This window comes from Carcharodon carcharias, chromosome 14 (assembly GCF_017639515.1).
Source record: "Carcharodon carcharias isolate sCarCar2 chromosome 14, sCarCar2.pri, whole genome shotgun sequence".
Lineage (NCBI taxonomy): Eukaryota > Metazoa > Chordata > Chondrichthyes > Lamniformes > Lamnidae > Carcharodon > Carcharodon carcharias.
In genome coordinates, this window is record NC_054480.1 from 95,819,558 (window position 1) to 95,963,736 (window position 144,179).

The window sequence follows — 144,179 nt, forward strand, 5'->3', positions numbered from 1 at the left end:
AAACCTCCTCTGCATCCTTTCCAATGTCTCTATATCCTTCTGGTAATGTGGTGACCAGAATTGCATGCAATATTCCAAATGTGGCCTAACCAAGGTTCTATACAGCTGCAGCATGACTTCCCAGCTTTTATACCCAATACCCCTGCCGATGAAGGCAAGCATGCCATATGTTGACCAGAATGATATTGGAGTTAAAAGAGTTAATAATGGAAGCTGGTTGCATTGTCTAGGCTTGTACTTCCCAAAATATAGACATACAGAAAGGTGATCATGTAGAGGTGTTTAAACATTCCCCTTGGAACTCTGAGAACAACAGCCTCAATCTTGCAAAATTCAGTCATATAGTCCTTGGGCCCCACCTAAATAGATTGGCCAGGTTTCTGGTCTATCAGTATGCAGCTTGTATCTGATCATCCCCATCAGACTTGAAAATGACTGTCAAATGTCCAGGATGCTGTCATTTCAAGACTGTCCCAGTGTGTGTGTGCAGAACACAAGGTAGTCAAAGACTAGTTCCTGGGAGAATCAAAGCTCATGGACCCCTGCATGAAATTACAGTATCTTTGGGGGAACACCAATACAAAGAGGCCCAGGTATCTACTCAGTCAGCCATTGAGAATACAATTATCATCCACAAGCAGGGGATCTGAAGTATCCTGGGTGCGGCAATGTTATGCAATTATCACCAGAACGACCTATATTATTCACAATATGATTCTATCTCTGGTACATGATGCTGGAAATGAGCTTGCCCTCAATGTCCTGGTACATAAACATTCAGAAGGAAAAAAACAGCTCAGACCAGTTGAAGCCTGAACTGGTAGCAATTGACACTCAACGGGATTTTAATGGAAGTGACTAATGAAGTGGCAATTCTACTGGACTCTGGAAATCCAGTGGGGGCTTCCAGTTTTTGAGTGGTGACCAGTATAGGCACTAGTATAGGCATCAGTACGCTTCAGCCATCTTAAGCTGGTATTGCACCCGTTGTCGATTTTACTAATGTATGCCTTTCCCTCATCCCTCTTTATCCTCCCTTCTATCCCATCTCCCACAACCCCTCCACCCCCAACCCTCCACCCCCCTCAACTTGCCCACCCCCTACTTCCCACCCCAACCCCCAATCCCCCACACCCCTTGCACCCCCTATTACTCCCCCCAAACCCCCAAGTACACCCCTCACCCCCACTCCCCCTACCCCCACATCCTCTACGCCCACCCACTATTCCCCCATCCCCTCTACCCCCACCCCCTATCCCCCATCCCTCTAAACCCCATCCCCTCTAAACCCCCATCGCCTCTACACTCACCCCCAATTCCCCATCCCCTCTAACCCCCCACCCAACCCCCCAAGCCCCTACCATTACCCCCATTCCCTCTAATCCCCCAGCCCAACTACCCCCATACTCCCCCATCCCTCTATTCCCTCCTCCCCCTCCCCTTCACTCCCCACTCCCCTTCCATTCCCCCAGTCCCCTCCCTACTCCCCCCACACACCCCCTCCACTCTCCTTACTACCCCCCTACTCCCGCCATTCCCCACCCCCCTCCCCCAAACCGGAGATCGTTGCTAAGGACTGGCTGGAAGCTGGAAGTGACATTTCTGGCCAGCCAGCCCAGCTACAGATATGAAATGCACACGGGGACAGTGAGGACTGTTGGAGCGAGGTGAGTACTGGGTAGAATCACTGTGGGGGGAGAGAGTTTAGCAGCGGCATAGCCGACCGTTGGCAGTGGGGAGGCGGGGGTGGGTCCAGGCGAGCGTCGGCAGCTCGGTTAACTACCTTTAGAAGGCACAGCTCCTTGAGTATAGAGGTAAATTTCAATGGAAAAGCTGAAACTTTGTGCACATGAATTAAGTGTATCTTTGAGAATGTTGATGTTTTCTTTCTTCATCTGCAGAGCCCTGAAAATGTCTCAAGGAGCAGAAGGAATCAACACGCATGCAAATCCTAAAGGTTTGGGACATTACTGTCGAGAGTGATACCAGTGCCGATGATGTACCCCTCACAACCCTTCAAGCGAAGAGGGCATTGGAAGATGTTACTGCGACCAGGGTACATGAACAATGAGTAGGGAGCTGCACGTCATCTTTGCTAATGTTGTATTCTCACAGACCTGCATGAACAATTATTTGCCTAAAAGCAAATAGTGCACGGAACGTTGGAAGCCTTCTCACGTCAAAAATGTCAACAACCTTGTTCATATTTGATTCCTTTTTCCCGAAATAAGGATAAGATTGCCTGCCAGCCAATGCAAGAAGCTGAGATGCTTAGTGTCCCAATATCTAGCAACCAAGACTAATAAAGCTAGTACTTCCAGGGCAGCAATGCAGTTGGAGGATTGCACAGAACCCACCCAGAAGCAGAAAAAGCTACTGACCATTCAGGCGTACATTGACTTTCATTCACTACTGCCCGGACAAGACCAGCCAGGCAGAGCGAGGCTGGGTCCCCCCCCGCATCCAGGGTGCAATCGACTGCACACATGTGGCCATTGAGGCGCCAGTGGGTGAGCCAAGTGCCTTCATCAACAGGAAGGGATTTCACTCCATGAACGTGCAGATAGTGTGTGATCACAGGATGCTGATTCTACATGTCTGTGCAAGGTGCCCAGGCAGCTCCCATCTCACTTATATCCTGAGACACTCCCAGTTGCCGAGGCTCTTTAGTGCTCCAGCCCGGCTGGATGGATGGCTGCTGAGCGACAAGGGCTATCCCCTCAAAAGGTGGGTCATAACACCTCTCCGCCATCCAAGAACAGAGGTCGAGCGAGCTGTAGTACAATAGGAGCCATGCCTCCACAAGGGCTGTGGTAGAGAGAACCATCGGTCTTCTCAAGATGCACTTCCCATGCCTGGATTGTTCAGGGGGCGCACTGCAATACCCCCCAGATCGTGTGTCACTGATAGTGGTTGCATGCTGTGCTCTCCACAATCTGGCACTGGAAAGGGGGGACGCATTGGAGGAAGAAGATGTTGACGCAGCTGCTCTGGCAGCAGACGATGAGCCCAGTAGTGAGTCCGAGGACAAGCACACACAAGAGAATGCTGAGGGGATAGGCACTGACCCGGGCAACCTCCAGGGAGGCAGGTACACCCGGGAGGCTTTGACCCAATGCTCCTTCAACCAGCCTACCAAAGATGAACCACCACCACATGCCAGGACTGCAGGCTCCATACTCGGTACCTGAGAGCAACATTTGCTTGGTAAACAAAATGCACTATGTGCCATTTCAATAAAGCTCAATGACAAACAAGTTACTCATAACATCATAGGTTACCCTGCACCTGCAGAACTAATGAAGCACCCAGAGGCTTGGTGAACAGAAACACATTTAATGGTGTGGTGCCTAGCATACATAAAACAAATTAAATGAAAAGGTGTTCAACATCACACTTACTTAAAAAGAACTTAAAAGGGGGGCAAAAAAAAAACACCAGTGATAAGCCCATGTTGTGGCTAAGGTGATTTATGTTTGCATTTGCAGATGCTACGTCTAGGTGCTCCCCCCTCACTGGCACCAGCATTGAAGACAGCCTGCTCGCTCTGCTGTCCTGTTGGCCTTGACAACCTTGATGGGTGACCTCTGGCCTGTGGAGCCTGTGGCCAGCGGCACGGCTGGCATCTCCCCAATTGCTGCAGCCTCATCGGATGCCACGGTCACTGGCAGAGAGGCAGAGGAGCTGCTGCCCTCATCCGGAGTGCCCTAAGAGGAGCCTGCGGAGATGACAGGCAGCTCATGCGCCAACGTCAGGTCACTTTGGACCTCCCTGCTCACCATTGATGGATGAGCACCTGGCTGGGACACTGGGTGCCCAATGCATCACCCACATTGACACTGACCACTTGAGGTCATTGCCAATGTGATGGCTTGCAAGTCCAAGCGCATCCCCAGGTTTTGATTCAGCTCCTGGAGCAGCCTCTCCATGAGAGTTGCCACTCTCTCCATGCAGGAGGCAGTGCACTCTGCCATGAGGGTCATTGCATTGCTCGTACTCCGCAGGGACTCCACCACAATGGAGCCCATGGCATGCATTCCCTCATGTATCTCCGCCAGATCCTCCCGCATACCCTGCCGGACTTCCAACATCTGCTGCCTCAGTGATCACTCCAGATGCACATCATCAGCCACCGACTGAGCATGTTTCTGATCCACAGCAGTTCTCCGACTGCCAGTGTCCTGGGCACTATCTGCCTCTATCTGCACCTCAGACAAGTGTAAAGTGGCCTCACCGCTATGCATCGAGATACCAGCCGACAATCTTATTCCCACCAAGGTGCTGGTATCTGTGCTGGTGCCTGCCTGGCTGAAAGGGCGTGATTCAGGTGTATTTCCATGGCTGCTGTCCCCTGGGGTCAGCAGTGGACATTCAGGTCCTCAACCCAATGGGAGATCCTGAAAGGAAGGACAAGGACATGTCATTAGTTGAAGTCATTACACTGTCACTGTGCATGCCCAGTACCCGGATCAGGGTACCCTTGTCTTCCCATTATCAATGGGGATTCCATGTTCGAGGCTCACATCAATATACAGACAACAGTGGAATGGCTGCAATTCCATACATTCTGACTTCAGTGTACTGCACTCATGCCTCCTTGTGGCACCCCAACCTCACCATGGCCGGTTGATCTAGGGGCAAGGCACCTCTCCAGCTCCAGTGCCTCCCGTTCGTATCTGGTTAAGATAAGAAAGTGGGCCGGCCCTCTACCAGTCCGCAGCCACTCTGCATTATTGTGGGCCGTCTTCTCCTAAAAGGAGAAAGGAGCATTGATTAGTCCACCCTGTACCTGCATTGCCATAGCAGCCTGGCCAACCCCAACTGAGGAACACCTCGCAGGGCTCAGCCGATTCATGACCCTGAAGCCGCAAGGCACTCAGTCCAAGCTGCCAGGGCTCACGCCCTCGCCCAGGTGCTGCCTCATTGACATTTGCTACTCACACTCTGAGACCTCTGAGATCCAGGGTGGTGAGGAGGGGGGCAGCTCCTGACTGCTGTGCTAAGTGACCCAATCCAACACGGTATTCACCCTTCCCGATCGCAGGAGATCATTGAAGTGCTTGTGGCACTGCACCCATGTGTGCCTTACCACATCATGGGAGCTGACCTATGATGCCACTTCCTCCCAGGCATTTTTGGTGAGGTGGGGGGGGCCTCCTCCCATCTCAGGGGACAAGGATCTCTCTGCATGCTGCCGCCTCCTCCAGGAGGACAGCGAGACACTCGTCAGAAAACCGCCGTCCCACCTGCCCTCCTACCCTGTTCTACAATGACGTTCTGCATCCGTACAGCTCTGCAAAGTCAATGGCAGCCTGAGCAGGGCTGCCTGTGCCTGTTTTGATTAGGCCGCCGGGTGGCCATTGGACCCGACAGCCATTGAGCTCCTGCCCCTTCTCGCTCCTGCCGAGCCCACCCGACGTGGGAAAAATTCAGGCCTCAGAGACGCGCCAGCGGGCCTTAATTGGCCCACGTAAAATGGCGGTGCGCATCTAATCGCGAGTGGCAGTCATGGGAAAAATTCAGGCCATGTATATCATCTTCATTCGTGCAGTCTGTATATGCACTGGAGTTTAGTCTGTATTACAGATCTTGCATGCAGAACATTAATATGTTACTTTTCTTCCCCCACAGGTTCAATTGCAGGGAGGTCTGGAGCTCAGGGAGAGGCAGTTATTTTTCCATTTGTTTTTTTTTGTTTAATTGTTTTTTGTTATTTGTTTAACATTAACGGTTTCAGTGAATCAATGCTTATGTTTTCCCACTTCCTTCTCATTTGCAGCATGTCTCACATCATTTGACGAGGAAGGGGTTGAGTGAGGGTGAGGTCTCAAAGGAGCAAAGCAAGCTGGTCAGTTATATAACAGAGAAAAGAATGGATCTGAACCATGAGCAAGTTTGGCCTGAAATCAATCAGCATTTTGATACTGTGCATGAGTTATTTGTGATTTCTCACTTCTTTTCCAGGAACAAAGTTGTTGCCGAAACCTTCATTCTGAGTTTTTTTTTGCCTGTGATCAATGAGGAATTTTAATTTTGCATGCTTGACATTTTTCACAATAAAATTTGCACAGTTTTTATGCATACTTTCTTTATTCTGAGTGTTTTATCTGATCTGCAAATCTGCAGAATCCCATTTATTAATCTTGAGCATTTCCATCCAAAAAAAACACACTTTGGAAGGGGGAGTTAATGACGTCAGTTGATGCTCACCGGCAGTAAATGTGATAAATAAAACATAGAACAATAATAAGTTTAATAAAATGCACAGCCGATAAACTGGAACGGTAACCAGTTTGGACCAGTTGTAGCTATGTCACCAGTATTACTAGCACCACCCTCTGGCTTACTGGTACCACTACCAGTATTAACTGGCAATTTCTACTGGAGCACCAGTTCTGAACAATTCTTATTTCCCCAATCAGAACTGGTTCCAGCTGGAACTTCCTTCTGGGCAGCAAATGCACCCCTACAGGCTGTGAACTCTCTGCTGGCCTGGCCAAGGCTCCTGACTCTCGGTTGGTTGTGGGGAGTAGCGTGAAAATGTTACTGCCCTGAAGGTTTCTGCCTCGTCCGCTTCTGTCTGGACTTCTCTTGCAACTTCCATGTCACTGTGCCCTCCAAAGGAGTCAATGATGCTCCTCTAGTGAGTGAGTGTACTGAAGGGATATCTCAGTAATGCCTGACTCTAAGACCCTCCAACCTCCCGTCTTCATCCTCTTCCTCTTTTGAACATCAATGGGACTCCTATTGAGGAATCCGTGTCTAGAGTGAAAAACAAAACTGAGCTCAGCTGAGTAAGAATAGTAACAAAAGTCCAGACTCAATCCTAGAAATATTAAAAAGAACCAAATGTACACAAGCCTTCAGTGGTGGTGTGTTATAGGTCACACAGGGAGTCTGAGATGCTGTGGCAATGTGCACTTTTCCATGTGTGTTGTAGTCTGGAGCTATGGATAGTGATGGTAGAGGTTCCAATTTCTTCCTATCACATGGCTGACCAGGAATCTCTCCCACTCTTACTGCCAGTCATTGGTGTGCGTTGGAAGGATTTGCAAGTTGATAATCTTCTGGGTTGACCACATTATGAATGTACCTTTCTTGCTTCCTTCCTGGGGTGAGAAACCCAGAATTTCTGGCTCAGAGGCCGAGATGCTACCCACTGCAACACAAGACCTCTAGCTTTCAGTAGCAGCACACAAAATGGCCTCATCAGTGTAGCATCCACCTCAGATATTTTACCACATCTCCAATCCCCACTGATACACATCGCTAATTGATAGACCTTGATGTATGCCTTCAGCTTGAAAAATGAGAAAAAAGTTTTAAAAATGTATTGACATAGCACTTTTCATGACCACTGCACATCACAAAGTGCTTTACAGCCAATGCAGTACATACTGAAGTAATGTAAATAGGCAGCCAATTTGGGCACCTTAATCCCCACAAACAGTAATATGATAATGACTAGGTTTATTTTTTGTGTTGTTGATCAAGGGATAAGTATTGGCCAGGTTACCAGGAATAATTCCACTGCTCTTCTTCAAAATTGTGCCATGGGATCTTTTACATCCACTCTGAGGAGGCAGATAGGTCCTCAGTTTAACATCTCATCTGAAGTGTCATTTGAATCTGGAACATTGTGACTCAAAGGTAAGAGTGCTACCCACTGAATCACAGCTGACACTTAGAAAATCCAGAAAATAATGAACACTTTTTTAATGATTTCACAGAATAATGGAGAAAGTTGATGAATTTAATCTCCAAAACACCAGTTTGTGTTTCTCTCACCCTGCCTCCTCAAAGTGGGATTTTGCCTTGCGGGCTGTGCGTCTGTGGCCCTGATATTAACTAGTAGCTGGGTGAACAGGGAGTCCTCCAACATCAGCCGATCAACAAGCATTAAATCGGAAGTGTATCTGAATCAGAGATTGAGAAAGGCATGGGGTAGTGATTAGGTGGAGGGTGATGGAAAGGGAGGGTAAAGGGAAACTTGCTTGCCCTGAGCAGATACCCCTATCCCTCGCACCAGGCAGGAAACACATCCATCTGGACTCTCGCTCTTTGCTACAAAGAAACAGTGTCAATCCCCCTCATTATACTGTCCCCTACTACACTACATTCCTTTTTGCTCTCTCCACTTGGATGGCTTCCTGTACCACAGTGTCATAGTCAGTTAGCTCATTTACCCTGCAGCCCCCATCCAAACAATCTGAGAGATCCTCAAACTTATCAGTCAATTGCACAGACTCACAGTCCTGCTCTCTGGGTCCCCTTACCTGCCTCACTCAGTCATATCTTCCTGTCCCTGGCCACTCAGCAAATCAGAAGACCCTATTCTAAGTGGAGTGACTGCCTTCTGATATAAAGCATCCAGATAACTTTTCCCTTCCCTGATGTATCGCAGAGTCTGCAGCTCAGCCTCTAGTTCAATGAATCTGAGCCAATGTTCCTCAAGCTACACTTACTGCAGACGTGTTTTCCCTGGATCACAAAGTTATCCAGGAACTCCTACATACTGCAGCCTTGAAACATCACATGTCCTGCCATCCTTAATGTGTTTCAAAATAATTACTTAATTATATCAATCACTTATTTATGTTGTTTTCTTAGATATTTTATTAACTTTGCCACCAATTTGCGTATTATTTCAAACCTTAGGGATAGAATAGAACTTACCCATTTACCAGATACTCACCAAACAGCCAGCTCTTGTCACTGTAGTAGAGCAAGAACTAATTCCTACGGGGTGAGAAAGTTAGGAAAAGGAAACAAACACCTCCTGCCCCTTTCACCAAACTCCAAATCTTCACTCAGTTAGTTGACTGCACTCCACTTGCCAAGGCTGCACTAAAAAGCCCTGAATTTATAGTAAACTGAACTGAGACTACAGTAGCCAGATTTAACCAGTTAGCTAATTAACTAGTCAGATCCTACAGCTGAGAGTGAGTTTACCCTGTCCAAACTGCAAGAAAGAAAGAGCTTAGCCTGCTCACACAGTACTTTCCAGTTACTGCTATTTACAGACCAGGTTAGATTTTAAGAGCAAAATTTAAGAACAAAAATGAACACTTAAAATTGCCCTTCTCACCAAATTCCAAGTCTTCACTCAATTGGCTCAGCTGCACTCCATTTGCCATTAGGCAACTGGCCCAGTCCCCAGGGATTCAGGGACCTGGAGGCTGATTGGAAAACTCAAGTTGGCCTCTGACATTAGGTCCTTAAAGAATCTTAATTTGCTACCCACCTCTTGTGGGTGAATAGTCCTGCTGCAGGGATTACACAAACTAACCATGATGTTGAGGAATACGTTGGGGATATGGAATTGAGATACAACTCAGCCATGGTCTCCAAAAATGGCAAAACAAGCTTGAGGGGCTGAATGGCCTGCCCCAGTTTCTATGCTTTGAGCATGGAAAGGCAACAGGCAATGGACAACTGGGCATTTGGCTGGGGTCAGGGGAGGGTTGCAGGGAGAGCAAGAGATAGAGAACTGCAAACTGCAGAGCAAATAGAGAGAGCAGAAATCTGGAGAAGGGTGAGAGAAACACACACTCAAAATAGGGGAGAAAGGAAGCGAGAGGCAGACAGAAACTGGAGAACAAGAGAGATTGAAGCACAAATTGTGGCGAGAGCTCCCAATGGCCTTGGGATAGAAGGCAGAGCAGGAGCTAATTTACCCAGAATAACCTGTTACCATTCACTGTTTAATCTCCCATATGAAGAAGGACTCTTGGGCAAGGAACAACATGCCACCTGATGTCCTGGAACTTAGGAGAGAAGTCCAGGTACTGATGGTTCCATACCTACCAACATGGAAGGGAACTGTGATGATCATGCCAAAAAAGATAATTGGGCTGTGGACTGTGTATTTTTTTAAAACTATAGCAACATGTAATAACAGGCACTGTACACTCTCAAAATTAGTTTCTAGAAAGTCAGGCAACATCTGTCTGTGGTTTCTGGGCAGACAGAGACAAAAGCCAGAACTTTATGCTCCCTCCGGCAGGTTCTGAAGTGGGAGGCAGTGGGGGGGTTGGTGTGGTGGTGGTGGGCAGCGTGAAATTGCATGGAGAGGATTCCCTCTGGGATCCTGCCTGACCCCTGTCCAGTCTGTCGTGCGAGCACAGCCAAGTCTGGAATTTTGGAAGTAGATACAGAGCAGAGTCATGAATATACAGCCCCTCTCCCTTCCTCGCTGTTTAATCACCACACCAGCCCCCTCCCTCCCCAACCCTGGCAAAGTCTGACACAGAAATACAGCTGACCCTGTACTTGAGCTGTGATTCCTCCACACACACTAACACAGCATTCACCTTGCTCAACATCCCCACAGTTGGTTAACAGGTAACTCACCGCTCTTCACCAGAAGAGAAAGGAACCAAATTAGTGCCCTCCAGTTCCTAGGAGTATCTTGAGCTGCAGACAGGGATGGCAGCTGGACCCAGCCTGGCACAAAGCTAAGTGATAGCTTCCCTGGGCCTGATCTGGCTTTGTTACTGACTGAAACACCCTCCTCTTTTTTCATTTTCTGCTTCTTCTCGGTGTCATGGAGGATGCCAAACGATTGGTGACAGTGACCATGCCGCTGAAGGTTTCCTTCATGGCGGCTGGAGAACTGGCCAGAATAACTACTCCAGCTTCTCCAATCACAGATTCTGTCTCTGGAGGAGCGGCGAGAGCGGGAGGGAGGGATCCTGTGATTGGAGGAGCTGGAGAAGTGAGCGTGGGAGAGACAGAATCTATGATTGGAGGGTCAGCTCTGTGTTTGCTGAGCTTGCTGATCCTCCAATCACAACCCTGCAGTCAGTCCCCACGCTCACTGACAACGGGGTTGCGATTTTTTTTAACCCTGTACCAGTCCTGGAGGTCGGAACGTATATTTAAAATTGCAGATTTCCAAGATGCCAAAGTCAGAATTCCAAAAGTAGAAATGTCTCCTCCCTGTATTTAGGATTAAGAATAATGTTACGGACAGGAGAGAGAGAAATGGAACTTCTTTATCCTCTCCCCATTTGTCCGTAAGCAGAGCTGTTTTTTAAATCATTTTTAAAGTAGGCTGTGGCATGTATCTCCAAATCAGTTTGTGTGATCCAATTTAAACATAACTCACAGCAAACTCACATTATAATTAACTTAGAAGGTTAGTTTACTCACATTCAAACTCTAGGGTCGGGTGGGGGAGGGGCAGAGGGAAGTATTCGCAACCTCAGACACACACCTACACATAAAGACAGCAAGGGGGACAGAAAAGAGGAAGATTTACAACTATGGGCAACAATATTAAAAGAACCACAGAAATTAATATTAGTTCACATGATTTCCAAAGCCTCAGAAGTCAAAGTCCAGAGGGCATTTCGTCCGTGGCAGAGTTTGGTCCAGATGAATTTCTGGTTGGAGGCAGCGACACAAAAATTCTTGAAATGAATGATGTTGCAGCACAGTGGGGTTTCTGTGCTTAGGCCACTTGGCAGCTGATGATCAGAGACTTTTAAAATCAAATAGGCTTCGAGGGGTTGAGAGATGGTGGCCACGCTTGGTTAGCCAGGGACTGCAGGGTTCTTTCCAGTTGTTGTTATAACAGCAGACTGAGCTGCGAGACTAGAAATGTCACATTAAATCGATCCAAAAGGCTTGAAGCATAGGGTTATATAATGTGGTCTATTAATGAGTTAATTAATCACAAGCAGTTTCCATGCTTCTGGCCAACATCCATTGTTTCCCTTAGGAGTGAAATGGTGGCTGCTAACACTTCTTCAGGTATAATGAGTTTCAATGTCTCTGTCTTTATTATCATCTCAGCTAGGGAGTCAGTTTATTTGTTGATTGTCTAGTTTTGTGATTGTACTGTGGCCTTACAATAGGGTGTGAGGTTCCACAGGGTAAGAGTGGAACTCTTTTCTTCTTGTAATCTTGGTTGGAAGCTTCCAGGACAGATGGACAATCTTGTGAGTAATGTGGCCTGAAGCAGCCATCTTGTGCTCAGCAGAAGTCCGTTTTAAAATAGCAAAGCCTGTCCACCAGCTACAAAGCACAAGTCGGGAGTGTGATGGAATACTCCCCACTTGCCTGAATGAGTGCAGCTCCCATAACATTCAAGAGACTTGACACTGTCCAGGACAAAGTAGCCCACTTGATTGGCACCACATCCACAAACCCTCCATGACACTCACTCCACCACCAATGCACAGTAGCAGCACTGTGTACCATCTACAAGATGCACTGCAGAAACTCACCAAGGCTCCTTTGACAGCACTTTCCAAACCCATGACCACTACCATCTAGAAGAACAAGGGCAGCAGATAGATGGTAACACCACTACCTGGGAGTTCCCCTCTGAGCCAATCACCATCTTCACTTGGAAATATATCGCCATTCCTTCACTGTCGATGGGTCAAAATCCTGGATCTCTCTCCCTAACAGCACTGTGGGTGTACCTACTCCACATGGACTGCAGCGGTTCAAGAAGGCAGCTCACCACCACCTTCTCAAGGGCAACTAGGGATGGGCAATAAATGCTGGCCCAGCCAGCGAAGCCCACATCCTGTGAATGAATAAAAAATAAATAAAATTTTGATACAGAAGTTTTGATTTCTTTTCATGTCTTATTGACATAAAACTAATAAAGACAAGAAAGAAACGGAAAGAAAGAAAGGAGGAGAGGTAGCAGTACTAAGGGGAACATTACAGTGCTGCAGAGAGAGGATGTCATAGAGGGGTAAAAAACAGAATCCATTTGTTTAGAGCTAAAAAGCCATAGAGATACCATTACACTACTGGGTATATGCTCTAGGCCACCAAGCTAGTTTTAAAAACAAAGAACAAATTTGTAGTTAACTTGGAATTCCAAAAGGCATCAAGAAGGTGCCTTACAAGGTAAATACGACAACTTAATTTTAACAGAAATGCACAAGAGGATTAGTTAATGGAAGGTAAGCCAAGGTTAAGGGATAGACATAGGGATGTTCAAGTTAGCAGGCTGTGACTTGTGGAGTGCCACACGGATTAGTGCTGGGGCCTCAGCTATTTACAATCTATAATAGTGATTCAGGCAAAGAGACAGAGAGTAATGTATCTATCTTTGCTGATGATACAAAGCTAGGTGGGAATGCAAGCTATAAGGAGGACAGAGAGAGGGTGCAAAGAAATATAGCCAGGTTAAGTGAGTGACCAACCAGGTGGCAGAGTCTAATGTAGGAAAGTGTGAAGTTACTCACTTTGGCAGCAAGAACCAAAAACAGAATAATTTTCAAAAGGCGTAAAACTTCAATATGTTAATGTTCACAGGGACTTGAGTATACTTTTACAAGGAACACAAAGTTTGTATGCAGGTACGCCAAGTAATTAGGGAGGCAAATGACATGTTGGCCTTTGTTGCAAGGAGACAGGGTACAAAAATAAGGAAGTGCTGGAATAAGGGTGTCTTGCTGCAATGGACAGCGCTTTGGTGGGACCACACCTGGAGTTGTGTGTGCAGTTTTGGTCCCTATATTTAAGGAAGGATCTATTTGCATTGGAGGTGGTACAGTGAAGGTTCATTAGATTGGTTCCTGGTATAAGACAGTTGTCCTATGATGAGAGGCTGAGTAAACTGGATCTATATGACCCACATCTCGCTGAAACATACAACATTCTGAAGGGGATTGAAAGGGTACGGACTGAGAGGTTGTTTCCCCCTCTCAGGATAAAGGGTCAATCATTTAGGTCTGAGATGAGGAGAAACCTCTTATTCAGAGGGTTGTGGATGCTCCATTGTTGAATATATTTAAGGCTGGGATAGGCAGATTTTTGATAAAAAACAAAAAACTGCGGATGCTGGAAATCCAAAACAAAAACAGAATTACCTGGAAAAACTCAGCAGGTCTGGCAGCATCGGCGGAGAAGAAAAGAGTTGACGTTTCGAGTCCTCATGACCCTTCCACAGAACTGAGTGAATATAAGGAGAGGGGTGAAAAAAAGGCAGATTTTTGGTTCCTCAGGGAATCAAGGGATACGGCGAGGGGACAGGAGACTGGAGTTGAGGCAATAGAATATTGAATGATGTAGCAGGCTCAAGGGAGCCATGTGGTCTATTCCTACTCCTGTTTCTTATATTCTTATGACAAATAAAATCCTTTCCCATTAGTTGATAGTACAAAGACTAGGAAAACAGATTTAAAGTTTTGAGCAAGATATCCAGGATGAACAGGCAGAAGAACTTTTTAAAAAATGCAACGAGTGGTGATGACCTGGAATTTGCTGCCTACGAGGGTAGAGGAAGAGACAATAATTTCAAAAGGACATTGGATAGGCACTTGAGGGAAATAAAGTTGCAGGGCTACAGGGTTAGAGTGGGAGAAATGGAACTGACTGGAATCCTCTACAGAGAGCTGGCATGGACTAATGGGCTGTCCTTCTGTGCCGTTTATGACTCTATGGCAAAGACTCCCTCAACACTAACCCACTGACAGGGCAACATTCCTTCACTACTAATCCTCCGACAGTGCAGCGCTCCCTCAGTACTGACCCTTTGACAATGCAGCATTCCCTCAATCATCATTGCCGGTCAATCCTTTGGCGTCGCCAGGTTTCATGATTTGTGTGTCTTCAGGTGACTCAGCAGGCCAATCCTGAAGCCACAGATCTTTGGGCAAAGAGGACAAAAGTCACCTTGAAGAAGGTAAGTTCTCTACCCAGGATTCTGCTCTCTCTCTCCTTCAGCTTTTGTCACTTCTCCACAGCGGAATTTATGCCATCAGTTTCCAACTGTGTTTTTTAATATTCTTTCATGGGATGTGGGCATTGTTGGCTAGGCCAGCATTTATCGCAGACACCTAATTGTCCTGGAGAAGGTGGTGAGTTGCCTTCTTGAACCGCTGTAGTCCATGTGATGTGGGTACACCCACAATGCAGTTAGGGAGTTCCAGGATTTTAACCCAGCAACAGTGAAGGAACAGCGATATATTTCCAAGTCAGGATGGTGAGTGACTTGGAGGGGAACCTGCAGCTGGTGGTGTTCCCATGCATCTGCTACACTTGTCCTTTTAGGTGGAAGAGGCCATGGGTTCGGAAGGTGCTTCTGGAGGAGCCTTGCTGAATTGCTGCAGTGCATCTTGTAGATAGTATACACTGCTGCCACTGTGCATCAGTAGTGTTAGGAGTGAATGTTTAAAGTGTTGGAGGGGATCCCAACCAAATGGGCTGCTTTGTCCAGGATGGTGTCGAGTTTCTTGAGTGTTGTTGGAGCTGTACTCATCCAGGCAAGTAGAGAGTATACCATCACACTCCTGATTTGTGCCTTATAGATGGTGGACAGGCTTTGGGGAGTCAGGAGGTGAGTTACTCGCTGCAAAGTTCCCAGCCTCTGACCTGCTCTTGTAGCCTGTTATGACCCAGCAGTTGGTAAAGCAGAGTTATTTAAAAATCCCAGAAGGAAAGTTTAAACAACTGTCATAAACTATATTTACAAGTGGTATGTTTGAGATGTAGTTCTAAATTCAGGAACCAAACCAGCAGTTCTTGAGAGATTTTATATTAAACTAAATGAAATATTTTATTAGGTTACAACACATTAAACACATGGCTACAAATTATTACTATCATAACTTTTAACAAATTCCCAGACTAATCTCCACTAAGGCAACAGCAAACCATAGACTTTAAGCAGACCCCAGGCAAAGCATTTTCACCTTACAAATTCAAAATGAGGTTCCTTTCAATTTAGTTCCTTTGCAGACACAGTGGTCTGCTTACAGGCTTTGATGTTGCATTGCCTTTGCCCTGCACACACAAAACTGCTGTCTGTTATCCCAGCACACCTCATTGAATGTAAATTCTCATTGTATCACCAGCCCCTTTGAACTCTACCTCTTCTAACAGTAAAACCGCTTTCATAGTACCATTTTTATTTGTAATATAAACATAGCTTGGTCTCTGCTAGCTAGGTGCTGGAATTCACTCTCTTTCTTGAATACACTGTTCAACAAAATGCAAATGCACTCTACGTCTCTTACATCTCCAAACTAGAACACATCAAAGCACCCAGACTAGTTGGCTTTAATCCAATTAAGACACACCCACAGACTAGCCCGCCATTTAAAAAAAACATTAACATTATACACATTAATAGCTTCATGGTATAGCCACAATATTTATATGGCTGGTCCAATTCTGTTTCTGGTCAATGGTAACCCCCCAGATGTTGATTCAGCAATGGTAGTGCCATTGAATGTCGAAGGGAGATGATCAGGTTTTCTCTTGTTGGAGATGGTCATTGCCTGGCACTTGTGTGGTGTGAATGTTACTTGCCACTTATCAGCTCAAGCCTGGAGGTCATTCAGGTATGGACACAGAATGCTTCAGTATCTGAGGAGTTGCAAATGATGCTGAACATTGTGTAATCATCAGTAGACATCCCCACTTTTGATCTTATGATGGAGGGAAGGTCATTGATGAAGCAGCTGAAGATAGTTGGGCCAAGGACACTACCCTGAGGGACTCCTGCAGCAATGTACTGCGACTGAGATGACTAACCTCCAACAACCACAACGATCATCCTTTGTGCCAGTGGAGTGTTTTCCACCTGATTCCCATTGACTCCAGTTTTGCTAGGGCTCCTTGATGCCACACTCGGTCACAAGCTGCCCTGATATCAAGGCAGTCACTCTCACCTTACCTCTGAAGCTCAGCTCTTTTGTCCATGTTTGAACAAAGGCTCTGCAGGGTCAGGAATTAAGTGGCCCTGGTGGAACCCAAACTGAGTGTCAGTGAGCAGGTTATTGCTGGGTTGCAGCTTGTTGGATGAGGCTGCACCACATGGTACCATTTGCAGCAAGTTCCTCCCACACACCAATGTCAGCTTGTCGTCTTTTCAATGAGGACTTCAGGGTGTCCTTAAAATATTTTCTCTGTCCTCCTTCACATTGAGTGCCATCCTTAAGTTCTGGAACTGCTTCAGAAGCCGATTATTTGGCATGCAGGTGCAGTGACCAGATCATCAGAGCTGATTTCACATGATCATGGTTGTGATGCTGGAGGAATTGGCTTCAGTGAGAATATTGGAGTTTATTCGCCTGTCTTCCCACTTGACTTTGAGAATCCTGCAGATATATCACCGCTGGAAATTCTCCAGCACACACAGGTGCTTTTGGTAGATGACCCAAGTCTCACTGCTACATAGAAGGGTGGTGACAACAACAGTGTTGTAGACTGAAGCCTTTGTCCTCTTATGGAGATCTCTGTTGTCAAAGGCACGGTTGTATAAGTTTTGGAAGGCTACGCTGCCACAACTGATTCTGTGCTGGATCTTCTCTTCGATGATGACTTTTTGAGAAAGATAGCTGCCGACTTCTAAAGTCTCTCCATCAGTAACAATATCTGGAGATGTGGGTGCTTATTTGGGAGAGGGCTGGTGGAGGATTTTTGATCTTGCTGACGTTGAGTGAGAGACTAAGTATGTGGAATTGAAGAGCGTGAGCATGGTCTGAATGTCACTTGCATTGTGGGCCACAACTACACAGTCATCAGCCTATTGTAAGTCGCGGATATGCTGGATGTTCAATTCAGCTGAGGTTGAAAAACTTCCCGTTGAGTAGAAACCCAATTATGACACCTTGTGGAAGTTGGTCACGAATTAGTTCCATGACCAGGCTGAGGAAGATAGTGAAAAGAGTTGGCAGAATCACACAGCCTTGCTTGATGCTCATCCAATACGAAAGGACTTGGTCTCCATTGCTGTCATACTGTCATGCAAGAGTCGCAGGATTGTAAAAACCTTGCTAAACATCCAAGTCTCTGGAGTACTTTCCAAAGGGCTTCGCAGTTGATGGGGTCAAAGGCCTTTGATAGATCGATGAAGGCCACGCAAAGCTCTTTGTGTTGTCAAGAGACAAAGATCATATCTGTGGTTCCCCTGGATGGCCGGAAGGGTCTCTGGAAGGATGTCTTTGCTGATGGGTAGGAGACTATTCAGGAGGATTTGTGTGAGAATCTTCTCCACAGTGGACAGAATGGAAATACCTCTATAGTTTCACAATTGATTTATCACCCTTCTTAAAAAGTGGATCAATGATGGCATTGCGGATGTTGGGAGGTAGTACCTGTTCTTCCCAGCTTTTCATAAAAAGGTCTGAGAGTTTGAGTGAGAGTCCATGACCAGCTTTGTAGATCTCTGCAGGAATGTTGTCCAGACCACATGCTTTGTTGTTCTTCATCTGTTGGATAGTCTTATGTATCTCAGCAGAGCTGGCAGCATACACAAATTTGATCTTTCAAGCTGTTGAACGATTGTTTGGATGGTTTTGTCCAATACTGTTGACTCCCTATTGAGAAGATTCTGCTGGTGCTCCTTCCAACGATTTCAGATAGCTGCATTGACATTAAGAAGAGTATTGCCACTTTTAGCGACAGATGGTCTTGGTGGCCTGGGAGAAGCGGGACATATCGTGCAGGTCTGCATAATGTTGGTTTTCATTGGCCTTCTCTACTCACCATGTATTCTTGATGACATGCACTGTTCTCGTAGCTTTAGGTTTGAGTCGTAAAGTATTCATCTAATTTCTGCGATGATGTTGGGTGATTTTGACAATTTTGACGCATAATGAAAGTTTGGTGTTTCTGATTGAGAAGTTTGCATATTTCTTTATCATTCTCATCTACCTGAATGATCTGGGTGCATGTCTCATAAATCGAAAATTGGATTAGTACTGACCCTCCGACAGTGCAATGCTTCCTCGGTCCTGAATTTCTGGATTCTCCACCAAGATTTATTCTCCAGTCTCAATGGGATTTTAATCCATGACCTGGTCCCTCAGAGACAGTTCACTACCCACAGCTGACCAATTTTCCAAGCAGTAGCTCCAATGGACATTGTGTGCGGGTGAGGAGGGAACAAGGGGAGGGGTGAGAAGGGGGTAAGAGGTGATGGGGATGGGTGAGGAGATGAGTGAAGGGGTGAGAGGGAATGGGGGAATAGTGAAAGGGAAGGGTGGAGGGGATTGAAGCAGGAGAAAGGGAGGCAAGGGATGAGGTAGAGGGTAGGGGTGAAGGGATGAGTGAAAGGGCTGAGGAATGGGGTAGGCGTGAGGTGTTGGGGTAAGGGAGAGAGGTGAGGGGGAGATGGGGTGAAGGAGTGGAGTGTTGAAGGTTTGGGGGAAAGGGAGAGGGTGTGGGGGTGAGGAAGGAGTAGCGGCAGGAATGAGGGGAGGTGAAAGGAATGGGGGATGGAGGAAGGGGGTGTGAGGGGCTTTGAGGGGAGGGGTTGGGGGATTATGTGGGGGAATGAGGGGGCAAGGGAGAGGGGTTTTTTCATTCATTCATGGGATGCGGGATTCGCTGGCTAGTCCAGCATTTATTGCATTGGGGGTGGGAGTGTGGGGGAAGGGATGTGGGGAAGAGGGTGGGGATGGGGGTGTGGGTGTGGGGGAGAGGGTGGGGATGGGAGGGTGGGGATGGGGGTGTGAGGATGGGGTGTGGGGGAAGGGGTGGGGATGGGAGGGTGGGGATGGGGGTGTGAGGATGGGGTGTGGGGGAAGGGGGGGGATGGGAGTGTGGGGGAGAGGGTGTGGGGAAGGGGGTGGGAGTTTGGGGAAGGTGGTGGGGATGGGGCTGTGGGAAAGGGGGTGTCGGGCAGGGGGTATGGGAAAGGGGGTGTGGGGGAGTGGGTGGGGATGGGTGTGGGGGAGGGGGTGTTTGGAAGGGGTCGGGAATGGGGGTGTGGGAGAGAGGGCGGGGATGGGAGTGTGGGGGAGGGGGTGGGGATGGGAGGGTGGCGATGGGTTGTGCGGGAGGGGATGGGGATGGGTGTGGGGATGGGTGTGGGGGAGACGGTGGGGATGGGGTTGTGGGGGAGGGGGTGGGAGTGTGGGGGAGGGGGTGGGGATGGGATGTGGGGGAGGAGGTGGGGATGGGAGGGTGGCAATGGGGTGTTTGGGAGGGGTTGGGAATGGGGGTGTGGGGATCGGGTTGTGGGGGAGGGGGTGTGGGGGAGGGGGTGGGGATGAGGGTGTGGGGGTGGGGATGGGAGTGTGGGGGACGGGGTGGGCATGGGAGTGTGGGGGAGGGGGTGGGGATGGGAGGGTGGCGATGGGGTGTTCGGGAGGGATTGGGAATGGGGGTGTGGGGGAGAGAGTGGGGATGGGAGGGTGTGAGGATGGGGTGTGGGGGAAGGGGTGGGGATGGGGTTGTGGGGGAGAGGTGGGGATTGGAGGGTAGGGAGGAGAAAAGGGGCAGGATGAGTGGGGGAGGGGGTGGGGATGGGGGAGAAGTTGGGGATAGGGGTGTGGGGTTGGGTGTGTGGAGGAGAGGGTGGGGATGGGGTTGTGGGGGTGGGGTTGTGGGGAAGGGTGTGGGGATGGGGGTGTGGGGGAAAGGATGTGGGGAAGGGGGTGGGAGATTGGGGAAGGCGGTGGGGATGGGGCTGTGGGAAAGGGGGTGTGGGGGAGGAGGTCGGGATGGGGGTGTGGGGGAGGGGATGGGCATGGGGGTGTGGGGTGGGAGTATGGGGAAGAGGATGGGGATGGGGGTGTGGGTGTGGGGGAGAGGGTGGGGATGTGAGGGTGGGGATGGAGGTATGAGGATGGGGTGTGGGCGAAGGGGTGGGGATGGGGTTGTGGGGGAGAGGGTGGGGATTGGAGGGTGGGGAGGATAAAAGGGGCAGGATGAGTGGGGGAAGGGGTGGGGATGGGGGTGTGGGGGAGAGGGTGGGGACAGGGGTGTGGGGTTGGGTGTGTGGGGGAGAGGGTGGGGTGGGGATGGGAGTGAGGGGGTGGGGATGGGAGGGTGGGGGAGAGGCTGGGGATGGGAGTGTAGGGGAGGGGGTAGGGATGGGAGTGTAGGGGAGTAGGTGGGGATGGGACGGTGGCGATGGGGTGTTTGGGAGGGGTTAGGAATGGGGGTATGGGGGAGAGGGTGGGGATGGGAGTGTGGGGAAGGCGGCGGGGATGGGAGGGTGGGGATGGGAGTGTAGGGGAGGGGGTGGAGTGGGAGGGTGGCGATGGGGTGTTCAGAAGTGTTTGGGAATGGGGGTGTGGGGGAGAGAGTGGGAATGGGAGTGTGGGGGAAGGGGTGGGGATGGGGGTGTGGGGGAAGGGGTGGCGATTGGAGGGTGGGTAGGAGAAAAGGGGCAGGATGAGTGGGGGAGGGGGTGGGGATGGGGGTGTGGGGGAGAGGGGTGTGGGGTTGGGTGTGTGGGGGAGAGGGTGGGGATGGGGTTGTGGGGGTGGGGAAGGGGGTGGGGACGGAGGTGTGGGGGAGAGGGTGTGGAAGGGGTTGTGGGGGAGGGGTTGTGGGGAAGGGGGTGGGGATGGGGGTGTGGGGGAGAGGGTGTGAGGAAGGGTGTGGGAGTTTGGGGAAGGCGGTGGGGATGGGGCTGTGGGAAAGGGGGTGTGGGGGAGGGGGTGGGGATGGGGGTGTGGGGGAAGGGGTGTGGATAGGGTGTGGGGGAGGGGGTGGGGATGGGGGTATGGGGAGGGAGTGTGGGGAAGGGGATGGGGATGGGGGTGTGGGTGTGGGGGAGAGGGTGAGGATGGGAGGGTGGGGATGGGGGTGTGAGGATGGGGTGTGGGGGAAGGGGTGGGGATGGGGTGTGGGGGAAGGGGTGGGGATGGGGTGTGGGGGAAGGGGTGGGGATTGGAGGGTGGGGAGGACAAAAGGGGCAGGATGAGTGGGGGAGGGGGTGGGGGTGTGGGGGAGAGGGTGGGGATAGGGGTGTGGGGTTGGGTGTGTGGGGGAGAGGGTGGGGATGGGGTTGTGGGGGTGGGGTTGTGGGGAAGGGGGTGGGGATGGGGGTGTGGGGGAGAGGGTGTGGGGAAGGGGGTGGGAGTTTGGGGAAGGCGGTGGGGATGGGGCTCTGGGAAAGGGGGTGTGGGGCAGGTGTTATGGGAAAGGGGGTGTGGGGGAAGGGGTCGGGATGGGGGTGTGGGGGAGGGGGTGGGCATGGGGAGTGTGGGGAAGAGGATGGGGATGGGGGTGTAGGTGTGGGGGAGAGGGTGGGGATGGGAGGGTGGGGATGGGGGTGTGAGGATGGGGGTGTGGGGGAAAGGGTGGGGATGGGGTTGTGGGGGAGAGGTGGGGATTGGATGGTGGGGAGGAGAAAAGGGGCGGGATGAGTGGGGAGGGGATGGGGGTGTGGGGGAGAAGGTGGGGATAGGGGTGTGGGGTTGGGTGAGTGGGGGAGAGGGTGGGGATGGGAGTGTGGGGGTGGGGATGGGAGGGTGGGGATGGGTGGGTAGGGGAGGGTGTGGGGATGGGAGGGTGGCAATGGGGTGTTTGGGAGGGGTTAGGAATGGGGGTGTGGGGGAGAGGGTGGGGATGGGAGTGTTGGGTAGAGGGTGGGGATGGGGGTGTGGGGGAGCTGGTGGGGATGGGAGTGTAGGGGAGGGGGTGGGGATGAGGGTGTGGGGGATTGGATGGGGATGGGAATATAGGGGAGAGGGTGGGGATGGGGGTGTGGGGGAGAGGGTGGGGATGGGAGTGTAGGGGAGGGGGTGGGGATGGGGGTGTGGGGATGGGGTTGTTGGGGTGGAGATGGGGGTGTGGGGAGAGGGTGGGGATGCGAGTGTAGGGGAGGAGGTGGGGATGGGAGGGAGGCGATGGGGTGTTTGGGAGGGGTTGGGAATGTGGGTTTGGGGATGGGGTTGTGGGGGAGGGGGTGGGGATGAGGGTGTGGGTGTGGGCATGGGAGTGTGGGGGAGGGGGTGGGGATGGGAGGGTGGCGATGGGGTGTTCGGGAGGGATTGGGAATGGGGGTGTGGGGGAGAGAGTGGGGATGGGAGGGTGTGAGGATGGGGTGTGGGGGAAGGGGTGGGGATTGGAGGGTGGGGAGGATAAAAGGGGCAGGATGAGTGGGGGAAGGGGTGGGGATGGGTGTGTGGGGGAGAGGGTGGGGACAGGGGTGTGGGGTTGGGTGTGTGGGGGAGAGGGTGGGGTGGGGATGGGAGTGTGGGGGTGGGGATGGGAGGGTGGGGGAGAGGCTGGGGATGGGAGTGGGTAGGGATGGGAGAGTAGGGGAGGGGGTGGGGATGGGAGGGTGGCAATGGGGTGTTTGGGAGGGGTTCGGAATGGGGTGTGGGGGAGAGGGTGGGGATGGGAGTGTTGGGTAGAGGGTGGGGATGGGGGTGTGGGGGAGCTGGTGGGGATGCGGTGTGGGGGAGAGGGTGGGGATGGGAGTGTAGGGGAGGGGGTGGGGATGGGAGTGTAGGAGAGGGGGTGGGGATGGGGGTGTGGGGGAGAGGGTGGGGATGGGAGTGTAGGGGAGGGGGTGGGGATGGGAGTGTAGGAGAGGGGGTGGGGATGGGGGTGTGGGGGAGAGGGTGGGGATGGGGTTGTTGGGGTGGAGATGGGGGTGTGGGGAGAGGGTGGGGATGCGAGTGTAGGGGAGGAGGTGGGGATGGGAGGGAGGCGATGGGGTGTTTGGGAGGGGTTGGGAATGGGGGTGTGGGGATGGGGTTGTGGGGGAGGGGGTGTGGGGGAGGGGGTGGGGATGAGGGTGTGGGGGTGGGCATGGGAGTGTGGGGGAGGGGGTGGGGATGGGAGGGTGGCGATGGGGTGTTCGGGAGGGATTGGGAATAGGGGTGTGGGGGAGAGAGTGGGGATGGGAGGGTGTGAGGATGGGGTGTGGGGGAAGGGGTGGGGATGGGGTTGTGGGGGAGAGGTGGGGATTGGAGGGTAGGGAGGAGAAAAGGGGCAGGATGAGCGGGGGAGGGGGTGGGGATGGGGGAGAAGTTGGGGATAGGGGTGTGGGGTTGGGTGTGTGGAGGAGAGGGTGGGGATGGGGTTGTGGGGGTGGGGTTGTGGGGAAGGGTGTGGGGATGGGGGTGTGGGGGAAAGGATGTGGGGAAGGGGGTGGGAGATTGGGGAAGGCGGTGGGGATGGGGCTGTGGGAAAGGGGGTGTGGGGGAGGGGGTCAGGATGGGGGTGTGGGGGAGGGGGTGGGCATGGGGGTGTGGGGTGGGAGTGTGGGGAAGAAGATGGGGATGGGGGTGTGGGTGTGGGGGAGAGGGTGGGGATGGGGGTATGAGGATGGGGTGTGGGCGAAGGGGTGGGGATGGGGGTGTGGGGGAGAGGGTGGGGACAGGGGTGTGGGGTTGGGTGTGTGGGGGAGAGGGTGGGGTGGGGATGGGAGTGTGGGGGTGGGGTGTTTGGGAGGGGTTAGGAATGGGGGTATGGGGGAGAGAGTGGGGATGGGAGTGTGGGTGAGGGGGTGGGGATGGGAGGGTGGCGATGGGTTGTTCGGGAGGGGGTGGGGATGGGTGTGTGGGGGAGCAGGTGGGGATGGGGTTGTGGGGGAGAGGGTGGGGATGGGGTTGTGGGGGAGGGGTTGTGGGGAAGGGGGTGGGGATGAGGGTGTGGGGGAGAGGGTGAGGATGGGAGTGTTGGGGAGGAGGTGGGGACGGAGGTGTGGGGGAGAGGGTGTGGATGGGGTTGTGGGGGAGGGGTTGTGGGGAAGGCGATGGGGATGGGGGTGTGGGGGAGAGGGTGTGAGGAAGGGTGTGGGAGTTTGGGGAAGGCGGTGGGGATGGGGCTGTGGGAAAGGGGGTGTGGGGGAGGGGGTGGGGATGGGGGTGTGGGGGAAGGGGTGGGGATGGGGGTATGGAGAGGGAGTGTGGGGAAGAGGATGGGGATGGGGGTGTGGGTGTGGGGGAGAGGGTGTGGATGGGAGGGTGGGGATGGGGGTGTGAGGATGGGGTGTGGGGGAAGGGGTGGGGATGGGGGTGTGGGGAAAGGGGTGGCGATTGGAGGGTGGGGAGGAGAAAAGGGGCAGGATGAGTGGGGGAAGGGGTGGGGATGGGGGTGTGGGGGAGAGGGTGGGGACAGGGGTGTGGGGTTGGGTGTGTGGGGGAGAGGGTGGGGTGGGGATGGGAGTGTGGGGCTGGGGGTGGGGATGGGAGGGTGGGGGAGAGGGTGGGGATGGGAGTGTAGGGGAGGGGGTAGGGATGGGAGTGTAGGGGAGGGGGTGGGGATGGGAGGGTGGCGATGGGGTGTTTGGGAGGGGTTAGGAATGGGGGTATGGGGGAGAGAGTGGGGATGGGAGTGTGGGGGTGGGGGTGGGGATGGGAGGGTGGCGATGGGTTGTTCGGGAGGGGGTGGGGATGGGTGTGTGGGGGAGCAGGTGGGGATGGGGTTGTGGGGGAGAGGGTGGGGATGGGGTTGTGGGGGAGGGGTTGTGGGGAAGGGGGTGGGGATGAGGGTGTGGGGGAGAGGGTGAGGATGGGAGGGTGGGGATGGGGCTGTGAGGATGGGGTGTGGGGGAAGGGGTGGGGATGGGGGTGTGGGGGAAGGGGTGGCGATTGGAGGGTGGGTAGGAGAAAAGGGGCAGGATGAGTGGGGGAGGGGGTGGGGATGGGGGTGTGGGGGAAGAGGGGTGTGGGGTTGGGTGTGTGGGGGAGAGGGTGGGGATGGGGTTGTGGGGGTGGGGAAGGGGGTGGGGATGGGGGTGTGGGGGAGAGGGTGTGGGGAAGGGGGTGGGAGTTTGGGGAAGGCGGTGGGGATGGGGCTCTGGGAAAGGGAGTGTGGGGCAGGGGTTATGGGAAAGGGGGTGTGGGGGAAGGGGTCGGGATGGGGGTGTGGGGGAGGGGGTGGGCATGGGGAGTGTGGGGAAGAGGATGGGGATGGGGGTGTGGGTGTGGGGGAGAGGGTGGGGATGGGAGGGTGGGGATGGGGGTGTGAGGATGGGGGTGTGGGGGAAAGGGTGGGGATGGGGTTGTGGGGGAGAGGTGGGGATTGGATGGTGGGGAGGAGAAAAGGGGCAGGATGAGTGGGGGAGGGGATGGGGGTATGGGGGAGAGGGTGGGGATAGGGGTGTGGGGTTGGGTGTGTGGGGGAGAGGGTGGGGATGGGAGTGTGGGGGTGGGGATGGGAGGGTGGGGATGGGTGGGTAGGGGAGGGTGTGGGGATGGGAGGGTGGCAATGGGGTGTTTGGGAGGGGTTAGGAATGGGGGTGTGGGGGAGAGGGTGGGGATGGGGGTGTGGGGGAACTGGTGGGGATGGGAGTGTAGGGGAGGGGGTGGGGATGGGGTTTGGGGGAGAGGGTGGGGATGGGAGTGTGGGGGAGAGGGTGGGGATGGGGTTGTGGATGGGGGTGTGGGGAGAGGGTGGGGATGGGAGGGTGGCAATGGGGTATTTGGGAGGGGTTAGGAATGGGGGAGAGGGTGGGGATGGGAGTGTGGGGGAGGGCGTGGGGATGGGGTTGCGGGGGAGGGGGTGTTCGGGAGGGGTTGAGAATGGGGGTGTGGGGGAGGGGGTGGGGATGGGGTTGTGGGGGAGGGGGTGTTCGGGAGGGGTTGAGAATGGGGGTGTGGGGGAGAGGGTGGGGATGGGAGTGTGGGGGAGGGGGTGGGGATGGGGGCGAGGGGGAGGGGGTGAGGATGGGAGCGTGGGGGAGAGGGTGGGGATGGGAGTGTGGGGGAGGGGGTGGGGATGGGGGCGAGGGGGAGGGGGTGAGGATGGGAGCGTGGGGGAGAGGGTGGGGATGGGAGTGTGGGGGACGGGGTGGGGATGGCAGAGTGGGGGAGAGGGTGGGGACGACAGGGTGGGGAGGAGAAAAGGGGCGGGTTGAGTGGGGGAGGGCGGGATTTTCCAATTCATTCGCCCTCAAATTGAATTCAAGCTTGTACCCCGCCCACTGTTGCCACGTGACCCATGCCCTGCGTGCTGACGCCAGTATGCTGCCGGCGGGGGTCAAGGACGCGGGGAGAAATGTGGTTGCCGGATAGCCTGCTGGTTCTGGTCCTGGGTCTCGGATTCATCCTGCCGCTGGTGGCGGCTGGACCCCTCTCCGGCCAGGGACACGGTGAGTGAGGGCAGATTTTCCTGCGGACACTGACAGAGCCGCATTGACATCCTTTTATTGGCTGTGTAGAAACCCGTAACCATGGAGACGGCTGCCTGTGAGGCTGCTGCTCTTGTCAATCAAACAACCACGTGTGGAGTCAGGGGCAGGGGCAGGGGGCAGAGACAGCAACAAGCGGGAGGGATAGTTACTGGGACTGAGCTTTAGGAATGGTGGGTTGGACATTGAGATGCTTTGGAAATAGATGTGGGATGAGTTAGGGCTTACATAGTGAGGAGGAGGAGGAGGTTTATATTTTGAGAGGGTATCTGCTGGAGGAAGGAAGGTCAGGGTGGGAGAAGGGTGTAAATCAGGAGGGATTGGGTTGTGGCATGGAGTCAGTGGGCTGAAGGAGGTAGGGTGGAGGAACGGGTGAGGGGTTATTGAGGGTAGGGGAATGGGTACATGATAGGGTGTGAGAGAGGGGCATAGTGTGTTTCTGGCAGGTGAGGAGGGCCTAATGGCCAGTCAGTGTAAATGGGGGTTGGTGAATGGGTTTGGTATTGTGAATAGAGGATGGTGTGTATCGAGGATATTGAGGATGTGCTAAGGGGAAGGGAAGGTTTGGTGAGTGAAGTGTTTGGCATTGGGGGTTAAGTGGCTTGATAGGGAAGGCTATGAGAAAATGCGAGAAATGAAGGAATGAGGGGTTAGGCATTTGGTGGGAGACAGGGGCCTAAGGTTGGTATGTGGTTGGTGAAAGGGAGGTGATATCAGGTGGGAGAGAAAGGACACACATAAGCTGGTGGGGAGGAAAGATGAGAAGTGGTGGGAGGAATGGAAAGTTGAATGTGTGGGAAGAGGAAGTATCACATATAGGGAAGCAAAATAAGTGACATGCTCCATGGATAATCCTGAAATAGCTGTTGATGAAATGGAAAAGATCTTGAAGTCTTAGACTTGAAAGAAGGATAGCAAGGCAATTCTATTTGCACATGATATCAATATTTTGTTCTACTGCTGTGGTGCAACTGTGAATTTTATTGCTTTCTGTGGTTATTTTGTAGGTGATGTGGGATGTAATGAGAATGAATTTCTGTGTCTGAATGGACATTGTGTTTCTGCGGCAATGATGTGTAATGGAATTGATGACTGCAAAGATCAGAGTGATGAACGAAACTGTTCTGCAGCAGAATGTGGACCTCATGAGTTCCAGTGCAGCAACTCCGCTGTCTGCATTTCCAGACACCAGCTCTGTGATGGAAGCCAGGACTGTGCATCAGGGATTGATGAATCTGATCACCTTTGTGAGAAAAGACAACCTGGAAACTGTGGGGAGCTGGAGTTCCTGTGTGGTTCGGGCCAGTGCATAGAGCTTCAGTCAGCTTGTGACAACTTTCCTGATTGCAGTGACGGTAGTGATGAGGTCAATTGCAGTAAGTGCAGAGCTGTAAGAGGGGCTTGAATGTATAGGGGTTTTTTTTGCATAGAATTTGTAGCACACAAACAAGCCATTTGGCCCAGCTGTTCTATGCTGGTGTTTATGCTCCTCCTACCCTACATAAGACCTTAAGAAATACTAACAGGAGCAAGCCCTCGAGCCCACTCTGCCATTCAATAAAGTCGTGGTTGGTCTAATTGTGGCCTTAACTCCATTTCCTGCCTGTCCTCCCCATAAACCTTGACACCCTTATCGATCAAAAATCTGCCTACTTCATCCTTGAATATATTCAATGACCCAGCCTCTACTGCTGTCTTGGGAAGAGAATTCCAAAGACTAAGACCCCTAAAAGAAGAATTGCCTCCTCATCTCCATCTTAATAGGTGATCCCTTACTTTTCAACTATGACCCAGGTTCTAAATTCCACCATGAGGAGAGACATCCTCTCTGCATCCGCCCTGTCACGCCCCTGGAATCTTATAAGTTTCAATAAGATCACCTCTCATTCTTCTAAACTCCAAAATAGACCCAACCTGCTCAATCTTTCTTCATTTGAAATTGCTAGCCTATTCACCAATGTTCCACTTAAGGAAGCCATAGATATTTGCACTGCAGCACTATATCATGGTGATCTAGACCCGCCACCATTGCGTGCATCAGTATTTATTGAGTTTATGAACTCAGCAACTTGTGTAGTTGAGTTCAGTTTTAACATTGCCACTTATGTCCAAAAAGATGGTGTTGCCAAAGGATTCCTTCCAGGGCCAGCTCTCACAAACATCTTTGTTGGATTTAATGAGAAACGTGTCTTCGATGAAATGACACCTAACCTCCTACCCCTCACATATTTCTGATATGTGGATGATACATTTGCTCTATTTAAATCCGCAGCAGCATGGAATAATTTCCTTTTATGACTTAATGGGTTCCATCCTGCGCTCAAATTCACCTTTGAAATGGAGCAGTCAAATGAACTCCCCTTCCTTGACGAACTAGTTGAGAAGTCTGCCAAGGGTCTACCACAAGCCTGCCTTCACTGGTCAGTATACACATTGGAATTCTCACAGTTCCACATGCTATAATCAGCAACCTCATAAATAGGGCCTGAGCCATTTGTTCACTATGCAAGCTTGATGCTGAAATAGGTGCATCAAAGACATCCTGCAGGATAATGGTAACCCTGATCAGATTATTTCATGCGGTCACTTCGGCTCTGAGAAGTGCCCAGTCTACCTCAGATTACCCTGGAAGGACAAGGTATCTCAAAAATTTGCAACAAATGAAGCCTAGCTGTTTCACTCTGCTACTATGCAGTGGCAACACGAGATGTTTTCCCCACTAACAGGATGCTGCCGTCAAGCCAAAAAGATGTTCTGCCTATCTCTCAATTGAGTAATGTGGTATATGAATTTCAGTGCCAGTGTGATGCTAGGATGTAGGCCATAAATCCCAAAGACTGGTGGATCGTATCAAACAGCATGTCCCTGACCCTCGTAATGGGCAAGATACAGACTGTACCCAACCCCAGCCCATGGTTGCAAAATTCAAAACACAGTGTCCAACATTAGATGTGATTCTGTGATTGGACAACATTTGCTAAATAATCCTCAGTGTACTAAAAATTATACTGACAACCAATTTAAGATTGTCAGTTGGGCGTGCAGTGTGGTGCATTTGCGTGTACTGGAAACTACATATATTAATACACAAGGCCGTGTTCTTTGCAGACGGAAAGAACATGTGCACACAATGCATCTGTTTCAGCTAAACAAAATAAGTTCATCCAAATCATCCATTTGCTGATTCATTCCTCAGGGCAATGCCTTGACCAGTCAGAGTCAAGCTGCCTGGTTTAAATTTGGCAGTTAATGGTCAGTCACCATTAACTGGTGTATTCTCCATGGCAAAACCTCTGCTAATCAGAGTCCACTTGCCAACCAAACAGCACTCTCTTCTCATACGGTATAAAGTTGATGCTTCCCATGACATTGGTATTCTTGTGATTGTACTGATGAGTGCAATATGAAAAGCTTCGACAAAATGTCTTTTTTTCAACTAGTACAGTGCAGTGTAGGTAGGAACATGAAGTTACAAAGAGACATTGATAGATTCAGTGAGTGGACAAAACTGTGGCAAATGGATTTTGACTCAAGTGAGTCCTCTTCTTAGGTAAAAAAAAAGGATAGATGCAAGTATTTAAATGTTGGAAAACTGGGAACTATGGAGGTTCAGAGATTTGGGGCTTCACATGCAATATATCACTGAAATGTAGTGATCAGGAAAAAAAATCAAAAGGGCCAGAAACATTAGCCTTTATAACTTGAAGACTGGAATACAAAGGGCAAGAAGTTTTTCTACAGCTGTACAAAGCACGAGTTAGATCACATCCAGAGCTCTGTGTCGAGTTCTAGGTGCCACATCTTAGAAAGGTTATGATATATTTGTCTTGGGAAGGAATGCAATGATGTGGTATTACCAGGGTTTCAAGGGTTAGATTGTGAAGAAGGCTGAAAGGTAATTTGATTGAGATTTTTAGAATTTTGAAAGACATTGATAAAGTAGAAAAATAAATCTTTTTTGCTGATGCAAGAGTATTGGACCGGGGTCGTAACCTTAAAATCAGAGCCAGGCCATTCAGGTGAGAAGTTGAAAAACACTTTGACACCTCTACCATCTGTTTTGTGAAGAAAACTCTCTCATAAGAAGAAGTAGATGCTAACTTAATTAGTAAATTTAAACCTGACATTGATAAATTTTGCTGGCTAAGGGTTTTTAGGGGTATGAGGTCAAAGCAGGTGGATGGAGTTAAAATGCAGATCAGCCATGATCTCATTGAATGGTGGAACAGGTGCAATGGCTGAATAACCTCCTCCTGTTCCTGTATAACCCTATATTCCTTTCTTCTTCATGTGCTTATCTAGCTTCCACTTTAAGATATCCCTGCTGTTCACCTCAACCAGTCCATTGGGTAGCAAGTTCTATACTTAACCATACTGTGGCAAAGATGTTCCTCCTAAACTCTTTCTGGATTGGTGGCTATCTTATATTTATATCCTCTAGTTATTTAGATCCTATTGTTTTGAGCACCCCACAAGTGGAAAATCTTCTCTATACCTTCACTTCGTAATTTTAAAGGCCTCTATTAGGTTGCCCCTCAACCTTCACTTTTCTAAAGAAAATATTTGTGAAGTGAACGTGGAAAACCGTTTCTGTATACAACACACCTGTACAGTGAATGACTCAGTGCTCTGAAGTAGAATTTGGGTATGGGTTAATTTACAGTTAGACTTTTGTGCTTGGATGGATCAGTTTGTACATAGGAACAGGAGTAGGACATTCAGCTTTTTCAAGCCTGCTCCGTCATTCAACTAGATTGTTGCTGATCATCTGCCTCAACGCCACTTTGCCGCGTTATCCCCATATCCTTTGATGTCGTTAGTATCTAGAAGTCTAACGGACTTGAACATATTCAATAGTTAAGCTTCCTCAGCCCTCTGAGGGAGAGAATTCCAAAGATTCACTACCCTCTGAGTAAAGAAATTCCTCCTTATCTCAGTCCTAAATGACTTGCCCCTTATTCTGAGACTGTGTCCCCTGGTTCTAGAACCCAAATCTACCAGTCTAACCCTTTTTAGAATTTTTAAAGTTTTAATGAGATCACCTCTCATTCTCCTAAACTCTAGAGAATACAGGCCCAGTCTCCTCAATCTCTCCTCATAGGATAGACCTAGCATCCCAAGAATCAGCCTGGTGAACTTTTGTTGCACTCCCTCTATGACAAGTATATCCTTACTTAGATAAGGAGACCAAAACTGTCCACAGTACTCCAGGTGCAGTCTCATCAAGGCTCTATACAATTGCAGCAGGACCTCATTACTCCTGTACTTAAACCCTCTTGCAATAAAGGCCAGCATACCATTTGCCTTCCTAATTGCTTGCTGCACCTGCAGGTTAGCTTTCAGTGACTTATGAACAAGGACACCCAGGTCCCTTTGGACATCAACACTTCCCAATCCCTCACCATTTAAGAAATACTTTCCATTTCTGTTTTTCCCACCAAAGTGTATAACCTCTCTCTTACTAACGTCATATCCCGTCTACCATGTTCTTGCCCATGTACTAAACCTGTCCAACTCCCCTTTGAAGCCATCCTCATAACTCTCATTCCCGCCCGGTTTTGAGTTGCCAGCAGAAATATTATATTTAGTCCCCACATCCAAATCATTGATATAGATTGTGAATAGCCTGGGCCCAAGTACTGATTCTTATGGTACCCCATTAGTTGCAGCCCGCCAACCTGAGAACCCATTTATTCCTACTGTCTGTTTTCTATCTGTCAACCAATCCTCAATCCATACCAGATTATCACTCCTTGTTCCATGTGCACTAAATTTGATTGCCAGTCTTCTGTGAGGGATCTTATTGAAAGCCTTCTGAAAATCCATTTACACCACAACCACTGGTTCCCCATTCTCTCTACTGGACAAATCTAATCAGCACTGATGCTGTGGAGGACAAATGCCTAGAATGTGTACGAGATGGTTTTCTAGAGCAGTAAGTTGAGGAACCAACCAACATCCCAAAAAACTCCCAACAGGTTTGCCAAACGTGATTTCCCTTTCATAACTCCATATTGACTCTGCCCAACCAGATCAATCTATTCTAAGTGTCCATCCTTTATAATAGATTCTAGTATTTTCCCTACCACTGATGTCAGGCAAACAGGTTTGTAATTCCCCATTTTCTCTCTCCCTCCTTTCTTAAATAGTGGGGTGACATTTGCTACCTTCCAGTCTGCAGGATCCATTGCAGAATATGTAGAATTTTGAAAGATGACCACTTATGCAGCCACTGTCTCTACAGCCACCTCCTTTCAACACTCTGGGATGTAGATCATTGGGTCCTGGGGACTTAACAACTTTCAGTCCCATTAATTTCTCCAATACTACTTGTTTACTAATAATTTTCTTCAGTCCCTCATTCTGACTAGCCCTTGCTGCTCTATTATTGTATCTTGTATCTTCCTCTTGAAGGCAAACACAAAGTAATTATTTAACTTCTGCCATTTCCCTATGTTCCATTATAAATTCTCCTGTTTCTGCCCATAATAAACCCACATTTGTCTTTGCTAATCTTTTCCTTATTACATACCTAAAGAAGCTTTTTATAGTCCATTTTTCTGTTTCTCACTAGCTTACATTCACATTTTATTCTCCCTTTCTTTACTAGTTTCTTGGTCCTCCTTTGCTGAATTCTAAAATGCCCCCAATTCTTGTGCTCACTACTTTTTGGACAACTTTATAAGCCTCTTCCTTTGATTTAATACAATCTTTAACTTCCTTTGTTAACCATGGTTGGTTAACTTTTCCTGTTGGGTTTTTGTGCCTCAAAGTAATGTATATTTGTTGTAAACCATGTAGTAGTTCTTTAAATGCTAGCCATTGCCTGTCTACCACCATACCTTTTAATGTGTTTTACTAATCCACCATAGCCAACTTGCCCCTCATACTTTCATAGTTTCCTTAGCTTAGATTTAAGACCCTAGTTTTGGATTGAACTATATCATTTTCAAACAGAATGGACAATTCTATCATATAATGGTCATGCTTCCCTAAGGGTTCTTTTATAACAAGATTATTGATTAGTCCCCTCTCATTGCATAATACTAGATCTAAAATAGTCTGTTTCCTAGTTGGTTCCTCAACATACTGCTCTAAAAACCATCTTGTACACATTCCAGGAATTTGTCCTCCACAGAATTCGTGCATGTTAGATTCACCTAGTTGAGGTGTAGATTGAAATCTCCCATAATTACTTATTATCCTTGTTGCGTGCACCTCTAATTTCCTGCTTTATAACATGCCCTACATTCCCACTATTGTTTGCTCATAAACAACTCCTACCAATGTTTGCTGCCCCTTGCTGTTTCTTAGCTTCACCCAAACTGTTTCTACATTTTGTTCTTCTGACCTAAGATCCTTTCTCACTAATGTGCTGATCTCATTCCTTATTATCAGTGCTACCCCACCTCCTTTTCCTTTTTGTCTGTCCTTCCTAAACACCAAATATTCATAAATATTTAGTCCTCAGCCTTGGTCACCCTGCAGCTGGGTTTCCATAATGCTAGTTAGATCATGCCGGTTTACCTCTATTTGTGCCATCAGTTCATCTATCTTGTTGTGAATGCTGCATGCATTCAGATAGAATGCCTTTAATACTGCCTTTTTAACATTATTCTGTACTTTGTCTTTACTGATGCTGGCCTTTGGTTCTGCTGCCTTTCACTTTTGTGTACTACTTTTGTATTTCTCATAAACAGCTTTGTTTTTCTCCTATTTGAATTCCCTCTCAGGTTCCTATCCTCCTGACAAGCTAGTTTCAAACCTTCCCCAATGACACTAGCAAATCTCACCACTAGAATATAAGTACCAGTCCTGCTAATGTGTAACATGTCCTCCTTGTAAAGGTCCCACCTGCCCCAGAATTGCTCCCAATGCCCCAGAATTCAAAAGCCCTCCCTTCTACTCCATTTCTCCTGACATGTATTCATTCGCTCATTCCTCCTATTTATACATTCAAGAGCACATAGCACTGGGAGTAATCCTGAAATTATTGCTTTGCTGTACAAAGCTGGGATTCTGCTGCTCTGTCAATGTACCCATGTACCACTTGTTTGAGACCAGGTTCAGGAGTCCTGTTCCTGAATTTCCATTTGGCACTCCTGGGACAGATGAATTGAGGAACAAGAGACTTTTGGGAATATGGCATTCGCCTCTTTATTGTCCAACCATCGGTGACAGCAGGCAGTATGTGTAAAGCACCTAAATGTGGGTGCACCATTTTGAACAGTAAAGGGGGCTAAATTGTTAGGCTTTAGCAAATGACACTGTTTTCTAGAATAATTTTTTCTTGCTACATCTGTGACAAAGGTCATTCTGTTTCTCTCACTATATCCAAAGTTTGCTCAGCAGTTTTATCTCAGCAACGCAGCAACAGGAGACATCTGATGTCAACTGTCTTGAGGACAGACAGCTCTTGAACGTGACCCTGGAAGTAATAACCAGCTCCTGACTCCCAACGTCCCAAAGTATGTTGAGTAGTCCGGGCACACCACATGCCCTGATTTTTGACTCTCGGTGAGAGCCAAGCAGGTGTGAAACCCAGGAAATTTTAACTTGGGCCTCATCTGCACAGTCTCTGTCAGTATTCTGCCTGAACCCTGCAGGGCAGGTAGCTGGCTGGTGGGCAAGAGCAGGAGGCCGTCCTGTCAGGTATGTGGTTGGGAGGGGAGGAAGCCCAGCACAGGGGAGGCCTAAACTTTCCTTATGGGCCCCCAAAATAAAGTTTACAACAGATAATTTGTTTACCTTTTTGGCACCTTTTCTTCATCTCTGCTGCCCCTCCCGCTAGTGGAGAGGTCACAATCAGACAAGCCTCCAGTTAAAATTGCAGGTTGGACCCTGATGACAATCAAAACTGACCTACATATTTAAAGAAGAACACTGCTGGCTTCCCATGTGTGTCCCACTCGCCTGCTTGGAACAGTGATAAGATTGGAAATCCTGGGTTGGTGCAGGTAAATGCCATGAGCTATTTTAACAAGCCACTTCCAAGCTCCATTTCCAAGGGGTGGGCAGGGTTAACATTGATCCTTGTTTATTTCAACATATGTCTATATGGTACAAAAGATCCTGGCGTTATCACCAACAACTTGGAATTTATGTAGCACTCCTGACGTGCAGCTAGACATTGAGTATAGGGAAAGTTGGTGGGAATGGAGGGAGTGGGGTGGGGAATGGAAGTTAAAATAAAGCAGGAAGGTTTTAAAAAGATTTTTGAAATTAGAGGAAGAGAAAACTGGACATCGAGTTCCTGAAAGGAAGAGCACAGTGGCTGAGTGATGATGGGCACAGAGTGAATGGCAAGAAAGAGGTTTAGAGGAGGCATGCATGTGTGGAAAGGAAGCAGGAGGGATCACTAAGATACTGTGAAGTAAGGCCAGCAATTGATTTCAAACATAGATGAGAATTCTGAAGCTGCCAGTGAGCTGAAAGGGGGTGGGAGTATGTGAGTGATGTTGGCAGGCAGCTGGTAAGATGATGGAGATGGCAATTTAGATATTGTGGGTATGAGCCTAGAGCTTTGGCAACAGAAGTGGAGAAATGAGGAAGAGAGCACAGTGCTGCAAATATATTAACAAGACGTGGAGAGAGCACTTACTTCAAGCTTAAGCAGGCTGCCATGGCTTGACACCTGTGTTTGGTTACAAATAGGAGAGATTGATGGACTTGAGACTAGAGATCAAAGAACATGTCCTCGACCCTTGTTGCACTACTACTATTCCATGTGGATTAGTTGGACTGATACAAAATATTAAATGTTTCAGGTGTAAATATACAAACAGGTTAAAATACAGGGATACTGACCCCTTCACTGCATCCTCTATCAAAGGACAAATTCATCGGATTGCATTATCCACTTTATATAAACATTGCAAGTATAAGATTCATTGAATGTTGCTCTATTTGTGTTAAATTTTTTGTTTGCTAGATCGGAATGAGTGTTTGGAAGCAAATGGAAAGTGTTCTGATTATTGCTGGGACCTGCCTTTAGGTTATGAATGTGCTTGTCCAACTGGATTGGAGCTGATAAATCATTTCATTTGTGAAGGTGAGTTTACCTACTGCTGATTCTAGCTTCAAGAGGTACATGAAGTTTAGCTTTTGAAGGAGGAAAAATAATTAAGGTGATGTTGGGTGAGTATTACCTCAAAGGGGAGACAGCAGCACGAAGAATGAAAGTGGTGACTGTTCATAGCCTTGCAGTGTAATGGATTAAAACAAGAAACCAGGTGTAATCAATAAAATGCTGGACAAGCAGGGACATGGATGTCCGTAAGTGTATGAAATATTGGAAATAAAATGGAGAACTTGAAGCACTAATTACTTATATATCGCTTTGATGACATCTGTTACATGATGTGTTACATTATAACTTCATCTTCTCAATCTCTAAAATGGAAGTTTTTAATTGGGCTTGCTCCCTGCAAGTGGAATAAACAGGGAATGGGGGGAAAGAGAGAGCATAATAAAATAAATAGAAGAAATGAAATGTGTGAAGCCAGATTGTTTTAACTGTTTGTCAGAATGACACTGGATTGGCCCAGACACCTGTGAAGCTTCTACGGTAAGAATTGCAATGCTGATCTGACAGTCGATTGATGGCAGCAACCTGTTGGGCCGATGCTTTGCTGCACTTCACCAATTCAAAGCTCTAGTGTTCACCTTATGTCGGACTGGTTTCTGCACCTGTCAGAACATCATTTACCATCTACACCATGAAGTCACTTTTCTTTCCTGCTCCTCTTTCTGAACACAAGAATTGGGGGGAGGAGTAGACCATTTGGCCTTTTGAGCCTGCTCCACCATTTGATAAGATTATGGCTGACCTGATTGTGGCCTCAGCTTCACTTACCTGGGTCTGCCCTTGTCCTTTGACTCCCTTGTCGATCAAAAACCTAACTTAGCCTTGAATTAATGACCCGGCCTCTCCTGCTCTCTGGGGAAGAGAATTCCACAGATCAATGACCTTCTGGTATTTAAAACAAAACTCACCTCATCTCAATTTTTAAATGGAAGACCCCTCATCTTTAACTGTGTCCTCTAGACATCTTTCTGAGACATCTTTCGATGCAGCAGGAGCAGATACAATGTGTATTTCCACTCCATGTGAAGCAGGATTTGTGTACTCGTCCAATCTGATATACAGTGTAGACAATGAGCATTTTTGACCTTTGAACACCCAAATATAGACTGGATAAATGCTTTGCAAACATGTGTCTCCTATCCATTAGCAAGATTCTGACCTCACAATATCTTGTTACTTCATTTCTTATTCTGACCTTTCTGCATTGGGCTTTCAACTCTTCCATCCATGCTGAATACAGCTTCAGCAATCTATCTCATTTCCCTCCAGGTGCTCTGCATCCCTTCTTCATGGCCACTCTTTGACCTTACCATCTCATGTGACCTTGTTCCCATTGTGTCAGTCACAGTTAAAGCCATCTCTGATCACTTCCTTGTATCAATAAACACCCACATCCCCCTTCCCCCTCAACCCTATGTTCACCATGTTGACCCCTGAGGGAAAAAACTCATCAATTTACTTACAATTGCACTTCAAAATCCCAACTGTTCAGCTTTTGGATGTTCATTTACTACAGCATTTCTGCAGCAACTGATCTGTTCAACCAAACCCACAGCTCCATCATTGAGTCCCTAGTCCCCATTAAAACCATTAATCTCTCTCACTTTGGCCACTCTCCTGGTACGGCCCTCTTCTGTCGGTGTAGACTCGATGGGCCGACGGGCCTCTTCTGCACTGTGTGATTCTGTGATCTCCTGTCCATTAATTCCAAGGGACACAGGCTTGAAAGGATCTGGCAACAACAGATATAGCCATTTGCAGCCAGACCTGGCTGGACCACAAAAAAAAAGCACTATCAGGTTCTTCTGTCATCTATCAAAACTTTTCATTTTTCTAAGGTCATCCTGGAACACAAAGAAAACCCTTGGCTTCTTTTACCGACTGCAAATTGTCTAAAACCCCTTTCCCCTGTCCCCTATGCCCTCACCTCCAAACAAGTGCTCATGGACTTCTTTGTCACTAAGATTGAGACCGTCAGACTATCTGCCATTTCCCTCGCTCCCACTGACCTAGTGGAGATCCCGATTTATTCCTGACATGCACCCCTATCTCTCTTCATACCCTTTTTAATCTCATTTTGTATTCTATTCTCTATTCTCTATTCTCACTAAACCCTTCCTTACTCCCATATAATATATACTGTGCCTCTAGTACTGTTTCCCCCTCTGCTCCAAATCTGTCATCGCTCCCCTCCTTAAAAGACCAATCCTTCACCCCACCATCCTTGTAAACTGCAGCCCCCTCTCTAACCTCCCTTTCTTCTCCCAAGTCCTTGGACAATTTGTGGCTTCCCAAATGTATGTTCATCTTTCCCAGAACTCTCTATTTGCTGTCCCAGTCACAGTTCTGAAGCAACTCAAGTCACAAATGACATTCTTTGTGACTGTGGCAAAGGTAAATTATCCCTTCTCATCCTTCTCGACCTGTCTGCAGCCTTTGACATGGCTCACCATGTCCTCCAATTCTCTGTCATCCTCCTCTAATGCGCCTCCATTGTCCCAACTGGGTGAGACTGCACTCACCTTATCTATCCAGTCAAATTTGCGGACAGTACAAAACTTGGGAGCATTGTAAACTATGAGGAGGATAGTGTAGAACTTTGAAAGGACATAGACAAATTGGTGGAATGGGTGGATAGATGGCAGATGTAGTTCAATGCGGAGAAATGTGAGGCAATACATTTTAGTAGGAAGAACTTGGAGAAGCAATGTAAGATATAAGGTACTACCCTAAAGAGGGTGCAGGAGCAAAGGGTGTTTATGTGTATGCGTTATTAAAGGTGGTAGGGGCTTCTCTTTAGCCCTGAAGAAGAATCATACAGACTCAAAATGTTAACTCTGTCCTTCATTCCACTGATGCTGTAAGACCTGCTGAGATTTTCCAGCATTTTCTGTTTTTGTCCCTTGTCTTCTATCTCTACCATAAACTTTGTTCCCTAGCTACCGACTCTATCCCTTTGTCTGGCAATTGTCTGAGGTTGAACCAGACTGTTCACAACCTTGGTGTCATATTTGACTCCGAGGTTAGCTTCTAACTATATCCGCACAATCCCTAAGGATTTCAACTTCCTAACATGGCCTGACTCCACCCCATCTCTCCTCTTCCACTGCTGAAATCCTTAACTGTGCCCTTGTTACCTTTAAATTTGACTGTTCCAACCACTTCAGACCAGCCTCCCGTACACCACCAGCTGTAAACTAGAGGCTGTCCAAAATCTGCCCATGTCCTAACTCGCATCAAGTCACATTCACCCATGACCCCTGTGTTTGATGACCTGCATTCCTACATTGGAGATGTTACGTAACTGACAAGCTAAAATTCTTATCCTTATTTTTAAAACCTCTCCATGGGTTTTCCCTCTTTACTTTTAATCTGCTCCAGCCCCATATCTTCCAAGCTATCTGTGCTGCTTCAATTTTGCTTTCTTGAGTATCCTGGGTTTTAATTGCTCCACCATTGGTGCCCGTGTCTTTAGCTAACAAGATCCCTCCCTAAACCTTGCCACCTCTCTTTTAAGACACTCCTTAAAACCCACCGGTAACTTTTTGACCAAGCGTTTGGTCTCATCCCTAATATCTCCTTAGGTGGCTCAGTGCCAAATTTTATTTGATGATACTTCTGAGAAGCACCTTGAAATGTTTTACTATGGTTAAGGTGCTATTCAAATACAGATTGTTGTCATAAAACAGAAAATGCTGGAAATACACAACAGGCCTAATAGCATGTGTGGAGAGAGAAACAGAGTTAGTTTCAGGTTAATGACCTTTCATCAGAACATGTTGTCAAACATTGATTTTTGTCAACTTCTAAGCTTAACTGTCTCCTCTCTTCACTTCTCACTTTGCTCCTTTCTGTTATGTAGTTTATTTACTTGCCTTTTGCCTTTATAATCCCTTTTCCCAGCCTGACTGGGATGACCTTTGTATATTATCTGTAACTACTCAATTTTTACAACTCTTTCAAAGAAAACATTCCACAGGCTTTAATCCAAAGATTATAGTGACATTCCTCACCATTGTAACCAGTCCTCCTTGTTTGCTGGGTTGATGAATGCTCTATAATTTCAGCTTTGAAGCAGCACGAGTACCATTGTTTTGTAGCACAGCATTATTTCTTAGCTATTAGTTGGTATTTACAAAAGAGCGTTCTTGTTTGGAGTCAAAATAATAATGCAAAACAGCATAAGGAAGCAATCCCAATCCCCCATTCCAAATTAAAATCATGAGTCCTGTCACCAATCATCATTGCTAACCAACACTGTGCTTCAAATCCTTATGCATGTGACATGGCAACACTGTCATACACTTCGCTGTATAAACAAGACAAAAATAAAAATACCTGGAAAAACTCAGCAGGTCTGGCAGCATCTGCAGAAAGGAACACAGTTAACTTTTCAAGTCCAAATGATTCTTCAACAGAACTAAGTAAAAATAGAAAAGAGGTGAAATATAAGCTGGTTTAAGGGGGGATGGGACAGGTAGAGCTGGATAGAGGGCCAGTGATAGGTGGAGATAGCCAAAAGGACAAAGAGGTGTTGAAGGTGGTGATATTATCTAAGGAATGTGCTAATAAGTGACATTAAGGGTAGAAAGCAGGACAAGCAAGGTACATATAGGCCTAGTGGGGGTGGGGTGAGGGGAAGGGATCGAAATAGGCTAAAAGGTAGAGATAAAACAATGGATGGAAATACATTAAAAATAATGGAAATAAGTGGGAAAAGAAAAATCTATATAAATTATTGGGGGGAAAAAAGGGGGGGATCGGAAAGGGGGTGGGGATGGAGGAGAGTTCATGATCTAAAATTGTTGAACTCAATATTCAGTCCGGTAGGCTGTAAAGTGCCTAGTCGGAAGATGAGGTGCTGTTCCTCCAGTTTGCGTTGAGCTTCACTGGAACAATGCAGCAGGCCAAGGACGGACATGTGGGCATGAGAGCAGGGTGGAGTGTTGAAATGGCAAGCGACAGGGAGGTCTGGGTCATGCTTGCAGACAGACCGAAGGTGTTCCACAAAGCGGTCACCCAGTCTGCGTTTAGACTCTCCAACATAGAGGAAACCGCATTGGGAGCGGCAAATGCAGTAGACTAAATTGAGGGAAGTGCAAGTGAAGTGCTGCTTAACTTGAAAGGAGTGTTTGAGCCATTGGACAGTGAGGAGAGGGGAAGTAAAGGGGCAGGTGTTGCACCTTCTGCGGTTGCATGGGAAGGTGCGTGGGAGTGGGGGTTGAAGTGTAGGGGGTGATGGAGGAGTGGACCAAGGTGTCCCGGAGGGAACGATCCCTGCGGAATGCCAGGGGTGGGGGGCGGGGGGGGGGGTGGTGGGTGGGGGGCGGTGGTGGTGAAGGGAAGATGTGTTTGATGGTGGCATCATGCTGGAGTTGACGGAAATGGCGGAGGATGATCCTTTCAATGCAGAGGCTGGTGGGGTGATAAGTGAGGACAAGGGAGACCCTATCATGATTCTGGGAGGGAGAGGAAGGTGTGAGGGTGGATGCGTGGAAGATGGGCTGGTCACGGTTGTCAACCACCGTGGGTGGGAAACCTCAGTTAAGGAAGAAGGAAGACATGTCAGAGGAACTGTTTTTGAAAGTGGTATCATCAGAAGAGATGCGACGGAGGCAAAGGAACTCAGAGAATGGGATGGAGTCCTTACAGGAAGCAGTGTGTGAGGAGCTGTAGTCGAGGTAGCTGTGGGAGTTGGTAGGCTTGTAATGAATATTGGTGGACAGTCTATCACCAGAAATTGAGACAGAGAGGTCAAGGAAGGGAAGGGAAGTGTCAGAGATGGACCATGTGAAAATGGAGGGGTGGAAATTGGAAGCAAAATGAATAAATTTTTCCAGGTCCCGATGAGAGCATGAAGCAGCACCGAAGTAATCATCGATGTACCGGAGAAAGAGTTATGGGAGGGGGCCGGAGTAGGACTGGAACAAGGAATGTTCCACATACCCCATAAAGAGACGGGCGTAACTGGGGCCCATGCGGGTATACTGTATAAACAAGTGTGCTCATGCAAGTACCATGTAAACAAATGTGCAATATGTGAACCAACAGACAGCTTAGATCTGGAGATAATTCAGTAATATGTTTTGTTCCTATTCAGATGTGGATGATTGTAGAAACTCGAATTTGTGTGACCAAATTTGTGTTAACCTGCATGGCTCGTACACATGTGAGTGTTACCAAGGATATCAGAAGAATCCACATACTGGCACTTGCCAAGCTACAGGTAGGTTGTTATTATAAAACTTTGGTCCCCTTGTCATTTGGAAAAGGACTAATGAGATGTAGTGCAGAGACTACTGAAGTTAAAAGCAAGTAATGGTTTGATGATCAGCTCTTTTAACCTTAATGAACAAGAAGCAAAAACAAGAAATGGTGGTCAGGTAGCCACTGGAGCGAGAGCAGCGATTATGGAGTCCTTGTCACAGCCCTGACCATTTATTGACTGACCTCTTAATCCTGTTGGGTATTTTGTCAGTCTTCAGTCTGGTTTATGATGCAGTTAGATATAATTTATGACCCCAAATCAATTTTTTTTTTTTTTTTTGGAGAATTTATTTGGAAAATGTGCTAATTTTGCAAGGGCTTCAAGTGCCAGCAGGAATTTTTTAAAAATCTGGTTTTTAAAAGTCTTGTTTTTGCATACCAGGAGACCACATAGCTGCTGGCAGGTGGTGGGGAATGTTGTAAGTCATGATGTTTAAGGTATCATGACTGTGTAGGGCAGGATCAGTGGACCAGCTGGTCTTTTTCAGTCTATGTTTGTATGCTGAATCTGATATATATTTTGGGGAGGGAGAAGTTGGCCTGTTTTCTCTCTTGAAAGTGTTAGAGGATAAGGTTATTTGACACGTCACCAAACAGTAAAGACTGACTCACTACAAACAAAGTAACGTGTTTACCCAGTGAACTACTTGGGAAGTGGGAATGCAGCTGTTTTGGCATTGTCATATTACCAGTATTTGGGCTCCAGACTTGTGTGGTGAATGGTTTAGATGCAGGTTGATAGCTCCTTCTCTGTATGTATTGAGCTTCGGGTAACAGTATAGCTTTGTGAGGAGGTGCCGAGTGAAGGCCTGGTGGCACAGGGCAGGAATATGCTGAGCAGAGAATGGGCACTGTAGGGCTGTGAGTTGGAGAACTGGAGGTAATGCAGGATATTGAACCCAATTTCTCCTCTTTCCTATACACTAGGAGAGGAGCCATTCATGATTGTCACAAATCATGGTGACATCAAGAGGATAAACATGAATAGAATGGAATACTTGAAGATAGCTGACAGTTTGGACAACGCAAGAGCATTAAGTGTGGATATCTCCTCATCAACAATCTTCTGGTCAGATGAAATGCATTGTGGAATTTTCAGGTAAACTGACTATCTGTGATGCAGAAATCAATCTGGAATCCCGAGCACAGTTGTGATGGTACCATCCAGAGGTGGTGAGTGGAACACTTGCAGAACGCACACCACACAATTTCAACAATAAAGATTACTGAACCTATGGAGGAATGGTGGCAGGAAGATAATGAACTGTACTGGCAGCTGTTTTGAGAATTTCCCCTCCCCAGACCTGATTTCCAAGCAGAAAGCTATATGATGGAGAAAACATTTTTTGCACAATCAACTATTGGCAGCACGACTGGCTTTTTGCTGACTGCACATTCCCTACCCTGCATTGAAGAGAGTATAAAGCTTATCCCAGATGTTGCAGAATCTGAGTAATGCATTGATCCAGTTGCCACTTCTCCCGAAAGGCACCTACTATATATCTGGCAATTAGCACTATTTGCTATTCAGATCGGCATCAATTACAAATGGCCTTCCTAAACTGTATTAAGCGCACTGACTATTTTGGGCAGTTCAAACAGCTGTTCACACCTCTCATTCTTTACTGCCCCAATTATTCCCAATTTTTTGTTGCAGATTCTAGCTTTTTGTTTTACAATTAGGTTTACAATTTAAGCTTAAGGTTTAAAAGCCCTCTGTCCATAATCAGAACTGCCTCTACTAACTCCTTGCTGTGCTGCACTATATTGCCCACGATTCTCAGGGTTTTAGCTGACTTTGACATCAAGGCAGTATTTGACAGAGTGTGGCATCCAGGAGCCCGAGCAAAACAGGAATCGTTTTGGACTGGTTGGAGTCATGACTAGCACAAAGGAAGATAGTTGTGGTTGTTGGAAGTCAATCATCTCACTCCCAAAACATCACTGCAGGAGTTCCTCAGGATAGTGTCCTCAGCTCAACCATCTTCAGCTGCTTCGTCAATGATCTTCCTTTTGCCATAAGGTCAGAAGTGGGGATATTCGCTGATGGTTGCACAGTGTTCAGCACCATTCGCAACTTCTCAGATACTGAAGCAGTCTATGTCCAAATGCAGCAAGACCTGGACAATATCCAGGCTTGGGATGTTAAGCGGCAAGTAACATTCATGCCACACAAGTGCCAGGCTATGAGCATCTCCAGCAAGAGAGAACCTAACTATGGGTCCTTGACATATAATGGCATTACCATTGCTGAAACCCCACTATCAACATCCTGGGCGTTACCATTGACCAGAAAGTGAACTGGACTAGCCATATAAATACTGTGGCTAGAACAGCAGGTCAGAGGGTAGGAATTGTGTGGTGAGTAATTCCCCCACCCCCCCCAACTCCCCAAAGCCTGTCCACTATCTACAGGGCACAAGTCAGGAGTATGATGGAATACTCCCCACTTGCCTGGATGAGTGCAGCTCCCACAACACTGAAGAAGCTTGACTTAGTCCAGGACAAAGCTTGATTGGCACCACATCCACAAACATTCCGATGCACAGTGGCAGCAGTGTATACCATCTACAAGGTGCACTGCAGGAACTCACCAAGGCTCCTCAGACAACAGCTACCAAACTCATGACCGCCACCATCTAGAAGGACAAAGGCAGCAGGTGCATGGTAACACCTCCATCAGGAAGTTCCCCTCCAAGTCACTCACCATCCTGACTTTGAAATTTGTCACTGTTCCTTCATTGTCACTGGGTCAAAATCCTGGAACTCCCTTCCTAACAGCACTGTGGGTGTACCTACGCCACATGAACTGCAGCAGTTCACAATAGCAGCTCACCACCACCTCGAGGGCAGTTAGGGATGGGCAATAAATGCTGGCCCAGCCAGTGATGCCCAAATCCCATGAATGAATATAAAAGGTACACTATTACAATTATAATTTGGATATAATGTATAGATTGAGCAGAATGCCTTTTTGGAATATAGTGTAACAATTATGCAATAAGGAGATAGTTTTGAATCAGTGTTATAGTTTCTCATTGTAAATGTTAATGCAATAATATATTTCTGATCAAAGAAGTTTTCCAGATATGATCACTGTCAAAATTTATATTGATATTGGCACCTTCTCCCGGTTTTAAAATCATCCTTCAAAACTTTTCTTCTAAAGATCCATTTGGCCACTCCAGCTTTTCCCATTTTACACCCCAATGTGCCATAGGCATTTCAATTTTCACTTGCAGTTTTCATTAGTAGTTTTTTTGTTCTGATATTGCTTTTTCCCTTTTTCCTCTGTGCCTCCTCAGAATATGCCTATTCCTTGACCAATGGGACTGTAGCAATTGGCTGATAGGCTCATACTTATGCGGCCCTTTAATCTGTTTTAATGGTTAGTGCACTGAATTGTGTCTCCTAGTGCCCATCACCTCACTGCTGACAGCATGTCAACAAAGGCCAAAAATTGGAAAAATAAAGTCCAAGTTCCCCAAGGACGTTGAGCATCATGGAACCAAGATGGGCAAATTGAGTTAAGATATAAATTGCTTTAATTGATCATGATCTAATTAATCATCTCAGGGGAGACAATGGTGTAGTGATAATGTCACTAGGCTAATAATTGAGGGGCCCAGGCTAATGCTCTGGGGACATGGATTCAAACCCCACCACGGCAGCTGGTGGAAGTTAAATTCAAGTAATAAATCTGGAATTGAAAGCTAGTCTCAGTAATGGTGACCATGACAACTATCATTGTTGTAAAATCTCAATTGGTTCACTAATGTCATTTAGTGAAGGAAATCTGCTGTCCTTACATGTGTGGCCTACATGTAACTCCAGACCCACAGCAATATGGTTGACTCTTAACTGTTCTTGAAATGGCCTAACAAGCCACTCAGTTCAAGGACAATTAGGGCTAGGTAGCAAATTCTGGCCTTGCCAGCGATGTCCACATTCCATTAGAGAATAAAGAAAAAACTGTTGGCAGAACAGGCTCAAGGGCTAAATGGCCTTCTCTTCCTATGCCAATCACCCTGTCCCCTCTAATACTGAACAATTGTAGCATTAGTTTTTTTTTAAAAAACAGTATCCTGTGAATTAGCTAAGGATGTAGAAAATATATTGTAGCTTAGTTTGTATTCATTTTTGTTATAGGTGAGTCACACTAACTTAGTGACTAATTTCACCTGCAGGAAATCAGTAAATCAAAACAGAAGAGACATCAGACAGATTTTGGGAGATGTTCAGAGTCCTGGTGGAATCGCTGTGGACTGGATCTACAGACACATCTACTGGACTGACCCTGGAGCCAAGACCTTATCTCTTGCTACTCTGGATGGAGTGAACAGGAAGACACTATTCAGTAAGAATCTAATGGGACCTGCAGCTATAGCGGTCGACCCAGAATCGGGGTATGTCTAATGACTTTTCATCAGCAGCACTTCCCGTCTAAAAACAATCCATTTTCTACTTGGTTGCTAAAAGTTCTCACCAAGTCAAGTTGGAACCATGTAGTTAATTACTCTAAGTAAATGTTTCATTCGAAGCCCCACCAGTAACAGTTGTAAGCTAAACATTGTGAAGAGCTCATGAAGAAAGTCTGATTTCAGCTCGATAGTTAAATAAGCCAACAGGCGAACTGACTCTGCTGAATCTTGGGTGTAATCTTTGGTGGGGGGGGTCTTATTTTTATATAGGCTCTACTTAACCTAGATTGAATGATTTGCTTGGACTGAAAGATTAAATAAATGTTAATGGGAGAGGCTCTTGTTTATTTGAGCAGTAGGCAAGCAGTGTACTGTGAAACTATTAGTTATGAAACATGAACTTACAGACATAACTCAATCATTTTAAACCCTACTACTGCCAGGAATTTGATGCTTGCAAATAGCTCTTGGGGAAAAAAAGGATGGAATATCCAAAATATTGGGATACATGCATGATCTATTTCAATGGCAGAACAAACTCAAGGGGCTGAATGGTCTCTTCCCATTCCCAAGTGTAATAATTTTTAAAAGCATTATATTTCTTGTTTTCAGCTTTGTTCATGTATTCAGTTGCCTGTACTATCCTTCTGGTTATTATTTGTTGTTCTAAACTGGTTGCTTTTGAGTTTGATACAGGGTCCTGAGGCTGTGATACTCATACGGAGATCAGATTCCCTGTTCAGTTTTCTTTTTGCTGCCACTTGTAACAAAACCTGAGATTCACGCTCCCCGTCGCTGAGCGTGGAGGCAATTTTTCTCCATGGTTGGACCCGTGTATACATGGATTGCTCTTGCTGCCATGTGGTCCTCTGGTAGGTGGCTGGAAGTCTTGTATGAACCTAGATGACAAAGGTCTGCTGGGGACTTTGGGCAACCTAATCTTGTCCCCTCCTGATGGCCAAGCACAGTTAACTTCCAGCAGAGACTTCGTGAATTCCGCCCACTACCCCACACTTCCATCCAGATGGCAAGCAGAAGCTAAATCCCCCCACTGCCCAACACTCCCATCCAGATGGCGAGCAGGAGCTAGTTCCCCCCACTCCCATCCAGATGGCGAGCAGAAGCTAATTCCCCCCACTGCCCAACACTCCCATCCAGATGGCGACCAGGAGCTAATTCCCCCCCACTGCCCCCCACTTCCATCTAGATGGTGAGCAGAAGCTAATTCCCCCCCCCCTCCCAACCCCACTGCCCCACACTCCTATCCAGATGGCGAGCAGGAGTTGTTGCTAACTCTCTTTTGTTCTCTTTTTCCACCCCTCCCACATGGTGATGAAGCCAATTGTATTTCCCCTATTTTCTTCATAGGTGCTCCTTGCCTTAACCATCTAAACCATCAGAGATGTATAAACATTTCCAACTCTCAGAACTATAGAGACTGGAGGTATTGCTGAATGTACAGCTCCTCTGCTCCCACTCACCTCATCTGTTTCCGATCAAAATTGAACCGCTGCTAATTATAGAATCATGTGATTAAACTTAGCTTAAAGAGACTTCTAGCTGATAATGGAAGATTAAGTCTTGCACAGAGCTCAGTCTAATAACATAATCTCTTAATTCATCAAGATGTCTTTCGAGATCTCCTGGAAGTCAATTCCGTTTTTAATCAATTGATCAATCTATCCAATCTTGAAGTTTATATGTAAATTGTACTACAAAACATATTTCATCAGTTCTGTCGCAGGCTGGCACTTATTCATTACTCTGGTTGTGTTGTTTTAATGATAAAGTAGGAAACGTAGGAACAAGAGTAGGCCATTCATCCCCTATTCAATTTAATGGCTGATCTATATCTCGAATCTATTCAACCACCTTCACTTCAGATCCCTTTATAGTCTTGGATAACAAAAACCTATTGATCTCAATTTTGAATTTTTCAGTGAAGGGATTTTTGAGGGAGAGATATCCTGTGCTTGAAGAAGTGTTTTTTGACATTTCCCTTGAACGTCCTCGTTTTGATTTAAATTTTATGTGCCTTTGTTCTGGATTCAAGAGGAAATATAGTTTCTTTCCATTTGCCCTATTAAATCCTTTAATCATCTTAAACAACTCAATCAAATTACCCCTTAATCGTCTATATCCAAGGGAATTAGTCTATTCACCATGTCCTCATAATGTAACCCTTTTAGCACCAGTCCTTGTGGATCTGCACTGCACCCTCTCCAAGGCTTCCTGAGATGCAGTGCCCAGAAGTGAACACAGTATTTCAGATGTGCCATCTAACCAGAGCTTTATTTGCAACTTTTGTATAACTTCCACCACTTGTGTTCCAGCCCCTTGAGATAAAGGGCAACATTTCATTAATCTTTTAAATTATTGTTTGTACCTGCCCACTAGTTTTTATTGATTTCTGCACTTGAACCCTTAAATATCTGCTCCTCCACAGCTCCTAATCGTATAGAAAATCTATTTTTATCTAAAGTGGTTGACTTTGCACTTTCTCATGTTAAACTACATCTGCTTCTAATAATGTTCCTCTGCAACTTTTTGTTCCCATCTACACCCAATCAGGTGCTATCAGCAAACTTGATGGAAAGCTGGGGCTCCAGTACAGATCCCTGAGGAACATCACTCCTAACATCCTGACGATTGGAACATGTACCAATTATCCCAACTGTCTCTACCTTCTAATCAATTCCTACCCATGTCAATAAATTGCTTCCAATTCTGTCTGGCTTCATTTTAACTGACAGTCTCTTATGTGGGACTTTGGCAGATCTCTCCTGGAAGTTCATATAAACAACATCCAATAGCTACATTAGTTATTCTTCAAAAATGTAAGTGTGTTTGTTAGTCATGCTGTTTCCTCTGATCAGCTCATATTTGTCCAAATGCTCAGAGATGCTGTCCCTAATAACAGAATCCAGTATTTTCCCCACCTCCTCAACACCACTCCTCCCAAACAGAGCGATAGGTCTATAATTTCCTTGTTCCTTTCTTCCACCTTTATTAAATAATGGAGTGGCATTAGGAAATTTCCAAACCAGTGGGACAGTTCTTCAATCAAGAGCATTTTAGAAGCAAAACAGAAAATTATGGAAAAATTCAGCAGGTCTGGCAGCATCTGTGGAGAGGGAAATGGAGTTAATGTTTCGATTGCAATGTGACTCTTCTTTGGAACTGGCAGCATCTAAATATTCTCACTACTACTTTTGATACACTGGCATGGAAACCATTGGGACTTTGAGATTTGACTATCTTTGGTCTCATTACTTTCCCCTTTACCATTGATTCACTTGCTTTAAACCTAGTATGTTCTTTCCCTGGATTCATTTTTAGTTTTCCTCATATCTCTGGCTATTTATCCTCATCCTTAATTGTGAAGATTAATATAAAGTAATTATTTACAAAGTCTACCATTTTCTTATTTTCGATTACAATTTCACCTGCATCTGTCCTTAAGCCCACCTTGCTCTTGGCCATCCTCTTTCTCTTAACATGCTGATTAAAAAAAACTGTGTTTTCCTAATCCTGTGCAAGTTTTTTCTTGTATTGTCTTTTAGCCGCTCTTATTACTTTCTTTGTATCCCTTTGCTGTTTTTTATATCTCTTATTCATTTGTGTAAACCCTTACTTGTTTTTGAAGTGAATATTGACGCCACTGCATCGGTGAGTAAGTTGGATAAGGTGTGGCAGTGATGGAAGAATTAATCAATCATCTACAGTCTGGCCAGGACTGCGGAGTCACTTTACCCAGCTTTTAGTTTTATACCCTTGCTCACCTTTTTGTTGACCAAGGTTTTTTAATTGCACAAGTTGCACTCTTGCCCTGTATGTGTAGAGCTTACATTGTTGCCACAGAGAAATGTTTCCTCTGGTGGGGGAGTCCAGAACAATACTAAAATTGGAGCTTGGCCATTCTGGGTGGTGACAGGAAGCTTTTTCACACAAAGGGTAGTGGAAATCAGGAGCTCTCCCCCAAAACATTTTTAAAACTGAACTTAATAGATTTTTGTTGGGTAAAGGTATTAAGGGATATAGAGGAAAGGTAGATGGATGGAGCTGATGTGAAGATCAGCCATGATCTAGTAGAATGGTAGAAATTGCTCAAAGGGGTCAGTGACCTACTCCAAATGTAACTTTTTTTCATTAAACCTTCTAGAAGTTTTGCTAGAGTCTTTAACTGGTGACATTCCATGGCCAGGAAACTGAGATGCATTCAAAATTCTCTGCTGTTGGTTTAAAATCAATTGCAATTTAGAGTTTGATCTACGAAGTTTCCATGTTGTTTCCCCAGCAGTGTCTCATTTTAGAAGGAAGAGTGGAAGTACTTTTATTTAGTTCAATAATTTTGATTTTAAAATAATTGCTGCTTAGTTGTGTGTTATCAACTTCAGTTGCATGACAGACTGTAGATACCTCATTGAATCTCAGCCTTCACGTATGTTTTAAATTGAACTCACTGATGTGTGGTCAAACAGTTCCAGTCTGCTGCTGTTGTATTTCACTATTTTGAGGATCTCTCTTACAGGTTTTTATATTGGGCCGATGTAGGAGAGCCACCAAAAATTGAAAAGGCTGGGATGAATGGAGTTGGCAGAAGAATACTGGTTAACATTGGCATTGAAAAACCTATTGGGATCGCATTGGGTATGGTTGTGTGCTAACCTGCACTGTACTTTTATAAGGCTCTTTATAAAGAGACAAGAAGGGAGCAAGAACTTGCATTTATATAGCACCTTTCATGACCTCAATGACCGCAGTTTACCACCGTTGAAGACCTGTTTGAAATATAATCACCATTGGAAAGTTGGAAGTGTGGTAGCTAATTTGTGTGCAGCAAGGCCCCACAAACAACTATGAGATGATGATCAAATAATCTGTCTTAATGATGTTGGTTGAGGTGTAGATATGGCCAAGGTAATGGGGCAAACTCCCTTCCACTTCAGAACAGTGCCATGGGATCTTTTACATCCTCCTGAGAGAGCAGGTGGAGCCTCAGTTTAACGTCTCATCCAAAAGACAGTATCTCTGACAGTGATGCATTCCCTCACTGAAGTGTCAGCCAAGTTAAGTCTTTAGAAGGGATTTGATTACCTTCTGACTGAGACTCCACTGACATACAGCTGGTGTTTGTTGCACTGTTTCTGAAGAATTTAGTGTAGTCTTTATGAAGTGGTGTCTGTAGGAAAAGTCATAAAAATCAAAAGCTGTCACTGTCTTAAAGACTGTTGTTCCTGATTTTGTTATTCACTCAGCTCCTGGTATTCTTTACTTTTACAGCAAAAACCCAGTTAATTTGATCTCTTCTCTCCAGTTGCATAACAGTGTACTTTTAACATGGATATATTTTGTGACTGTCTTGAGGTTTGGGTCTGGAATTTACTTTGCAACTAGGTGAAATTCTGAGAGGGAAGTGATGGTCTTGGTATAAACTCTTCCCACCTTTTTGAGGGGTAAATGAGAGTTGTTCCCTTTATTGTGATGTGTAAAAGTTCTATAGTTATTTCAGGAGATAGCGGAATGGATGGTACACAGACTAAAGGTTGTAAAATTATTAGAAAGAGAATTAAAAAGATAAAAGTCGATAGTTCTCACATCTTCAGAAGTGATGAAAAACTACTGAGGTAAACTGTTAAATAGAAGAAGGTGCAAAATGCTTAAAAGATCAAAAGAAGCAATGACTTATAAACTAATGAAACCTCTTCTCTGCTGCCTAGGTAATCCTAATAACAACCAGATGTTCCTTAATAAAATGCCTGTCATTAGGACTAGTAGATTATCTCTGGATGAGGTTTCCAGAGCTTCCTTCAGCTTTTGTTATAGTTGATTCGAGTTAGGAGCAACTAATTTGGCTGCATTGATGTCTGGCTTATAATTCCCTTGAATTGCATGCACTGTGGAAGTTGACCATTTGATGGCCTTATTATTTTGCATTTTACCTGTGTCAAACAAGATGTGTTGGGAGCAGGTTAGTCATATGGATGGAGTAGACACCAAATTTACTATCAATGAGCACTGGATACTTTAGTCAGATTTTGTGAATTTTGAAAAATGATCATTTTGCACTCTGTAAAGCTTGGGCAGAACAGGCTCGAGGGCTGAATGGCTCATTCCCATTTCTATAGCCTTAGTTCCACTGCGGACTTATCACTTAGTGATCTCGGCTCGTTGTAATTGGAGTTACTTAGGTAACTGCTTAGGATTTTAGTTAACGTTATGGTGATGTGGCCTTTAACCACCAAATCATACCTTAGTCAGTCCTTTTCCTCCTTCAAGCACCTCACTTTGTTCCATTCCTCTCACCTCTACTTTAAAATCTTTGTACTGCATTCCAAGCTCTACCCTGAGTTTCTAACCAAAACATTCTCTCTCCTTTCTTCTCTTAGCCTCTGCACTGAGCCACTTCTCACCTCTACCTCAATCTGCCTTCCCTCTCTCCTGATTTCACTTCCCTCCTGTCCTCCCTTAATGCTCTCTCCAGAAAAACCCTCTAACCCATATTCATGGCTACCCTCTTGAACCTGCCACTTTGTGTAGTTTCTCTATTCCCATGATCTCTATCACAGACAAGATAATCTCTGATCACTTCCTTGTATCCCTAACCAGCCATGTCCGCATTTCCTTCTGTCAGCCCCTGAAATAACCTCTTGCCCCATCACTTCTAACTACTTTCATACCCCCAACTGTCTAGCCTTTGACCCTTCATTTGATATAATACAATGCTCAATCACTTGCCTCAGTCTTTGGTCTAGTCCCCAGTAAATGCTTTATTCTCTCCCACCATAATGCAAGCAACTATTGCGTATGGGGAGTTTGAAATTTGTGTGGTGGCTGTGAATCCTTTTTACATAAAAGCTTTTTTTTTAAAATGGGAACTGCACACATAATATTGCCTAAACTCCTAAATTCTGAGATTTCTGGAAGTGTTTTGTTTAAATGCCCGCATCCAACAGGAAATTAAAAACTTTGTTTTCCAACATGATTAAACTGTATGTTTGAAATGTGAATGGTAAAACAAAATCTATAAAACATGCAGCCACGAACCAGAAGGTGACAGACTAAGGTGCAATCGTGTTACTCCACACAGCCAAATAGTCTGTGAAATTCAATGTCCAGGTTCACCTGGAACTAGTACCTGGCAGGCATCAGAACTCTTAAGAAGCATAAGAAGAAGAAAAAAAGAAACAAAAATATTTTGTAGTAATTTAAGTTTCAATAAAGCTAAGAGTTTCTATACTTCATTTACAGACTATATTAAGAAGCGCCTTTACTGGATCGACTCTGGCCTCCATGAGCTGTTTTACACTGATCTGAATGGACAACATCAAAGTAGAGTCTTTCACTCTCAGAAGTACTTGGCAAATCCGTATGGGTTGGCAGTGTTTGAGGTAATTATCACTGTTTTCAGGATCCCAGATTCATTTGCCTGTACTTAATAATCAGCAAAGAAAGTGTTGTGTGAATCATTTAATAGAGAACTATTTCTGTTGGGCATTTCAGCACACCGTACAATGGCAACTGTCTCTTGGAGCTTGTTTGACTGTCTTAGGGATACAAAGAGAGATTTTGCTGCAATATTTTTCTTGGTTTTTGCCTTCTGCAGAAGCTAATGTTACCAGCTAGAAGTAGGGAGGGTCATGCTCACGGTTACACTGTTTAGCATATTGAGTGAGTATCAGTAGGCACGATTGGCCTTTTTATGGATACAAACCATTTGGGTTTCAGGTGCCATTGGAATCCACAAAATTACTCCATGTATATTCTTTCTAAGTTAAAACATCTCAAGACTAATTATAAAAGAGAATGAGACAGTTGCTTGAAAGGAATGTTGAAAGGTACAGGATATGAATGAGAAAGAAAATTAATGCAGATTTCATTGTAACATTGTACAACTTTATTTATTATTCATTCACGGGATGTGGGCTTCTCTGGCTGGGCCAGCATTTATTGCCCATCCCTCGTTGCAGTTGAGAAGGTGGTGGTGACAACTGAGTGGCTTGCTACGCCATTTCAGAGGGCATTTTTAAGAGTCAATCACATCGCTGGTGGTCTGGAGTCACATACAGACCAGGTAAGGACAGAAGGTTTCCTTCCCTAAAACCAAATGGGTTTTTACAACAATCAGCAATGGTTTCATGGTCATCATTAGACTTTTAGTTCAAATTTCACCATCTGCTGTGGTGGGATTCATACCTGGGCTCCCAGAGCATTACCCTGGGTCTCTGGAATACTAGTCCAGTGACAATACCACTATGCCACTGCCTCCCCTTCTTTAAGTTTCTAAAAAGCATGCCCTGCTATAATCATCGTGACCTCTTTGGTTTGGATCTTTTTGCCAATTATTTAGGTGTTCACATATTTTCTGCTGAGGGTGTGCAGTTGAAATCATTACTCTCAGACTTTTCCCAGTGTGGAATTATTATTATTCTCAATATAATGTGCAGGCTGGTCTTCTAAGTGCAATTCCAGTTTAGATTAACCTGCTTTAAATTCACATGTACTGGTCTCCTGGTTTAGCTTGAATTCTGTGTGTATATTTGACATGATTAAACATTTATTCCCAGGACCGTGCCTACTGGTCTGATGTGGAGGGCAAGGCTGTGTACAGTGCCAACAAGTTTACAGGAGCTAATGTGAAAGTTCTGGCACCAAATCTCACCGAACCGCAAGGCTTAGTCGTGTTTCACAAACTGATGCAACCAATTGGTATGAGAGCATTTCCTTTATTCAACAGTTTGTTACATTTTATTTCTAAATACGGATTATTGATGTCACACGAAGGCTTTTGTCTCATAATTTGTAGCATTTCTCCTTGAAAGAGTGAATGAAGGCTGCCTTTCCAAAGAAATGCTGTTATTGACTGCACTGTCTGTCTTAGTCAGTTTATATCAGATTAACAGTTTGTGATGCCCATGTTGTGGCATACAAGCCACTGTTTCAATCTATCAGAGATGTCTGTGTCTTTAAGGCCAGGATTTTTCACTGAGCAGGCGGACTCACACCCAACCCATTCGAGCGTAAAATGACGCGTGATGATGTTGGGCGAGCGTCCCGATGTCATCATGCACTCGTGCATTATTCCAGTCGGCGGGCGTATGCAGGAGTTAGCAGCACGCCCGCTGGCAATTAAAAGGCCTATAAGGCCGTTAACAATCCACTTGATTTAAATTTTTCGCTGCCCGTCCAACCTTATGGTTGGACGGGCAGGTGAAAAGGCCAAGCAGCCTTTGCGTTTTTTGTGAAGCCTCATCTATGGGTAGGATGAGGCTTCAATCCGTCATTAAAAAAAAATTTCATCCTAACAGCCACATGAGGGGACTTTTTTTTTTCACCTTAAAGTTCTTTATTTTTTATTTTGAAAACCGCTTATCTTCCTGAGGCAGCTCTTTTCCAGCGTGCGCATGCACGAAGTTCGCTGTCACCCTCCTTCTCCGCCCCCTCACAGGCAGCGCTGAGCATTTGCGCTGGGCAGGCCTTAATTGGCCCACCAGCATGAAATTGCAGCCCAGCCCCAATCGCAGTCGGCTTCCTGACAAGCCCGCCCGACGAGGGCAAAATTCTTCCTAAGGACCATCGAAGATTTACCTTTTGAGGTGAGTTGTCTTGTTCAATGCCACAGTATCAGTACATAAATGCATGTTTAGTTTGTAATCTGAGTTCTACCACTTCAGTATTGCAAGGGTTGTGGGTGAAACAAACAGGGGCCACTTTAGCACCTTATCATAAGAAATTGGAGCAGGAATAGGCATTTGGCCGATCAAGTCTGATCTGCCATTCAATAAGATCGTGGCTGATCTGATTGCGGCCTTAACTCCATATTCTTGCCTGTTTCCCATAACCCTTGACTGCCTTGTCAATCAAAAATCTGTCTAACTCAGCCTTGAATATATTCAATGACCCAGCCTCCATTGCTCTCTGGGGAAGAGAATTCCAAAGACTATCAGTCTTCTGAGAGAATAAAGTCCCCCTCACCTCTGTCTTAAACAGAAGAGTCATTATTTTGAAACTCTGCCCCCTAGTCCCAGATTCCCCCACAAGGGGGAAACATCCTCCCTGCATTCCACCCTGTAAAGCCCCCTCAGAATTTAATGTTTCATTAAGATTGCTTCTCATTCTTCTAAATTCCAATGAATATAGCCCCAACCTGCTCAACCATTCCTCATAAAGAATCAGCCTAGTGAACCTTCTCTGAACTACTTCCAATGCAAGTATATCCCTCCTTGAGTAAGGAGACCAAAACTGTACACAGTATCCTGGGTGCAGTCTCATCAATGCCCTGTACAGTTGAAGCAAGACTTCACTACTTTATACTCTATCCCCTTGTAATAAAGGCCAATGCTCCATTTGCCTTCCTAATTGCTTGCTATACCTGCATGCTAACCTTTTTGTGATCATGTCCAAGGACATCCAGATCCCTCTGAACACAGTATTCAGCAGTGTGTCTCCACTTAAATAATATTCTGCCTGCCAAAGGGATGACCTCACTTTTTTTTTTCATCACTTTATACTCCATCTGCCAATTTTTTTCCTGCTCACTTAACCTATCTATAATTCTTTACAGACTCTTTGTATCCTCCTCTCAAATTGTTCTCCTACCTATGTTTGTATTGTCAGCAAATTTGGCTGCATTGCAGTTGATGCTTTCATCCAAGTCATTAATATAGATGGTAAATAGTTAAGGCTCCAGCACTGATCCCTGCATCACTCTACTAGATCTCTTTGCATTCCACTAGTTACAGTTTGCCAGCCTGAAAATGACCCATTTTTCCTGACTCTGTTTCCTGTTAGTCAATGCTCTATCCATGCTAATACATCACCCTAACACCATGAGCTCTAATCTCATCAGCAACCTTTTATGTGGCACCTTATCGAATGCCTTTTGGAAATACAAATACACTACATCTATTTGTTCTTTATCCATCCTGCTTGTTAAATCCTCAAAGAACACTTAATAAATTTGTCAAACACAATTTTGCTTCCTGATTTGTATTGTCATTTTCTATGTCCTGCTACTACCTCCTTAATAATTGATTCTAACATTTTCCCAATGATAGATGTTAGATTAACTGGCCTATAAGTTTCCTCCCTCCATTCTTGAATGGAAAACTGCAAACATAACACTACTAATCTGATGTGACCATTCCAGAATCTAGGAAATTTTGACATTTTTGAAGTTTGAAACCAATGCATCCCCTAACTCTGCAGCCAATTTTTCTAAGACTTGGGATGTAGGTCATCAGATCCATGGGGACTTGTCAGTCTTTAGTCCCATTAGTTTTCCTACTACTTTTTGTCTGGTGATAGTAATTGTTTTAAGTTCTTCCATTTCTTTTGCCTCCTGGTTTTTTACTATTCATGCCTTGCTTTTTGTGCCTCCCACTGTGAAGACAGATACAAAATACTTGTGTTAGTACTTCCTACAGCAGTTGTCGGGCAGCAGAGAGTTAGCAAATCTGCTAATCTCTTGACCAGGGAATGTGAATTGAGACAAAAGAACGGAGGGCAATTATTTTTTTAATGCAACTTTAAATTCCTTCTGTCTCCAAAATATCTTCTCACTTTTAAGACTAAATTCAAAAGACAAGTTAAGCATGTTGTGTCCAGCCTAGGTACTCTAATGACCCAGCTGATCAGGGCAAATACTGGTGGGCAATAAGTCGGGCCTTGCCAGGTTCCCCCACAGCTAAGAACAAATAACTAAAAAAAGCAAATAGTCCAAACATTTTCCAGTGAAGATAGTGATGGCCTGTACATCGGCAAATTATATATTGGTCAGGTCCTTTGTTACAATTATTTCTTGCTTAATGTTCTGTCCAGGGTATAACTACTGTTTGGGGGCCTGTAAGCTATTCTCACCAGCGTTCTTATTCCTTTGCTATTCATTGTTCCTAATCTCCAACCATACTAATTCTGCTTCCAGTCTTCTGAGCCAGGATCCTTCCTCTCTCCAGTCCTTATGTCATCCTTTACAATTGGTGCTACTCTTCCTTTTCCATTCTGCCTGTCTTTTTGAAATGTTGTGTACCCTGGAATATTTATTTCCCAACCTTGGTCACCTTTGTAACCATGTCTCTGTAATGGCGATTAGTTGAACCATTTATCTCTGTGCCATTAGTTCATCTATCTTATTGCGAATGACTAGCACATTCAGATAATGAATCTTTAATCTCTTTTTTTACTATTATTTGCATGGACCTCATTCACTGATGCAATATTACTGTTAAACTCTTATCCTTGTCTGTCCCACTCTGCTTGTCTTTACCCAAATCTCTATCCCGTTCTATTACTTCTGTGTTCAGATGTGATTCCAGGATGGTATGTTGCCTCCATGGTGCAAGGGTCATGGACATCACTGAGTGGCTCCAGAGCATTCTGGAGGGTGAGGGTGCACAGCCAGAGGTCGTGGTTCACATTGGTACCATTGATATAGATAAAAAGGGATGAGATCCTGCAGGCTGAGTTCAGGGAGTTAGGAAAGAGGTTAGCAAGTAGGACCTCAAAGGTAGTAATCTCTGGATTACTTCCAAGGCCACGTGCTAGTGAGTATAGAAATAGGAGAATCCACCAGTTGAATGCATGGTTGGAGAGATGGTGCAGGAGGAAGGGCTTCAGATTTCTGGGTGTTGGGACCAGTTCTGGGGAAGGTGGGACCTGTATAAGCCAGATGGATTACACCCGAATAGGAGCAGGAGGAATGTCCTTGCAGGGAGATTTGCTAGTGTTGTTGGGGAGGTTTTAAATTAGATTGACGGGGATGGGAACCTGAGGGCAGATTCAGATAGGACAAATTCAGAGTAAGGGGCAAGAGACAGAAAATTAGCGGGTGACTCTGAAAGACAGGAGAAGCAAAGGTTAAAAGGTTTACAGCACGGGAACTTGGCGATGTTAAAAGTTACTTATTTAAATGCAAGGCATATAGAAAATAGTGCTGATGAGCTGAGGGCACAGATAGACGCATGATACCATCGCTATAACGGATGCTTGGCTTAAAGCAGGACATTGACCATTGACCAGAAACTGAAATGGACTAGCCATATAAATACTGTGACCAGAACAACAGGTCAGAAGGTAGGAATCGTGCGACGAGGAACTCACCCCCTGACTCCCCAAAGCCTGTCCACTATCTACAGGGCACGTCAGGAATATGATGGAATACTCCCCACTTGCCTGGATGGGTGCAGCTCCCACAACACTCAAGAAGCTTGACTTAGTCCAGGACAAAGCAGCCTGCTTGATTGGCACCACATCCACAAGCATTCACTCCCTCCACCACTCACACACAGTGTCAGCAGTGTGTTCCATCTACAAGGTGCACTGCAGGAACTCACCAAGGTTCCTTAGACAACACCTTCCAAACCCACAAACCACTACCATTTAGAAGGACAAGGGCAGCAGGTAGATGGGAACACCACCACCTGGAAGTTCCCCTCTAAGGCACTCACTGTTCTGACTTGGAAATATATCGCCGTTCCTTCACTATCGCTGGATCAAAATCCTGGAACTCCCCTACAGCGTATGGGTGTACCTACACTACATGGACTGCAGCAGTTCAAGAAGGCAGCTCACCATCACCTTCTCAAGGGCAACAAGGTATGGGCAATAGATGCTGGCCTAGCCAGTGATGCCCACATTCCACAAATGAATAGCAAAAAAGGCAGCTCAACATCCTTGGATATATAGGGTTTTCAGACAGGATAGAGAGTGGGCTAAAAAAGTTTGGGGTATGGCATTATTGGTTAAAGAGTCAATTACAGCTGTGGGGAGGGATAATATACCTCATTTGATGATCCATTTAGTTTATGGGTTGAGCTCAGGAATAAAAACACTACTAGGAGTGTACTATTGACCCCCAAATAGTGAGAGGGAGACAGAAGAGCAAATATGTAGGCAAATTTCTGAGTGCAAAAACAATAGGGCAGTAATTGTTGCAGACATCAACTACCCCAATATCAACTCGGCTACAACAGACCCGATGGGCTGTATGGCCTCTTTCTGTGCTTTAACTTATCTATGATTCGAATAGGCACAGAGGGCATAAAATTTTTGAACTGCATTCAAGCGAACTTTTTTATCCAGCATGTAACAAGCCCAACAAGAGGGAATGCAATTCTAGATTTAGTATTAGGAAATCAAGCTGGGCAAGTAGATGAAGTAGCAGTGTGTGACCATTTTAGAGATAGTGACCATAAAGGAGTTAGATTTAGTATAATTATGGAGAAGGATAAAGATAGAATGGGAGTAAAAGTTGTAAATTGGGGAAAGACAAATTTTATGAAGCTGAGATGTGATCTGGCGAAAATGGACTGATTACAGCTGCTTGCAGGGAAATCAGTGACAGACCAGCGAGAGGTATTCAAAAGCGAAATTCTACGGGCACAGTGTAGACATATCCCCACAAAGAAAAAGGGTGGTACTGCCAAATCTAGAACCTACTGATTATCTACAGGCATACAAGGTAAGATAAAGCAGAAAAAGAGAGCCTATGACAGTCACAAAAAACTTAATATTGTAGAAAGCCTGGAGGAGTATAGAAAGTACAGGGGTGAAGTCAAAAAGGTAATTAGGAAAGCAAAGAGAGGATATGAAAAAATATTGGCAGGTAAAATCAAAGAAAATCCAAAGATGTTTTACCAGTACATTAAGAGCAAGAGAATAACTAAGGAAAGGTTAGGGTTGATCAGAGATGTACATGGTAACTTGTGCTCTGATGCTGAAGATGTGGGCAGGGTTCTCAATGAATACTTTGTGTCTGTCTTCACCACTAAGGAGAAGGATGAAGTAGATATTCTAGTTAGAGGAGGAGTGTGAAATATTAGATACAGTAAGCATAGTGAGAGATGATGTACTGGGAGGGACTGACATCCTTAAAGGTGGATAAATCACCAGGGCTGGTTGGATGTATCCCAGGCTGTTAAAGAAGCCAGGGAGGAAATATTGGATGCTCTTGAGGATTGTTTTCCAATCCTGACTAGATACAGGTGAGGTACCAGAGGATTGGAGGTCTGTGAATATTGTACCATTATTTGAAAAGGCCGGTCAGTCTGATTTTCAGTGGTGGGAAAATTTTTAGAATCTGTTCTAAGAGACAGGATAAACTGTCTCTTAGAAAGGAATGTATTAATTGGGGATTGTCAGCGTGGGTTTGTTAGGGACAAGTCGTGTCTTATTAATTTAATCAAATTTTGTGAGGAAGTAACAAGGAGGATTGATGAAGGTAGTGCAGTGGATGTGGTCTACATGGATTTTAGTAAGGCATTTGACAAGGTCCCACATAGCAGACTGGTCAGAAAAGTGAAATCCCATGGATTACAAGGGAATGTGGCGAGTTGGATCCAAAACTGGCTCAGTGACAGGAAACAAAGGGTAATGGCTGATGGATGTTTTTGCACATGGAAAATGATTTCCAGTGGCACTCCACAGGGCTGCGTATTGGGTCCCTTATTGTTGTATATATTAATGATTTCCTGGGTGGCAGGATTGGGAAATTTGCAGATGTCACATAAACTGGCTGTGTAGTTGATAATGAAAAGGATAGTTATTGTCTCCAGAATGATATCAATGGTTTAATTGAGTGGGCAGAAAAGTGGCAGATGGAATTCAATCCAGAGAAATGTGAGGTAATGCATTTGGGGAGGGAGGGCAAACAAACATAGAGAATACACAATAAATGGGAGGGGTAGAGGAAGTTAGAGACCTTGGAGTGCATGTCCACAGGTTCCTGAAGGTAGCAGGACAGATGGAAAAGGTGGTAAAGAAACATATGGAATGCTTCCCTTTATTGGGCAAGGCATTGGATAGAAAAGCAGGGATGTAATGCTGGAACTGTATAAAACGCTGGTTAGGCTGCAGCTGGAATTTTGTGTACAGTTCTGGTCATCAGATTACAGGAAGGACATAATTGCTCTGGAGAAAGTACAGAGGAGATATGCAAAAATGTTGCCAGGGCTTGAAAATTGCAACTATGAAGAAAGTTTGGATGGGCTGAGGTTGTTTTCTTCAGAACAGAGGAGGCTAAGGGGTGTCCTGATTGAGGTGTATAAGATTGAGGGTCAAGATAGAGTAGACAGGGATACCCTGTTTTCACCTAGCAGAGAGGTTAATTACCAGGGGTAAGGATTTAAGCTGATTGGTATTTTATTCATTTTTGGCTGGCGCAGACATGATGAGCTGAGTGGCCTCTTTCTGTGCTGTAATTTATCTGTAATTCTAAGGGCTGTGACTGCCTTTTGGAACAGACCAGCTTCCACATGTTGCAATCGCCACACACCACCTGTCAGGCCATGTCTATTTCATTACTTTAAAAACAAATTACTTATTAGTAAAGTAATTGCAAGGTATAGTCCCCTAGCTTGGAGACAGAAGAAGTTATTAGCCGCTTGGCGGTAAAAGAAAAGGAATAATAAGGAGCACCTCCTTCCCCTGGGCACTGAAATTCCTCCTGTATCAAATTGCTGACTCTGTGCTCTGTTCCCGGCTCGCCGTACTGTAGGATTGCTCTCTTCAGCTAGTGTGATTTTCCACACTAGAGTGCTTACTATGCTTGCAACTGATGTACCAATCACATTAATCATGTAGATTCCACTTGACTGAGGTTGGATGCAAAGCTTCATAGTACTGCATCATGTGTTCTTTAACTGATCATGTGTTCCTGCATTAAAATAATGTTATTACAAGGTCAGTGCTGTCTGCTTATCTCACAGCCTCTTGTTAGTGCTGAGCCTTCATCAATCTCACCCAGTTCACGCTCTTCAGACTCACTCCTGCCAGCCATCTATGGAATGGATCATTGTTTCCAGTTTACCACAGCAAATCCTCTTCCTAATCTGCTTGACCTTGTTCAGGTTGGTGGAGTAGCTACCTCCACTTAATTACCCCCACCATTACTGAAGCCACTGTTTTTGCTTAGTTTTCCAGCCTGGCCCATTAATCACAAAGGTTACTGCTACAAGGACATTGTAAATTACTCTCTAACAGTGCATTGAAACAACCTTATTTACCCACCCAAAATGCTTTGGGCATGTGTACGTCATTCACTCTCAAAATACCATGAATGTGGGCCCACCTCTAGAAACTAAACATCCCACACCAGATGTGGGAGTACTAACGTCAGAGTGCACCCATATCACATGAGTTTTGTATTAGTCACTCATTCACAATGATCAATGGTCAAGTTCCATGAATTTGGAGCCACCAGTATAGTGTCTTGCAGCAGCACTCTGTTCCTTTGCTTTGTCTCAGATTCCATTCGTATCATTCCTTGATGAATCTATAATGTTTGATTTTTCTGGAATCTCTTTGTGAGCTGTTGGATCATCCTGTTAGTGTTAGGGATGTTAGTTGATCTGTTCTCAGTGTCTGGTTCATTAGTTTCTCAGTGCTGGTGCAACTGTAAAATGAGCAGCGCTCTGACCCATCTGACAGGCTCCTGGGCTGTTGATCCAGAAACCCTGCCCATAAATCACGTGGAACCATTCTGAACATGATAATAGGTGAAGAATTTAGGATATAATTAACTTTAGGCAGTCGGGAGTTATGTTTGAATCACCTTGGGATGAATTTGGGGGGAGCTTAGACTCTTTCCCAAAGGAAACAAAAACAATTGAGTAAATTTTTTTTTTTAAATTTGTTCTCATGATGTGAGAGTCATTAGCAAGGTCAACAATATGACAGATTTGTGGTCACTTTTACTGGTTCCAGCTTTTATTTGAAGATGTATAAAACTGAATTCAAATCCTCGAAGAGTGGAATTTGAAGTTGTACTCTCTGGATTACTTCTGTGGTAATATAGCTACTAGTTTAGTGTGGTAGTTATGTTTTTGACCTGGAATTTTCTGAGCACTGTTGTTGGGGTTCCTGCTATACATCTGATGAGAGGATGGTGGCGGAAATTCTCAGCCTGTGAAAATACAGATGGTTATGGCCTGGAACCTGATGGTCTTTGGTCATTCTGTGATTCACTGTTTTTAATTTACTGATAAGACTAATACTACAGTTTTGTTACCAGAAGACACAACTTTTAATTACAGATTTCTAATTTGCATAGTTGTGGAATCATTATACACAGGAGCCCATTCAGCCCGGTGAGTCAATGTCTGCACTCTACAGACCAATCCAGTCAGTCCCGCTCCCCCAGTCCAATCCTGTTGCTTTGCAAGTTTATTTCCCTCAAGTGCCCATTCAATTTCCTTTTGACATCATTGCCTCTGCTTCCACCACCCTCGTAGGCAATGAGTTCCAGGTCATTGCCACTCACTGCATAAATAAAAAGTTTTTCCTCACATTCCCTCTGTGTCTCATGCCCATAAACATAAATCTGTGTACCCTATTTCTCGTATAATCAGCTAACGGGAACAGATTTTCTTTGTCTACCTTATCTAAATCTGTCATAATCTTGTACACCTCTTATCAAATTTCCTCTCAAATCTCCTTTGCTCCAAGGAGAACAACCCAGCTTCTTCAAACTTACTGTGTACTTCTCATTCTCTCATTCCTGGAACATCCTGGTAAATCTCCTATGCACCCTCTTAAGGACCCTCGCATCCTTCCTAAAGTGTGGTGACCAGAACTGAGCACAGTACTCTAGTTGTGCCCTAGCCTAAGATTTATAAATGTTCAGCTTAACTTTCCTACTTTTGTACTCAATACTGTACCTCTATTTATGAAGTCCAAGACCCCATATGCTTAGCTATTTACTCTCTCAATATGTTTGCCACTTTCAAAAATCAATGCACATGAACCCCAAGTCTCCCTCTTTCTGAACATTGTTTAGAAATCTATATTGCCTCTTCCTATCCCTTCTACCAAAGTGCATCACCTCGCTTTTTAAAAAAAATTCAATCTGCCATTTGTCTGCCTGTTCTACTAGCCTATCTATGTCCTTTTGCAGCTGATTGATATCATTCTTCTGCTTTCATCATTGTAGGTCTTAGCTTAAGTTGTTCTTGGTCAGGATTGATAGAGGTTACTGGAGGCAAGGCTGTTGGTAAATTTTACCTCTTATCAAACATTCTTCTAACTACAGACAGGATAAGGCTTAGCACCAGGCTTTACACTTAACTATCCCTCACTCTGCTCTGTTGTCATGTGACCTTATAACACTGATGTAGACTATTTACATATTTAACATTAGCCCTTTATACTACATCGCCCCCGCCCCCCCACAAGCCTCTGACTTTATTCAGTATATTATACTACATCTCCCCCTGAAGTCTCTGCCTTTATCCCTGGTTCACAGAGATAAGCGTTATGATGGTTTCGTCAATCTCCCTGACCTTGTTCTCGGCTCCCTCGGAGGATGTATAGGATTCAAGTTCTCCATGTTCCCTCTCAAACTCTGTAGAGTAGCGAGAGTAATATGTGAATTATCAGAGAATACCAGCTCGTTGTTCAAGTCATCTTCATGATCTTCTGAGTAACTGGTCCATTCCATTGAAGGTGGTCTTGTAGATATGAGTGTGCTTCTGTTTCTCCTCGCTATTCAATTTTCAGTGTCTACATGATCGTGGATGTAGTGTTTATTCCAAAATCTGGCATTTGTGGTTTTGGTCATGAATCTATACCGACTTCCCTGCCTGGAGTTCTGGTAAGTTATGTACTCTATGGCGTTGATTATAGTTTCTGGTTTGATTTGCACAATATTCATCATCCTCCTCCCTCTCTCTCTATATCTGCCTCCTTGAGGCATGGCGTAAGTGTGTGTGGAAGAGCAAGAAGTTGAACCCACTGTCATCTTCCCATGAGTTCGTATGTAGCCAGGCCATTCTGGAGTGATGTGGAACGGTAGCTCAACAGTGCCAAGTTCATATTGTCATTTTTCTTCAGGAGAGCCTTTACCATCCTTATTCCTCTTCTGGCCTCCCAATTAGCTTGTGGGTATCTGGGTGAACTAGTCTTGTGAACAAATTCATAGGCTTCTGTGAACTGCTTAAAATATTCATTGGCAAACTGTGGGCCATTGTCTGGAATAACTAGGTCTGGAATGCCAAGTGTGGCAAAAATTTATTTTAGTAGCGTGATGACAGCTTCCAAGATGGGACCACGCAGACACTTGACTTCAAAGCATCTGGAGTAATAGTCAACAACTATGAGGAATGTCCTCCTTTTGAGCTTGAAAAGATCCATTCTGAGATGTTTCCACGGTCTGGACAGAAATGAGGATACCATCAGTAGTTCTCTTTGCTCCTAGCAATAGATTGCTTGAGTGATGCAGTTTGAAATCATTTCTTCTAATGATTTTGATATCCCTGGCCACCAAACAGAACTTCACCCTCTGGCATGACACTTTGTAATGCCCAGGTATCTCTGGTATATTCTGTGAAGGATCTTGAGTCTGACAACTCTAGGTATCACCGATCTGTCATCATACATCAGCAAGTCATCAACAACACTGAGATGTCTTCATTGCTTGAAATATTGCTGCAGGATGGTGATTATTTGAAACGTATTCTGGCTGTCTTTTGATGTAGTATTCCCGAATTTGAGCGCATTCTCCATCTGCATTTTGTGCCTTTTGAATTTCATTTAGCCTCTGTTATTGCTGGTAGAAATCCAGTGAAGTTTAGGACTCCACACCTTTAACAAAATTTATGTCCCCCTATTCAGGCTTTTCAATAGAAATGCATGACAGTGCATCAGTTGAAGTTTGTTGGTTCCCTTGGACATACTTGGTTGTAGCATCTGGTCTCATGTGATAAACTGTGTTCAGCTTTCCCAGACCTCCTAAGTTTGGAAATTCTGTTCTGACTTCTTTTGCTTTGTCTTGGCTTCCCAATTCCTCTACTTTATAGATGAGTTGTTGACCTGTGCAAGCTTTTTGGCTTTACAGGGAAAACTCCTGGTTTTGGATATGTACAAATTTTCTGTGATTTCTTTTCCTTTGTACTGAAGTGTAGCAGTCAATTGTCCCTTGACCTTCAGTTGAGTGTCTCCTGGACCATGGAGTTGTATGGTCGATGGCTGGAAGAAGTCTTGCTTTAGCTGTTGTTCTGTCTGAGAACAATGAAACTCCTGCTCCAGTGTCTAATTTCAAGTTTGTTTTATGTCCTTAATATCTGTGCTCCAATAGTTCCCACTAGATCCTGGAATTTTTCCCAAAAATGGCATTTCATTGTCTTTTGCATCTTCTAGTTTCTTGATTGCTACTTACTTTAATTGGTTTCTCTTTAAAATTCTGAGTTGGGAGCTTTTTGCAGTGGCATACGGCTTTAAAATGTCATCCTCTTATAGGAATGACACTCCGCATTTTTGGCGGGACACTCTTTGCCCTGATGCAACCTTTTCTCTCCAACAGGGAGAATACTGAGTAATGGCGGCTACTACGCCCTCTTTGCTCTTTTACTGTTTTTGAGTAGATGTGCTGCTACTTCTGTGTCCTACAAACTGCACTGTCAGTCGTTTTTCTCTGCAAAATCTCCTTGTCACCTCAGTACAATTTTGCTTTCTCACTTCTACTTGCCTTGTTAACTGCACAGCCTTTGAAAGTGTTAAATCCTTCTCTCGACCATAGAAAGTCTGATAAAATCTCCTCTAACACTCTTACAACAATGCAATTCTGAATTCGTCTTTCAGGGCCCCATACTCTCAATTCTCCGCTAGTCAAGATAAACTGTTAATAAAGCAATCTACGCTCTCTCCCAGTCTTTGGGTATGTCTATTGAAGTATGCTTTTTCTATGATTGTGTTCCTTCTAAGACTGAAATATGTATCAAAAGCTTCTATAACATGTCACATGTTATAAGTCACTGTTCTAAAGTAGGAATAGTGGAGTCAGGATGGTATGCGTGCGTTGAATTAAAGACAGCTGGTCTGAAAGCTTTGATGTTTCAGAAGAGAAGCTAGGTTTGAAATGCTAAATAAGTAAACATGGCTGAAGTTTTAAAATATGAAATTTGCATTTTTTGATAGACCAGAGTAGACTGAATTTCAAAGAGAGGGTGAAATGTTACACTTAGCCAGAAGAAGCCAAACAGTGTGTTTATTTTTCCCGAAGCTTACTGATAGAATTGGTATTATGAAAGATTTTTATTATTAGAAAGGTAGAGTCCAAAGACATATTGGAACCATGCGATTAATATTAAAAAGGGAGAAACCTGTAAAGGAGATGAGGTTGTGTAAGGAGATGGCATTCTAAGATCTAACAAGTGTGAAAAGCCTCTATGTACCAAGCCGCTGCCTATAGGAACCGAATCTAAGAGAATTCGCTGCGAATATCCCTGTCCAGGTTATTGTGTGTTTTGCCTGAGTCTGTTAAAATCTATTTTGTTTTTACTGTTGCCTTAATGGAGGTGTAATTGGGAGTTACATTAAATAGGGAAGCTAGGAGTTATCATAGTAGTAATTTGTAGATCTCTGTATGTGCTTAAAATTATTTTTTTTATTAATAAATGTTTAAATTAGCTTTGTAAAAAACCACTAAGACTCAGTGGAATTATTACTACTGAATTCAAGACATGCATCAAAATAAAAATACAAATTGTAAAATATTTGCGGCAATTGTTTCAAGTTTCCCTTTGGGATTTGAGCAGCTCAGCATTTACCATCCGCTGTGCCGTAACAATGCCCTATCTGACCAATATGTCGTCTGCACTACCAGCTATGACATAGAGAAGACCTGTTCATTGCTAGGCTTCTCTGCTAGTCCTGAAGTGGTTCTGTATCTGGAAAGCATACAATACCAGTTCTGCCACTTCTCAGCTTGACCAGGGCCTGCCACATGTTTGAAGCACTCTGGCAAGGGTAAGACTTTCTCCATTGCTTTTCTTCACTGTAGCCTTTCTTTGAGTTCTGTTGGTGTTTTTCCTGCACTGCCATTTTGCTTGCTGCTTTTTCAGATGTTGGGCTTTTTTTTTCTCTGTCTGCAGTCTTGGGCTTTTTCTCAGTGCTTTTTCAGTTGTCTGTACCACTGCCACAATTTGCTTTCATTGTTACAAGGTCTTAGCTTAAATTGTCCTCAGTCAGGATCGATGGAGATTACTGGGGACAAGGCTGTTGGTAAACTTTACCTTTTATTAAACATTTCTTCTAACTAAATACAAGACAAGGCTTAGCACACAGTTTCTCACACAACTATCCCTCACTATGTGCAGTTGTCATGTGATCTTACATCACTGATGTAAGATAGACTATTTCCCTACTTAACGTTAACCCTTTACACTACAATCTTCACTGTATGCCATTCGTCCAAGTTCACTATCTTTGGCAAATGTTGAAATTTTACTGTGTTCCAATACCCAGGTCATTTATATATATCAAGATAAAAGCAGTGATCCCAGCACTGAACCTTGGGGGATACTGTTATCCAGTCTTTAAAAAAACACTCCCATTTTACCACCACTCGTTGTTTTCAATCTTTAAGCTAACTAATGTTTTATACAAGCTGACACTGACCCTCCTATTCCATGAGCCTCAATCTTTCTTTCAGGTGGTATTTTGTCAATGCTTTCTTAAAATCCATAGGCAACCTTCATCAACCTTCTCTGTTATTTTAATAAAAAATTCAATCAGATTAGTCAAGCACTGACTGCCTTCTACAAATTTGTGCTGGTTAATCAACTCAGACCTCTCCATGTGTCAAATTTTTCCCTGATTATTGTTTCTAAAATCTTACCTACCACTGATGTTAAACTGAATTGCCTATAATTACTAACATATGAACATGCATACGAACGTATGAATTAGGAGCAGGAGTAGGCCACTCGGCCCCTTGAGCCTGCTCCACCATTCAGTAAGATCATGGCTGATCTGATTGTAACCTCAGCCCCACATACCTGCCTACTCCCGATAACCATTCACCCCCTCATTAATCACGAATCTATCTAACTTTGTCTTAAAAAGTTTCAAAAGCTCTGCTACCACTGCCTTTTGAGAAAGAGTGTTCCAAAGACTCACAGCCCTCAGAGAGAAAATTTCTCCTCATCTCTGTCTTAAATGAGCGACCCCTTATTTTTAAACGCTGACCCTGAGTCCTAGATTCTCCCACAAGAGGAAATATCCTCTCCACATCCACCCTTTCAAGACCTCAGGATCTTAAAGGTTTCAATTAAGTCGCCTCTTACTCTTCTAAATTCCAGGGATTCAAGCCTAACCTGTCCAACCTTTCCTCGAAAGCAACCTGCCCATTCCTGGTATTAGTCTAGTAAACCTCTGAACTGCTTCTAATGCATTTACACCTTTCTTTAAATAAGGAGACCAGTACTGTACACAATACTTCAGATGTGGTCTCACCAATGCCCTGTACAACTGAAGCATAACCTCCCTACTTTTGTAATCAATTCCCCTCACAATAAATTATAACATTCTATTAGCTTTCCTAATTAGCTGCTGTGTCTGCATACTAACCTTTAGGACACCCAGATATCTCTGAATCTCGGAGTTCTGCAACCTCTCACCATTTGGATAATCTTTTTTATTTGTCTTGCCAAAATGAACGATTTCACATTTGCCCACATTATACTCCATTTGCCAGACCTTTGCCCACTCACTAAACCTATCAATGTCACTTTGTGGCCTCCTTACAGCCTCTTCACAATTTACTTTCCTACTTATCTTTGTGTCATCAGCAAATTTAGCAGCCATTCCTTCGGTCCCTTCATCCAAGTCATTTATATAAATTGTAAAAAGTTGAGGCCCCAACTCAGATCCCTGTCACATCCTTCCAACCAGAAAAAGATCCATTTATGCTGACTCTCTGCTTCCTGTTAGCTAGCCAATCTTCTATCCGTGCCAATATGTTACCCCCTACACCATAAGCTTTTATTTTCTGCAATAACCTTTGATGTGGCACTTTATCAAATGCCTTCTGGAAGTCTAAGTACATCTGCCAGTTCCCCTTTTATCCACAGCACACATAGCCCTTCAAAGAACTCCAATAAGTTGGTTTAATATGATTTCCATTTTATAAAACCATGTTGATTCTGCCTGATTGCCTTGAAGTTTTCTAAGTTTTCTGCTATAACATATTTAATAATAGCTTCTAACATTTTCCCTATGACAGATGTTAGGCAAACTGGCCTGTGTTCCTGCTTTCTGCCTCCTTCCCTTTTTGAATAAAGGAGTTACATTTGCTATTTTCTCATCTAATGGAACTTTCCCTGAATCTAGGAATTTTCAAAAATTAAACCAGTGCAACACCTATCTCACTAACCACTTCTTTCAAGACCTTAGTGTGAAGTCCATCTGGACCTGGAGATTTGTCAGCCCGCAGCCCCAACAATTTGCTCAATATCACCCCCGTGGTGATTGTAATTTTCCCAAGTCCCTCCCTCCCTTCCATTTCCTGATTTACAGCTATATCCAGGATGTTACTTTTGTCTCCCATAGTGAAGACCGAAGTAAGATACCTGTTTAATTCATCCACCATGTCCGTGCTTTCCATTATCAATCCCCCAGCTGCATTCTATAGAATCAGCGCTCACTTTGTTAACTTTTTTCTTATTTAAATATCTATAGAAACTCTTACTATCCATCTTTATATTACTAGCTAGCTTTCTCGCATACTCAAATTTTTCACTCCCTATTAATCTTTTTGTCATTCTTTGTTGTTCAGTATATTCTTTCCAATATTCTGACCTGCCACCTGTCTTTGCGTAATTACATGCATTTTCTTTAAGTATAATACTGTCTTCAGCCTTTTCAGTTAACCACGGATAGTGGGCCCTCCCCTTTGGATTTTTCTTTCTCATTGGAATGTATATATTCTGTGTATTCTGAAATATCCCTTTAAATAGCTGCCACTGAACCTCTATTGACCTATCCTTTAATCTTATTTGCCAGTTCACTTCAGCTAGCTCTGCTTTCATGCCCTCATAATTGCCCTTATTTAAGTTTAAAATACTAGTCTTGGGGGCACTTGTTTCTTCCTCAAAATGAATGCAAAATTCAATCATATTAGGATTGCTGCTACCTCAGGGTGCCTTCACTAGGAGGTTATCAATTAATCCTATCTTGTTGCTCAATACCAGGTCCAGTATAGCCTGCTATGTGGTTGGCTAGAGAACTAAGAAACTATCCTGAAAGCATTCTATGAACTCCTCATTGATGCTACCTTTGCCCATCTGATTTTTCCAGTCTATATGTAGATTAAAATCCCCCATGATTATTGCTGTACCTTTCTGGCAAGCTCCCATTCTCTCTTCTTTTATACTCTGTCCTACTGTGTATTTACAATTAGGGGGTCTGTACGCCACTCCCACAAGTGACTTCTTGCCTTTATCCTGCCTCATCTCAGCCCAAACAGCTTCTACATCCTGGTTTCCTGAACTTATGTCACCCCTCTCTAATGTGCTAATACCATCAGTAATTAACAGAGCCACCCCTCCACCTTTTCCTAACTTCATGTCTTTCCTAAATGTCACATAGCCTTTAATGTTCAGGACCCAATCTATATCATCCTGCAACCAGGTCTCTATAATGGCTATCAGATTTATACTTATTTATTTCTATTTGCACTATCAGTTCATCTGTTTTGTTTTGAGTGAACTTGCACCCTTTCTTGAATCAGGGTGTCAAATTTGCAACTCTCAATTCTCTGGCACCTCCCCCATATCTAGTGAAGACTGGAAGATTATGATAGACCTTCTGCTACCTCTGCTCCCATTTCCTTTAGCACCTGGGATACAAGCCTTCTGGACCAGTCGACTTATCCACTCTAAGCAAAGCTGGCCTTTCCAGTACATTCTGCCCATCACTTTACACCCCATCTATTACCTCTACTATCTCTGCCTTTACTGATATTTTGTCAACATCCTCTTCCTTAAAAAACACCGATACAAGCTACTCATTAAGTATTCTAGCATTGTCCTATACCTCTAAGGATATAATCATCTTCTTCGTCCCCAATAGGCCCTTTCCAGCCTATTACTACTGGCTTACATGTTGATAAAGATTTTTGACTTCCCTTTTTATGTCAGATGCTATTCCACTCTCATATTTTCTCTTTGCCAATCTCATTTTCCTCTTCACTTTCCATCTGAACTTATTGTTTTTGGCCTGGTTCTCAGTTGAAGAATCCATCTGACATCTATCATTCAACCTTTTTTTTTGTTTCATCATATTCTCTATCTCCCTTATCACCCAAGGAGCCCAGACTTTTGTTCCCCTCCCTTTTGCCTCCTGTTGGAATGTAGCTAGCCTCTGTCTGAAATACCTGTTCTTTAATAAAGATTATTCATTTTCTGTTAGTTCTTCTTGTAAAACTTTGGTTCCGTTTTACCCTGGCTACCCTACCCCTCTCATCCCACTGAAGTTAACCCTTTTCCAATCTGGACAGCTACTTTATATTGTTCCTTGTTCTTCTGCATTACTAATCTAAATCTTATGATACCATGATCACTCTTACTCAAGTTTCTATCACAGATACTTAGGCACTTGGCCCACCTCATTTCCCAGCAACAGATCCATGAATGCCTCCTACCAAGAAAATAGTGATCAAGGAAGTTCTCCTGAACACATCTCAAAAATTCCTTTCCCATTACTATGACGCTATCCCAGTCAATATCACCATGGTATAGTTCTTGCTGCATACTTCTGATTATGATCATGGCTGATCATCCAACTCAATAGCCTGCTCCCGCTTTCTCCCCATACCCTTTGATCCCTTTCGCCCCAAGAGCTATATCTAACTCCTTCTTGGAAACATACAATGTTTTGGTCTTAACTACTTTTTGTGGTTACAAATTCCACAGGCTCACCACTCTCTGGGTGAAGAAATTTCTCCTCAGTCCTAAATGGACTCATATCCTCAGACTGTGACCCCTGGTTCTGGACTCCCCACCATCGGGAACATCCTTCCTGCATCTACCTTGTTAGAATTTTATAGGTTTCTTGAGATCCCCCCCTCATTCTTCTGAACTCCAGCGAATATAATCCTAATCAACTCAATCTCTCCTCATATGTCAGTCCCGCCATCCCAGGAATCAGTTGGGTAAACCTTCGCTGCACTCCCTCTATAGCAAGTACATCCTTCCTCAGATAAGGAGACCAAAACTGCACGCAATATTCCAGATGTGGTCTCACCAAGGCCCTGTACAATTGCAGCAAGACATCCCTGTTCTTGTATTCGAATCCTCTGGCTATGTAGGCCAACATAACATTTGCCTTCTTTACTGCCTGCTGCATCTGCATGTTCTCCTTCAGCGACTGGTGTACAAGGGCACCCAGGTCTCATTGCACATTCCCCTCTCTCAATTTATAGCCATTCTGCCTTCCTGTTTTTGCTACCAAAATGGATAACCTCACATTTATCCATATTATACTGCATTTGCCCACTCACTCAGCTTGTTCCAATCACACTGAAGCATCTCTGCATCCTTCTCACAGCTCACCCTCCCACCCAGCTTTGTGTCATCTGCAAATTTGGAGATATTACATTTAATTCCCTCATCTAAATCATTAATATATATTGTAAATAACTGGGGTCCCAGCACTGATCTCTGTGGTACCCCACTAGTCACTGCCTGCCGTTCGGAAAAAGACCTGTTTATTCCTATGCTTTGTTTCCTGTCTGCCAACCAGTTTTATATCCATCTCAATACACTACCCCCAATCCCATGTGCTTTAATTTTACACACCAATTTCTTATGTGGGACTTTGTCAAAAGCCTTCTGAAAATAAACCACATCCACTGGCTCCCCCTCATCAACTCTACTAGTTACATCCTCAAAAAATTCCAGATTTGTCAAGCATGATTTCCCTTTCATAAACCCATGCTGACTCTGTCCGATTCTACCACTGTTTTCCACATGCTCAGCTATTAAATCTTTTATAATGGACTCTAGAATTGTCCCCACTACTGACGTCAGGCTGACTGGTCTATAATTCCGTTTTCTCTCTGCCTCCCTTTTTAAATAGTGGGGTTACATTAGCTACCCTCCAATCTGTAAGAACAGTTCCAGAGTCTATAGAATCTCAGAAGATGACCACCAATGCATCTACTATTTCTAGGGCCACTTCCTTAAATACTCCGGGATGTAGATTATCAGGCCCTGGGGACTTATTGGTCTTCAATCCCATCAATTTCCCCAACACCATTTCCCTACTAATACTGATTTCTTTCAGTTCCTCCATCTCACTAAACCCTGTGTTCCCCAACATTTCTGGTATGTTATTAGTGTCCTCCTTTGTGAAGACAGAACCAAAGTATGTATTTAGTTGGTCAGCCATTTCTTTGTTCCCCATTATAAATTCCCCTGTTTCTGACTGTAAGGGACTGACATTTGTCTTCACCAATCTTTTTCTCTTCACATACCTATAGAAACTTTTACAGTCAACCTTTTACAGTATGTTCTCTGCAAGCTTACTCTCGTACTCTATTTTCCCCTTCTTAATAAATCCCTTGATCCTCCTTTGCTGAATTCTAAACTGCTCCCAGTTCTCAGGTCTGTTGTTTTTTTTCTGGCCAATTTGTATGCCTTTTCCTTGCATCTAATACTATCTCTAATTTCCCTTGTAAGCCATGGTTTGGCCACCCTTCCTGTTTTACTTTTACGCCAGACAGGAATAAACAATTGTTGCAGTTCACCCATGTGCTCTTTGAATGTTTGCCATTGCCTATCCACCGTCATCCCTTTAAGTAACGTTTCCCAATCCATCATAGCCAACTCGCGCCTCATACCATTGTAGTTTCCTTTATTAAGATTCAGGACCCAAGTCTCAGAATCAACTGCGTCACTCTCCATCTTGATGAAGAATTCTATCATATTATGGTCGCTCATCCTCAAGCGGTGCACAACTAGATTGCCAATTATTCCTTTCTCATTAAGTAATACCCAGTCGAGGATGGCCTGTTCTCTCGTTGGTTCCTCAATGTATTGATCCAGAAAAACATCCCATATACACTCTAGGAATTCCTGCTCTACGGCTGCTCATCTGTGATATAAAGAAAAATTGCTATTCTCCCTTTCAAAATCTAGCCTTATTTAAATGATTAATTTTGTTAATATCCTCTGGATCTCACCTCACAGGGCTCACTGTCGCCTACACCCTCTCTTTTTGACCACACCTTGTGTTTTTTTTAACTATCAGAACAGCCTCTTCTTTGCACTGAATGCTGACTGTGGTTCTGTTCTACTTCTGTAGAAAAGTACTCTATAGAACTGGGCTCCATGCTACTTACAGAGGTCAGAAGTATTGCTAGATTGTCTTTTATTAGATTAAATATTTAATACCTGATACCTCCTGTCTTTCAAATGTGATCAAAATTCTGTGCAAAACCTTTCCTGCATAAAAGAAAAAGAAGTTGGTAATCTGAAATAAAAGTAGGAATGGCACTTGGCTGGTTAGACAGCACCTCCCTAAAGAGAGTTAGAAGTTTCCACTATAACCTTGTGTCAATACCACAATGCCCATTCTGTTTAGCTGTTAAACATAGAATTCACTCCGGTCCTAATGTGCACACTTTGTGTCTTTAACTTATTGTGAAACAGTGCAGAACTGGTGTGCTGGAGAACATGCTGCCTGTGAATACCTGTGTGTACCTGCACCTTACACAGACCAGCACTATGCCTGTCTGTGCCCTGATGATATGACAACTGATGGAACTGAACGTACATGTGGGAAAGGTAAGGTCAACAGTGTTACTTAAATCAGCATGTGAAACAAGAATAGAACAGTTTGGTGGAATAAGCCATTGTTTTTCAGAGTCTCAGGGCCCCACAGGGTACTGATATTCTTCTACTACTTTAGGAGTCTCTTCATCAGGGGTTTCCCAAACAATGAGCTATTTCCCCTGAGACATCCCAGCTGAGCCTAATCTCATCCTCGCCTAATATCTGTACACCTGTACCTCATAGCAAGAGCCACCTTACACTGCATAGTGGTCAGAGTGGGAATCTCAGCTTGGCTTTTCACCCATTGCACTGAGGCCAATTTCAGTGTTCAGGATGAGATACAGTAACTCGACATAGACCAGCAACTGAAGCTGTGAGCTTCTGGTCTGAATGGTGGGGTCCTGCAGGCATTTGTGTTTGGGCCTTAGCTATTTACAAAACGTATTGGTGGTGTAGATGAGAGAACCAAGTGTAATGTATCTAAGTTTGTTGATAAAAGATTAGGTGGGAAAGTAAGCTGTGAGGAGGATCAAAGGGTTAAGACCAGTGAAGTAAGTGGGCAAGAAGGGTCAGGTGGAATGTGGGGAAGGTTGGAAAGAGAAATAGAAAAGCAGATGTTTTTTCTCAATGGCGTGAGACTAGGAAATCACAGAATCACAGAATGGAAGAGGCCCTTTGGCCCATCGAGTCTGCACCGACATGTGAGAAACACCTGACCTACCTACCTAATCCCATTTACCAGCAGTTGGCTCATAGCCTTGAATGTTATGACGTGCCAAGTGCTCATCCAGGTACTTTTTAAAGGATGTGAGGCAACCCACCTCCACCATCCTCCCAGGAAGTGCATTCCAGACTGTCACCACCCTCTGGGTAAAAATGTTTTTCCTCACATCCTTCCTAAACCCTCACCTTGAACTTATGCCCCCTTGTGACTGACCCTTCAACTAAGGGGAACAGCTGCTCCCTATCCACCCTGTCCATGCCCCTCATAATGTTATATACAACATATCAACCAATGTCCAATTACATTTCCAATTTTGTGTTTTTTCTATTTTAAAGGCCTACTCCCCGCGTGACAGGGGGGAAGTAGGCCTTTAACCCCAGTCTCCCGCGTGACAGATGGGGATACTAACCGCTATACTAACGAGGAATGTTGGTACCTGAGTGTTCTTGAACATAAATCTTTGAAGGTTAACATGCAGGTACACCAAGCAATTAGGAATACAACAGGTATGTTAGCGTTTAAGGTAAAAAAAAGATTGGCGTAAAGAGTGAAGCTTTTTGCAATTGTATAGAGCCTTGCTGAGACCACACCTGGAGTACCGTGTACTGTTTTGGTCTCCTTACCTAGATTGAGCTCCACAAAAGTTCACTAGTCTGATTTCTGGGGTTAAGGATTTCTCCTATGGGGAGAGATTGAGGAAACTGGGCCTATATTTCGTGGAATTTAGAGGAATGAGAGGTGATCTCGTTGTAGCACATAAAATTCTTGTGATTTGTGTTCCCCTGGCTGAGGAGTTGAGAACTACAGGTCACAATCTCAGAATAAGAGTTTGATCATTAAGATAAAGATAAATTTCTTCACCCAAGATACTGCATCTTTGGAATTCTGTACTCCAGAGAATATATTCAAGGTACAGGCGAAAGAGTTTTGGATACTAAGGAAATTAAGGGAAATGGGAATAGTGTCGGAAAGTGGAGTTGAGGTAGAAGATCAACTAGATCATGATCTAGTTAAATGGCAGAGCAGGTGCGAGGGGCTGAATGGCCTACTCCTCAGTTTTTTTTTCTATTTTATTCATTCATAGGATTTGGGTGTCGCTAGCTAGGCCAGCATTCATTGGTCATTTCTAATTGCAGCTTACCACCAGCTTCTCAAGGGCAATTAGGGATGGGCAATGAATGCTGGTCTAGCCAACGAGGTCCAAATCCCATTAATGAATAAAAATGGAGCAGGAGTGTAGGTCATTTGACCCCTCGAGCCTGCTCTACCGTTTAACTAGATCATGGCTGATCCTCTATCTCAATGCCATCCTCCTGCACTATCCCAGTATCCCTTGATGTCACTGGTATCTAGAAATCTATTGATCTCTGCTTTGAACATACTCGATGACTGAGCCTCCCCAGCCCTCTGGGGGAGAGAATTCCAAAGATTCACCACCCTCTGACTGAAGAAATTCCTCCTCATCTCAGTCCTAAATGGCCTATCTCTTATTCTGAGGCTATCCCCTTGTTCTACACCCGCCGTCCAACCAGGGGAAACATTCTTCCTACATCTACCCTATTGAGTCCTGTAAGAATTTTATTCGCTTCAATGATATAGAACCATAGAAAGGTTACGGCACAGAAAGAGGCCATAAGACTAGCCACCCATTTTAATCTCACCTTCCAGCACCTGGTCCGTAGCCTTGCAGGTTACTAGGTGCAGATCCAGGTACCTTTTTAAATGAATTGAAGGTTTCTGCCTCCGCCACCAAACCAGGCAGTGAATTCCAAACACTCTGGGGGAAGAAGTCTTTCCTTATGTTCCTAAACTTAAAAAAAAACTAAACTAAACTCTAGAGAATACATGCTCAGTCTCCTCAATCTTTCCTCATAGAACAATCATAAAACCATAGAAAAGTTACAACACAGAAGGAGGCCATTCAGCCCATCTTGTCCATGCTAGCCCGAGGACACCCAGGTGCCCTTTCAAATCCCACCTTCCTTGCACCCGGCCCATAGCCCTGCAGCTTACAGCCACTTTAGGTGCAGATCCAGGTACTTTTTAAAAGAGTTTAAAGTTTCTGCCTCTACCACCAACTTGGGCAGCAAATTCCAGACACCCACTACCCTCTGCGTAAAAAAAAAAAGTTCTTCCTCATGTCCCCCCTACGCCTTCAGCCACTTATCTTGAATCTATGTCCCCTGGTTCTAGAATTCTCCATCAAGGGAAACAATTTTATCCTGTCCGCTCTATCTATTCCCCTCATAATTTTGTACACCTCAATCAAGTCATCTCTCAGCCTTTTTTGTTCTAAGGAAAATAATCCCAACCTGTCCAATGTCTCCTCGTAGCTACACTTTTCTAACCCTGGCAACATTCTTGTAAATTCTCTGCACTCTCTCCAGAGTTATTACGTCTTTCCTGTAATGTGGTGACAGAACTGCACACAATACTCCAGTTGTGGCCTCATCAGTGTTTTATACAATTCCAACATCATATCCTTACTTTTATATTCTATACCTCTGCCAATGAAGGAGAGTATTCCATATGCCTTCTTTACAACCTTGTCTACTTGAACTACTGCCTTCAGGGACCTGTGTACTTGTACGCCAAGATCTCTCACTTCATCTACCCCTCTTAGTATATTCCCATTTATTTTGTAATCCCTGTAACTGTTTCATCTCACACTTCTCTGTTAAAATCCATCTGCCACTTTATCACCCCCTCCACCAACCCATCTATATCGTTTTGGAGATTATGGCTGTCCTCTCCACTACTTGGCCAATCTTTGACTCATCTGCAAATTCCCCAATCGTGCTCCCCACATTCACGTCCAAATCATTAATATATAACACAAACAGCAAGAGTCCCAACACCGAGCCCTGTGGAACACCACTTGAGACAACTTTCCATTCGCAAGGACATCTATCGACCATTATCCTTTGTTTCCTGTTACAAAGCCAACCTTTTATCCAGTTTGCCACGTTACCCTGAATCCCATGGGCTTTTACTTTCCTGACCAATTTGCCATGTGGGACCTTGTCAAATGCCTTGCTAAAATCCATGTACACAACCTCCACTGCACTACCTTCATCAACCCTTCCTGTCACTTTCTCAAAGAATTCAATCAAATTTGTGAGGCAAGACCTTCCTTTAACAAATCCATGCTGACCATCACTGACTAGTCCATGCCTTTCCACATGACAGTTAATCCTATCTCTCAGGACTGATTCTACTAATTTGCTCACCACCGATGTAATACCAACTGGCCTATAATTGTTTGGCATTTCGTTTGATCCCTTTTTAAACAATGGAACTATGTTTGCATTTCTCCAGTCCTCCGGTACTTCCCCTGCCATTCCAAGGATTAGTTTGGTGAACCTTCGCTGCATTCCCTCTACCTAAGGAAGGATATACTGGCATAAGGAGACCAAAACTGCACACAGCACTCCAGGTACGGTCTCACCAAGGCTGTATACAGTTGGAGCAAGACACTTTTTACCCCGGTACTCAAACCCTCTTGCAGTAAAGGCTAACATACAATTTGCCTTCCTAATTGCTTGTTGCACCTGCATGTTAGCTTTCAGTGACTTACGAACAAGGACACCCATATCTCTTTGGACATCGATACTTCCCAATCTCTCGCTATTTAAAAAATATTCTGTATTTCTGTTTTTCTTCCCAAAGTGGACAACTTCACATTTTTCCACATTATATTCCATCTGCCATGTTCTCACTCACTTAGCCTGTCTAAATCCCCTTGAAGCCCCTTTGTATCCTCCTCACAATTCACATTCCCACCAGGTTTTGTGTCTTCAGCAAACTTGGAAGCATTACATTTGGTTCCCACATCCAAATCATTGATATAGATTGTGAATAGCTACACTGATCTTTGTGGTACCCCACTAGTTACAGCCTGCCAACCTGAGAATAATCCATTTATTCCTACTCTGTTTTCTGTCTGTTAACCACTCCTCAATCCACATCAATATATTATCCCAGCCCCATGAGCTCTAATTTTGTTGACTAACCTCCTGTGTGGGAGCTTCTGAAATTACGAATGCGCCACATCCACTGGGTCTCTTCCCAATCCTACATGTAACATCCTCAAAAAAACTCCCAACAGGTTTGTCAAACATGATTTCCCTTTCATAATTCCATGTTGAATCTCACATTATTTTCTAAGCGCCCAGTTATCATGTCCTTTATAATAGTCTAGCATTTTCCCTACTACTGATAACAGGCTTAACAATTCTGTCATTCCCCATTTTCTCTCTCACTCCTTTCTTAAATAGTGGGGTTACATTTACTACCTTCCAGTCAGCAGGAGTCATTGCAGAATATATTGAATTTTGAAAGATGACCACCCAGTGCATCCAGTATCTTTACAGCCACGTCTTTCAACGCTCCGGGATGTAGATCGTCAGGTCCAGGGATTTATCAACTTTCAGGCCCATTAATTTCTCCAGTACTACTTTTTTAAGTAATACTTATTTCTTTCAGATCCTCAATCTCACTAGTCTCTTGGCTCCCCAATATTTCAGGGAGGTTTTTTGGATTTTCCACCTTCAAGACCAGTACAGAGTATTGTTTAGTTTCTCTGCCATTTCCCTATTCCCCATTATAAATTCTCCTGTCTCTGACTGTAATGGGCCCATGTTTGACTTTACTAACCTTCTCCTTTTGATATCCCTGCAGCCTCTGCAGTTTGTTTTTATGTTCCTCACTAGTTTATTTTCATATCCTATTTTCTCTTTCTTCATCAATTTTTTGATCCTTCTTTGCTGAATTTTAAAATCTTCCCAATCCTCAGGCTTATGACTTTTTTTGGCAACTTTATAAGCCTCTTCCTTTGATCTAATACATTCTTTACCTTCTCTTGTTAATCATGGTTGGATCAATTTTTCTGGTGGCTTTATTGTGTCTTAAAGAAATGCAAATTTGTTGCAAACCATGTATTGATTCTTCTATTGCCTGTCTGCTGTAGTTAATTTTAATGTAGTTCCTCAATCTGCTGCAGCCAACTTGCCCCTCATACCTTCATAATTTCCTTTGTTTGATTGAAGACCCCAGTTTCCGTTTGTGATTTACCGAGGCCTTCCCAAGTTTTCATCAAAACATTACACTCTCACGTGGATTTTGGGCATTTATTTCTAGAAACAAACACCAGCACTTCACCGCAGGAGCGAGCCGATTCCAGCACTTCACCGCAGGAGCGAGCCGATTCCAGCACTTCACCGCAGGAGCGAGCCGATTCCAGCACTTCACCGCAGGAGCGAGCTAATCAGAACCATCTTGATGCTGTATCCGTAGGGATTATCGCTCTGATAGGCAGGTTTCTTTTTGTTATTTGCCTTGAAGAAGCATGCTGAGAATCTAAGAATAGTTTCTACTTCAGGGAACTGTGTGGTGCATTTTGAGATCTAAGTCTGGAATTGCTCTACATATTGAACTTGGTGCAGGGTAGGATACGGGGAGCAGAGGTTTGGATAAGGCACTGGGAAGCCAGCCAAGAGTGATTGAGTGTGCAGATAACTGAGGTATGGATGAGAGTTTCAGCAGGGCAGGGCCAGAGTCGGGCAATAATAGAGGTGGATGTGGGTAGTTTTGGTCACTGAGTCAGAAGCTCAGCTCAGGGTCAAATAGGACACACAAGATTCTGAGGGGTCTTGACAGGGTGCTGAGAGGATGTTTCCCCTTGTGGGGGAATCTAGAACTGGGGGTACAGTTTCAAAATAACAGGTCTCCCATTTAAGATGTGAAGAGGAGGAATTTTTTTGAGGTTCATTAGTCTCTGGAATTCTCTTCCCCAGAGAGCAGTGGAGGCTGGATCATTGAATATATTCAAAGCTGAATTAGACAGATTTTTGATCTACAAGGGAGTGAAGGGTTATGGGGTACGGGCACAAAAGTGGAGTTGAGGCCACAATCAGATCAGTGATGATATTGAATGGCAGAGCAGGATCGAGGAGCTGAATGGCCTCCTCCTGCTCCTAATATATTCTTATGTTCTTCTAGTAAACTGTCTGATTCAGCCTGAGGCAATGGCTCAGAAAATAAGCTTTCTGTCTGCAATAATTCTAGACATTTTCAGACTTTGAGAAGTTTGTTTTATTTTAATATATTGGAAGAAACATTAAGTATACCTATGGTTTAAGTTAGAGACCTGAATTTTAAGCACTAATGTTTCGTGAAGATGCAATGCAGATGACGACAGGACATCATAAGCTTCCTGAACAAGTTATGTAAAGGGAGCAGGAGTCTTTCAATTTTCCTTTTGATATGGGGGTTGGGGATGGAAATGGAATAAAATACGAGGCAGACCTTCCTGCTAGTTCCCCCATTCTGTGTGCTCAGAATGATAGTTATAAGCCTCGGGTGCAGTGTGTGCACCACTTCCACTTTGTTTGAATGTATTTTTCTTTTTTTTTTTTCCTGCCTGCAGTGGTGCTGATCGGAATCCTAATGTGTTGTGCTGCCGTGCACTGGAGAATGATACTTGGGCATGTCAAAACTTCACGCTGCTATTCTCCTGTACACCTCAATGCAGAGAACTCTATCGGCAGTGGACAGAGAACCATTTCTCAGCAGTAAGTTTTGCCACAACAGTATTAAGATAGTAGTCAGTTTATATTGCCCATAGCAATAACTTATCCAGCACTGACCATGAATTCAGGCAGAGAGGGGAAGAGACTGCCACAGTTGAGAAAGTAACCAGACAGTTAATTATGTGCAGTATTGGTGAAGTGCTATAAAATTGGTGATGCAGACTTTTGACCAGACTGCACTCAACCTCCAGGGTCCCTGTTACTGGAACGGTGATGGGACTAGTTTTATTTGTACAACTTAACAGTAAAATATCAGTGTCTTAAAAGGTTCAAACATTTTTCCTGAGGGAATTGTTGCAATTGGGAATTTTACATTTGTAGATTCTGCTAAAGTAACAATTTAAGGTAATTGTTTGTGTTAACCCAAAATAATAATCTGATTTGATATTGAATGAGAGAGTTAATTGGAAAGATAACAGATTTTAGACCTGATCTGATCAATGCTGGTTACTGACACATGATCAGGCAATTATCAGAGGTCATACATCTCATTACCGTGCATTCAGTAGTGGGATATGGCCCCAAACAAATCATTAATCTCCATAGTGACTTTCTGAATTCATCCACCCTACTGAGGAATAACTGCAGAGACAAACAGGCACTTTGCAGAAGAAGCGAGGATTATCAGAAAATAGCACTTGCATGTCTTAGGTCCTTCGTGACCTTAGTAGTTCCTGAAGTGTGCTACAGCCACTGAAGTACTTTTGAAATACCACTGTTGTAATGTAAAAAAGGCACCAGTCAATTTGCCCACAAAGACATGGTTTAACATCTCACCCAATAGTAACATCTCATTCAACAGGACAGCACTGCACTAAAGTGTTGGCATAGATTCTATGCTCAAGTCTCTGAAGTGGGGCATGTACCTGCCAGCTTCTGAGTGATGCCCACAGTGGGCATATTTCCCTTTTTACTTTCAAGTAGCCAGTGATAGGCTGCTGAGAGGTCTTGGAAAATGTCTCCTACCTGTTCTCTCGCCAGCGGACCCACAGTGCATGGGAACTTTGAGTAAAATTATTGCTATCCCCTTTCCCATCCACCTGGAAATGTTAATTGAGGGGTCTGAGAATTGGGTGATAAGAGCGATAGTGGGGTCTAGCACTAAGCAAATTTGCATCAGCAGACAGCTGTGTGGGGATTTACCTGATGGCCAGAGCGCTTCTGGATGCATCCTTCAGGAAAAAGCAAAATTGATGGGATTTCACTTGCTCCTGAAAATAGTGTTTTAGAAATGCAGATGTAGACGAGCATTTGCACTTTCTGTGACAATGATACTGAACCAGCAGGGTGATTTATTTTAAATACTTTGCAAAAGATTTTTTAAAAGCTGCTAAAAATCTGAAATAATGACTAAAAAGAACCATCGATGAAGGGGTACACCTAAAATATTAACTTGTCCTTTTAGAGACTGATTGGCCTGTTGTGTGATCTAGCCTGAACCGCCTTTGATAACGTTATGTGCAAATGAATTTCCAATTTCTCCACATGGAGCCTTTTAAAAGGGTGAATCTTGTCTTCCTCGCGTTTAAAAATGAAATGGTTCCAAAGGATTTCTCACATTGACTTGAGGCAAATTATTGTGCTAGATTTAGTGAACACAGAGGGTTCATTGTGACAGAAACGATAATGTTTTGATCGGTTAAAACCTCAAGATTATTTGTAGTGGGATTTGTAGCTGGGTCGTAATCACAGAATCTCACAGTGCAGAAGAGGCCCTTCGGCCCATTGAGTCTGCACTGATATGTGAGAAACACTTGACCTACCTACCGAATCCCATTTACCAGCACTTGGCCCATAGCCTTGAATGTTATGACGTGCCAAGTGCTCATCCAGGAACTTTTTAAAGGATGTGAGGCAACCCGCCTCCACCAACCTCCCAGGCAGCGCATTCCAGACCGTCACCATCCTCTGGGTAAAAAAGCTTTTCCTCATCCCCACCCCCCAAACCTCCTGCCCCTCACCTTGAACTTATGCCCTCTCGTGACTGACCCTTCAACTAAGGGGGAACAGCTGCTCCCTATCCACCCTGTCCATGCCCCTCATAATCTTGTACATCTCGATCTGGTCACCCCTCAGTCTTCTCTGCTCCAACGAAAACAACCCAAGTCTATCCAACCTCTCCTCATAACTTAAATGTTTCATCCCAGGCAACATCCTGGTGAATCTCCTCTGCGCCCCCTCCAGTGCAATCGCATCATTCCTATAATGTGGCAACCAGAACTGCACACAGTACTCCAGCTGTGGCCTCACCAAGGTTCTATACAACTCCAACATGACCTCCCTACTTTTGTAATCTATGCCTCGATTGATAAAGGCAAGTGTCCCATATGCTTTCTCACCACCCCATTAACATGCCCCCCTGCCTTCAGAGATCTTTGGACACACACGCCAAGGCCCCTTTGTGCCTCCAACTTCCTAGTGTCAAGCCGTTCATTGAATACTTCCTTGTCAAATTACCCCTTCCAAAGTGTATCACCTCTCACTTTTCAGGGTTAAATTCCATCCGCCATTTATCTGCCCATTTGACCGTCTATGTCTTCCTGTAGTCCAAGACACTCAACCTCACTGTTAACCACCCGGAAAATCTTTGTGTCATCTGCAAACTTACTAATCCTACCTCCCACATAGTCATCTATGTCGTTTATATAAATGATGAATAATAGGGGATCCAGCATAGATCCCTGTGATACGCCACTAGACACTGGCTTCCAGCCACTAAAGCATCCTTGTGTCATCACCCTCTGTCTTCTACAACTAAGCCAATTTTGAATCTACCTTATCAAATTACCCTGTATCCCTTGTGCATTTGCCTTCTTTATAAGTCTCCCGTATGGGACCTTATCAAAGGCTTTGCTGAAATCCATATAATATACATCAACTGCACTACCCTCATATACACACCTGGTCACCTCCTCAAAAAATTCAATCAAATTTGTTAGGCATGACCTCCCTCTGACAAAGCCATGCTGACTATCCCTTATCAAACCTTGCCTTTCCAAGTGGAGATAGATTCTGTCCTTCAGAATTTTCTCCAATAGTTTCCCTACCACTGATGTGAGACTCAGCTGACCTGTAGTTCCCTGGCTTATCTCTACAACTCTCCTTAAATAGTGGAACCACATTAGCTGTTCTCCAGTCCTCTTGGCAGCTCCCCTGTGGCCAGAGAGGAATTAAAAATTTGGGTCAGAGCCCATGCGATCTCCTGCGTTGCCTCCCTCAGCAGCCTTGGACACAAATCATCTGGACCTGGAGATTTGTCCACTTTTAAGCCTGCCAACACCCCCAATACCTTGTCACTCCCTATATCAATTTGCTTAAGAATCTCGCAGTCTCTCTCCTCGAATTCGATACCTTCTTCCTCATTCTCTTGGGTGAAGACGGATGTAAAATATTCCTTCAACACTCTAGCGATGTCATCTGGCTCCACCTGTAAATTTCCCCCTTGGTCCCTTACGGGCCCTACTCTTTCCCTAATTATCCTCTTCCCATTGATATTCTTATAGAATATCTTGGGATTTTCCCTACTTTTACCAGCCAAAGCTTTCTCATATCCCCTCTTTGCTCTCCTACTTGCTTTCTTAAGCTCCACCCTGCACTTTCTCTACTCCACTAATGCCTCTGTTGATTTGCTTCCCTTGTACCTGCTAAAAGCCTCTCTTTTCCTTCTCATCGTAACCTGAATATCTCTGGTCATCCATGGTTCTCTGGGCTTGTTACTTCTTCCTATCAACCTAGAGGAACATGTTGAGCCTGTGCCCTCCCCATTTCCTTTTTGAACACTCCCCCACTGCTCCTCTGTAGATTTCCCCACAAGTGGCTGTTCCTAGTCTACCTCGGCCAGATCCTACCTTATTTTACTAAAATCCACTCTCCCCCAGTCCAAAACATTTTTTTGCAGCTTGTCTATTTCTTTGTCCATAACAAACTTAAACTGTACCATGTTGTGGTCACTATCACTAAAGTGCTCCCCCACCACCACCACCTGTCCGGCTTTATTCCCCAGAATTAGGTCCAGCACTGTGCCGTCCCTTGTTGGACCCTCTACATATTGACCTAAAAAGTTCTCCTGTACACATTTCAAGAAATCCACTCTATCCGAGTCTTTAACGCTATGTCTATCCCAATTAATGTTGGGAAAGTTAAAATCGCCCAATATAATTACCCTATTATTATTGTGCAAATTGTGCACATATTTGCTCCTCAATTTCCCGCTGACTTTCTGGGGGTTTATAATAAACAGCTAACAACGTGGTTGTCCCTTTTTTATTTGTAAGCTCTACCCACAAAGCTTCATTCGATGCCCCTCCAAGATATCATCTCTCCTTACTGCAGTAACTGACTCCTTAACTAATAATGCAATGCCTCCTCCTCTTTTACACCCTCCCCTGTCTCGCCTGAAGATTCTATATCCCAGAATGTTGAGCTGCCAATCCTGCCCGTCCCTCAATCACGTCTCTGTGATGGCTACTATATCACAATTCCACATGTCAATCCTCACCCTTAACTCATCCGTTTTACCTATAATACTCCAGGCATTAAAGTAGAGGCCATCCAGCCTTGAAACTTAGTGCAGCTGTACTCCCTCTGACTTGATTGTTTTACTGTATTATGATGTGTCCCTATTCTGCTAACATTCTGTGTTCCCTCCCCCTGCTGAATTAGTTTCAACTCCTCCCATCAGCACTAGCAAACCCGCCCGCAAGGATGTTAGTCCCACCCTGGTTCAGATATAGACTGTCCCGCTTGTACAGGTCCCACCTTCCCCAGAAACGGTCCCAGTGATCCAGGAATCTAAAACCCTCCCTCCTGCACTAACTCTTAAGCTACGTATTCATCTGCGCTATTCTCCTATTCCTGAGCTCGCTAGCACGTGGCACTGGGAGTAATCCGGAGATTACAACCCAAGAGGTCCTGCTTTTCAGACTACTGCCTAACTCCCTGAATTCTTGATGCAAGACCTCATCCCTCTTTCTACCTATGTCATTGGTACTAACATGTACCACGACCTGTCCTTATCACCCTCCCCCTTCAGGATGCCCTGCAGCCATTCAGTGACATCCTGGACCCTGGCACCAGGGAAGCAGCACACCATCCTGAAGTCACGTTGACAGCCACAGTAGTGCCTATCTGTTCCCCTGACTATAGAATCCTCTATTACTAATGCTCTTCCTCCCCTCCTGAACAGACAGGCTGCTTGTGGTGCCAGAAGCTTGGCGCTGTCTGCACTCCCTGGAAGAACCAGCGCCCTCATCAGCCTCCAAAATGGAATACCAATTTGTGAGCAGGACCCCAGGGGACTCCTGAATGACCTGCCTGTTTCTCTTGGATTGCCTGGTGGTCACCCATTCCCTTTTGTCCTCAAGTCCTTTCAGCTGCTGTGTGACCACCTCTCTAAACGTGCTATCCATGTTGCTCTCAGACTCACAGATGCTCCACAGTATTCTTAGCTGCCGTTCCAGCTCTGAAACCCAAGCTTCCAGGAGCTGCAGCTGCACGCTGCTGGTCCACACATGCTGGTCCTGGGCACTGGAAATGTCCCTGGCTTCCCGCATGGAGCACACCACGGCTTTAAGCTCTCCTGCCCTGACTTATCCCTTTAAATTAAACCTGTTGCTAAGGATTTTGCAAATGTATGACATTACTGTTCTTTCTGTTCAGTTCCTGTTTATCTTGTAGATAATATGGCTCCAACTCTCATCTCTGTGTCAAAGACTATTTAGTCCAGCCCTACTCCAAAATTTGAATAAATTGTGGAGATTTACAATGATGTGCAGTGTCAGTGAAGTGCCACAATATTGTGAAGCAGACTTTCAACGAGACTGCACTCAACCTTCGGGGTCCCCGTTACTGGAACGGTGATGGGACTAGTTTTGTTTGTGCAACTTACAGCAAAATGTCAGTGTCTTAAAAGGTTCAAACATTTTTCCTGAGGGAATTGCTGCAATTGGGAATTTTACATTAATAGATTCTGCTAAAGTAATAAAGATAGTTTGTGTAACCCAATTAATAATCTGATTTGATATTGAATGAGTTAATTGGAAAGGTAACAGACTTTAGATCTGATCTGATTGATGCTGGTTACTGACAGATGACCAGCAGCATTTAGTCAACGATGGGAGCAAGGACCAATTAATGGTGAAATGAGATCTGAGATTAGTGAGATTAAAAACCAGATGTGGTGAAATTGCATTGCAGATGTCAATATTAGACATGATACTTGAAGACCGCACATTTCTTTTCACCTACTTATTGTATTTGCTCATTTCCATCTGTCACTTGTTTTCACAGATCTTTGCTATAAGAACAGAGAGGAACAGGTCTGACATTTTCCATTGGAAGTGCAGGATTTCCAATTGCAAAAGAGATTCCTGTGGTCAGTGGCGTTGGTGAAATGATTGGGCAACCTTCTGATCAGTTCATGTTTAATTTTATTGCTCAGAGCATCGGTAAAGTATTTATTTGTAAAGTTTGTGTACTGTTTGTGGGAAGTCTTGTTTTGATGTGAAGGGAATGTGTCCAAAATAGGATTCTAGCAATATTCCAAAAGTGTGCCCCATCAGGATCCTCACTGGCCATTTAGTATTACACTGGGACTAAGGCAGGAACTCTAATTAAACACACAAACTCCATTTGCCAGCATACCATGTTAACTTACTACAAACTGCAAGCAGAGAGATTTGGAATTTCTTGGACACATTCCCAAAGTATCAACTCCATAAAAATTCTATACGGGTATTGCTTAAAATTGAAGCTGATATTTGCCATAGAACTCAGGTGTGAACTAGACTTTCTTCAATCATTAAGGAAGTTGCCATCTTTGGTTTATAGACATGAAACAGTGTTGTCCCCTTATTTCCCTCTGACTATGGCCAGTTCAATATGTAATTCAGAGTGAGGTATGCCTCCCTCACATGGTTTCATGGCTACAGAGATTCTTGGTGAGGATTGTGGTGGGTATTGATTGAAGTTACCCTCTGAATATCCTGGGACAGGTACAAGGTAAAACTTCTCAAAAGCTGGGAAATTTGTTCAAATATAAAGCAGGTCGAAGATTTAAAAAAACATGACTGCTGCATCCTTATTGCTGTTGATGAGCTTTCTGTTGTAAGTTCAAAATGTTTTAAGTTGTGGAAATGACCTCCACATTGGCAGAGGAATATCTGAAGAAATATGTTTGTGGTATTCCTTCCTCTGTACTATCACCAACAGTTGTTGTAGCCTTCAGATATTTATCTAGACAAGAAATATGTTATCCTGTAACCTTGCTGGAAATATTTAATAACTGTGAATGCTACAATCTTCAATGTTCTAACAGTTTCTGAGATTTATTTATGCTAAAACTTTTTTTTGCTTTAATATGAAAATAAATTTGAACTCAGTGCTTGAAGGTGACTGAATTTCAAAACCATGTAGGAATTCAATTCCCTAGCGTAAACAGAATTAATACTCTGTATAATCCGCAGGACAGGACCAAGATCCTCATGGTATTGGCTGCAAAGGGCAGGTTCAGTCAACCCTGCCTTTTCAGAGGAAATGTTGCAACATCTGGCCATTGCTGCGTAAATGCAGGTCACAGTACAAACTTCATGCTTCAGATCGTCCTGCTTCTTTGGTGGTGGGGTGGGGAGGAGGAATTAGAAAGGCTGTACAGAAAGTAAAACATTAGTATTCTCAAACAGCAGGTCAATCAACATCTGTAGAGTGAACAGAGATGTTACCATTAATAAACAGGCTTATTAATAACAAATAAAGATGTTGCTGCAGGCAAAGGAAATTAAAGGATTAACAGATTTACACCCTTGTTTAAATGTGAAAGTTGGTTCTATGTTAGAAAAAAATCTTGGGGAGATTTCCAACTGAGATGGTTCTTTCATGTCATTGAAGAATCTCCCCTTCTGAAGATTAGCTTTGATTCCTTCTGTGATTGGAGTACATGTTTTTCTTACTATGTAACTAGCCTGTATGGTTTTTTAATATTGTAAATGAATTGACTTGAGCTTTTATTAACCTTTCATAATTCTTTAGAAGTACTACTACCTTTAGCTAATATTTTTCCCAAAGTTTAGTGAGTGGTTTATAAGAGTTTAAGTGGATCAAATCGCAAACTGTGCTAAACTGCCCATTGCTAAAAATGGTCCTTGGCCTGAGTATATCTCCATGTGCTGTTTATTCTCAAGGATTTGCCTAAATGTAAGATATCAAAAACATCTAATCATTTGCACACCAAGGACTGGATGGACTGGCTGCATTCCATCACTGGGCCTAATTCCTACTCACCAGCAACCAGAAAGTAAAAGCACCAGAAGCATCAAGATGTCTATTAGCTGGGTTGCAGCTGATGGTTGTAAGACTGACTCTCTGCCCCTGTCCAGGACAGTAGTTGCACGAAAGCCAGCCCACCTTATATCTGACTAGAACTGCACTGGAGCAAATCTCATCCCCACAGCAGACTCACAATAAAGAAGCATGTAAACAGCACAAATCAGCTTCAGAGAATTAAATTTGCTAAGTTAATTACACTGTAGTGTAAAATGGAACTATATGTTGCATACGCACACCATTCTGTTGCAGGATTGTACTTAAGAACCATAAATTGTTCAAAGAATCTAGTGAAAAATCTTGTTGGTCCTAATGAAACTAGGAGATTGTGTGTGTGTGAATTATCTCTTGAATTCTTTGCACTGCTTAGTGACCATGATCAGAGGCTCCTGTTTCGTGGCATTTTTCCCACCCAGAAAGAATGATTGAAATTTCAGCAACAAACTCCAGTTAAATGTGTAGTGATAAAAGGTAAAAAATATGGTCACGCCATTTCAGTAGAGTTCTCCAATAAAACCTGCCTGTTACTTACACTTTTTTTTGTTTTCTTTAATTATTTACCTCCTGAATGCCAACCATTATCTAAGCTGTTTGAAATGCAGGATGGATTAACTCCAGTTGCAGAGCTACTTGTGTCTTTACATCAATATAAATGACTGGCATCTTGGCTCCTGCCTTCATCAGACTGCATGTGTAGGTAATTATTTCCAACCAGTAATTCCAGGGAGGATTCTAACTTGGATAAGAATGGCCTTTTTTGCTAGAAATATCCAATTTTATTTTTCTTTCTCCACTTGTGAATAATTTTGTGGAACGATATGTAATTGTGGCATCGATTGTACAGATTATTGCCAGTTAGAAAAGGGGTTCGATGTGTCCTGTTATCAGTGTCTAACATGATGGTGCTCTGCGATTCATGTGCTGAGAGCTGCTGATCTCAGACATGTTATCTCTCATTTCCAGCAGCAGCAACAACATGGAGATAAAAAACAAATGTCAATTTGCTTGATTTGCATTTTAGTTTCTGCCACTAGTTGGCTGTGAAATAGTGTTGAGAGCACTCTGGCCAATTCCTCTGTCTTGATATGGGCAACATCAAATGAAAACAGAGGGAAACACTTTTTAAAATTGTTTTAAATATATATATATGCACCAGTCACACTCCGTTTTTAGTGGTGTGTGTGTCAGTGAAGTAAACTGGATAATCTCATCCACCTAAATCAATAGTGCCACTGTTACTCATTGGCTTGTACTTCAGACCTTATCTGTTCCTATCCGTCCATCCATCTCCCCTGTGCTCTGCACTCCACAGGATAATTTTAAACTTACTGCCCTTTGGAGAAAAGCATTTTATTTCCAGTGGAATCCACATGGCCAACTTTAGCTCCTAAGAGCGAGTTCAGAATTCACTCCCAATATCCCTGTCTACTCAACCTGCTGCATCTTCCACTCTTAACCTCTTATCAATAATGAAAACTGACGTAGGATCTGATCTTTGGTTACATTATGTAAACCGCACAAATCAGCTTCAGAGAATTAAATTTGCTAAGTTAATTACACTGTAGTGTAAAATGGAATTATATGCTGCATACGCACACAATTCTGTTGCAGGATTGTACTTAAGAACCATAAATTGTTCAAAGAATCTAGTGAAAAATCTTGTTAGTCCTAATGAAACTAGGGAGATTGTTGTGTGTGAATTATCTCCTTGAATTCTTTGCACTGCTCAGTGACCATGATCAGAGGCTCCTGTTTCTTGGCATTTTTCCCACCCAGGAAGAATGATTGAAATCTCAGCAACAAACTCCAGTTAAATGTGTAGTGATAAAAGGTAAAAATATGGTCACCCCTTTTCATTACACTGAAGAGAGTTTACTTTGTTTTATTACACGAGTTGTTAATTGATTTAATAGTTGCTACTGGTGCTGTTAACTGATTTACTCTGTAATGATAGAAATGTTAAATTAAATCAGAAATTAATTAACTCAAATATGACATTGGATTAAATCAAATCTTATGGACCATTCTTTCCTGTGTCTGAGGGGATGTGTTTGCATGTGTATTTTCCCAACTCACTTTTGGTATCTTGATCTATCCTGCTATCAGTTGTGAACTTGCCCAGTTTAAATGGTTTATGGCCTAGCCTGTCAGAAAATCCACCAGCCAATATTTCAATGCTTCTGGAATAGATGGGGTGGAAAGCTGCTATGGGAAATTACCCAGCAATAGACTCCTTTTCCTTTTCTGTTCTGGAGTTGCTGGGTATTGCTATCCCCCAATTCATTTAGGTCTGGGAAACTCATGCATTGCTTCTTCCCTTGTTAAGACCAGAAACAGAGAATCGAGGGCTTCTTCCTTAAGCACAGTGTTCTCACTTTGACGATGTACATAGACTGGGATAAAGGCAATCTTTGAGTATGTGGAAGCACCCACTATTATTGCAGTGGTTTAAACTGTGTCTGTATCTCTATTCCATCTGCACTGTTCAAAAGCCTGTAATAGATGTGGAGAATGGTTACATTTTTCTTCCTATTCAAGGATTAAAGATTAGAGCTATTTGACCTGTTATGTCCATGTTGGCTTCCCAGTAGCCTTGGAAATGTTCCAACTTCAAAAGGGAATTGGATCATTATCTGAAAGACACAATTGAATCTGCCTCCGACATACGCAGACAGAGCATTCCAGACACTACTTGCTGTGTTAAAGATTTTCACCATTGCTTCTTTTGCCAATAACCTAAAATTAGTGTCCCTTGTGAGGGACTGTGCTATGGGGTTATCTTTTTGCAGCCAGCTGTGCTGTACAAGGAATGTCATTTTTCAGATGAGATATTAAAATCCTAACCCGTCTGCTCTCTCAGGTGCTAATAGTACAAGGAGGGGAGGGTAGAGTGCTAAGGGGGTGAAGGGGCCAAGGTAATCCCGCGAGCAGCTGGGCAGTTTACTGTAAACACCCCCCTCCCCAACCGGGCCAGTCTGAGACATGGGGTTCACTGTCCTAGGACAGTCTGCCGGCTCAGCCGTTAATCCAATCGGCCTACAGTAATCCTGTAATGGGCTTTCGGGCAGGATTTAGGCCGGGGCAGAATGTGGCAAGGCCGGCAGTATGGGGGAGCCGGACTGGAACAGCAGCGGGACTGAGTGCGGGAGCAGCAGCGAGGAGGAGGGCAGCACTGGACAGGGCTGCGGGCCGGGGCCGGCCTTCCCCGCCGCCGAGCAGCCTCTCCTCCGGCTGAATGTGGGCGGCACACGCTTCGTCCTTGGCCGGCAGCTGGCAGCTCGGTACCCAGCCAGCCGCATTGGGAAGCTGGCTGCGTGCCAGGGCCCAGCTCAGGGCCTGCGACTCTGTGATGATTACTCGGCCGAGGAGGACGAGTTCTTCTTCGACCGGGACCCGAGTGTGTTCCAGGCGGTGTGGCAGCTGTACCGGAGCGGCCGGCTCTGGGCCAGCCAGGGTCCGTGTCCCCGCCGATACCGCTCCGAGCTCCGCTACTGGGGCGTCAGGCTGGGCGCGGCACCGCGCTGCTGCCGCCTCCTCCTCCTCGAGCGGCGGCAGGAGCTGTCCGAGCAGCTGCGGCTCAGCCGCCAGCTCACCGCCGTCCTGGGTCTGCGGGAACGCGGTCCCCCGGCCCCGGGAAACTGGCTGTGCCGCAACCGCTCGCGGCTCTGGCATCTCTTGGAGGCGCCGCCCGCCTCGGCCGGGGCCAGGCTGCTCAGGGTCAGTGGTTGCCTGGCTGTCCTCATGTCCATGGCCGGCCTCATCCTGGGCACAGTGCCGGAGCTGAGGCCGGAGACTGGCGCTGGGCCCGCCGCTCTCTGGGGCCTGGAGATGGGGTGTAGCTCGGCGCTGACGGCACAACTCCTGCTGCGGCTGCTCTCAGCGCCCAGGCCCCGCCGCTTCCTGCTCAGCCCCCTCAACCTGGCCGAGCTGCTGGCGCTGCTGCCCTTCTACACCGAGCTGGTGGCGCGGCGCTTCGGGGAGCCCGGGCGCCTGGGCCTCCTCCTGCGGGCCGCGCCGCTGCTGCGAGTGCTCCGGGTGCTGAGTCTGGCCCGTTACTCCACCGGCCTGCGGGCTTTCGGCTTCACCCTGCGCCTCTGCTCACAGCAAGTCTGCTGCCTCCTGCTCTTCATCGCCCTGGGCATCTTCACCTTCTCCGCCCTGCTACACCAGGCCGAGCAGCACATCCCCGGCACCAACTTCAGCAGCATCCCCCAATCCTGGTGGTGGGCAGCGGTGAGCAATCGAAGTCTGAGCGGGGGCGGAAAATGGGAGGGACGGGCCTAACTGTAGGGCGAGGCCAATGCTGCGCGGCAGTGAATGGGCGGCGGTAACTGACCAGAAAATCAATCCGTCATTGCGGGGGCGGGGCCTGGTGTGGCGGTCACTGTGAGGGAGAATGTTTCAGATCACGGAGAGAGAGAGAATGTTTCAAATCAACGTGAGGGAGAATGTTTCAGATCAATGAAAGAGCGAATGTTCGAGATCAACGTGAGGGAGAATGTTTCAGATCAATGAAAGAGAGAATGTTTCAGACCAGTGAGAGGGAGAATGTTTCAGATCAATGAGAGAGAGAATGTTTCATATCAATGAAAGAGCGAATGTTTCAGATCAATTAGAGAGATAATGTTGCAGGTCAAAGAGAGAGAGAATGTTTCACATCAAGGAGAAAGAGAGAATGTTTCACATCAAGGAGAAAGAGAGAATGTTTCACATCAAGGAGGAAGAGAGAATGTTTCACATCAAGGACAAAGAGAAAATGTTTCAGATCAATGAGAGAAAATGTTTCAGATCAGTGAGAGGAAGAATGTTTCAGATCAACAAGAGGGAGAATGTTTCAGATCAACGTGAGAGAGAATGTTTCAGATCAATGAGAGAGAGAATGATTCAGACCAATGAGGGAAAGAGAATGTTTCAGGTCAATGAGGGAAAGAGAATGTTTCAGATCCAGATCAATGAGAGATAGAGAATGTTTCAGATCAATGTGAGACAGAATGTTTCAGATCAACGTCAGGGAGAATGTTTCAGATCAACGTGAGGGAGAATGTTTCAAATCAATGCGAGAGAGAATGTTTGAGACCAATGAGAGAGAGAGAATGTTTCGGATCAATGGCAGAGAGAGAATGATTCGGAACAATAAGAGGGAGAATGTTTCAGATCAATGTGAAGGAGAATGTTTCAGATCAATGTGAAGTAGAATGTTTCAGATCAATGTGAAGGAGAATGTTTCAGATCATTGTGAAGGAGAATATTTCAGATCAATGAAAGAGAGAATGTGTCAGAACAATGTGAGAGACAATGATCCAGATCGATGCGAGAGGGAGAGAATGCTCCAGATCAATGAGACGGAGAATATTCTAGATCAATGAGACTGAGAATATTCTAGATCAACGAGAGGGAGAATGTTCCAGATCCATGAGAGGGAGAATGTTCCAGATCCATGAGAGGGAGAATGTTTCAGATCCATGAGAGGGAGAATGTTTCAGATCAGTGAGAGGCAGAATGTTTCAGATCAGTGAGAGGCAGAATGTTTCAGATCAGTGAGAGGGAGAATGTTTCAGATCAATGAGAGGGAGAATGTTTCAGATCAATGTGAAGGAGAATGTTTCAGATCAATGAAAGAGAGAATGTGTCAGATCAATGTGAGAGACAATGATCCAGATCGATGCGAGAGAGAGAGAGAGAGAGAATGCTACAGATCAATGAGAGGGAGAATGTTTCAGATCAGTGAGAGGGAGAATGTTTCAGATCAATGAGAGGGAGAATGTTTCAGATCAATGAGAGGGAGAATGTTTCAGATCAATGAGAGGGAGAATGTTTCAGATCAATGAGAGGGAGGATGTTTCAGATCAATGAGAGAGAATGTTTCAGATCAATGAGAGAGAATGTTTCAGATCAATGAGAGAGAATGTTTCAGATCAATGAGAGGGAGAATGTTTCAGATCAATGAGAGGGAAAATGTTTCAGATCAGTGAGAGGGAGAATGTTTCAGATCAACGACAGGGAGAATGTTTCACATCAATGGCAGAGAAAGGATGTTTCGGAACAATGAGAGGGAGAATGTTTCAGATCAATGAGGGAGAATGTTTCAGATCAATGTGAGGGAGAATGTTTCAGATCAATGAAAGAGAAAATGTTTCAGATCAATGTGAGGGAGAATGTTTCAGACCACTGAGAGGGAGAATGTTTCAGATCAACAAGAGGGAGAATGTTTCAGATCAACAAAAGGGAGAATATTTCAGATCAACGAGAGGGAGGATGTTTCAGATCAACGAGAGGGAGGATGTTTCAGATCAGTGAGAGGGAGGATGTTTCAGATCAACGAGAGGGAGGATGTTTCACATCAATGGCAGAGAAAGGATGTTTCGGAACAATGAGAGGGAGAATGTTTCAGATCAATGAGGGAGAATGATTCAGATCAATGAAAGAGAAAATGTTTCAGATCAACGAGAGGGAGGATGTTTCAGATCAACGAGAGGGAGGATGTTTCAGATCAACGAGAGGGAGGATGTTTCAGATCAACGAGAGGGAGGATGTTTCAGATCAACGAGAGGGAGGATGTTTCAGATCAACGAGAGGGAGGATGTTTCAGATCAACGAGAGGGAGGATGTTTCAGATCAACGAGAGGGAGGATGTTTCAGATCAACGAGAGGGAGGATGTTTCAGATCAACGAGAGGGAGGATGTTTCAGATCAACGAGAGGGAGAATGTTTCAGATCAACGAGAGGGAGCATGTTTCAGATCAACGAGAGGGAGCATGTTTCAGATCAACGAGAGGGAGGATGTTTCAGATCAACGAGAGGGAGGATGTTTCAGATCAACGAGAGGGAGGAAGTTTCAGATCAACGAGAGGGAGGAAGTTTCAGATCAACGAGAGGGAGGAAGTTTCAGATCAACGAGAGGGAGGAAGTTTCAGATCAACGAGAGGGAGCATGTTTCAGATCAACGAGAGGGAGGATGTTTCAGATCAACGAGAGGGAGGATGTTTCAGATCAACGAGAGGGAGGATGTTTCAGATCAACGAGAGGGAGGATGTTTCAGATCAAAGAGAGGGAGGATGTTTCAGATCAACGAGAGGGAGGAAGTTTCAGATCAACGAGAGGGAGGAAGTTTCAGATCAACGAGAGGAAGTTTCAGATCAACGAGAGGGAGGATGTTTCAGATCAACGAGAGGGAGGATGTTTCAGATCAACGAGAGGGAGGATGTTTCAGATCAACGAGAGGGAGGATGTTTCAGATCAACGAGAGGGAGGATGTTTCAGATCAACGAGAGGGAGGATGTTTCAGATCAACGAGAGGGAGGATGTTTCAGATCAACGAGAGGGAGGATGTTTCAGATCAACGGGAGGGAGGATGTTTCAGATCAACGGGAGGGAGGATGTTTCAGATCAACGGGAGGGAGGATGTTTCAGATCAACGGGAGGGAGGATGTTTCAGATCAACGAGAGGGAGGATGTTTCAGATCAACGAGAGGGAGGATGTTTCAGATCAACGAGAGGGAGGATGTTTCAGATCAACGAGAGGGATGATGTTTCAGATCAACGAGAGGGATGATGTTTCAGATCAACGAGAGGGATGATGTTTCAGATCAACGAGAGGGAGGATGTTTCAGATCAATGAAAGAGAGAATGTTTCAGACCAGTGAGAGAGAGAATGTTTCATACAATGAAAGAGCAATTGTTTCAGATCAATTAGAGAGATAATGTTGCAGGTCAAGGAGAGAGAGAATGTTTCACATCAAGGAGAAAGAGACAATGTTTCACATCAAGGAGAAAGAGACAATGTTTCACATCAAGGAGAAAGAGACAATGTTTCACATCAAGGAGAAAGAGACAATGTTTCACATCAAGGAGAAAGAGAGAATGTTTCACATCAAGGAGAAAGAGAGAATGTTTCACATCAAGGAGAAAGAGAGAATGTTTCACATCAAGGAGAAAGAGAGAATGTTTCAGATCAACGTGAGGGAGAATGTTTCAGATCATTGAGAGAGAATGTTTCAGATCAGTGAGAAGAAGAATGTTTCAGATCAACGAGAGGGAGAATGTTTCAGATCAATGAGAGGGAGAATGTTTCAGATCAACGAGAGGGAGAATGTTTCAGATGAACGAGAGGGAGAATGTTTCAGATCAACGAGAGGGAGAATGTTTCAGATCAACGAGAGGGAGAATGTTTCAGATCAACGAGAGGGAGAATGTTACAGATCCATGAGAGGGAGAATGTTTCAGATCCATGAGAGGCAGAATGTTTCAGATCAGTGAGAGGGAGAATGTTTCAGATCAATGAGAGGGAGAATGTTTCAGATCAATGAGAGGGAGAATGTTTCAGATCAATGTGAAGGAGAATGTTTCAGATCAATGAAAGAGAGAATGTGTCAGATCAATGTGAGAGACAATGATCCAGATCGATGCGAGCGAGAGAGAGAGAGAGAATGCTACAGATCAATGAGATGGAGAATATTCTAGATCAATGAGACTGAGAATATTCTAGATCAATGAGAGGGAGAATGTTCCAGATCCATGAGAGGGAGAATGTTCCAGATCCATGAGAGGGAGAATGTTTCCGATCCATGAGAGGGAGAATGTTTCAGATCCATGAGAGGGAGAATGTTTCAGATCAATGAGAGGGAGAATGTTTCAGATCAATGAGAGGCAGAATGTTTCAGATCAGTGAGAGGGAGAATGTTTCAGATCAATGAGAGGGAGAATGTTTCAGATCAGTGAGAGGGAGAATGTTTCAGATCAATGAGAGGGAGAATGTTTCAGATCAATGAGAGGGAGAATGTTTCAGATCAATGAGAGGGAGAATGTTTCAGATCAATGAGAGGGAAAATGTTTCAGATCAGTGAGAGGGAGAATGTTTCAGATCAACGACAGGGAGAATGTTCCTCATCAATGGCAGAGAAAGGATGTTTCGGAACAATGAGAGGGAGAATGTTTCAGATCAATGAGGGAGAATGTTTCAGATCAATGAGGGAGAATGTTTCAGATCAATGTGAGGGAGAATGTTTCAGATCAATGAAAGAGAAAATGTTTCAGATCAATGTGAGGGAGAATGTTTCAGACCACTGAGAGGGAGAATGTTTCAGATCAACAAGAGGGAGAATGTTTCAGATCAACAAAAGGGAGAATATTTCAGATCAACGAGAGGGAGGATGTTTCAGATCAACGAGAGGGAGGATGTTTCAGATCAGTGAGAGGGAGGATGTTTCAGATCAACGAGAGGGAGGATGTTTCACATCAATGGCAGAGAAAGGATGTTTCGGAACAATGAGAGGGAGTATGTTTCAGATCAATGAGGGAGAATGATTCAGATCAATGAAAGAGAAAATGTTTCAGATCAACGAGAGGGAGGATGTTTCAGATCAACGAGAGGGAGGATGTTTCAGATCAACGAGAGGGAGGATGTTTCAGATCAACGAGAGGGAGGATGTTTCAGATCAACGAGAGGGAGGAAGTTTCAGATGAACGAGAGGGAGGAAGTTTCAGATCAACGAGAGGGAGGAGGTTTCAGATCAACGAGAGGGAGGATGTTTCAGATCAACGAGAGGGAGGATGTTTCAGATCAACGAGAGGGAGGATGTTTCAGATCAACGAGAGGGAGGATGTTTCAGATCAACGAGAGGGAGGATGTTTCAGATCAACGAGAGGGAGGATGTTTCAGATCAACGAGAGGGAGGATGTTTCAGATCAACGAGAGGGAGGATGTTTCAGATCAGTGAGAGGGAGAATGTTTCAGATCAATGAGAGGGAGAATGTTTCAGATCAATGAGAGGGAGAATGTTTCAGATCAATGAGAGGGAGAATGTTTCAGATCAATGAGAGGGAGGATGTTTCAGATCAATGAGAGAGAATGTTTCAGATCAATGAGAGAGAATGTTTCAGATCAATGAGAGGGAGAATGTTTCAGATCAATGAGAGGGAGAATGTTTCAGATCAATGAGAGGGAAAATGTTTCAGATCAGTGAGAGGGAGAATGTTTCAGATCAACGACAGGGAGAATGTTCCTCATCAATGGCAGAGAAAGGATGTTTCGGAACAATGAGAGGGAGAATGTTTCAGATCAATGAGGGAGAATGTTTCAGATCAATGAGGGAGAATGTTTCAGATCAATGTGAGGGAGAATGTTTCAGATCAATGAAAGAGAAAATGTTTCAGATCAATGTGAGGGAGAATGTTTCAGACCACTGAGAGGGAGAATGTTTCAGATCAACAAGAGGGAGAATGTTTCAGATCAACAAAAGGGAGAATATTTCAGATCAACGAGAGGGAGGATGTTTCAGATCAACGAGAGGGAGGATGTTTCAGATCAGTGAGAGGGAGGATGTTTCAGATCAACGAGAGGGAGGATGTTTCACATCAATGGCAGAGAAAGGATGTTTCGGAACAATGAGAGGGAGTATGTTTCAGATCAATGAGGGAGAATGATTCAGATCAATGAAAGAGAAAATGTTTCAGATCAACGAGAGGGAGGATGTTTCAGATCAACGAGAGGGAGGATGTTTCAGATCAACGAGAGGGAGGATGTTTCAGATCAACGAGAGGGAGGATGTTTCAGATCAACGAGAGGGAGGATGTTTCAGATCAACGAGAGGGAGGATGTTTCAGATCAACGAGAGGGAGGATGTTTCAGATCAACGAGAGGGAGGATGTTTCAGATCAACGAGAGGGAGGATGTTTCAGATCAACGAGAGGGAGGATGTTTCAGATCAACGAGAGGGAAGATGTTTCAGATCAACGAGAGGGAGGATGTTTCAGATCAACGAGGGAGGATGTTTCAGATCAACGAGAGGGAGGATGTTTCAGATCAACGAGAGGGAGCATGTTTCAGATCAACGAGAGGGAGCATGTTTCAGATCAACGAGAGGGAGCATGTTTCAGATCAACGAGAGGGAGCATGTTTCAGATCAACGAGAGGGAGGATGTTTCAGATCAACGAGAGGGAGGATGTTTCAGATCAACGAGAGGGAGGAAGTTTCAGATCAACGAGAGGGAGGAAGTTTCAGATCAACGAGAGGGAGGAAGTTTCAGATCAACGAAAGGGAGGATGTTTCAGATCAACGAGAGGGAGGATGTTTCAGATCAACGAGAGGGAGGATGTTTCAGATCAACGAGAAGGAGGATGTTTCAGATCAACGAGAGGGAGGATGTTTCAGATCAACGAGAGGGAGGATGTTTCAGATCAACGAGAGGGAGGATGTTTCAGATCAACGAGAGGGAGGACGTTTCAGATCAACGAGAGGGAGGACGTTTCAGATCAACGGGAGGGAGCATGTTTCAGATCAACGGGAGGGAGGATGTTTCAGATCAACGAGAGGGAGGATGTTTCAGATCAACGGGAGGGAGGATGTTTCAGATCAACGAGAGGGAGGATGTTTCAGATCAACGAGAGGGAGGATGTTTCAGATCCATGAGAGGGAGAATGTTTCAGATCCGTGAGAGGCAGAATGTTTCAGATCAGTGAGAGGGAGAATGTTTCAGATCAATGAGAGGGAGAATGTTTCAGATCAATGAGAGGGAGAATGTTTCAGATCAATGTGAAGGAGAATGTTTCAGATCAATGAAAGAGAGAATGTGTCAGATCAATGTGAGAGACAATGATCCAGATCGATGCGAGAGTGAGAGAGAGAGAGAATGCTACAGATCAATGAGACGGAGAATATTCTAGATCAATGAGACTGAGAATATTCTAGATCAATGAGAGGGAGAATGTTCCAGATCCATGAGAGGGAGAATGTTCCAGATCCATGAGAGGGAGAATGTTTCCGATCCATGAGAGGGAGAATGTTTCAGATCCATGAGAGGGAGAATGTTTCAGATCAATGAGAGGGAGAATGTTTCAGATCAATGAGAGGCAGAATGTTTCAGATCAGTGAGAGGGAGAATGTTTCAGATCAATGAGAGGGAGAATGTTTCAGATCAGTGAGAGGGAGAATGTTTCAGATCAATGAGAGGGAGAATGTTTCAGATCAATGAGAGGGAGAATGTTTCAGATCAATGAGAGGGAGAATGTTTCAGATCAATGAGAGGGAGGATGTTTCAGATCAATGAGAGAGAATGTTTCAGATCAATGAGAGAGAATGTTTCAGATCAATGAGAGGGAGAATGTTTCAGATCAATGAGAGGGAGAATGTTTCAGATCAATGAGAGGGAAAATGTTTCAGATCAGTGAGAGGGAGAATGTTTCAGATCAACGACAGGGAGAATGTTCCACATCAATGGCAGAGAAAGGATGTTTCGGAACAATGAGAGGGAGAATGTTTCAGATCAATGAGGGAGAATGTTTCAGATCAATGAGGGAGAATGTTTCAGATCAATGTGAGGGAGAATGTTTCAGATCAATGAAAGAGAAAATGTTTCAGATCAATGTGAGGGAGAATGTTTCAGACCACTGAGAGGGAGAATGTTTCAGATCAACAAGAGGGAGAATGTTTCAGATCAACAAAAGGGAGAATATTTCAGATCAACGAGAGGGAGGATGTTTCAGATCAACGAGAGGGAGGATGTTTCACATCAATGGCAGAGAAAGGATGTTTCGGAACAATGAGAGGGAGAATGTTTCAGATCAATGAGGGAGAATGATTCAGATCAATGAAAGAGAAAATGTTTCAGATCAACGAGAGGGAGGATGTTTCAGATCAACGAGAGGGAGGATGTTTCAGATCAACGAGAGGGAGGATGTTTCAGATCAACGAGAGGGAGGATGTTTCAGATCAACGAGAGGGAGGATGTTTCAGATCAACGAGAGGGAGGATGTTTCAGATCAACGAGAGGGAGGATGTTTCAGATCAACGAGAGGGAGGATGTTTCAGATCAACGAGAGGGAGGATGTTTCAGATCAACGAGAGGGAGGATGTTTCAGATCAACGAGAGGGAAGATGTTTCAGATCAACGAGAGGGAGGATGTTTCAGATCAACGAGAGGGGGGATGTTTCAGATCAACGAGAGGGAGGATGTTTCAGATCAACGAGAGGGAGGATGTTTCAGATCAACGAGAGGGAGGATGTTTCAGATCAATGAAAGAGAGAATGTTTCAGACCAGTGAGAGAGAGAATGTTTCATACAATGAAAGAGCAATTGTTTCAGATCAATTAGAGAGATAATGTTGCAGGTCAAGGAGAGAGAGAATGTTTCACATCAAGGAGAAAGAGACAATGTTTCACATCAAGGAGAAAGAGACAATGTTTCAAATCAAGGAGAAAGAGACAATGTTTCACATCAAGGAGAAAGAGAGAATGTTTCACATCAAGGAGAAAGAGAGAATGTTTCACATCAAGGAGAAAGAGAGAATGTTTCACATCAAGGAGAAAGAGAGAATGTTTCAGATCAACGTGAGGGAGAATGTTTCAGATCAATGAGAGAGAATGTTTCAGATCAGTGAGAAGAAGAATGTTTCAGATCAACGAGAGGGAGAATGTTTCAGATCAACGAGAGGGAGAATGTTTCAGATCAACGAGAGGGAGAATGTTTCAGATCAACGAGAGGGAGAATGTTTCAGATCAACGAGAGGGAGAATGTTTCAGATCAACGAGAGGGAGAATGTTTCAGATCAACGAGAGGGAGAATGTTTCAGATCAACGAGAGGGAGAATGTTTCAGATCAACGAGATGGAGAATGTTTCAGATGAATGAAAGAGAGAATGTTTCCGATCAATGAGAGAGAGAATGTTTCATACAATGAAAGATCGAATGTTTCAGATCAATTAGTGAGATAATGTTGCAGGTCAAGGAGAGAGAGAATGTTTCACATCAAGGAGAAAGAGACAATGTTTCACATCAAGGAGAAAGAGACAATGTTTCACATCAAGGAGAAAGAGACAATGTTTCACATCAAGGAGAAAGAGACAATGTTTCACATCAAGGAGAAAGAGAGAATGTTTCACATCAAGGAGAAAGAGAGAATGTTTCACATCAAGGAGAAAGACAGAATGTTTCAGATCAACATGAGGGAGAATGTTTCAGATCAATGAGAGAGAATGTTTCAGATCAGTGAGAGGAAGAATGTTTCAGATCAACAAGAGGGAGAATGTTTCAGATCAACGTGAGAGAGAATGTTTCAGATCAATGAGAGAGAGAATGATTCAGACCAATGAGGGAAAGAGAATGTTTCATGTCAATGAGGGAAAGAGAATGTTTCACATCCAGATCAATGAGGGATAGAGAATGTTTCAGATCAATGTGAGACAGAATGTTTCAGATCAACGTCAGGGAGAATGTTTCAGATCAACGTGAGGGAGAATGTTACAAATCAATGCGAGAGAGAATATTCGAGACCAATGAGAGAGAGAGAATGTTTCAGATCAATGAGAGAGAGAATGTTTCAGATCAATGAGAGAGAGAATGTTTCAGATCAATGAGAGAGAGAATGTTTCAGATCAATGAGAGAGAGAATGTTTCAGATCAATGAGAGAGAGAATGTTTCAGATCAATGTGAGAGAGAATGTTTCGGATCAATGGCAGAGAGAGAATGTTTCGGAACAATGAGAGGGAGAATGTTTCAGATCAATGTGAAGGATAATGTTTCGGATCAATGTGAAGGAGAATGTTTAAGATAAATGAAAGAGAGAATGTGTCAGAACAATGTGAGAGACAATGATCCAGATCGATGCGAGAGAGAGAGAGAGAGAATGCTCCAAGATCAATGAGACGGAGAATGTTCCAGATCCATGAGAGGGAGAATGTTCCAGATCCATGAGAGGGAGAATGTTCCAGATCCATGAGAGGGAGAATGTTTCAGATCCATGAGAGGGAGAATGTTTCAGATCCATGAGAGGGAGAATGTTTCAGATCAATGAGAGGCAGAATGTTTCAGATCAATGAGAGGCAGAATGTTTCAGATCAATGAGAGGGAGAATGTTTCAGATCAAAGGCTGAGAAAGGATGTTTCGGAACATTGAGAGGGAAAATGTTCAGATCAATGTGAGGGAGAATGTTTCAGATCAAGGTGAGGGAGAATGTTTCTGATCAATGAAAGAGAGAATGTTTCCGATCAATGAAAGAGAGAATGTTTCAGATCAACGAAAGGGAGAATGTTTCAGATCGACGAGAGGGAGAATGTTTCAGATCAACGAGAGGTAGAATGTTTCAGATCAAAGGCTGAGAAAGGATGTTCCGGAACATTGAGAGGGAGAATGTTTAAGATAAATGTGAGGGAGAATGTTTTAGCTCAAGGTGAGGGAGAATGTTTCCGATCAATGAAAGAGAGAATGTTTCCGACCAATGAAAGAATGTTTCAAATCAATGAAAGAGAGAATGTTTCAGATCAATGTGAGGGAGAAGGTTTCAGATCCATGAGAGGGAGAATGTTCCAGATCCATGAGAGGGAGAATGTTTCAGATCCATGAGAGGGAGAATGTTTCAGATCCATGAGAGGCAGAATGTTTCAGATCAGTGAGAGGGAGAATGTTTCAGATCCATGAGAGGGAGAATGTTTCAGATCAATGAGAGGGAGAATGTTTCAGATCAATGTGAAGGAGAATGTTTCAGATCAATGAAAGAGAGAATGTGTCAGATCAATGTGTGAGACAATGATCCAGATCGATGCGAGAGAGAGAGAGAGAGAGAATGCTACAGATCAATGAGACGGAGAATATTCTAGATCAATGAGACTGAGAATATTCTAGATCAATGAGAGGGAGAATGTTCCAGATCCATGAGAGGGAGAATGTTTCAGATCCATGAGAGGGAGAATGTTTCAGATCCATGAGAGGGAGAATGTTTCAGATCAATGAGAGGCAGAATGTTTCAGATCAGTGAGAGGGAGAATGTTTCAGATCAATGAGAGGGAGAACGTTTCAGATCAGTGAGAGGGAGAATGTTTCAGATCAATGAGAGGGAGAATGTTCCAGATCCATGAGAGGGAGAATGTTTCAGATCCATGAGAGGGAGAATGTTTCAGATCCATGAGAGGGAGAATGTTTCAGATCCATGAGAGGGAGAATGTTTCAGATCAATGAGAGGCAGAATGTTTCAGATCAGTGAGAGGGAGAATGTTTCAGATCAATGAGAGGGAGAACGTTTCAGATCAGTGAGAGGGAGAATGTTTCAGATCAATGAGAGGGAGAATGTTTCAGATCAATGAGAGGGAGAATGTTTCAGATCAATGAGAGGGAGGATGTTTCAGATCAATGAGAGAGAATGTTTCAGATCAATGAGAGAGAATGTTTCAGATCAATGAGAGGGAGAATGTTTTAGATCAATGAGAGGGAGAATGTTTTAGATCAATGAGAGGGAAAATGTTTCAGATCAGTGAGAGCGCGAATGTTTCAGATCAACGACAGGGAGAATGTTTCACATCAATGGCAGAGAAAGGATGTTTCGGAACAATGAGAGGGAGAATGTTTCAGATCAATGAGGGAGAATGTTTCAGATCAATGAGGGAGAATGTTTCAGATCAATGTGAGGGAGAATGTTTCAGATCAATGAAAGAGAAAATGTTTCAGATCAATGTGAGGGAGAATGTTTCAGACCACTGAGAGGGAGAATGTTTCAGATCAACAAGAGGGAGAATGTTTCAGATCAACAAAAGGGAGAATGTTTCAGATCAACGAGAGGGAGGATGTTTCAGATCAACGAGAGGGAGGATGTTTCAGATCAGTGAGAGGGAGGATGTTTCAGATCAACGAGAGGGAGGATGTTTCACATCAATGGCAGAGAAAGGATATTTCGGAACAATGAGAGGGAGAATGTTTCAGATCAATGAGGGAGAATGATTCAGATCAATGAAAGAGAAAATGTTTCAGATCAACGAGAGGGAGGATGTTTCAGATCAACGAGAGGGAGGATGTTTCAGATCAACGAGAGGGAGGATGTTTCAGATCAACGAGAGGGAGGATGTTTCAGATCAACGAGAGGGAGGATGTTTCAGATCAACGAGAGGGAGGATGTTTCAGATCAACGAGAGGGAAGATGTTTCAGATCAATGAGAGGGAGGATGTTTCAGATCAACGAGAGGGAGGATGTTTCAGATCAATGAGAGGGAGGATGTTTCAGATCAACGAGAGGGAGGATGTTTCAGATCAACGAGAGGGAAGATGTTTCAGATCAACGAGAGGGAGGATGTTTCAGATCAACGAGAGGGAGGATGTTTCAGATCAACGAGAGGGAGGATGTTTCAGATCAACGAGAGGGAGGATGTTTCAGATCAACGAGAGGGAGGATGTTTCAGATCAACGAGAGGGAGGATGTTTCAGATCAACGAGAGGGAGGATGTTTCAGATCAACGAGAGGGAGGATGTTTCAGATCAACGAGAGGGAGGATGTTTCAGATCAACGAGAGGGAGGATGTTTCAGATCAACGAGAGGGAGCATGTTTCAGATCAACGAGAGGGAGCATGTTTCAGATCAACGAGAGGGAGCATGTTTCAGATCAACGAGAGGGAGCATGTTTCAGATCAACGAGAGGGAGCATGTTTCAGATCAACGAGAGGGAGGATGTTTCAGATCAATGAGAGGGAGGATGTTTCAGATCAACGAGAGGGAGGAAGTTTCAGATCAACGAGAGGGAGGAAGTTTCAGATGAACGAGAGGGAGGAAGTTTCAGATCAACGAGAGGGAGGATGTTTCAGATCAACGAGAGGGAGGATGTTTCAGATCAACGAGAGGGAGGATGTTTCAGATCAACGAGAGGGAGGATGTTTCAGATCAACGAGAGGGAGGATGTTTCAGATCAACGAGAGGGAGGATGTTTCAGATCAACGAGAGGGAGGATGTTTCAGATCAACGAGAGGGAGGATGTTTCAGATCAATGAGAGGGAGGATGTTTCAGATCAACGAGAGGGAGGATGTTTCAGATGAATGAAAGAGAGAATGTTTCCGATCAATGAGAGAGAGAATGTTTCATACAATGAAAGATCGAATGTTTCAGATCAATTAGTGAGATAATGTTGCAGGTCAAGGAGAGAGAGAATGTTTCACATCAAGGAGAAAGAGACAATGTTTCACATCAAGGAGAAAGAGACAATGTTTCACATCAAGGAGAAAGAGACAATGTTTCACATCAAGGAGAAAGAGACAATGTTTCACATCAAGGAGAAAGAGAGAATGTTTCACATCAAGGAGAAAGAGAGAATGTTTCACATCAAGGAGAAAGACAGAATGTTTCAGATCAACATGAGGGAGAATGTTTCAGATCAATGAGAGAGAATGTTTCAGATCAGTGAGAGGAAGAATGTTTCAGATCAACAAGAGGGAGAATGTTTCAGATCAACGTGAGAGAGAATGTTTCAGATCAATGAGAGAGAGAATGATTCAGACCAATGAGGGAAAGAGAATGTTTCATGTCAATGAGGGAAAGAGAATGTTTCACATCCAGATCAATGAGGGATAGAGAATGTTTCAGATCAATGTGAGACAGAATGTTTCAGATCAACGTCAGGGAGAATGTTTCAGATCAACGTGAGGGAGAATGTTACAAATCAATGCGAGAGAGAATATTCGAGACCAATGAGAGAGAGAGAATGTTTCAGATCAATGAGAGAGAGAATGTTTCAGATCAATGAGAGAGAGAATGTTTCAGATCAATGAGAGAGAGAATGTTTCAGATCAATGAGAGAGAGAATGTTTCAGATCAATGAGAGAGAGAATGTTTCAGATCAATGTGAGAGAGAATGTTTCGGATCAATGGCAGAGAGAGAATGTTTCGGAACAATGAGAGGGAGAATGTTTCAGATCAATGTGAAGGATAATGTTTCGGATCAATGTGAAGGAGAATGTTTAAGATAAATGAAAGAGAGAATGTGTCAGAACAATGTGAGAGACAATGATCCAGATCGATGCGAGAGAGAGAGAGAGAGAATGCTCCAAGATCAATGAGACGGAGAATGTTCCAGATCCATGAGAGGGAGAATGTTCCAGATCCATGAGAGGGAGAATGTTCCAGATCCATGAGAGGGAGAATGTTTCAGATCCATGAGAGGGAGAATGTTTCAGATCCATGAGAGGGAGAATGTTTCAGATCAATGAGAGGCAGAATGTTTCAGATCAATGAGAGGCAGAATGTTTCAGATCAATGAGAGGGAGAATGTTTCAGATCAAAGGCTGAGAAAGGATGTTTCGGAACATTGAGAGGGAGAATGTTCAGATCAATGTGAGGGAGAATGTTTCAGATCAAGGTGAGGGAGAATGTTTCTGATCAATGAAAGAGAGAATGTTTCCGATCAATGAAAGAGAGAATGTTTCAGATCAACGAAAGGGAGAATGTTTCAGATCAACGAGAGGGAGAATGTTTCAGATCAACGAGAGGTAGAATGTTTCAGATCAAAGGCTGAGAAAGGATGTTCCGGAACATTGAGAGGGAGAATGTTTAAGATAAATGTGAGGGAGAATGTTTTAGCTCAAGGTGAGGGAGAATGTTTCCGATCAATGAAAGAGAGAATGTTTCCGACCAATGAAAGAATGTTTCAAATCAATGAAAGAGAGAATGTTTCAGATCAATGTGAGGGAGAAGGTTTCAGATCCATGAGAGGGAGAATGTTCCAGATCCATGAGAGGGAGAATGTTTCAGATCCATGAGAGGGAGAATGTTTCAGATCCATGAGAGGCAGAATGTTTCAGATCAGTGAGAGGGAGAATGTTTCAGATCCATGAGAGGGAGAATGTTTCAGATCAATGAGAGGGAGAATGTTTCAGATCAATGTGAAGGAGAATGTTTCAGATCAATGAAAGAGAGAATGTGTCAGATCAATGTGAGAGACAATGATCCAGATCGATGCGAGAGAGAGAGAGAGAGAATGCTACAGATCAATGAGACGGAGAATATTCTAGATCAATGAGACTGAGAATATTCTAGATCAATGAGAGGGAGAATGTTCCAGATCCATGAGAGGGAGAATGTTTCAGATCCATGAGAGGGAGAATGTTTCAGATCCATGAGAGGGAGAATGTTTCAGATCAATGAGAGGCAGAATGGGGGAGAATGTTTCAGATCAGTGAGAGGGAGAATGTTTCAGATCAATGAGAGGGAGGATGTTTCAGATCAATGAGAGAGAATGTTTCAGATCAATGAGAGAGAATGTTTCAGATCAATGAGAGGGAGAATGTTTTAGATCAATGAGAGGGAGAATGTTTTAGATCAATGAGAGGGAAAATGTTTCAGATCAGTGAGAGCGCGAATGTTTCAGATCAACGACAGGGAGAATGTTTCACATCAATGGCAGAGAAAGGATGTTTCGGAACAATGAGAGGGAGAATGTTTCAGATCAATGAGGGAGAATGTTTCAGATCAATGAGGGAGAATGTTTCAGATCAATGTGAGGGAGAATGTTTCAGATCAATGAAAGAGAAAATGTTTCAGATCAATGTGAGGGAGAATGTTTCAGACCACTGAGAGGGAGAATGTTTCAGATCAACAAGAGGGAGAATGTTTCAGATCAACAAAAGGGAGAATGTTTCAGATCAACGAGAGGGAGGATGTTTCAGATCAACGAGAGGGAGGATGTTTCAGATCAGTGAGAGGGAGGATGTTTCAGATCAACGAGAGGGAGGATGTTTCACATCAATGGCAGAGAAAGGATATTTCGGAACAATGAGAGGGAGAATGTTTCAGATCCATGAGAGGGAGAATGTTTCAGATCAATGAGAGGGAGAATGTTTCAGATCAATGTGAAGGAGAATGTTTCAGATCAATGAAAGAGAGAATGTGTCAGATCAATGTGAGAGACAATGATCCAGATCGATGCGAGAGAGAGAGAGAGAGAGAATGCTACAGATCAATGAGACGGAGAATATTCTAGATCAATGAGACTGAGAATATTCTAGATCAATGAGAGGGAGAATGTTCCAGATCCATGAGAGGGAGAATGTTTCAGATCCATGAGAGGGAGAATGTTTCAGATCCATGAGAGGGAGAATGTTTCAGATCAATGAGAGGCAGAATGTTTCAGATCAGTGAGAGGGAGAATGTTTCAGATCAATGAGAGGGAGAACGTTTCAGATCAGTGAGAGGGAGAATGTTTCAGATCAATGAGAGGGAGAATGTTTCAGATCAATGAGAGGGAGAATGTTTCAGATCAATGAGAGGGAGGATGTTTCAGATCAATGAGAGAGAATGTTTCAGATCAATGAGAGAGAATGTTTCAGATCAATGAGAGGGAGAATGTTTTAGATCAATGAGAGGGAGAATGTTTTAGATCAATGAGAGGGAAAATGTTTCAGATCAGTGAGAGCGCGAATGTTTCAGATCAACGACAGGGAGAATGTTTCACATCAATGGCAGAGAAAGGATGTTTCGGAACAATGAGAGGGAGAATGTTTCAGATCAATGAGGGAGAATGTTTCAGATCAATGAGGGAGAATGTTTCAGATCAATGTGAGGGAGAATGTTTCAGATCAATGAAAGAGAAAATGTTTCAGATCAATGTGAGGGAGAATGTTTCAGACCACTGAGAGGGAGAATGTTTCAGATCAACAAGAGGGAGAATGTTTCAGATCAACAAAAGGGAGAATGTTTCAGATCAACGAGAGGGAGGATGTTTCAGATCAACGAGAGGGAGGATGTTTCAGATCAGTGAGAGGGAGGATGTTTCAGATCAACGAGAGGGAGGATGTTTCACATCAATGGCAGAGAAAGGATATTTCGGAACAATGAGAGGGAGAATGTTTCAGATCAATGAGGGAGAATGATTCAGATCAATGAAAGAGAAAATGTTTCAGATCAACGAGAGGGAGGATGTTTCAGATCAACGAGAGGGAGGATGTTTCAGATCAACGAGAGGGAGGATGTTTCAGATCAACGAGAGGGAGGATGTTTCAGATCAACGAGAGGGAGGATGTTTCAGATCAACGAGAGGGAGGATGTTTCAGATCAACGAGAGGGAGGATGTTTCAGATCAACGAGAGGGAGAATGTTTCAGATCAATGAGAGGGAGAATGTTTCAGATCAATGAGAGGGAGAATGTTTCAGATCAATGAGAGGGAGGATGTTTCAGATCAATGAGAGAGAATGTTTCAGATCAATGAGAGAGAATGTTTCAGATCAATGAGAGGGAGAATGTTTTAGATCAATGAGAGGGAGAATGTTTTAGATCAATGAGAGGGAAAATGTTTCAGATCAGTGAGAGCGCGAATGTTTCAGATCAACGACAGGGAGAATGTTTCACATCAATGGCAGAGAAAGGATGTTTCGGAACAATGAGAGGGAGAATGTTTCAGATCAATGAGGGAGAATGTTTCAGATCAATGAGGGAGAATGTTTCAGATCAATGTGAGGGAGAATGTTTCAGATCAATGAAAGAGAAAATGTTTCAGATCAATGTGAGGGAGAATGTTTCAGACCACTGAGAGGGAGAATGTTTCAGATCAACAAGAGGGAGAATGTTTCAGATCAACAAAAGGGAGAATGTTTCAGATCAACGAGAGGGAGGATGTTTCAGATCAACGAGAGGGAGGATGTTTCAGATCAGTGAGAGGGAGGATGTTTCAGATCAACGAGAGGGAGGATGTTTCACATCAATGGCAGAGAAAGGATATTTCGGAACAATGAGAGGGAGAATGTTTCAGATCAATGAGGGAGAATGATTCAGATCAATGAAAGAGAAAATGTTTCAGATCAACGAGAGGGAGGATGTTTCAGATCAACGAGAGGGAGGATGTTTCAGATCAACGAGAGGGAGGATGTTTCAGATCAACGAGAGGGAGGATGTTTCAGATCAACGAGAGGGAGGATGTTTCAGATCAACGAGAGGGAGGATGTTTCAGATCAACGAGAGGGAAGATGTTTCAGATCAATGAGAGGGAGGATGTTTCAGATCAACGAGAGGGAGGATGTTTCAGATCAATGAGAGGGAGGATGTTTCAGATCAACGAGAGGGAGGATGTTTCAGATCAACGAGAGGGAGGATGTTTCAGATCAACGAGAGGGAGGATGTTTCAGATCAACGAGAGGGAGGATGTTTCAGATCAACGAGAGGGAGGATGTTTCAGATCAACGAGAGGGAGGATGTTTCAGATCAACGAGAGGGAAGATGTTTCAGATCAATGAGAGGGAGGATGTTTCAGATCAACGAGAGGGAGGATGTTTCAGATCAATGAGAGGGAGGATGTTTCAGATCAACGAGAGGGAGGATGTTTCAGATCAACGAGAGGGAGGATGTTTCAGATCAACGAGAGGGAGGATGTTTCAGATCAACGAGAGGGAGGATGTTTCAGATCAACGAGAGGGAGGATGTTTCAGATCAACGAGAGGGAGGATGTTTCAGATCAACGAGAGGGAGCATGTTTCAGATCAACGAGAGGGAGCATGTTTCAGATCAACGAGAGGGAGCATGTTTCAGATCAACGAGAGGGAGCATGTTTCAGATCAACGAGAGGGAGGATGTTTCAGATCAACGAGAGGGAGGATGTTTCAGATCAACGAGAGGGAGGAAGTTTCAGATCAACGAGAGGGAGGAAGTTTCAGATGAACGAGAGGGAGGAAGTTTCAGATCAACGAGAGGGAGGAGGTTTCAGATCAACGAGAGGGAGGATGTTTCAGATCAACGAGAGGGAGGATGTTTCAGATCAACGAGAGGGAGGATTTTTCAGATCAACGAGAGGGAGGATGTTTCAGATCAACGAGAGGGAGGATGTTTCAGATCAACGAGAGGGAGGATGTTTCAGATCAACGAGAGGGAGGATGTTTCAGATGAATGAAAGTGAGAATGTTTCCGATCAATGAGAGAGAGAATGTTTCATACAATGAAAGATCGAATGTTTCAGATCAATTAGTGAGATAATGTTGCAGGTCAAGGAGAGAGAGAATGTTTCACATCAAGGAGAAAGAGACAATGTTTCACATCAAGGAGAAAGAGACAATGTTTCACATCAAGGAGAAAGAGACAATGTTTCACATCAAGGAGAAAGAGAGAATGTTTCACATCAAGGAGAAAGAGAGAATGTTTCACATCAAGGAGAAAGACAGAATGTTTCAGATCAACATGAGGGAGAATGTTTCAGATCAATGAGAGAGAATGTTTCAGATCAGTGAGAGGAAGAATGTTTCAGATCAACAAGAGGGAGAATGTTTCAGATCAACGTGAGAGAGAATGTTTCAGATCAATGAGAGAGAGAATGATTCAGACCAATGAGGGAAAGAGAATGTTTCATGTCAATGAGGGAAAGAGAATGTTTCACATCCAGATCAATGAGGGATAGAGAATGTTTCAGATCAATGTGAGACAGAATGTTTCAGATCAACGTCAGGGAGAATGTTTCAGATCAACGTGAGGGAGAATGTTACAAATCAATGCGAGAGAGAATATTCGAGACCAATGAGAGAGAGAGAATGTTTCAGATCAATGAGAGAGAGAATGTTTCAGATCAATGAGAGAGAGAATGTTTCGGATCAATGGCAGAGAGAGAATGTTTCGGAACAATGAGAGGGAGAATGTTTCAGATCAATGTGAAGGATAATGTTTCGGATCAATGTGAAGGAGAATGTTTAAGATAAATGAAAGAGAGAATGTGTCAGAACAATGTGAGAGACAATGATCCAGATCGATGCGAGAGAGAGAGAGAGAATGCTCCAAGATCAATGAGACGGAGAATGTTCCAGATCCATGAGAGGGAGAATGTTCCAGATCCATGAGAGGGAGAATGTTCCAGATCCATGAGAGGGAGAATGTTTCAGATCCATGAGAGGGAGAATGTTTCAGATCCATGAGAGGGAGAATGTTTCAGATCAATGAGAGGCAGAATGTTTCAGATCAATGAGAGGCAGAATGTTTCAGATCAATGAGAGGGAGAATGTTTCAGATCAAAGGCTGAGAAAGGATGTTTCGGAACATTGAGAGGGAGAATGTTCAGATCAATGTGAGGGAGAATGTTTCAGATCAAGGTGAGGGAGAATGTTTCTGATCAATGAAAGAGAGAATGTTTCCGATCAATGAAAGAGAGAATGTTTCAGATCAACGAAAGGGAGAATGTTTCAGATCAACGAGAGGGAGAATGTTTCAGATCAACGAGAGGTAGAATGTTTCAGATCAAAGGCTGAGAAAGGATGTTCCGGAACATTGAGAGGGAGAATGTTTAAGATAAATGTGAGGGAGAATGTTTTAGCTCAAGGTGAGGGAGAATGTTTCCGATCAATGAAAGAGAGAATGTTTCCGACCAATGAAAGAATGTTTCAAATCAATGAAAGAGAGAATGTTTCAGATCAATGTGAGGGAGAAGGTTTCAGATCCATGAGAGGGAGAATGTTCCAGATCCATGAGAGGGAGAATGTTTCAGATCCATGAGAGGGAGAATGTTTCAGATCCATGAGAGGCAGAATGTTTCAGATCAGTGAGAGGGAGAATGTTTCAGATCCATGAGAGGGAGAATGTTTCAGATCAATGAGAGGGAGAATGTTTCAGATCAATGTGAAGGAGAATGTTTCAGATCAATGAAAGAGAGAATGTGTCAGATCAATGTGAGAGACAATGATCCAGATCGATGCGAGAGAGAGAGAGAGAGAATGCTACAGATCAATGAGACGGAGAATATTCTAGATCAATGAGACTGAGAATATTCTAGATCAATGAGAGGGAGAATGTTCCAGATCCATGAGAGGGAGAATGTTTCAGATCCATGAGAGGGAGAATGTTTCAGATCCATGAGAGGGAGAATGTTTCAGATCAATGAGAGGCAGAATGTTTCAGATCAGTGAGAGGGAGAATGTTTCAGATCAATGAGAGGGAGAACGTTTCAGATCAGTGAGAGGGAGAATGTTTCAGATCAATGAGAGGGAGAATGTTTCAGATCAATGAGAGGGAGAATGTTTCAGATCAATGAGAGGGAGGATGTTTCAGATCAATGAGAGAGAATGTTTCAGATCAATGAGAGAGAATGTTTCAGATCAATGAGAGGGAGAATGTTTTAGATCAATGAGAGGGAGAATGTTTTAGATCAATGAGAGGGAAAATGTTTCAGATCAGTGAGAGCGCGAATGTTTCAGATCAACGACAGGGAGAATGTTTCACATCATTGGCAGAGAAAGGATGTTTCGGAACAATGAGAGGGAGAATGTTTCAGATCAATGAGGGAGAATGTTTCAGATCAATGAGGGAGAATGTTTCAGATCAATGTGAGGGAGAATGTTTCAGATCAATGAAAGAGAAAATGTTTCAGATCAATGTGAGGGAGAATGTTTCAGACCACTGAGAGGGAGAATGTTTCAGATCAACAAGAGGGAGAATGTTTCAGATCAACAAAAGGGAGAATGTTTCAGATCAACGAGAGGGAGGATGTTTCAGATCAACGAGAGGGAGGATGTTTCAGATCAATGAGAGGGAGGATGTTTCAGATCAACGAGAGGGAGGATGTTTCACATCAATGGCAGAGAAAGGATATTTCGGAACAATGAGAGGGAGAATGTTTCAGATCAATGAGGGAGAATGATTCAGATCAATGAAAGAGAAAATATTTCAGATCAACGAGAGGGAGGATGTTTCAGATCAACGAGAGGGAGGATGTTTCAGATCAACGAGAGGGAGGATGTTTCAGATCAACGAGAGGGAGGATGTTTCAGATCAACGAGAGGGAGGATGTTTCAGATCAACGAGAGGGAGGATGTTTCAGATCAACGAGAGGGAAGATGTTTCAGATCAATGAGAGGGAGGATGTTTCAGATCAACGAGAGGGAGGATGTTTCAGATCAATGAGAGGGAGGATGTTTCAGATCAACGAGAGGGAGGATGTTTCAGATCAACGAGAGGGAGGATGTTTCAGATCAACGAGAGGGAGGATGTTTCAGATAAACGAGAGGGAGGATGTTTCAGATCAACGAGAGGGAGGATGTTTCAGATCAACGAGAGGGAGGATGTTTCAGATCAACGAGAGGGAAGATGTTTCAGATCAATGAGAGGGAGGATGTTTCAGATCAACGAGAGGGAGGATGTTTCAGATCAATGAGAGGGAGGATGTTTCAGATCAACGAGAGGGAGGATGTTTCAGATCAACGAGAGGGAGGATGTTTCAGATCAACGAGAGGGAGGATGTTTCAGATCAACGAGAGGGAGGATGTTTCAGATCAACGAGAGGGAGGATGTTTCAGATCAACGAGAGGGAGGATGTTTCAGATCAACGAGAGGGAGCATGTTTCAGATCAACGAGAGGGAGCATGTTTCAGATCAACGAGAGGGAGCATGTTTCAGATCAACGAGAGGGAGGATGTTTCAGATCAACGAGAGGGAGGATGTTTCAGATCAACGAGATGGAGGAAGTTTCAGATCAACGAGAGGGAGTAAGTTTCAGATGAACGAGAGGGAGGAAGTTTCAGATCAACGAGAGGGAGGAGGTTTCAGATCAACGAGAGGGAGGATGTTTCAGATCAACGAGAGGGAGGATGTTTCAGATCAACGAGAGGGAGGATGTTTCAGATCAACGAGAGGGAGGATGTTTCAGATCAACGAGAGGGAGGATGTTTCAGATCAACGAGAGGGAGGATGTTTCAGATCAACGAGAGGGAGGTTGTTTCAGATCAACAAGAGGGAGGATGTTTCAGATCAATGAAAGAGAGAATGTTTCAGACCAGTGAGAGAGAGAATGTTTCATACAATGAAAGAGCAAATGTTTCAGATCAATTAGAGAGATAATGTTGCAGGTCAAGGTGAGAGAGAATGTTTCACATCAAGGAGAAAGAGACAATGTTTCACATCAAGGAGAAAGAATGTTTCACATCAAGGAGAAAGAGAGAATGTTTCACATCAAGGAAAAAGAGAGAATGTTTCACATCAAGGAGAAAGAGAGAATGTTTCAGATCAACGTGAGCGAGAATGTTTCAGATCAATGAGAGAGAATGTTTCAGATCAGTGAGAAGAAGAATGTTTCAGATCAACGAGAGGGAGAATGTTTCAGATCAACGAGAGGGAGAATGTTTCAGATCAACGAGAGGGAGAATGTTTCAGATCAACGAGAGGGAGAATGTTTCAGATCAACGAGAGGGAGAATGTTTCAGATCAATGAAAGAGAGAATGTTTCCGATCAATGAGAGAGAGAATGTTTCATACAATGAAAGAGCGAATGTTTCAGATCAATTAGTGAGATAATGTTGCAGGTCAAGGAGAGAGAGAATGTTTCACGTCAAGGAGAAAGAGACAATCTTTCACATCAAGGAGAAAGAGACAATGTTTCACATCAAGGAGAAAGAGAGAATGTTTCACATCAAGGAGAAAGAGAGAATGTTTCACATCAAGGAGAAAGACAATGTTTCAGATCAACGTGAGGGAGAATGTTTCAGATCAATGAGAGAGAATGTTTCAGATCAGTGAGAGGAAGAATGTTTCAGATCAACAAGAGGGAGAATGTTTCAGATCAACGTGAGAGAGAATGTTTCAGATCAATGAGAGAGAGAATGATTCAGACCAATGAGGGAAAGAGAATTTTTCATGTCAATGAGGGAAAGCGAATGTTTCACATCCAGATCAATGAGGGATAGAGAATGTTTCAGATCAATGTGAGACAGAATGTTTCAGATCAACGTCAGGGAGAATGTTTCAGATCAACGTGAGGGAGAATGTTACAAATCAATGCGAGAGAGAATATTCGAGACCAATGAGAGAGAGAGAATGTTTCAGATCAATGAGAGAGAGAATGTTTCAGATCAATGAGAGAGAGAATGTTTCAGATCAATGAGAGAGAGAATGTTTCAGATCAATGAGAGAGAGAATGTTTCAGATCAATGTGAGAGAGAATGTTTCGGATCAATGGCAGAGAGAGAATGTTTCGGAACAATGAGAGGGAGAATGTTTCAGATCAATGTGAAGGATAATGTTTCGGATCAATGTGAAGGAGAATGTTTAAGATAAATGAAAGAGAGAATGTGTCAGATCAATGTGAGAGACGATGATCCAGATCGATGCGAGAGAGAGAGAGAGAATGCTCCAGATCAATGAGACGGAGAATGTTCCAGATCCATGAGAGGGAGAATGTTCCAGATCCATGAGAGGGAGAATGTTCCAGATCCATGAGAGGGAGAATGTTCCAGATCCATGAGAGGGAGAATGTTTCAGATCCATGAGAGGGAGAATGTTTCAGATCAATGAGAGGCAGAATGTTTCAGATCAATGAGAGGCAGAATGTTTCAGATCAATGAGAGGGAGAATGATCAGATCAATGTGAGGGAGAATGTTTCAGATCAAGGTGAGGGAGAATGTTTCTGATCAATGAAAGAGAGAATGTTTCCGATCAATGAAAGAGAGAATGTTTCAGATCAATGAAAGAGAGAATGTTTCAGATCAACGAGAGGGAGAATGTTTCAGATCAACGAGAGGGAGAATGTTTCAGATCAACGAGAGGGAGAATGTTTCAGATCAATGAGAGGGAGAATGTTTCAGATCAACGAGAGGGAGAATGTTTCAGATCAACGAGAGGGAGAATGTTTCAGATCAACGAGAGGTAGAATGTTTCAGATCAAAGGCTGAGAAAGGATGTTCCGGAACTTTGAGAGGGAGAATGTTTAAGATAAATGTGAGGGAGAATGTTTCAGCTCAAGGTGAGGGAGAATGTTTCCGATCAATGAAAGAGAGAATGTTTCCGATCAATGAAAGAATGTTTCAAATCAATGAAAGAGAGAATGTTTCAGATCAATGTGAGGGAGAATGTTTCAGACCAGTGAGAGAGAGAATTTTCAGATCAATGAGAGGGAGGATGTTTCAGATCAATGGAAGAGAAAGGATGTTTCGGAACAATGAGAGGGAGAATGATTCAGATCAGTGTGAGGGAGAATGTTTCAGATCAATGAAAGAGAGAATGTTTCAGATCAATGTGTGGGAGAATGCTTCAGACCACTGAGAGGGAGAATTTTTCAGACCAGTGAGAGGGAGAGAATTTTCAGATCAATGAGAGGGAGGATGTTTCAGACCAATGAGAGGGAGAATGTTTCAGATCAATGAGAGGGAGAGTGTTTCAGATCAGTGAAAGGGGGAATGTTTCAGATCAAAGACAGGGAGAATGTTTCACATCAATGGCAGAGAAAGGATGTTCCGGAACAATGTGAGGGAGAATGTTTCAGATCAAGGTGAGGGAGAATGTTTCCGATCAATGAAAGAGAGAATGTTTCCGATCAATGAAAGAGAGAATGTTTCAGATCAATGAAAGAGAGAATGTTTCAGATCAATGAAAGAGAGAATTTTTCAGATCAATGTGACGGAGAATGTTTCAGACCAGTGAGAGAGAGAGAATTTTCAGATCAACGAGAGGGAGCATGTTTCAGATCAACGAGAGGGAGCATGTTTCAGATCAACGAGAGGGAGCATGTTTCAGATCAACGAGAGGGAGCATGTTTCAGATCAACGAGAGGGAGGAAGTTTCAGATCAACGAGAGGGAGGAAGTTTCAGATCAACGAGAGGGAGGAAGTTTCAGATCAAACGAGAGGGAGGATGTTTCAGATCAACGAGAGGGAGTATGTTTCAGATCAACGAGAGGGAGGAATTTTCAGATCAACGAGAGGGAGGATGTTTCAGATCAACGAGAGGGAGGATGTTTCAGATCAACGAGAGGGTGGAATTTTCAGATCAACGAGAGGGACGATGTTTCAGATCAACGAGAGGGAGGATGTTTCAGATCAACGAGAGGGAGGATGTTTCAGATCAAAGAGATGGAGGATGTTTCAGATCAACGAGAGGGAGGATGTTTCAGATCAACGAGAGGGAGGATGTTTCAGATCAACGAGAGGGAGGATGTTTCAGATCAACGAGAGGGAGCATGTTTCAGATCAACGAGAGGGAGCATGTTTCAGATCAACGAGAGGGAGGAAGTTTCAGATCAACGAGAGGGAGGAAGTTTCAGATCAACGAGAGGGAGGATGTTTCAGATCAACGAGAGGGAGGATGTTTCAGATCAACGAGAGGGAGGAATTTTCAGATCAACGAGAGGGAGGATGTTTCAGATCAACGAGAGGGAGGATGTTTCAGATCAACGAGAGGGAGGATGTTTCAGATCAACGAGAGGGAGGATGTTTCAGATCAACGAGAGGGAGGATGTTTCAGATCAACGAGAGGGAGGATGTTTCAGATCAACGAGAGGGAGGATGTTTCAGATCAACGAGAGGGAGGATGTTTCAGATCAACGAGAGGGAGGATGTTTCAGATCAACGAGAGGGAGGATGTTTCAGATCAACGAGAGGGAGGATGTTTCAGATCAATGAAAGAGAGAATGTTTCAGACCAGTGAGAGAGAGAATGTTTCATACAATGAAAGAGCAAATGTTTCAGATCAATTAGAGAGATAATGTTGCAGGTCAAGGAGAGAGAGAATGTTTCACATCAAGGAGAAAGAGACAATGTTTCACATCAAGGAGAAAGAGAATGTTTCACATCAAGGAGAAAGAGAGAATGTTTCACATCAAGGAGAAAGAGAGAATGTTTCACATCAAGGAGAAAGAGAGAATGTTTCAGATCAACGTGACGGAGAATGTTTCAGATCAATGAGAGAGAATGTTTCAGATCAGTGAGAGGAAGAATGTTTCAGATCAACGAGAGGGAGAATGTTTCAGATCAACGAGAGGGAGAATGTTTCATATCAACGAAAGAGAGAATGTTTCCGATCAAGGAGAGAGAGAATGTTTCAGATCAATGAGAGGGAGAATGTTTCAGATCAACGAGAGGGAGAATGTTTCAGATCAACGAGAGGGAGAATGTTTCAGATCAACGAGAGGGAGAATGTTTCAGATCAACGAGAGGGAGAATGTTTCAGATCAACGAGAGGGAGAATGTTTCAGATCAACGAGAGGGAGAATGTTTCAGATCAACGAGAGGGAGAATGTTTCAGATCAAAGGCTGAGAAAGGATTTTTCGGAACATTGAGAGGGAGATTGTTCAGATCAATGTGAGGGAGAATGTTTCAGATCAAGGTGAGGGAGAATGTTTCTGATCAATGAAAGAGAGAATGTTTCCGATCAATGAAAGAGAGAATGTTTCAGATCAATGAAAGAGAGAATGTTTCAGATCAACGAGAGGGACAATGTTTCAGATCAACGAGAGGGAGAATGTTTCAGATCAACGAGAGGGAGAATGTTTCAGATCAATGAGAGGGAGAATGTTTCAGATCAACGAGAGGGAGAATGTTTCAGATCAACGAGAGGGAGAATGTTTCATATCAACGAGAGGTAGAATGTTTCAGATCAAAGGCTGAGAAAGGATGTTCCGGAACATTGAGAGGGAGAATGTTTAAGATAAATGTGAGGGAGAATGTTTCAGCTCAAGGTGAGGGAGAATGTTTCCGATCAATGAAAGAGAGAATGTTTCCGATCAATGAAAGAATGTTTCAAATCAATGAAAGAGAGAATGTTTCAGATCAATTTTGAGGGAGAATGTTTCAGACCAGTGAGAGAGAGAATTTTCAGATCAATGAGAGGGAGGATGTTTCAGATCAATGGAAGAGAAAGGATGTTTCGGAACAATGAGAGGGAGAATGATTCAGATCAGTGTGAGGGAGAATGTTTCAGATCAATGAAAGAGAGAATGTTTCAGATCAATGTGTGGGAGAATGCTTCAGACCACTGAGAGGGAGAATTTTTCAGACCAGTGAGAGGGAGAGAATTTTCAGATCAATGAGAGGGAGGATGTTTCAGATCAATGAGAGGGAGAGTGTTTCAGATCAATGAGAGGGAGAGTGTTTCAGATCAATGAAAGAGAGAATTTTTCAGATCAATGTGACGGAGAATGTTTCAGACCAGTGAGAGAGAGAGAATTTTCAGATCAACGAGAGGGAGCATGTTTCAGATCAACGAGAGGGAGCATGTTTCAGATCAACGAGAGGGAGCATGTTTCAGATCAACGAGAGGGAGCATGTTTCAGATTAACGAGAGGGAGCATGTTTCAGATCAACGAGAGGGAGCATGTTTCAGATCAATGAGAGGGAGCATGTTTCAGATCAACGAGAGGGAGGAAGTTGCAGATCAACGAGAGGGAGGAAGTTGCAGATCAACGAGAGGGAGGAAGTTTCAGATCAACGAGAGGGAGGATGTTTCAGATCAACGAGAGGGAGGATGTTTCAGATCAACGAGAGGGAGGATGTTTCAGATCAACGAGAGGGAGGATGTTTCAGATCAACGAGAGGGAGGATGTTTCAGATCAACGAGAGGGAGGATGTTTCAGATCAACGAGAGGGAGGATGTTTCAGATCAACGAGAGGGAGGATGTTTCAGATCAACGAGAGGGAGGATGTTTCAGATCAATGAAAGAGAGAATGTTTCAGACCAGTGAGAGAGAGAATGTTTCATACAATGAAAGAGCAAATGTTTCAGATCAATTAGAGAGATAATGTTGCAGGTCAAGGAGAGAGAGAATTTTTCACATCAAGGAGAAAGAGACAATGTTTCACATCAAGGAGAAAGAGACAATGTTTCACATCAAGGAGAAAGAGACAATGTTTCACATCAAGGAGAAAGAGAGAATGTTTCACATCAAGGAGAAAGAGAGAATGTTTCACATCAAGGAGAAAGAGAGAATGTTTCACATCAAGGAGAAAGAGAGAATGTTTCAGATCAACGTGAGGGAGAATGTTTCAGATCAATGAGAGAGAATGTTTCAGATCAGTGAGAGGAAGAATGTTTCAGATCAACGAGAGGGAGAATGTTTCAGATCAGCGAGAGGGAGAATGTTTCAGATCAACGAGAGGGAGAATGTTTCAGATCAATGAAAGAGAGAATGTTTCCGATCAATGAGAGAGAGAATGTTTCATACAATGAAAGAGCGAATGTTTCAGATCAATTAGTGAGATAATGTTGCAGGTCAAGGAGAGAGAGAATGTTTCACTTCAAGGAGAAAGAGACAATGTTTCACATCAAGGAGAAAGAGACAATGTTTCACATCAAGGAGAAAGAGAGAATGTTTCACATCAAGGAGAAAGAGAGAATGTTTCACATCAAGGAGAAAGACAGAATGTTTCAGATCAACGTGAGGGAGAATGTTTCAGATCAATGAGAGAGAATGTTTCAGATCAGTGAGAGGAAGAATGTTTCAGATCAACAAGAGGGAGAATGTTTCAAATCAATGAGAGAGAGAATGATTCAGACCAATGAGGGAAAGCGAATATTTCATGTCAATGAGGGAAAGAGAATGTTTCACATCCAGATCAATGAGGGATAGAGAATGTTTCAGATCAATGTGAGACAGAATGTTTCAGATCAACGTCAGGGAGAATGTTTCAGATCAACGTGAGGGAGAATGTTACAAATCAATGCGAGAGAGAATATTCGAGACCAATGAGAGAGAGAGAATGTTTCAGATCAATGAGAGAGAGAATGTTTCAGATCAATGAGAGAGAGAATGTTTCAGATCAATGAGAGAGAGAATGTTTCAGATCAATGTGAGAGAGAATGTTTCGGATCAATGGCAGAGAGAGAATGTTTCGGAACAATGAGAGGGAGAATGTTTCAGATCAATGTGAAGGATAATGTTTCGGATCAATGTGAAGGAGAATGTTTAAGATAAATGAAAGAGAGAATGTGTCAGATCAATGTGAGAGACAATGATCCAGATCGATGCGAGAGAGAGAGAGAGAGAGAATGCTCCAGATCAATGAGACGGAGAATGTTCCAGATCCATGAGAGGGAGAATGTTCCAGATCCATGAGAGGGAGAATGTTCCAGATCCATGAGAGGGAGAATGTTCCAGATCCATGAGAGGGAGAATGTTTCAGATCCATGAGAGGGAGAATGTTTCAGATCAATGAGAGGCAGAATGTTTCAGATCAATGAGAGGCAGAATGTTTCAGATCAATGAGAGGCAGAATGTTTCAGATCAATGAGAGGGAGAATGTTTCAGATCAATGTGAAGGAGAATGTTTCAGATCAGTGAGAGGGAGAATGTTTCAGATCAACGACAGGGAGAATGTTTCACATCAATGGCAGAGAAAGGATGTTTCGGAACAATGAGAGGGAGAATGTTTCAGATCAATGAGGGAGAATGTGTCAGATCAATGTGGGGGAGAATGTTTCAGATCAATGAAAGAGAAAATGTTTCAGATCAATGAGAGGGAGAATGTTTCAGATCAATGAGAGGGAGAATGTTTCAGATCAATGTGAAGGAGAATGTTTCAGATCAGTGAGAGGGAGAATGTTTCAGATCAACGACAGGGAGAATGTTTCACATCAATGGCAGAGAAAGGATGTTTCGGAACAATGAGAGGGAGAATGTTTCAGATCAATGAGGGAGAATGTTTCAGATCAATGTGAGGGAGAATGTTTCAGATCAATGAAAGAGAAAATGTTTCAGATCAATGAGAGGGAGAATGTTTCAGATCAACGAGAGGGAGAATGTTTCAGATCAACGAGAGGGAGAATGTTTCAGATCAACGAGAGGGAGAATGTTTCAGATCAACGAGAGGGAGACTGTTTCAGATCAACGAGAGGGAGAATGTTTCAGATGAACGAGAGGGAGAATGTAACAAATCAATGCGAGAGAGAATATTTGAGGCCAATGAGAGAGAGAGAATGTTTCAGGTCAATGAGGGAAAGAGAATGATTCCGATCCAGATCAATGAGGGATAGAGAATGTTTCAGATCAATGTGAGACAGAATGTTTCAGATCAACGTCAGGGAGAATGTTTCAGATCAACGTGAGGGAGAATGTTACAAATCAATGCTAGAGAGAATATTTGAGACCAATGAGAGAGAGAGAATGTTTCAGATCAATGAGAGAGAGAATGTTTCAAATCAATGAGAGAGAGAATGTTTCAGATCCAGATCAATGAGAGAGAATTTTTCAGATCAATGTGAGAGAGAATGTTTCGGATCAATGGCAGAGAGAGAATATTTTGGAACAATGAGAGGGAGAATGTTTCAGATCAATGTGCAGGAGAATGTTTCGGATCAATGTGAAGGAGAATGTTTAAGATAAATGAAAGAGAGAATGTGTCAGATAAATGTGAGAGACAATGATCCAGATCGATGCGAGAGAGAGAGAGAGAGAGAGAGAGAATGCTCCAGATCAATGAGAGGGAGAATATTCTAGATCAATGAGAGGGAGAATGTTCCAGATCCATGAGAGGGAGAATGTTCCAGATCCATGACAGGGAGAATGTTTCAGATCAGTGAGAGGGAGAATATTTCAGAACAATGAGAGGGAGAATGTTTCAGATCAATGTGAAGGAGAATGTTTCAGATCAGTGAGAGGGAGAATGTTTCAGATCAACGACAGGGAGAATGTTTCACATCAATGTCAGAGAAAGGATGTTTCGGAACAATGAGTGGGAGAAGGTTTCAGATCAATGAGGGAGAATGTTTCAGATCAATGTGAGGGAGAATGTTTCAGATCAATGAAAGAGAAAATGTTTCAGATCAATGAGAGGGAGAATGTTTCAGATCAACGAGAGGGAGAATGTTTCAGATCAACGAGAGGGAGAATGTTTCAGATCAACGAGAGGGAGAATGTTTCAGATCAACGAGAGGGAGAATGTTTCAGATCAACGAGAGGGAGAATGTCACAAATCAATGCGAGAGAGAATATTTGAGACCAATGAGAGAGAGAGAATGTTTCAGGTCACTGAGAGGGAGAATGTTTCACATCCAGATCAATGAGGGATAGAGAAGGTTTCAGATCAATGTGAGACAGAATGTTTCAGATCAACGTCAGGGAGAATGTTTCAGATCAACGTGAGGGAGAATGTTACAAATCAATGCGAGAGAGAATATTCGAGACCAATGAGAGAGAGAGAATGTTTCAGATCAATGAGAGAGAGAATGTTTCAGATCAATGAGAGAGAGAATGTTTCAGATCAATGAGAGAAAGAATGTTTCAGATCAATGTGAGAGAGAATGTTTCGGATCAATGGCAGAGAGAGAATGTTTCGGAACAATGAGAGGGAGAATGTTTCAGATCAATGTGAAGGATAATGTTTCGGATCAATGTGAAGGAGAATGTTTAAGATAAATGAAAGAGAGAATGTGTCAGATCAATGTGAGAGGCAATGATCCAGATCGATGCGAGAGAGAGAGAGAGAGAATGCTCCAGATCAATGAGACGGAAAATGTTCCAGATCCATGAGAGGGAGAATGTTCCAGATCCATGAGAGGGAGAATGTTCCAGATCCATGAGAGGGAGAATGTTCCAGATCAATGAGAGGCAGAATGTTTCAAGTAAATGAGAGGCAGAATGTTTCAGATCAATGAGAGGCAGAATGTTTCAGATCAATGAGAGGCAGAATGTTTCAGATCAATGAGAGGCAGAATGTTTCAGATCAATGAGAGGCAGAATGTTTCAGATCAATGAGAGGGAGAATGTTTCAGATCAATGAGAGGGAGAATGTTTCAGATCAATGTGAAGGAGAATGTTTCAGATCAGTGAGAGGGAGAATGTTTCAGATCAACGACAGGGAGAATGTTTCACATCAATGGCAGAGAAAGGATGTTTCGGAACAATGAGAGGGAGAATGTTTCAGATCAATGAGGGAGAATGTTTCAGATCAACGAGAGGGAGAATGTTTCAGATGAACGAGAGGGAGAATGTTACAAATCAATGCGAGAGAGCATATTTGAGACCAATGAGAGAGAGAGAATGTTTCAGGTCAATGAGGGAAAGAGAATGATTCAGATCCAGATCAATGAGAGAGAGAGAATGTTTCAGATCAATGACAGGGAGAATGTTTCAGATCAGTGAGAGGGAGAATGTTTCAGATCAACGACAGGGAGAATGTTTCACATCAATGGCAGAGAAAGGATGTTTCGGAACAATGAGAGGGAGAATGTTTCAGATCAATGAGGGAGAATGTGTCAGATCAATGTGGGGGAGAATGTTTCAGATCAATGAAAGAGAAAATGTTTCAGATCAATGAGAGGGAGAATGTTTCAGATCAATGTGAAGGAGAATGTTTCAGATCAGTGAGAGGGAGAATGTTTCAGATCAACGACAGGGAGAATGTTTCACATCAATGGCAGAGAAAGGATGTTTCGGAACAATGAGAGGGAGAATGTTTCAGATCAATGAGGGAGAATGTTTCAGATCAATGTGAGGGAGAATGTTTCAGATCAATGAAAGAGAAAATGTTTCAGATCAATGAGAGGGAGAATGTTTCAGATCAACGAGAGGGAGAATGTTTCAGATCAACGAGAGGGAGAATGTTTCAGATCAACGAGAGGGAGAATGTTTCAGATCAACGAGAGGGAGACTGTTTCAGATCAACGAGAGGGAGAATGTTTCAGATGAACGAGAGGGAGAATGTAACAAATCAATGCGAGAGAGAATATTTGAGGCCAATGAGAGAGAGAGAATGTTTCAGGTCAATGAGGGAAAGAGAATGATTCCGATCCAGATCAATGAGGGATAGAGAATGTTTCAGATCAATGTGAGACAGAATGTTTCAGATCAACGTCAGGGAGAATGTTTCAGATCAACGTGAGGGAGAATGTTACAAATCAATGCTAGAGAGAATATTTGAGACCAATGAGAGAGAGAGAATGTTTCAGATCAATGAGAGAGAGAATGTTTCAAATCAATGAGAAAGAGAATGTTTCAGATCCAGATCAATGAGAGAGAATTTTTCAGATCAATGTGAGAGAGAATGTTTCGGATCAATGGCAGAGAGAGAATATTTTGGAACAATGAGAGGGAGAATGTTTCAGATCAATGTGCAGGAGAATGTTTCGGATCAATGTGAAGGAGAATGTTTAAGATAAATGAAAGAGAGAATTTGTCAGATAAATGTGAGAGACAATGATCCAGATCGATGCGAGAGAGAGAGAGAGAGAGAGAGAGAGAATGTTCCAGATCAATGAGAGGGAGAATATTCTAGATCAATGAGAGGGAGAATGTTCCAGATCCATGAGAGGGAGAATGTTCCAGATCCATGACAGGGAGAATGTTTCAGATCAGTGAGAGGGAGAATATTTCAGAACAATGAGAGGGAGAATGTTTCAGATCAATGTGAAGGAGAATGTTTCAGATCAGTGAGAGGGAGAATGTTTCAGATCAACGACAGGGAGAATGTTTCACATCAATGTCAGAGAAAGGATGTTTCGGAACAATGAGTGGGAGAAGGTTTCAGATCAATGAGGGAGAATGTTTCAGATCAATGTGAGGGAGAATGTTTCAGATCAATGAAAGAGAAAATGTTTCAGATCAATGAGAGGGAGAATGTTTCAGATCAACGAGAGGGAGAATGTTTCAGATCAACGAGAGGGAGAATGTTTCAGATCAACGAGAGGGAGAATGTTTCAGATCAACGAGAGGGAGAATGTTTCAGATCAACGAGAGGGAGAATGTCACAAATCAATGCGAGAGAGAATATTTGAGACCAATGAGAGAGAGAGAATGTTTCAGGTCACTGAGAGGGAGAATGTTTCACATCCAGATCAATGAGGGATAGAGAAGGTTTCAGATCAATGTGAGACAGAATGTTTCAGATCAACGTCAGGGAGAATGTTTCAGATCAACGTGAGGGAGAATGTTACAAATCAATGCGAGAGAGAATATTCGAGACCAATGAGAGAGAGAGAATGTTTCAGATCAATGAGAGAGAGAATGTTTCAGATCAATGAGAGAGAGAATGTTTCAGATCAATGTGAGAAAGAATGTTTCAGATCAATGTGAGAGAGAATGTTTCGGATCAATGGCAGAGAGAGAATGTTTCGGAACAATGAGAGGGAGAATGTTTCAGATCAATGTGAAGGATAATGTTTCGGATCAATGTGAAGGAGAATGTTTAAGATAAATGAAAGAGAGAATGTGTCAGATCAATGTGAGAGGCAATGATCCAGATCGATGCGAGAGAGAGAGAGAGAGAATGCTCCAGATCAATGAGACGGAAAATGTTCCAGATCCATGAGAGGGAGAATGTTCCAGATCCATGAGAGGGAGAATGTTCCAGATCCATGAGAGGGAGAATGTTCCAGATCAATGAGAGGCAGAATGTTTCAAGTAAATGAGAGGCAGAATGTTTCAGATCAATGAGAGGCAGAATGTTTCAGATCAATGAGAGGCAGAATGTTTCAGATCAATGAGAGGCAGAATGTTTCAGATCAATGAGAGGCAGAATGTTTCAGATCAATGAGAGGGAGAATGTTTCAGATCAATGAGAGGGAGAATGTTTCAGATCAATGTGAAGGAGAATGTTTCAGATCAGTGAGAGGGAGAATGTTTCAGATCAACGACAGGGAGAATGTTTCACATCAATGGCAGAGAAAGGATGTTTCGGAACAATGAGAGGGAGAATGTTTCAGATCAATGAGGGAGAATGTTTCAGATCAACGAGAGGGAGAATGTTTCAGATGAACGAGAGGGAGAATGTTACAAATCAATGCGAGAGAGAATATTTGAGACCAATGAGAGAGAGAGAATGTTTCAGGTCAATGAGGGAAAGAGAATGATTCAGATCCAGATCAATGAGAGAGAGAGAATGTTTCAGATCAATGAGAGAGAGAATGTTTCAAATCAATGAGAGAGAGAATGTTTCAGATCCATATCAATGAGAGAAAATTTTTCAGATCAATCTGAGAGAGAATGTTTCGGATCAATGGCAGAGAGAGAATATTTTGGAACAATGAGAGGGAGAATGGTTCAGATCAATGTGAAGGAGAATGTTTCGGATCAATGTGAAGGAGAATGTTTAAGATAAATGAAAGAGAGAATGTGTCAGATAAATGTGAGAGACAATGATCCAGAACGATGCGAGAGAGAGAGAGAGAGAGAATGTTCCAGATCAATGAGAGGGAGAATATTCTAGATCAATGAGAGGGAGAATGTTCCAGATCCATGAGAGGGAGAATGTTCCAGATCCATGAGAGGGAGAATGTTTCAAATCAATGAGAGGGAGAATGTTTCAGATCAATGAGAGGGAGAATGTTTCAGATCACTGAGAGGGAGAATGTTTCAGATCAATGTGAGGGAGAATGTTTCAGATCAGTGAGAGGGAGAATGTTTCAGATCAACGGCAGGGAGAATGTTTCACATCAATGGCAGAGAAAGGATGTTTCGGAACAATGAGAGGGACATGTTTCAGATCAATGTGAGGGAGAATGTTTCAGATCAATGTGAGGGAGAAAGTTTCAGATCACTAAAAGTGAGAATGTTTCAGATCAATGTGAGGGAGAATGTTTCAGATCAGTGAGGGGGGGAATGTTTCAGACCAATGAGAGGGAGAAAGTTTCAGATCAATGAGAGGGAGAATGTTTCAGATCAATGGCAGAGAAAGGATGTTTCGGAACAATGAGAGGGAGAATGATTCAGATCAATGTGAGGGAGAATGTTACAGACCACTGAAAGGGAGAATGTTTCAGACCAGTGATAGGGAGAATGTTTCAGACCAGTGAGAGGGAGAATGTTTCAGATCATTGAGAGGGAGAATGTTTCAGATCAATGAGAGGGAGAATGTTTAGGATCAATGAGAGGGAGAATGTTTAGGATCAATGAGTGGGAGAATGTTTCAGATCAACGAGAGGGAGAATGTTTCAGATCAACGAGAGGGAGAATGTTTCAGATCAACGAGAGGGAGAATGTTTCAGATCAACGAGAGGGAGAATGTTTCAGATCAACGAGAGGGAGAATGTTTCAGATCAACGAGAGGGAGAATGTTTCAGATCAACGAGAGGGAGAATGTTTCAGACCAATGAAAGGGAGAATGTTTCAGATCAACGAGGGGGAGAATGTTTCAGATCAACGATAGGGAGAATGTTTCAGATCAACGAGCGGGAGAATGTTTCAGATCAACGAGAGGGAGAATGTTTCAGATCAACGAGAGGGAGAATGTTTCAGATCAACGAGAGGGAGAATGTTTCAGATCAACGAGAGGGAGAATGTTTCAGATCAACGAGAGGGAGAATGTTTCAGATCAATGAGAGGGAGAATGTTTCAGATCAAAGGCTGAGAAAGCATGTTTCGGAACATTGTGGGGGAGAATGTTTCACATCAATGTGAGGGAGAATGTTTCAGATCAAGGTGAGGGAGAATGTTTCGGATCAATGAAAGAGAGAATGTTTCCGATCAATGAAAGAGAGAATGTTTCAGATCAATGAAAGAGAGAATGTTTCAGCTCAATGTGAGGGAGAATGTTTCAGACCAGTGAGAGAGAGAGAATTTTCAGATCAATGAGAGGGAGAATGTTTCAGATCAGTGAGAGGGAGAATATTTCACATCAACGACAGGGTGAATTTTCACATCAATGGCAGAGAAAGGATGTTTCGGAACAATGAGAGGGAGAATGTTTCAGATCAATGTGAGGGAGAATGTTTCAGATCAATGTGAGGGAGAATGTTTCAGATCAATAAAAGAGAGAAGGTTTCAGATCAATGTGAGGTAGAATGTTTCAGATCAGTGAGAGGGAGAATGTTTCAGACCAGTGAGAGGGAGAATGTTTCAGACCAGTGAGAGGGAGAATGTTTCAGACCAGTGAGAGGGAGAAAGTTTCAGACCAATGAGAGGGATAATGTTTCAGATCAATGAGAGGGAGAATGTTTCAGATCAACGAGAGGGAGAATGTTTCAGATCAACGAGAGGGACAATGTTTCAGATCAACGAGAGGGAGAATGTTTCAGATCAACGAGAGGGAGAATGTTTCAGATCAACGAGAGGGAGAATGTTTCAGATCAACGAGAGGGAGGATATTTCAGATCAACGAGAGGGCGGATGTTTCAGATCAACGAGAGGGAGAATGTTTCAGATCAACGAGAGGGAGAATGTTTCAGATCAACGAGAGGTAGAATGTTTCAGATCAAAGGCTGAGAAAGGATGTTTCGGAACATTGAGAGGGAGAATGTTTCAGATCAACGAGAGGGAGAATGTTTCAGATCAAAGGCTGAGAAAGGATGTTTCGGAACATTGAGAGGGAGAATGTTCAGATCAATGTGAGGGAGAATGTTTCAGATCAAGGTGAGGGAGAATGTTTCTGATCAATGAAAGAGAGAATGTTTCCGATCAATGAAAGAGAGAATGTTTCAGATCAATGAAAGAGAGAATGTTTCAGATCAACGAGAGGGACAATGTTTCAGATCAACGAGAGGGAGAATGTTTCAGATCAACGAGAGGGAGAATGTTTCAGATCAATGAGAGGGAGAATGTTTCAGATCAACGAGAGGGAGAATGTTTCAGATCAACGAGAGGGAGAATGTTTCAGATCAACGAGAGGTAGAATGTTTCAGATCAAAGGCTGAGAAAGGATGTTCCGGAACATTGAGAGGGAGAATGTTTAAGATAAATGTGAGGGAGAATGTTTCAGCTCAAGGTGAGGGAGAATGTTTCCGATCAATGAAAGAGAGAATGTTTCCGATCAATGAAAGAATGTTTCAAATCAATGAAAGAGAGAATGTTTCAGATCAATGTGAGGGAGAATGTTTCAGACCAGTGAGAGAGAGAGAATTTTCAGACCAATGAGAGGGAGAATGTTTCAGATCAATGAGAGGGAGAATGTTTCAGATCAATGGCAGGGAGAATGTTTCACATCAATGGCAGAGAAAGGATATTTCGGAACAATGAGAGGGAGAATGTTTCAGATCAATGTGAGGGAGAATGTTTCAGATCAATGTGAGGGAGAAAGTTTCAGATCAATAAAAGTGAGAATGTTTCAGATCAATGTGAGGGAGAATGTTTCAGATCAGTGAGAGGGAGAATGTTTCAGACCAATGAGAGGGAGAATGTTTCAGATCAATGAGAGGGAGAATGTTTCAGATCAATGAGAGGGAGAATGTTTAGGATCAATGAGTGGGAGAATGTTTCAGATCAACGAGAGGGAGAATGTTTCAGATCAACGAGAGGGAGAATGTTTCAGATCAACGAGAGGTAGAATGTTTCAGATCAAAGGCTGAGAAAGGATGTTCCGGAACATTGAGAGGGAGAATGTTTAAGATAAATGTGAGGGAGAATGTTTCAGCTCAAGGTGAGGGAGAATGTTTCCGATCAATGAAAGAGAGAATGTTTCCGATCAATGAAAGAATGTTTCAAATCAATGAAAGAGAGAATGTTTCAGATCAATGTGAGGGAGAATGTTTCAGACCAGTGAGAGAGAGAATTTTCAGACCAATGAGAGGGAGAATGTTTCAGATCAATGAGAGGGAGAATGTTTCAGATCAATGACATGGAGAATGTTTCACATCAATGGCAGAGAAAGGATATTTCGGAACAATGAGAGGGAGAATGTTTCAGATCAATGTGAGGGAGAATGTTTCAGATCAATGTGAGGGAGAAAGTTTCAGATCAATAAAAGTGAGAATGTTTCAGATCAATGTGAGGGAGAATGTTTCAGATCAGTGAGAGGGAGAATGTTTCAGACCAATGAGAGGGAGAATGTTTCAGACCAATGAGAGGGAGAATGTTTCAGATCAATGAGAGGGAGAATGTTTAGGATCAATGAGTGGGAGAATGTTTCAGATCAACGAGAGGGAGAATGTTTCAGATCAACGAGAGGGAGAATGTTTCAGATCAAAGGCTGAGAAAGGATGTTTCGGAACATTGAGAGGGAGAATGTTTCAGATCAACGAGAGGGAGAATGTTTCAGATCAAAGGCTGAGAAAGGATGTTTCGGAACATTGAGAGGGAGAATGTTCAGATCAATGTGAGGGAGAATGTTTCAGATCAAGGTGAGGGAGAATGTTTCAGATCAATGAAAGAGAGAATGTTTCAGATCAACAAGAGGGAGAATGTTTCAGATCAACGAGAGGGAGAATGTTTCAGATCAACGAGAGGGAGAATGTTTCAGATCAATGAGAGGGAGAATGTTTCAGATCAACGAGAGGGAGAATGTTTCAGATCAATGAGAGGGAGAATGTTTCAGATCAACGAGAGGGAGAAAGTTTCAGATCAACGAGAGGGAGAATGTTTCAGATCAACGAGAGGGAGAATGTTTCAGATCAACGAGAGGGAGAAAGTTTCAGATCAACGAGAGGGAGAATGTTTCAGATCAACGAGAGGGAGAATGTTTCAGATCAACGAGAGGGAGAATGTTTCAGATCAACGAGAGGGAGAATGTTTCAGATCAACGAGAGGGAGAATGTTTCAGATCAAAGGCTGAGAAAGCATGTTTCGGAACATTGTGAGGGAGAATGTTTCACATCAATGTGAGGGAGAATGTTTCAGATCAAGGTGAGGGAGAATGTTTCCGATCAATGAAAGAGAGAATGTTTCCGATCAATGAAAGAGAGAATGTTTCAGATCAATGAAAGAGAGAATGTTTCAGCTCAATGTGAGGGAGAATGTTTCAGACCAGTGAGAGAGAGAGAATTTTCAAATTAATGAGGGGAGAATGTTTCAGATCAGTGAGAGGGAGAATATTTCACATCAACGACAGGGAGAATTTTTCACATCAATGGCAGAGAAAGGATGTTTCGGAACAATGAGAGGGAGAATGTTTCAGATCAATGTGAGGGAGAATGTTTCAGATCAATGTGAGGGAGAATGTTTCAGATCAATAAAAGAGAGAAGGTTTCAGATCAATGTGAGGTAGAATGTTTCAGATCAGTGAGAGGGAGAATGTTTCAGACCAGTGAGATGGAGAATGTTTCAGACCAGTGAGAGGGAGAAAGTTTCAGACCAATGAGAGGGATAATGTTTCAGATCATTGAGAGGGAGAATGTATCAGATCAAGGAGAGGGAGAATGTTTCAGATCAACGAGAGGGAGAATGTTTCAGATCAACGAGAGGGAGAATGTTTCAGATCAACGAGAGGGAGAATGTTTCAGATCAACGAGAGGGAGAATGTTTCAGATCAACGAGAGGGAGAATGTTTCAGATCAACGAGAGGGTGAATGTTTCAGATCAACGAGAGGGAGAATGTTTCAGATCAACGAGAGGGAGAATGTTTCAGATCAACGAGAGGGAGAATGTTTCAGATCAACGAGAGGGAGAATGTTTCAGATCAACGAGAGGGAGAATGTTTCAGATCAACGAGAGGGACAATGATTCAGATCAACGAGAGGGAGAATGTTTCAGATCAATGTGAGGGAGAATGTTCCAGATCCATGAGAGGGAGAATGTTTCAGATCAGTGAGAGGGAGAATATTTCAGATCAATGAGAGGGAGAATGTTCAGATCAATGAGAAGGAGAATGTTTCAGATCAGTGAAAGGGAGAATGTTTCAGATCAACGACAGGGAGAATGTTTCACATCAATGGCAGAGAAAGGATGTTTCGGAACAATGAGAGGGAGAATGTTTCAGATCAATGAGGGAAAATGTTTCAGATCAATGTGAGGGAGAATGTTTCAGATCAATGTGAGGGAGGATGTTTCAGATCAATGAAAGAGAAAATGTTTCAGATCAATGAGAGGGAGAATGTTTCAGATCAACGAGAGGGAGAATGTTTCAGATCAACGAGAGGGAGAATGTTTCAGATCAACGAGAGGGAGAATGTTTCAGATCAACGAGAGGGAGAATGTTTCAGACCAGTGAGAGGGAGAATGTTTCAGACCAGTGAGAGGGAGAAAGTTTCAGACCAATGAGAGGGATAATGTTTCAGATCAATGAGAGGGAGAATGTTTCAGATCAACGAGAGGGAGAATGTTTCAGATCAACGAGAGGGACAATGTTTCAGATCAACGAGAGGGAGAATGTTTCAGATCAACGAGAGGGAGAATGTTTCAGATCAATGAGAGGGAGAATGTTTCAGATCAACGAGAGGGAGGATATTTCAGATCAACGAGAGGGCGGATGTTTCGGATCAACGAGAGGGAGAATGTTTCAGATCAACGAGAGGGAGAATGTTTCAGATCAACGAGAGGTAGAATGTTTCAGATCAAAGGCTGAGAAAGGATGTTTCGGAACATTGAGAGGGAGAATGTTTCAGATCAACGAGAGGGAGAATGTTTCAGATCAAAGGCTGAGAAAGGATGTTTCGGAACATTGAGAGGGAGAATGTTCAGATCAATGTGAGGGAGAATGTTTCAGATCAAGGTGAGGGAGAATGTTTCTGATCAATGAAAGAGAGAATGTTTCCGATCAATGAAAGAGAGAATGTTTCAGATCAATGAAAGAGAGAATGTTTCAGATCAACGAGAGGGACAATGTTTCAGATCAACGAGAGGGAGAATGTTTCAGATCAACGAGAGGGAGAATGTTTCAGATCAATGAGAGGGAGAATGTTTCAGATCAACGAGAGGGAGAATGTTTCAGATCAACGAGAGGGAGAATGTTTCAGATCAACGAGAGGTAGAATGTTTCAGATCAAAGGCTGAGAAAGGATGTTCCGGAACATTGAGAGGGAGAATGTTTAAGATAAATGTGAGGGAGAATGTTTCAGCTCAAGGTGAGGGAGAATGTTTCCGATCAATGAAAGAGAGAATGTTTCCGATCAATGAAAGAATGTTTCAAATCAATGAAAGAGAGAATGTTTCAGATCAATGTGAGGGAGAATGTTTCAGACCAGTGAGAGAGAGAATTTTCAGACCAATGAGAGGGAGAATGTTTCAGATCAATGAGAGGGAGAATGTTTCAGATCAATGACATGGAGAATGTTTCACATCAATGGCAGAGAAAGGATATTTCGGAACAATGAGAGGGAGAATGTTTCAGATCAATGTGAGGGAGAATGTTTCAGATCAATGTGAGGGAGAAAGTTTCAGATCAATAAAAGTGAGAATGTTTCAGATCAATGTGAGGGAGAATGTTTCAGATCAGTGAGAGGGAGAATGTTTCAGACCAATGAGAGGGAGAATGTTTCAGATCAATGAGAGGGAGAATGTTTCAGATCAATGAGAGGGATAATGTTTAGGATCAATGAGTGGGAGAATGTTTCAGATCAACGAGAGGGAGAATGTTTCAGATCAACGAGAGGGAGAATGTTTCAGATCAACGAGAGGTAGAATGTTTCAGATCAAAGGCTGAGAAAGGATGTTCCGGAACATTGAGAGGGAGAATGTTTAAGATAAATGTGAGGGAGAATGTTTCAGCTCAAGGTGAGGGAGAATGTTTCCGATCAATGAAAGAGAGAATGTTTCCGATCAATGAAAGAATGTTTCAAATCAATGAAAGAGAGAATGTTTCAGATCAATGTGAGGGAGAATGTTTCAGACCAGTGAGAGAGAGAATTTTCAGACCAATGAGAGGGAGAATGTTTCAGATCAATGAGAGGGAGAATGTTTCAGATCAATGACATGGAGAATGTTTCACATCAATGGCAGAGAAAGGATATTTCGGAACAATGAGAGGGAGAATGTTTCAGATCAATGTGAGGGAGAATGTTTCAGATCAATGTGAGGGAGAAAGTTTCAGATCAATAAAAGTGAGAATGTTTCAGATCAATGTGAGGGAGAATGTTTCAGATCAGTGAGAGGGAGAATGTTTCAGACCAATGAGAGGGAGAATGTTTCAGATCAATGAGAGGGAGAATGTTTCAGATCAATGAGAGGGATAATGTTTAGGATCAATGAGTGGGAGAATGTTTCAGATCAACGAGAGGGAGAATGTTTCAGATCAACGAGAGGGAGAATGTTTCAGATCAAAGGCTGAGAAAGGATGTTTCGGAACATTGAGAGGGAGAATGTTTCAGATCAACGAGAGGGAGAATGTTTCAGATCAAAGGCTGAGAAAGGATGTTTCGGAACATTGAGAGGGAGAATGTTCAGATCAATGTGAGGGAGAATGTTTCAGATCAAGGTGAGGGAGAATGTTTCAGATCAATGAAAGAGAGAATGTTTCAGATCAACAAGAGGGAGAATGTTTCAGATCAACGAGAGGGAGAATGTTTCAGATCAACGAGAGGGAGAATGTTTCAGATCAATGAGAGGGAGAATGTTTCAGATCAACGAGAGGGAGAATGTTTCAGATCAATGAGAGGGAGAATGTTTCAGATCAACGAGAGGGAGAAAGTTTCAGATCAACGAGAGGGAGAATGTTTCAGATCAACGAGAGGGAGAATGTTTCAGATCAACGAGAGGGAGAAAGTTTCAGATCAACGAGAGGGAGAATGTTTCAGATCAATGTGAGTGAGAAAGTTTCAGATCAATAAAAGTGAGAATGTTTCAGATCAATGTGAGGGAGAATGTTTCAGATCAGTGAGAGGGAGAATGTTTCAGACCAATGAGAGGGAGAATGTTTCAGATCAATGAGAGGGAGAATGTTTCAGATCAATGAGAGGGATAATGTTTAGGATCAATGAGTGGGAGAATGTTTCAGATCAACGAGAGGGAGAATGTTTCAGATCAACGAGAGGGAGAATGTTTCAGATCAAAGGCTGAGAAAGGATGTTTCGGAACATTGAGAGGGAGAATGTTTCAGATCAACGAGAGGGAGAATGTTTCAGATCAAAGGCTGAGAAAGGATGTTTCGGAACATTGAGAGGGAGAATGTTCAGATCAATGTGAGGGAGAATGTTTCAGATCAAGGTGAGGGAGAATGTTTCAGATCAATGAAAGAGAGAATGTTTCAGATCAACAAGAGGGAGAATGTTTCAGATCAACGAGAGGGAGAATGTTTCAGATCAACGAGAGGGAGAATGTTTCAGATCAATGAGAGGGAGAATGTTTCAGATCAACGAGAGGGAGAATGTTTCAGATCAATGAGAGGGAGAATGTTTCAGATCAACGAGAGGGAGAAAGTTTCAGATCAACGAGAGGGAGAATGTTTCAGATCAACGAGAGGGAGAATGTTTCAGATCAACGAGAGGGAGAATGTTTCAGATCAACGAGAGGGAGAATGTTTCAGATCAACGAGAGGGAGAATGTTTCAGATCAACGAGAGGGAGAATGTTTCAGATCAACGAGAGGGAGAATGTTTCAGATCAAAGGCTGAGAAAGCATGTTTCGGAACATTGTGAGGGAGAATGTTTCACATCAATGTGAGGGAGAATGTTTCAGATCAAGGTGAGGGAGAATGTTTCCGATCAATGAAAGAGAGAATGTTTCCGATCAATGAAAGAGAGAATGTTTCAGATCAATGAAAGAGAGAATGTTTCAGCTCAATGTGAGGGAGAATGTTTCAGACCAGTGAGAGAGAGAGAATTTTCAAATTAATGAGGGGAGAATGTTTCAGATCAGTGAGAGGGAGAATATTTCACATCAACGACAGGGAGAATTTTTCACATCAATGGCAGAGAAAGGATGTTTCGGAACAATGAGAGGGAGAATGTTTCAGATCAATGTGAGGGAGAATGTTTCAGATCAATGTGAGGGAGAATGTTTCAGATCAATAAAAGAGAGAAGGTTTCAGATCAATGTGAGGTAGAATGTTTCAGATCAGTGAGAGGGAGAATGTTTCAGACCAGTGAGAGGGAGAATGTTTCAGACCAGTGAGAGGGAGAAAGTTTCAGACCAATGAGAGGGATAATGTTTCAGATCATTGAGAGGGAGAATGTATAAGATCAAGGAGAGGGAGAATGTTTCAGATCAACGAGAGGGAGAATGTTTCAGATCAACGAGAGGGAGAATGTTTCAGATCAACGAGAGGGAGAATGTTTCAGATCAACGAGAGGGAGAATGTTTCAGATCAACGAGAGGGAGAATGTTTCAGATCAACGAGAGGGTGAATGTTTCAGATCAACGAGAGGGAGAATGTTTCAGATCAACGAGAGGGAGAATGTTTCAGATCAACGAGAGGGAGAATGTTTCAGATCAACGAGAGGGA

The 144,179-nt window shown here is 44.0% G+C and overlaps 2 protein-coding genes across 2 annotated transcripts; both read left to right on the plus strand.

The window, feature by feature from the left end:
• The first annotated feature begins 26,645 nt into the window (after positions 1-26,645).
• On the plus strand, positions 26,646-93,033 carry LOC121287318 (very low-density lipoprotein receptor-like). The gene is made up of 13 exons (XM_041205096.1): positions 26,646-26,764; positions 27,811-28,179; positions 36,735-36,854; positions 42,991-43,116; positions 44,085-44,256; positions 47,345-47,563; positions 52,110-52,228; positions 54,830-54,969; positions 56,146-56,287; positions 78,001-78,135; positions 83,987-84,160; positions 85,275-85,419; positions 91,726-93,033. Exons 1-13 carry the CDS (start codon positions 26,671-26,673, stop codon positions 91,736-91,738), a joined length of 1,968 nt encoding a protein of 655 aa, XP_041061030.1. The 5' UTR covers positions 26,646-26,670; the 3' UTR covers positions 91,739-93,033.
• Positions 93,034-96,861: 3,828 nt separating this feature from the next.
• On the plus strand, positions 96,862-98,040 carry LOC121287555 (potassium voltage-gated channel subfamily V member 2-like). The gene has a single exon (XM_041205487.1). The coding sequence runs from the start codon at positions 96,862-96,864 to the stop codon at positions 98,038-98,040; it is 1,179 nt and encodes a 392-aa protein (XP_041061421.1).
• Positions 98,041-144,179: the final 46,139 nt, after the last annotated feature.

Bases quoted from the DNA above. Each gene is read 5' to 3' on its own strand.
- LOC121287318 (XM_041205096.1), top strand. From the start codon at position 26,671: ATGTGGTTGCCGGATAGCCTGCTGGTTCTGGTCCTGGGTCTCGGATTC. The intron at 26,765-27,810 runs GTGAGTGAGGGC...GTTATTTTGTAG, and splicing joins CCTCTCCGGCCAGGGACACG to GTGATGTGGGATGTAATGAG. The intron at 56,288-78,000 runs GTATGAGAGCAT...ATTGTGAAACAG, and splicing joins CAAACTGATGCAACCAATTG to TGCAGAACTGGTGTGCTGGA.
- LOC121287555 (XM_041205487.1), top strand. From the start codon at position 96,862: ATGGGGGAGCCGGACTGGAACAGCAGCGGGACTGAGTGCGGGAGCAGC.